The sequence below is a fragment of the Psammomys obesus genome, unplaced genomic scaffold (assembly GCF_907164565.1).
Source record: "Psammomys obesus unplaced genomic scaffold, mPsaObe1.curated_primary_1811, whole genome shotgun sequence".
Classification (NCBI taxonomy): domain Eukaryota; kingdom Metazoa; phylum Chordata; class Mammalia; order Rodentia; family Muridae; genus Psammomys; species Psammomys obesus.
This window is the reverse complement of record NW_026585690.1, coordinates 1,506,829-1,630,228: the sequence shown is the minus strand read 5'-3', so window position 1 is coordinate 1,630,228 and position 123,400 is coordinate 1,506,829. Positions and strand designations below refer to the sequence as shown.

The 123,400-nt window shown below is 43.4% G+C and overlaps 1 protein-coding gene across 1 annotated transcript; it reads left to right on the top strand.

Annotated features, from left to right (window-relative positions):
- Window positions 1–12,391: 12,391 nt before the first annotated feature.
- Window positions 12,392–106,313, top strand: Parm1 (prostate androgen-regulated mucin-like protein 1). Its single transcript, XM_055595897.1, has 4 exons — window positions 12,392–12,749; window positions 73,927–74,625; window positions 93,504–93,582; window positions 102,535–106,313. The coding sequence occupies exons 1-4, from the start codon at window positions 12,707–12,709 to the stop codon at window positions 102,617–102,619; spliced, it is 906 nt and encodes a 301-aa protein (XP_055451872.1). The 5' UTR covers window positions 12,392–12,706; the 3' UTR covers window positions 102,620–106,313.
- The last annotated feature ends 17,087 nt before the right edge of the window (window positions 106,314–123,400 follow it).

The window sequence follows — 123,400 nt, the reverse complement described above, 5'->3', positions numbered from 1 at the left end:
AAAGAGTAGCAAATGGGAAAAAAAAGATAAAGCACAAAGGACATCCACTTCCTTAAATGCAGAATTTCTGAAAACCCACCTGCTGTTACAAGCTGTCTTCAAAATGTTGGAAAACTACTATAATCTTTCATAAATATACAGTCCTGGTCTAAAGAAAGCAGAGAAAAAAACACAGGGGTCCAAAAAAACAGGAGGAAATAGAACTATAATTAGAGTGGTCAGCAGCTGTAGATGCCCCTGGTTTAATGGCCACTTGGTGGGCAAGAGATAAAAACTTGTGTGAACTGGAGTAACAGAACGGGATTTCTTGTCTCACACGGAGGGCCATACATTAAGAGAGCATGAATGAAAAGGCAGGCTATAGAAATGTAAGCATACTTTAGGCGAAAGATGACACACCAAGCAATCTGTTAAAAACCTCACCTCAGCTTCAACAAAATACCTGAACCTGGGCAATGCAGAAAAGGAGCTTTAAGAGTTCACAGTTTGGAAGGGGGAAAGTTCTGGCATGGACAGTCCTATTTGGTCAGCGCCCCTGACTGAGTCACATCATGGTAGGACGTCATGTGTGAGAAAGAGATCACACAGTGAGACAGGAAATCAGAACGACTCCGGCACTCTCTGTGACAATGACTCAGTTTCGTGGAATTCTAATCTTTTCTGAGGGTAGCCCTACCACCAGCAGCAGCCTGGACAGGCCCCACTGGACCCCACTGTGCAATTTTTACCACCTGAACACCACCACACACAGAGAGGCAGGCCTCCTGAACCAGGGCAGGAAAATTACATCCAAACCCCGCAAGAGCACAGAGAAAACAGACTTTCTTACATGTCAAGACCCTAGCCCTATCTCCACACTCATCTGAAGTTGGTTGGAATTTCTTATTACCTACTTCAGAAAACCCAGGCTGATCATCATAGTTAACAGATTTGAACAAATCTAGACAAATCTAATGTAGTCCCCTTAGAGCATAGGTTGGTGATCTATGGTAATTTATGCAAAATTTGTTGCATAAATTCTATGATCTCAGAGTGCCTGAAAAGAACCAAAGCACTTTTCATGACACATGACGATGATGTGAGGTTCATATTTCTACTTGAATTGAAGTTTTATTGAAACATCCACTCATTTACGTATGTGTGGCTGATTTTACCCTGTAACAAAGTGTCAGTGTGAAGTAACTGTGACAGGGCTCACTACTTCCAGGGGAACTACCCATCACAGTGACAAAGTCGCAGCTTGGAAGCACTTGAGTGCCACTTATATTGCTACACCATCTTGGTCCATTTTATGCCATCTCCTTCCACGTGCTAGGCTGACAGATATGTGCCATCATTTGACTTTCTAAAATGAGGCTACTCCCAGAACTGATCACGCATTCTGCTCTCCTGGCATAATCACATCTCATTCAGTCTCACATCAGAACACTGATGCATTGAGAACTGATTTTGCAACAGACCCCCTTTAGGGAACACAATGAAACCACAGCATATACCAACGCATTTCATTTTTGCTGTTACTGTACACTTGGCATGTAAAAACAGAACAAACAAACAAAAATAATCAAAACTAGACTTTAATTATCACACTTCTAAGGTAGAATGGGAAATAGATCATTGGTTAACTAAACTGGAAAACATTTTTATAAACTTTAATATATTACTGCTGTGTTAAAAGAATCGATTATATAGTCACAGAACAAGACTAAATGTCAAAAGTTATAAAATATAGAAATCTAATCCTATGAGGGGATAATTTATCCCAATAAAGCTTCCACTAAATTAATTTTCCAAGTGGTTCAGTTGTTAAGCAAGAAACTATGGACTGTCTCCCACGGGTTCATTAGTTGAACTCTTAGTCACAGGTGGTGACATGTTTAGGAAGAGTATGGAACTCTTTGAACAGGAGGCCTAGCAGGTCGCTATAGGGCCATGCGGGTGGGGCTTATGGTTCTAGCCGAGGCTGCTTGCTGACCTGCTGGCATTGAACAGACCATGCTGTAAACTCCCGGCCATCACTGAGAGAACTCCAGCAACAAAACAATAACTGATACCCCAAATATGAAAATCTGTTTACCATGTGTGTCTCAATTAGATTTTACTTAATTAGAGTAGTTAAATAAGGATGCTCAGAGAAAGTAAACGTCACCTAGGTCATTAGCCTCCCTACAAGTATAGTTGCCCAGTAAGTTAAGAAGATAAAAAAAGAAACATAGTGAAATGAAGACACAAACAATTAACTGTCAGTAATTTTCTTTGGCTCTTGATGGGTCGATGACATTACCAATACTGTTTGGTTATTGTTTGTCTTAGTTAGGGTTGCCTCTGTTGGGATGGAACATCATAGTCAGAAGCAAGTCGGGGAGGAAAAGGTTTATTTGACTTACAGTTCCATATCACTATTCATCACCACAAGAAGTCGGGATAGGACGTCAAACAGGACAGGAACCTGGAGGCAGGAGCTGATGCAGAGGCCATGGAAGGGGGCTGCTTACTGGTTTGTTCCTTGTGGCTCGCTCATCCTGCTGTCTTACAGAACCCAGAACCACCAGGGATGGCACCACCCACAATGGGCTGGGCCCTTCCTCATCAGTCATCAATTAAGGAAATGCCCCACCGCCCTTATGGAAGCAGATCTTAAGGAGGCATATAGATCTCGTAGGAGCATTTCCTTAACTGAGGTTCTCTCCTCTCAGATAACCTTAGTTTGTGTCGTGTTAAATTGACATAAAACTATCCAACGCATCATTGTTTGAGAATGTATTACTGAATGGTTTAGGAGATTGAAAAATCAGCCACTATGAATTTTTTGATTAACACTACAGTCAAGAACACTCTGAAAGATGAGAAAACTTGAAGTCTGTACAACTCGAAGTAGAATTTACTAAGATATGTAAAACTCGAGGTTAAAACATACAAAACAGAGTAAGATGAAGAGAAGCATGTCCGAGAAAGCTGACTAAGCAGATGGAGGGAATGGCTCCAGGGCCTGCAGCTCTGAGCTCTAACCCTGGGATCATACACGGTGACAGAAGAAAGCCAAACCATGAGAGACGTCCTCAGACCTTCGTATGCCCGCTGTGGCACGTGCACCCAGGTTATTCCCGATTTGTAAAATCAAAATAATTTTTACACTAACACTAAGATGGTACTTAATATTTTTATATTGCTTTTTCTCCAATTTCCTCTGTCTTAGGACAAATGAAAGCAATGAATTAATGGCATCCCAGTAATCATAGGGTTCCCAACCATGGAGCATGCCCAGCTTAAAGGGGATAACAGTAAGTTTCATGTACTAATGACCTTGTTCAGAAGTACAGGTCACTGATTTTTTTATTAAAGTTTGAATATATGCCTTTTTGACACTCTATGTTAAAAATGGAGAAATGGGGACATACAGTATGCCTCTGAAATACCAAAATAAAATAGTGATTTAGGAAATACTTTTGTGTGATGACCTTCAAGCGATAGTAATCTTAATTGAGGTTCTCTCCTCTCAGATAAATTTAGCTTGTGTCAAGTTAAGTTGACATAAAACTATCCAAAGCATCATTGTTTGAGAATGTATTGCTGAATGGTTTAAGAGATTGAAAAATCAGCCCCAATGAATCTTCTGATTAATACTACAGTTGAAATATACAGCAAAACATATTGGTTCTACTGGAAGGAAACATTATAGATAAACTGTGATTGTTTAGACCTGGAGATCTGTTAGACACTTTCTCATGAACTTAGCTTGTCATATCAGAAAAAAAAAAAAAAAAAAAAAAGTTGGCAGTATTTGGTGGCCCTGGTAAGACTCAATAGTTCAGGGGGAAATGAAAACTTTAAAAGACAATTATCCTTTACCAAGAGCTTCAGAGTGTTCTTGTACGTAAGTAACTTTCTGATGATCTAGGTTAAAATTTAATAAACACATCAGACACTTTTAATGTGTTATTTTTGATGTTGTATAATAAAATGCTTTAAATTTTTGGAGAATCTGTGGAACTCGGTGAGCCAACGCTTTTTCATGTGGCCAAATTTTAATACCATATTAAAAAAAATCCTGTGTGGATGAAAAACATTTAAAGTATACAACAGTCTAATAGGTTTTAATGTGACATAATATGAAAATTACATTAGCATGCTTTCAGATTCCACACTGCAGACGACTTTTAAGAAAGCATTCCTTGTTGAACATGGATGTAGGATAAAAGAAGAAAAATCAACATTTACCTGACTGGGACTTAATATGCTGTTCTTACAAAACATTTCAGAGCTCTTAACAAGTTACAGCAGTGGGAAGGAGTCCTGAGACATGACCCCTTTTGAGAAATGCTGCTGTCAACCATACAAATGTACCCTTACAGGCTAAACTGTACTGTGAGTGGCTTTGAGCAGCAATGGATATAATTTGTCTAACTACTGCAATGATGTCTGTTATGATTTTACTATTGATTGTACTTTTCCTTCAGCGCCATCACCACCACCAACATCATCCTCAAAACCACCATCACCACCACCACCATTATCATTGTTATCATCACAACCACCACCACCATCATCACTTTTACCCTAAACAAGCAGCATTTGCTGAAATTCTTTCTCTAGGCTCAATCATAAACACTATCTGCGCTCTTAGAGCAACCACCTGAAGTATATCCCACAGATGGGAAACTGAGGCTCCAAAAGATAAAGAACTTCCCTTTGGCCTTGCATCCTTAAGTCCCACTCATATCACCCCTCATTCCTCAGCCGTAGTCCTACGGCTGCAATGCCCATTATGGCAACCGTTGGCCTTAATTAGTGAAAATCAGCTAGTCAATTAAAATGACCTGCATATGTAAAAGTGTAAAAATCTACAGTGGGGTTCTAAGGATAAAAACTGTGAACCAGCTCAATATTTTTATGTTTGATACTTATTGTTATGATAACCAAAACACGTTTAGTTAGGTAAAATATGTTCTTCAAAAAATTCCAGTTGTTTCTTTACCTTCTCAGAAGGGTGACATTGGGGCTAGAGCTGAAGCTCAGTGGGTGCCAGCATGTGCAAGGCCTTGGGTTCTAAGCTCTGCACTGAAATAAGAGAGAAAGAGAGAGAATATTAGATGAAGCCACTCAGAAAGTATAAGTTGTGCATGTGGCCAGTGTTTTATTTTTATTGGACAGCACACAGGAGTCTAAAGGTATTAACGCAATTAAGTTTTAACTAGTTTGAATAAGTGGTTCCATTGTGTGCATAGCCTCCAAGAAGCCAGGTTCCTCCTTCTTGAGATATTTAAAGAGTTTTATCCTTAATTAAAAATTACCGACACATGGTTTATTGTTCTTGGAGTGTTCATTCAGCTTCAAACACTGCTGTTTAAATCAGGTAAACAATCATGCTTTGTCCTGCCCTTTCAAAACTGCCCAGTTCAAGCACTTATTTCTCAGCCACATTCCAAATTTACACTTCTATACAGTTCGTGTCATCGCTCTTAATCTATTTTGTCATTAATATTAAATGTCAAAGAATTAGAGTTCAAAAGAGAAAAGCAAAGCTATGGTGACAAGCTTTGTGATGTAGACCCAGAGGAAATGTGTTTGCAATTCAGCTTGTGGAGAGTAAATGAAGCAAAGATAAAATATAGCAAGGTCTTGAGGCTGCTGCGTTCCTGCCTTGCAACAGCAGTGGGGGCGGGCAGGGGCTGTAAGAGGCAGTAGAGGTTTTTGTCTGCTCGGTTGCAACTGAGACAATGATTCCTCCCAGACCCCCTCCACAACCTCGCCCTCACTCCTGTCACACAGCTGTGTGTGTCCAGATAAGCTGCAGCAGGTAGTAATGTGTCCCGCTGTCCACTGGTTACCCAAGTGTTCGCAAATGTACTCCAGAGTTTCTTCTCTAGACTTTATTGGCTCTTAGACTGTGTCAAGCCTTTCATGTGTATTATCTGAGCTGTGCTTGGGATGAGGTTGAGAGAGAAATCTCCCAGGAGGCTTTCCCATACTGTATTTTGAAAGCTCATGATTGTTGGTTTCTCAATGAGAAATTGGATTCAGAATGACTCATATCTTGGGTCTTACCCATACCTGATTTAGATGAGAACTTGAATGTAGAGCTGGTGCTGCAGTAGGTTAAGACTTTTGGATTTGTTGAGGGTGGGGTAAATGTATTTTGCATGTAAGAGAAAATAAATTTTGGGAGCCAGGAGATGGGATTTACGGACACACATTTCAGATTCATGTGTTGAAGCTTTGACTTCCAATATTTGAATTCACCATTTTTTAAGGAAATAATTAAAGATAAATTAGGTCATAATGGTAGCACCCCAATCCAATAGGACTGGTGCCACTATAAAGGGGAAAAAAATCCCATAAATGTGTGTCACAGATAAAAAGGCATATGAGACTGTATCCAGAGGGCAGGCATGTCCATCCCAGGAGTGTTGCGATCTGGTCTGGTCCTATGTATTCTAATGCTAATAAAAGGCCCCCAAGATGTGCCTATATCCTCACCTACACCTCTTTGTTGTGTAAACCTTGTTCTACCTAAAATTTAAAGTTAATTAGTTAATAAAGTTGCCGAGGCCTGTAACTGGACAGAAGAGAAGTAGGCAGAGCTTTGGTTCCTGGGCTTGGGGTCTGAGAGGGGCCATGAGGCTGGAAAGAGTAGGAGGAAAGAGAAGATGTAACCAGAGGTGAGGTAGCCAGAGAGAAGAAAGTCATCGTAGGGCAGAATAGACCATAAGCACATGGCCATGAGGGCTGGCCTGATAGAACAGAAGAAGTCCCAGGCAGGAACAATTATGGCAAGTAACTTGGGGGGTGTGGCTGGGAAATAGCAAAATAGCTTAGAGGGTTGATACCTGCCCAGTTATGGTGCCTTGAAGCTTTTATAATTCTAAGAGGTCTTTGTCTCAATTATTTGGAAACTAGCTGGGGTAGAGAAGCATTCTATAGTCTAATATCTAGTTCCACAATACAGGTGAGAGAGAGAGAAAAAAAAAAACAGATCATAAACCAACCCTGCAGCACCTTGGTCTTAGCAGCCAACCTCTGGAACTTTGAAAATTAAATTCTGGTGGACCTGGTGGTACAGGTCTGTAATCAGCTACTTAGAAAGCTGAGGCAGGAAGATAACAAGTTCAGAGCCACAGTGGGTTATAGAGCAAGTTTAATCTCAGCCTTAGCAATTTAGCAAGACCCTGTCTTAAAATAGAAAATAAAGAGGACTGTAGCTCCGGATGTTGCTTAGTGGAAGAGCAATTGCCTAGAATATATGAAGCTCCTGGTTTAATCCTCAATACTCTGGCACTGGTGTAACAGGACAAACACCTTAGCACAACTTATGCCATGTTATAGGCTCCATTCTGACCTTAGAACATGGGCCCCAACACCTGCCAAAATGAGAACAAAGACCTAATCTATCAAAGACCTAGTCCATAGTTCAATAATATGGGAAAGTCCCTGAATGTACTGATCTTGCTTTTTTGCTTCCGTAGTTTTGCCACTCCTTAACTGTTCTTGCTGATTGAAGTGTGTCAACCAGGATGTGTTTTTGTGCATAAAAGGCAAAGAATGGTGAGGCTCGGGGCTGTGTGATTTAGGCAAGTTTCCCATGTAGTCACCAGCCAGAAATACATACTTTCTATTCAGCTTTCAGAGTGTCCATGTGTTCTATAGTAGAATCACCATGCAAACCTAAAATAATGAAAGAATGAATAAAGAAAAGAAGAAAGAAAGGAAGAAAGGAAAAAAGAAAGAAAGAAAGAAAGAAAGAGAAAGAGAGAGAAAGAAAGAAATACCTGCTCCTTAAGACATTCTATGTACAATGTATTATTGTAGCAGCCTTAAAAATCAATACAGAATCCAACAGGTGCCAAGGGAGTAAAGTCCTTGTTTGGTAGAGAGATGAAGACCATACCTCTAGTCACTATTACACTACCAAATTATTCTTTCCTCAATCATGTGACTAAAGACCAGAAACAATATTTCTGTGAGCTACGGCGTATATCGCTTAACATGGTCCATGAAGTACAATACATTCAGGATGTCAACAACAAAGCCAGTCAATGCTTTTATAAAATGTTGAAAGTCGGTAACACTAGAATTGATGTTAACAATGATCAAAAAGGAACAAAGTCGGTTAAAGGCAGATTTATTTTATCAGATTTTTTTCCCACTGGAACACTATAAAAGGACCAAGAGAAATGCCTGAAAGGGACCGGCTTTCAATCTAAAGGTATACATAAATAGTTGCATGCAAGCTTCACCCCTGACCCCACTGAGGAGGATCTGTTCCCTGCAATTATATGTCATAGCATCCCTCAATTTCCTTCAACTCCAAATATCCGTTGCTTTATTTTTAAATGTAGGGTAGTAGTATCATAGGAGAGGAAAAGTACTTTTGACATTATCATATAGAAGGCTTTAGCTTGGACCCCCAGAAACAAGAGGAAAATAAGTTTAAGAATATGCATAGGTGATCTAGACATGAGAGATGCTTGTGGAATGAGTAACTCTCAAAGAAGAGGCATGAGTTCAGTCTTAACAGTCATCTTCAGCTGAATAACTTAATACTAATGATGATGATAAGAATAATAATGATAATAATAGCAACAACAGTTGATAATGTTAGCAGGTGTTGGGGAAAGCGACCACCAAAAGCTTTGGGAAGTAGTGGAAGGTTATCCAGACTTCACCCAGTACTCCTCCCACATATCAAGGTACCTAGTAATTTAGCCATCCTTACCTCTCTTAGTACTGAGATAGAGACATCCTTACACAGGAATGTTGCCTTTATAATTCCCCTCTGCAGGAGAGTAACTTCAGAGCTTCTCCTATTTGTCAAAGTAATCATTGTGCCAAAGAAGACCTCTGGTCTCCTGCAGTACCTTCTCCATAAAGTGCAAACAAATGCATCTAACACACACACACACACACACACACACACACACAAGCGTGCATGCACACACAACTTAGAAATTTTCATAGCACACTGCAGATATCAATAACTGGGAGATATTATTTGTAACACTTAACCTAAAAATCTTTATTATTGCATGTCTTTTGATTCACCATCATACAATCAGAAGCCTGCCGGTGGCAGAGGCAATGAACTTCTGTGGTACACAGCTCTTTCCCATTAGACTTTCTCACCTGTCTTGTCACACGAGTAGACCGAGCTTTCTTGCTTTGTTGAGTAGACCGAGCTTTCTTGCTTTGTTGAAGTAGGACTCGGCTGTTGACTAGCGTTAGCCCACAGCTGGGTGCAGCTACACAGAGTCATGTAACTGGATGTGAACTTGTGAACATATTGGAAGAGGTAATTAGCTCAAAGCCAAAAGTGGATCCGGGGCGATTGTAGCAGACCTTGCCTGTGTTGCATCTAGAGGCATCGCTGCAGCCTTGGTTTTGAACACACACCATGTGCATTTAGCACTGGCCGTGGCGCCATACTGCCCACGTGCCAGCCCACACTGCCTGAAACCCCTTAGGTCATACTCAAGATTATCGTACGTGCAGAATTTTAGCTTTCCTACCGTGCACACAAAGTTTTCTCCTCTTACAGAAACATGATGGGTTAATTAGAGAAAGCAAAGCCTTTCAAGAATTTCCTACTAGTGATTCCTCAATACGCAAGCAGTGAATTGTGCATCTTTGGCTTGTACTGTGTTTTTTTTAATTGTCTTTTCAGTTGCTGGATAGTTTCATTAAAAAAAATATCATTAAATGAATTTTTGGCTTGGAATTAGAACAGAATCTCTGACAATGTTTCAAATGACCCTACCCGTGCTTCTGCCATTTTGTGCTGTGTGTTTTTATCTTTGAAAGAAAGGTTTCAGAAGGAGAAGGAAGGGAGGAGACAGGAAAATGGGGAAGGGGGACAAAATCCATTGTGTGTAAGTATGAAACTGTTACAGAATAAGCAATAAGTGAATTAAAAGACACTGGTTCTCTCTGAAAAGTGAGAGATGCTCTGTAACTGACAGAGACCAACATTCAGTGGTGGTTTGATTCTTTATAGGAAAATAAGCAAACACATCTATGCTGTTCCTATCCAACCTTGCTTTCATCTTCAACAAATGGCAAAACTATATATTTTACCAAAGAACTGTTTCTAATCAACTTATTCACAAGTTCTGATCAGTAAATGTTTGGTTTGCTTTATATCTCTATATGTCTGGGGCCACATAAAATTTTCTTTTAAAGAATAAAAGAGTTTTGAGCCCTGCTCTCGACAAACTAATAGTGTCACTTCTGAGTGGAAGGTTTAAACCTGATCTCTACTCTTCTCTCTTCCTCTATTTTACTAAATTTGAGAGCAGATGGCCTTATCGTGGTACAACAGAGGGTCCTTGACAGTCCTGACACCGAGTATAACCTGGAGCTGCAGAAAAATTACATGATAAATTACGTGTTCCTGCCCAAGGGCTGGTTCTGGGGCTGACATGTGCAGAAGTACAACCTGGCCTACTCCGCCGGATATTACAATTCATTTCCACAGCCGATCTGAAAGTCTAGTGAACAGTTAACATGCTGTGACAAAACTGATCGATTGAAAAGTTTTAGTCAGCAACTAAAAGGAATGATTTTTAATAAAAGAAAGGATTCCAACTGAAATCCACAGACAGCAAGAAACCTTGGCAATCTTTTCTGGTTGGGATGTGAGGGTCAGCAAAGGCATCACCAGTAGCAAGGTTGGGGTGACACTCGCTTTGCACTCGAGAGAAGAGTTTTGTTGAATTTCAAATGGGTACATTTTTCTGTGATGTAATCTTCAAAAACCTTTATATCTGCCTAGAGTCTCTTGCTTATATCGGCCTGTATAAAGGGAAAGGCACCAGCCAGTGCCTTCAAAGAAATGCCACTGCCAGGCTCCATCCCTGTGTGGTTGCAGGCTCCATGACAATCAAAGCCCAGTTGTCAAAAGGCTTCACAATCACACCAGTTAGGGAGATGCCAGAAGGACTTGAGATCAGAAGGCTTCTGGGAACACATTTAAGACCACACAAATTAGCCAGTTTTTCTGGCCAAGGGAGGCAGAAAAGGGAGTTCAGCCCTTGCTTGCAGTATCTTTTGCTTCATGCCCCAACAGGAATCATTACATTTATGAACAATTACGAGCCCAGTGTAATTTACTGTGGAAGTCCTACCAAGATCTGTGAGTGCTGATGGTGAGGTGAGGCACAGAACTGACCTGGCCACAGCTAAAGTGATGAACCCTGACTGAGAAAGAGGAATCCCTGACATATGAGGGAAATGACACAGCAAACAATTGAAAAACCATTTGCAGGGCTGCTGGTGGCACCAAGCTCTTGGGTCCCTTAGGAACCTTAGGAAGGGTCCCTTATTCTTGCAGTTCTAAGCTCTAGTTAGTGACTAGGGTCCACCAGGCTCAGGCCAATCTGAAGAGGATGTAGTGTGAAGCAGGGACTAGGATTGGCAAATCTAAGGTGCAGGGATTGGCAGAAGAATTGGGTGAAAGGTCAGCTTTGGCCCCACTTTGGAGAAGCTCTGATCTTTGGCCAGACATTCAAGTACTGGGAACGAGCCTAGGGCGTTATCTTATTACCCTTTGCTAACTGTGAGGCCTGGCAAGCACCTAAAACACTTCCTACTCAGAAAATGAGGACACAATGTACCCACCCTGGACGATTGTTACGGAAAGTAAACGACTTGGGTAGCATGTGAATGTACATTGCTCAGCGGGTAGCCTATTGCCATTTCTCAGGAAATATCAACCATTATCATCATCATCATCATCATCATCATCATCATCATCATCGTCATCGTCATCTTCATCATCCTCATCGTGGGCCTGGTGTACATTATAGGCTATATGAACATAGCCTTAATTTCTCATGCCTTCAGTTTCCTACGGTGAAATAATAATAAGTTTTATTTCTCTGGGTTAGTAGAAGGAATTTCAGCACATAACTAGTCAGACAAACCTGGTTCAGCTATCTAGCGATCGCGTCACCTGACAGCGGTATTTCTTCTGGTATGAAGCCGGATAGGCACCAGGAAGTGCATTGGGAGTTCAGGGCTGGTGAAAGGTTAAAGTACACAGAGAGTTGTTTGCAGAAACGAAGAAAAGGTCTTCTCCCCGAACTTGGAAAGAAAGAAGTGTGTTGATTATCCGGGGTGATCTCTCGGTCCCCTCTCCAAAGGCAATGATCAGTTTCATAAGCGAAACTGAGTAAGATTCCTGAGGGCAGGAACCCATCCACACTTCGCTTTGCCAGAGCTTCCTGAACAGCTCCAGGCTGTCTGAGCTGCAGCTCAATCTACTGAAAGCTCGGACCTAGCGCCTACTGTCCAGCAGAGGCCGCCCTGGGCCGGGACTCCTGGGACCTGTGCGCAGGGAGAGGGAAGGCCAGGAGGTGGCCCCTGTCCTCGCGGGAGGGCCGCGTGGGAGGGGTTTGGCGGCGGCGCAGGCGGGCCCTGGGCTCCGGGGCGGTTGGGATGGAGCAGAAGCGCGCCTGGCGCTGCAGGGCACACAGCTGACTCCTGCGCGCCACCTCCGCTTCGCCTTGCGCCGCCGGACACCAGCCGAAGCTGCCGGGACTGATCGCTCCCGGGGCCGTCAGCACCTCCCCGCTCCTCCCGCAGCCCACCGGGCGGGAAAAGAAAAAAAGAAAAAAAAAAAAAAAAAAAGGAGCTGCCGGTGCCCGACGCAATTGGTCAGCCCCGGGAAACTTCCCTAGCCGTATCCAGCTCCGTCTCGAGCACCGGAGTTAACATGGTTTGCAAGGCGCTCATCGCTCTCTGCATCTTCACCGCAGGTACTTGGCACGGTCCTTCGAAGAGCCCGGGCATGGGGAAGGCAGCCCTAAGGCTCCGGCTGCCGGGAAGGGGGGCGACCCCAGGGAAGAAGTCACCACTGGAAGGTGGTGGGTCTGCGGGGGTGTGCGCACTTAGATGCGCGGGGTTGGCGGACCTGTAGGGGAAGGACGACGCGACTGGGTCTTGCTGGGGCAGCCTGTGCCCCCTCCCCAAAATCTGTGTGAAACAGGTGGCCGGCAGGCTAGTTAGCGTGTTGGCACAGCGAACCCCGCAAGGAGACCACGGCTCTCCGGGGCTTCCCTACTTTGCTGGGGTCTTAGGGCGCACCTGTCACGGTCCCGAACCTCACTTCTTGCCCTGGTTTGTCCTGCCATGGGATACAGAACCCGGGCAGGGGTCCGATAAAGCCGCTGCTAGGAGGCCTTCAGCATCTAGCGCGCTAAATCAGGCTGGTTAGCGCTCCGGGGATGTAGAGGTCTCTGGAACCCCGGCGACCCTTTTTGGCTTAGGTTTAGGGATGATGCGGCACACAGGCAGCGGCCCAGGTCAAGCTTAAGGATCACTGCTGGAGGAGGATTGCAGGTCTACTGTGGCCGAGAGCCTTCCAAAACTGTGTCCCCATCCCCTGTATGAAACTAGTAACTTGGCTAAAAGTAGGGCACACGCACCCTTCTGCCCACGCCCCGTCCCCGTCTAGCCTCTCCGCGTGCCTAATGGTCTAGGGACTAATAGCAGCCGCGACCTTGTACAGACAACCCAAGCCAGCCCGCGGGCTGCAAAGATGAAATCGGGCACCATCATCTGGAGTTGGGTACCTAGGTTTTTGTACAGAAAAAGTGTAGCCCAATGCAGGACTATGGATAAGGGACAAGAGGAGGGTCGGGAGGGTGAGCGGGGGGGGGGGGGGGGGAGAGCAACCCAAGAGAGCAGTCTGGTCTGTTTTAAGAACCACCCAAAGCCACGCAGTACAAGCCAAGAGTCAAGCTTCAGTTCATTGGTTTCCCCTCTTGAGTTGTTTGGGTTCCTGTAAATGTGCCTCCCCACCCCCGCCCAAAATAAGTCACAGCTCCTTGAGAAGAAATTGGAAGCTCCCCTCTCCCCCTCCGCACCCTCCCGCCCTGTGGCTCTCCGGGGATAATACAGTTTTAAGGGAAAGTTTCCTAGCTTGAGCCCATAGCGTGGTATTTTCTCTACAAGGTCTGGGAGAGCCTATCCGCTCCGGGATCTGCAAGGTCTAGAGAGGTGCCGGCAGATCTTTCCGGAACAGTCCGGCCGCTGCACAGCCCTCTTGGGAGAGGAGCGCTTAGATATGAAAAGTGTAATAGCCTTCCCAGCTGGACTGCCTCCAAAGGTAGTTCCCTGGTCCTCAGAGGAGATCCGAAGAGACGAAGAGAGATGTTTACTAAAGGACGGGAACCCATTCAGAAAGTGTAGGAAACCTGCAGGGGGCTAATGGATAGATTTTGTTTGCTAAATTGATTTTTGCATATTTATCTGTGTATCTATCATCTATCTATCTATCTATCTACCTATGTGCTTAATATTTTAAACAGTTCTTGCAGTTGGCAAAACAAACAAATAAACAAACAAAAAAAACTGGATCTATCCTAAGGAGCTCAAAAAAGACAGTTTACTGATTGATTGTTATTTGATGACTGATTGATTGATCTTGCTAGCCTTACTGTTCAGCTGTGCTCTGCCGAGAGAAAAATATTGCCCATTGCAACCCCCCTCCCCCAGAGCCAGGTGGCTGCTGTTTCAGAGACTGGCTAAGCAGCCCCAGCTCTATGCCCTCCGGGCTTCTAACTGGGATAAGAGCCATCAGGGTCATAGGCTCCCTGAGGCCTAGGAAGACATATGGCCTCTTTCACTTACTTGTTTCTTCATGTTGCTGACCCATCTGGGGAGCCAAGAGGCTGAGGGCAGCTTTCTCTGGAGTTTGTAAATCTGAATGAATCTTTCCATGGAGGCTTTGTTAATAAAACTGCTTACCGTAAATAGGCTGGAAAATAAGAAGGAGAAGTATCAGAAATACCTCCTGAGAGTCTCTGCGTTCCAAAGTAAAGTATTTTCAGATTGACATTTTTTTCTAGAAGGTTCTGGATAATGGCAGGCATGTCCCAGCAGCCTGTCCTGGAGCTTCCCTGGCAAGCTATTCACCAGAGGTTGGCTTCCCCTCCTCCCTGCCCCTCCCCCTTCTGAAACCTTAGAGGCTTCAGAAAAAGTTCAGCAAAACCCTTAAAGTGATATTTGACTGGGCCAGAGACAGTGGTACAGCAGGGCTTTACATTTTAGCTTAACAAATAAATCCTTGTTATATGCCTAGTGTCATCCAGTACACATAATGTGAGCATTATCAGGAACCTTGACCAGAGACAGCTTGACATTCGTCCCCTCAATTACTTAGGTGGCATATACAGGAGTAGCACATGTGAATTAAAATCCAGTCCTGAGTAAGGTCTGGCAAAAGAACTATGCAGGGAGAAAGGGCAGGGACCATTGAGTGACTCTGCCCTACCAGGCTCCTCTCTGAATTCCGTTTTGTTCCCTCCCCTGTCATTGCTGCCCCTTGGAGTTGGGTGGCCCCATTCTTTAAAAAAAGAAAGCAAAAAAACCTCAGTGAGATATGTGAGTTACAAAGGAGCACTCAAATGGTCTTTTTACACACTTAAGAAGACAAAAGAAATTCATTATTTAAGAGCCAGTGATCAGAATTTCCCTGCTCTGGGTCTGCCCTGTGCACCCCACCTTGAGGAAGATTACAGTGCATTCATCCAGGCACAGTGAAACACTCATTGGTCCTCTGGTAAGGAAGACCAAGAGAGCTAGAATTGCAGTCTGCCCCAGCCCGCTAGCAACGGGTATGTGTGTGTGTGTGTGTGTGTGTGTGTGTGTGTGTGTGTGTGTATCTGTGTGACTGTTCTGGATCCATCATCTCTCTCTTCTCTGTATAACTAACATGGGACAGTGCTCTTTGACTACACAAGTTCTCATGTGTGTCAGTGACACAAATATATTGAAAAATAGCCACCTTGTCCAGGAAGGCTTATTGAAGTAACAAGGGAGAGTTGCCTGCATTCCTTTCACTTGAAATCTGTAACAAGAAATCTTCCTTTATGTGAAGAGACCTGAATATTGCAAGCTCTCTCTGTTGTCTGCTGGTGAAGCTACATCCTGACTACCTACACAGTACCTACCCTGGTTCAGGGCAAATCCCTTAACCTTACCCTGCAATTTGTTATATTTAAAACCGGGGGAGGGGATCACCTCATGAGGCTGGGGAAATGGTAACTGACTGAGCATACCTACTAATACGCTGAGCTGGGGATATGGAAAGAATTTTTAGCTCTCGATGCCATTAGCCTTAGTAAAGATGACTCTATTCAGCAGTGAAGACAGAGGTCACCCTCTCCGAATGCAGAGTTTATATGTTTGCGCTTCAACCAGGCAGAGCACAGGCTACAACTAGCATGCCAAGGCTGACTGTTCCTACAAACTCCATATGCAAATTAGGAAGGCAGTAGGGCCGAGCCATGAACTGCCTAGTTTAAAGGTTAAGAATGGGTTAGTTCAGATGTAGAACAGTGATGGGGGGAGGGGTCAGTTACAAATAAAGGAACAATTCCTTACCACCAAGGACTTTTGCAAATGAGTGTATTTAAAAAGCCCAATTCATCTAAATCTTAAAGGTCAGATTCCCCAGAGCAACACATTTGGGGATAATTCGGATTAAATGGGCCATTTTTATCTGATGGCTCTCAGTGACTTTCCCCAGAACCCAGAGTCCTCACCAATGGCCGAATCTCTAATTGAACCTTATCACTTGGGCCTGGTCTAATTGTGCTGGCGCTTCTCTGGGGGAGATGTATGGTCAAGTATGCGTGCTGCCTAAGACAACTTTCTAAAACAAAACTTCCCCCTCAGGGATGGGGAGGGGAGCGTAGCACCTACAAAAACTGTAGAGAGTGGCGTTTCTAAAAACGTTCTTTTTTCACCTCAGAGAACCCCATGGCAGATGAAAGATTCTTATGAGAGCAGTTAGAACTCCGTACCTCCTTTTTAAAGTCTCTGTCTCTAAGTCAGAGTTTGGGAGCCAACTATTTGCCTTGCGCATGAGATGGCAAGTGAGAAAGTTGATGTTTCCTGCAGAAGACAATGCCAGCTCTAAGAGGTAGACGGTCATGGCTGCTTCTTCCTGTGGTTGCTTTCTCATTGGAAATGTGGGGTTAATAGGTTATCAGCCATTTAATGTGCAAGCGTGTGACTACAAAGCCAGACTCATGGTGTAGGCCCTTTATTACATCTTAAATTATTTAAATGACAGGAGCTGATGTAACATTTTTTCCGGCGTATGTACCTTTAAATATTTGTCACAATCCTTTGCTCCAGCACAGTCCATTGCTTTCACTTAGATGTTTTTAACATTGTTTACAGACCTTGAAAGATTTGCCATTTTTTGTAAGTAGTAAGAACCATTAGATGGATTCTGTCCATCAGCGTGTACTATCTTACTTCTCCTTTGCCTGGTATCGCCATATTTAGCAAATAAAAACCAGGGCTGTCCAGTCATATTTGAATTTCAAATAAATAGGGCTTCTAAAGAGAGCCTGTGTAGTATTGATTTTCACCGGGAGTACTCTACTTTGGTGGTTCATCTTTAGACCACCTAGGCAACGGGCGTGTTGTGGTGTGGGATGACCTTCAGTTTGAACCTTGTCTCATGGGGTCTTAGCTGGCCAGTGTCATTTCAGTAAAAGTCTGTTCGTGGGGAAAACGTGGATATTTAACAGCAGCTCTCTTGGTTAACAGCAGCACAAATGAGGATGCAGAGATGGTGTGCACTCCAGTGAGATGTCTTGATTCATCCCCTGGGCGTGGTTTTGTACTTCTGACCAGCTGGTAACATTTCTACGGCTTCTTTGACCCATCATAATAAACCTTCCTGACCCTTCCTTTTAAAAAGTGATAGTAGATTTCTAATAGTAGCAATATTTTTGCGTAGACTGTATTTAGAAGCCTATCCGGAATAAAGCTGGCAGCTGATCTAAGGAGAAAGTTATAGAATAGCTTTGGATTTCAGCACCTATCTTCTTGCCAAGATCTTAAAACATCTTACAAATATTAATTATATAAGTTTTATATAATTCCTGCTAGATAGATTTATTGGTTTCACTTAAAAAGCTGTGGCTATAAAGCCCCTGAGGCCACACGTTAGGCAGAATTTTAAGGCAGATATTGAAAATATTTTAAGCTATTTAGCTTTGGAAGAAATTTGTGCTCTTATTCTCAAGGAAAAAAAATGTGGATTGCTGACTGTTAAGTAAAGGATATTGTGGAAAATTACCAGGTGTGATGTTTAGAAAACACACCTATTTGATATGAATGTTAAATAATGGAATACAACCTCTACTTACATTCCAAATTCTGATTTTCTTTTCCATAAGCATGAAAATGAAGACATAATAATATTCACTATGGGTGCTGAGCATGAAAGGAATTAGGTGGGAGAAGGAATGTTATTTTCTGAAAATTTGGGGCTGCCATTGGTTAGAGCACATTGTATTTCCTAATATATGATTAATAAAATATGTTATTTTACATTTGTGATATTCTTCCCTACTTTGTATAGTCCCAAAGCATAACCTCATTACTGGGTTTATTTACCCATTATTGCATCCTTGATGGAAAACTACTGATGGTGTGAGCCTCTGCTTGTTCTGGCAGTCCTCAGAGAAAAAAATATTTTGTGGCACACAGTAGGTGCTCAAAATGTATTTGCAATATTGGCAAAATACTTAATTCAAAAATGTCCGTAGGACATCCAAAAATGAGGAATTGCATACTTGCTAACTACCGGGTGCTTGTGCCTGGTAGTGTTTGCACATAGCGTTTAAAAAAAAAAAAAAAAAAAAAAAAAACAGTAGTCAGGCCGTTGGTCCTCACTTTACAGAAAACAAACAAACAAACAAAAAACCCCACATAAGCTTTAAAAACAGCTATTTTATAGCTATACACATATAAAATGCTGAATTTATTCTTTCTAAACTACAGATTTTTTCCCTCCACTAGCGACATCATTTTACAATAGTTGAACCTTCTTAATTCTCTGACCAATTAAGAAAATGTCACCTTTGAGCGCAGCTGGGAAGGATAAGGCTACAAGAGAGCGCTGCAATCTGAACCATTTTGAGAAATTTCTCAATAACTCTAAAAATAGCTGAGTGACGAAAAGTGATGGGGTTTAAAGGAAATACAACTGGCAATTTCCCGACGAAGCTAGAAAAAGTTAAGTAAACTCAGACCCTGAGCGTTGAAAGTGTAAGCTGGTTACTAATATGCTCAAGGATAGAGTAGGGACTTTCTTGCCCTTAGAGGAGCTGCGTTACACCTTTCTTAATGAGCCTGAAATATGAGCTATGTTTTAGTCCAAGCAATAGCTAAAAATGATGCTGAAGTTCCAGCTAACATCAAGCCTGTATCCTAGAACAGAGAGGAAGGGTGGGAAGATACTTGTTATTTATCCCGCAGGTAGATAACACCTCTTCACACAGCTGGTTTTAAAGTTACCCAGCATGGCACTAGTAGCTGCCAGGAAGAACATGATCCTTAAAACACAAGAGCATACCGATCTTGATGCTATCAATTTAGAGAGTCCACTTTTAAGTGAGGGAGAAATAATGCTTTATGCAAAACATTTGACTTGTATATTTCCTAAGTTCCTTTGTCCGTTCTTTGGAAGGGGAAACTTGCTACCACCCAAATTTAGCAGCCTTGACTGTGAACAGAGAGGCATCAAAGTCAAGTGAACCCGGGCTTGCACTGCGGGGTTTGCAGAAAATGTGTGTAGTGCTGAGAGCTTGGCATTGCAATACAGGTGATCCTCTGACCTCCCCTTCCACCCCCCTGTCCCACAGGCAATGGTGTGAAGCAGGTGAAATGAGTAAGATGAGAAGCAGGGCCTAATATCTTACTGGAAGGAAAAACAGTACACAGTAACAAGAGATGGTTGTGGGACCCCAAAATCTCGAAATCAACTGTGATTGCAGATGGAGCAAAGTTCTGTCATGCTGAGAGCAGAGCTGATCAGCTGAGCCACGCTGCGTTCAACGTTTACCCCAGCAGCATTAGTAACTGCTTTAAAGAGTGGATATGGGATGGACCTAGTCCATGTTAAGAGGTGTGCAGCTCTGTCCTCATATGGGACTCCTAACATCAGGAGCAGGGTGGTCTCTGACTCTGTTGCCTGCCCCTGGATCCCTTTCCCCTAGCCAGGCTGCCTCGTGAGAAGAGAGGAGGTAGGGGAAGCTCCCATCAGGAGGTAAAGTTCATTAATTAATGAAAAGGAGTGACATGGCCACAGCTTATAGCAGCCAATATATGGAAAAAAAAAGCTGTAAAATAAGTGTATGCCTGCATTAAAAGAGGTTGGGAGGATACAGTCTCTCTCTCTCTCCATCCCCTACCTTCTGTGAATTTTTCAATAACATTATGAATATTTCAAGTCCATCTTTTGCTGTACTTCATGTGGCTACCGTAACTGATAGATGGCTGCTGCAATTCTCAGCATATTGGCTTAAAAGTCATTCTGACAGAGCCTCAAAAATAAAATCATAGAGAAGTTACCTCAGAAGGGTTTACAGGGCAGCACTGATGTAACAGTCAAGGAAGGTTTTAAGGCAGAAATGAGTTAATGTAATAATGTTACATTTTCTAAAACTCAAATGCAATATAAGGCATTGCTCAGGACCACCATCTTGGATCATTGTTAGGGGCTCTGAACTATCAGATCAGTACTTAATGTGTGATGTTATAGTTTTCTTTTCGAAAAATTAAATCTCTTGAGCATTTGTTACTACAAAATCTACTTTAAAAAAAAAAACATCCTAAGTTTCTCAAAATGAAAGTTGTCAACTCAGATATCACATAAGAAAAATAGCCCTGAGAAGCATATTTTATTTATTTATTTCCTTTGGCAACATTCAATATATGATATCATCTTTTCAACAAAGTAATCAATAAAATGTGGTTTAGGACGACGCTGGAGGAGCCATATTAATTCTCTGCAGCATTTTCAGAGGAGAACTCAGGTGTTCTGGGGACACTGCTGGACAGGCAGATAGGGCAAGAAGAAGAAGCTAAGGCCTGATTCTAGCCAACTCCTTCAGTTCCAGCAAAGCTGTGCACATTGCTGAGGACCAGCTTTTTAAGTTTTTAGCTCTACTGGGTACCCCCTCTCACCCTGTGTTTGTTTCCTCTACAACATCATCTGACCCTCCAATAGCCTTAGGAGGGACGCAGTACTGTTCCACTTTGCAGTTGAGGGCATAGAGCTGCAGAAGTTAAGTAATATGCTGCTCTAATGCCATTGATTAGCAACAGAGCTGGGATTTGAACCTACAACTTTCATCGTTACCTATCTCTACCCTCACTACTGTGAACTGCCAAGATAGCTGCTAAATCACTTTGTGTTCCCAGTTTTGATTCTTACAGTTACTGCCTTGGTTGAAAACCTGCCTTGCATCATCTCTTCTTAGGGGGGCACTTATGTGATCACTTTTCTCACACAGGATCACTAGTTTTGATGTGTTTAGGCCAGGCAGGATTGACTATTCCCTTACTGAAAAAGGGAAATAGACTCAAACATGCTAAAGACTATCCCGGGTGTTCATATGGTAGAGTCTAGATTCCATTTTCACTAACAGAATGACAGGTCTTTGTAGAAGTAACTAACTCCAGGCAAGTCTGATTAGATGACTGCAGTATTTTGTTAGACCAGGAAGTAAAGACCTTCTCTCGACCTTTCAGAAGGACTCAAAGATGCTTAATGAACTTACTGGCCAAAGATGGTACAATTTGATCTTCGCTGAGAATAATAATTGGAATAGGCTGAAATTACTGTGTTTGCTCATGAGTACAAAATGATCTTGAAACTGGAACAATTAAATAACACACGTTATTGATCTTCACTAGAGGATGCTAATAAAACAACAACTTATTTTGAAAATAATACATAACTACAGAGAATCAAGTGTGGTTTATTGATTGATCGATTTCTAGATCTCACTCTGCCTTCATTTTGTGAGTGTGCCACTGTATGAAAGAACATTTGATGACTGGATGATGGGTTGTCTCTGCAGAAGTATTGAGGCTAGCCAGTTCAGAAGAAACAGTATTGACAGTTACCTTAATGCACAGCCTCGTGAGTTAGCGGCTTTGGATCACCAGGGGCTGCCTACACTGTGAGGTGTGGCATAACTGGATATTGACCCTCCCACATCATCCCTTTTGATATAGCCCTGCCACATTCAAAGGAAAGCTCCATCCCACCAAGCTTCTTTAGACAACTGGGGAAGACAAGCGAATACCAATAGAATAAAGACAGAAAGCAAGAGGCCGGGTAGGCTCAACAGCCCAGTTTCTTCAAGGAACAGATTGTAAGGAATAGCAGAAAGAGGTTGAAAGAAAGCTGTGCAGGGGAAAGAGAACTCTGTAGACTTAAAGAAGACTTGAGAACAGAGCAACTGATCCCAGCTGTGCAACTTATTCAGGTTCTGAACCAAACCAAAACTCTAAAATTAAGTGATGACGTTTATGACACAATTGTGAAAGCAACATTGACTTGCTCTTCAGTGAGTCTGAGGTTTTGTTTCTTTTAACCATGATAATGATATACACCGTATTTTCCAACAACCTTATCATTATAGTTACAGAAGAAATGTTTCAAAATAATGTGGGAGCAGGAAAATAGGTTGGTATATCATATGAAGAAATGGTTGATAGTAACTGCTGAAACTGAGTAAAGGCAACAGAGAGGTTCCACTCAGTGGATGATTGAATTTTTGTTTCAAACTGTTTTTAGAAGGAAAACCCATCCTAACCCACAGTCTATTTCTAATTGACAATCACTTGCAAAGGAAAAATTAGTTTTCTCAGATCGAGTCTCCCTGGGTGTACAAACCACACTGATGGACAAAGCCCCATGCCCAGCAGTATGTGGACAACCCAAAATGAACTCACTGGTATTTTTGGAGATTTTTTTAACTCCATAGGTCTTTTGTTTTGTTTACATATTATTGTTTCTAGTTATTGTGTTTTTATGGGATTTCCGTGTGTGAAAGTGTGTGTATCTCTGTCTGTATATGTTAATTGTGCTTTTTTCTTTTCTTTTTCCTTTTTGTTCGTTTTGTTTTGTTCTGGTTTGTTAGTTTTAGTGCCTGATTGTTTTTTAATGAGAGAGAAAGAGAGAGAGAGAGAGAGAGGGCATGGATTTGAGTGGTGGGATGGATCTTGGAGGAACTGGTAAGGTGTGTTTGTGGGGCAGTGATCAGAAAATATTGTATGAAAAAAATCTATTTTCAACTAAAAATTAAACTTATTTTTAAAAAGCTTTTAGAAAGGGTGTTTTCCAGACCTCCCTATCGGGTACAGAGATACACCCCACCCATTTTAGCAAGTGCCTTGGGGTCCTGCTAGAGAACAAGGCAGTATGGGTAATGATGGCATAAGAGGTTAAGAAGCACATCTGTCATCCTTGGTCAATCAGTCTCAAGAAGGGAAGAGCTGCTGTGAGCCTTCAGGACCCTTTGCCTTTGCTGGTGCCACCACCTCACTCTGCACACCATTATCCACTGCTTTCTGCTGACCACAATTCTCTAGCTTGCCAGCTCAGATTTCTTTGAGTTGGTTGGGTGTGTGAGCCTCTAGAGAGCAGGGGGCAACTCTTAGCTTCACACCCTCCATCCTCTGCAGGAACCTGTGGGGCAAATGCTCAGAGCTTATCAAATTCAACTAAAGAAGCTGAAGCTTAGGGACTCAGAGTCCTAAGTCTCACAGCTGGTGGATGACAGAGTGTAGACTCGTGTTTTCATGTAAACACTAAGTTCGCTGACTTCAGGGAATCCAAAGGCTGTTCAACCTTGCCCTTTTCTCCTTAACAGTTAAGACCTAAAGGCTTAGAGAAGTGACATATTAACACAGACTGACAGAAAGACATTATCCAATGCCACTCACAGGAGTATAGATGACCACAGAGCACCTTTCTGGGAAGTCATAGACCATAGAGAAAAACAACCCCAGGACACCCAGTATGTGATTGGTTCCATAAGGCCTAGAGGAAGCCCAGAAGATGGAGGAAGCTTGGCAGAGCCCAGTGGTCGGCTACATCTGATGACACAAGAGAGCAAATGAGATTTAGAAAGGAATTATAATTGCTTTCCAAAGAAGCTTGTTATGTTTGGGCAGTCACACCACCAGCACATTCTCATGAGAGAAAATTCCAGTCTGTCTATTCATGTGAGTGCAGCAAGGACTGTTTTCTAAAAACTCGGAGTAGAGCTAGTTCTAATCATTCCGGGGATGTTTAAAGAAAGCAGGCAGTTCAAGAGAATCCTCTGAAAAATACAGTTCTTGAGGAAAAGGAAATAAAATATAAGTTGTGCTTCTGTATAGGCGTGTGTTCTTGTTTAAACACCCAGACTGTTCTTGCAAACCACAGCTTAACCTTTGAAATGTGTCGTCAAAACAGCCTATCAACACAGCCTGGAATCCCAGCACTCGAGATAAGTCAGGAGGAACAGGTATTAAGGCTCCTTAGCTACATTGTGAGTTCAAGACCAACCTGGGGTGCCTGAGGCTCTGTCTCAAAACAAAATAAAACATAAAAGTCAGTTGATGACATTGTTTTAAAATACACAGTCACGTACATTTCTCCAAGATAAGTATAAATAAACGATGTCTCAAAAGCTAAAAATAAAACAAACCTCCCAGAACCTAGAGGTGCCAGCAGATGACAACTTTGGATAGAAAACACCCTTATGGAAACGAAGGAAGATGTCAAACCTAGTGATTATCTGTGGCTTAGCCCTTTCTCTTCAGCTTCACCGGCATCTGTAGTAAGACACTTCCTTCCTTTGAGACACCGGAAATGTATCATCACCTGAGACTAGAGAGATTCAGAAAGAAGCGCGCCCTCCTGGGACGCATTCTCCTATTCATCACCCAGGGGCAGAGGTTGCCAGAGTCAGCCGTGTCCCTAAAGTTATTCCCTGCGAACTGCTGGGAGCTTCTTGTCCCCCTGAACCGTGCCAACCTGCCAAGCTTGGTATAAATATAGATTAGCCATTGTCTCAGTTTCCCAAGGCTCCATAATAAATCACCTCAAAACTGTGCCGCTTAAGACAACAGCCATTTAGTCTCTCGTGGGTCTGAGAACCGGAAGTCTGGAATGAAGGCTTCTGCTCGCTTGGAAGCTCCCAGGGAGTCCCTTTCTTTTCTCTTCCAGCTTCTGGTAACCCCAGGTCTTGGCAGGTGGCAACATGGGTTTCGTTCCTGCCTCTGAGTCCATGCGACCTTTCCCACTCTGCCACTGCCGGGGTGAGTTCTCATGGATAAGGACGTTAATCCTAAGGAACGAGCACCCACCTTCATTCAGTGTGACTTCATCCTCACCTGACGGCTCTGCAGGGACCATATTTCCAAGCAGGATCACAGTCACCATCCTAGGAGTTTAGGTTGCAAAATACATTTTCTTGTTTTTGTTTTTGTTTTTTGTTTTTGTTATTTTGTTTGTTTGTTTGTTGTTTCGTTCCTGTAATTGAAAGGTGTTGTGTTTTTTTAATGCTTATTTATTTATGCTTCTTAATGGATAAAGAGGTTGTTTAGTTCAGGTGTTTCCCAGTCTCAGCTCGGTGGGGATTAGAAGAAGATACTTCTTTACTACAAAGAGACACCCTCCCTAGCTCCTGACCATTAAATAACAATAGCACACCATGCACTGTGACAGACAAGAGAAAAATTAGGAAAAAGAATGAGGAAGGAACAAGGTATACATTTCTGAAATATGAGACTTCCTGGAAGCCAGTAACCTAAATTATTGAGGTTTTCAAAGCTCCTCGTTATAGCCCCACACAAAATGGCTCGTGCTAAACAGCCACAGCTCTGCTGGCCAGCCTGCTTGCCATGTGTGAGATTCTGTAAGGTGGTTCTGGAACGGCCTGATTTGGACAAGGCTATAACAATAGCATGCGTGCTATTCTGGGTGCCTGTGGGAAATTTTGAGGACCATTGCACTTCTCCTCTGTGACATTTAATATTGCGTTGCCATCTATATCTGAGAAAGGGACTGCAGGAGGTGAGATTAGCCTTCTGCTTGTTCTTGGTGTAGCTCATTGCTGTGTAAAAAAACAGTGCCCCCACTTTGTTTGTTTGTTTGTTTGTTTCTTGAGACAGGGTTTCTCTGTATAGCTGTGGCTGTCCTGGACTTGCTTTGTAGACCAGACTGGCCTTGAACTCACAGAGATCCGCCTGCCTCTGCCTCCTTGAATGCTGGGATTACAGGCGTGCACCATCGTTCCCAGCTAGGATCTATTTTAAAAGCATGCCTTTCTCAGTTCTCCATAGTGTATCAGGAGATGTGGGAATATAAGCGGCCATGAGAATCTTTTCTGGGAAATGCATAAGCTGTTATATTTTAGGAAAATGGATGCCTGTTTGTCATTATGAAGGGTTTGTATGTATGTGTGTGTGTGTGTGTATGTCAGTAAGTGTATGTGCACATATGTGTGTGTGTATGCATGTGTGTATGAGTGTGTCCTTAAGTGTGTGAGTGTGTGTGGTGTGAGTGAGAAAGAGAAAGGTATAATATGTATGATGTCATGTGTTTTCTTTCTTCTTCCTCCTTACTAAGATAATTGTAATTTTCTAAAGGCTCTCAAGCAACATAAGATGTCTTATTCGAGAAAACTAATATTCAAAGGATCCATATATTTCTAGAGAATCTAAAATTTACTTTCCCTCCCATAAACAAGTAAAATATTGTATACCATAAGACCCATAATCACATCTCTCTCTTCTGAGTAACAACTAAGCTGTTATCCTACAAGCAGAAATATTTATTTGGTTCTGAACCTATGTGCTTGAGAACCTTTTTTAATTAGAGCTATTCAGAATGAAAATTATCACTTGAAACTCCTTTCTCTGGAAAGAATATAATTTCATCCATAAGAGATTTAGTGGCTTAAGCTGTTTGCCTATGTAGGTAAGAGAAGAGAGGGGCCAACCTCTGAGTCTATAAACAAATCTCTTTGATGAGAACCAGCTTCATGCTGAGATGAGAAGTTGCAAAGCAAAAGAATTGTGTCATTATATTTCTAAAATCTCAGAGGGAGTCATTGAGCTGCCAAAACAACATGGGAAGAGCCTGGTCTCCAGGACTGGTGCCGAGAGAGCAGAAGTAAAGAGTTTTAGAAGCTTTTGGTGTTTGGGTTTTTTCTGAAACAACTAAGATGAAAAAGAGGTAATCAGGAGATCTGTGATTATGTAAGGGGTGAGCAGGTCAGACAGCTCATATATCTGGTTTGGGGCACATGTTTGGGGCGATCAGACTTTTCCATGGGAGATTGTACTGGATGATAACTCTCAAAGAATAAAGGAAATGACAAAAAACATTAAAGTTAGAAAAGTGAGCTTTTTTCCTACTGACATCTGAGAACATCCTGGCCTCTCCGGAGACATGTGACCAAGGAAGCCAAGCAGATTGGGGTCCCTCCAAGCCTGGAGGGCCTGATGACTCTGAAAATGGGTCATAGCTGGAGAGGGAGGCTGCTGGCTCTCTTGGCAAACCAAGCTGTCTCAGAGTTTACCAGCTCCCCATGTTTGGGCTGGCTACCTTTTCAGAGGTGGCATCCATTACAACTTGAGACCTGACTTTCCCTTTTCTGGGAAAACTAAGAGTAGGTCCTGAATACACCCCGAAAGCTCCAGGCTCACCAGCCACAGAAATCCCTCTGAAAGTTACTGAGAAGGAAACACCCCCTCTTCAAACAAGAACTGCTCAGGAGGAACCAAAAGCCTTCTGACATGCTTGGAGTTCTAGGAAACATCACTAATGACCCCTTGACAATCTTGGTTTTTAGGGTTTTGGAGAAGTTGCAGAAAAATTGAACTAGAGAGTCAAGGTTCATTGGCACATGCCATTAATTGAATGGTGTTGATATTTACTGGGGTCTTTGTTGTTGTTGTTTGATCTGTTATTTATTTCTAGTTAAGCTTTACCACCTGCAGAAGCTTGGATTTGGGAGTGTGCCTGTACCTTTGCTGTGTAATCGCTGGAAGTTGTCTTCTTGTTGTTGTTTCTTTTGTTTGACCTTTGACAGAGGGTCTCAGGTATCCAAAACTGTCCTCAAATTTGCTGTGTAGCCAAGGATAGCCTTGACCTTCTGATCCTCCCATCTCCACCTTCGGAGTGTTGAGAGGACAGGTGTGTGTCATATCACCATGCCTGGTTTATATGGCACTAGGGTCCAATGAGGGCTCTGTGGGTTCTAATCGTCTCTCCACCAACTGAGATGCATCCCTACTCCAACTTCAGGGTTGGTAACAACCCTAATCTGACCTGGGTCTGACTACACAACTCTCCCTCCCAAATGCAATACCTGCCTGGAACTACAAGAGCAGTGCAAAGCTCCGCCCTTGCTGTACACGGAGGAGTCCTATCTGCCTGTTTTCCGAATACTTCTGGTGCAGATGGCCTACCGTGGGCTAGTCAGAAGGCCTCTTCCACAATCTCTGCACCTGTAGGAGAGCAGTTGCCTCTGGCTGTGTTCACAGAGGAAAATTCGGTCCTGGCTTCCACCTGCAGACATGATGTTGGCCCTCACTGTGTTCCTGAATGTGCAGATTATACTGTTTATATATATTTTTTCCTGATTTCATTTCTATAAAAATGAATCTTTACAAAAATATTACACCTAAGTAATGCTTAAGGGTTTTTATTTTGTTTTGTTTTTATCTTTTTCTTTGTGATAAGGAATTCTGCAGACCACAGGAAATTAGCTGGGAGCTGTGTAAATCTGGGCAACCTGATTAACATTTAGATCAAAATCCGTCATACAAATTTCATCTGAAGTCATGTAAAGTTACCATCTAAAAGTGTTAGTCCATGTGGCTTTCAAAGGAACACTGTGCTAGCTAGACAGTGCTTTCTCCTTGTATGGCACCATTTTGAAATAAAAATGCAGCTTATACGATGAAAAATGATTAAAATCTGCATAGGCTTAATTTAACATAGGGCATAAATGGCATGTTCTGGCCACTGAAATAAAGGCAACAAATGAACTTACTTACCAATGTTTTCAGGTTTTGAAAAGTGAGAAGAAAAACTCTTTTTGTTTTGTTTTTGTTTTTTCAAGACAGGGTTTCTTTGTGAAACCTTGGTTATCCTGGGAATCCACTTTATAGACCAGGCTGGATTAGAAATCCACCAATCTCTGCCACCGAAGTGCTGGGAAGAAAGGTGGGTGCCACCGCCCGTCAGAAAAACCTTTTTTAAAAATGTGTTTAGTAGTTGTCATGAGGCCACTGAGAAGAACCACGTCCCATAAGTGGTCATTTTGGCAGCTGTTGCTTTCAATCTAAAATGGCTTCTTAACTGGAGGCTTCAATAAACTCAGCTGATTCATGCATGAACACCTGGAATTCATGAATTGTGTGAATCATGTCAAGCATGGCGTGTGTTCTGATGGGCACTGCTTCCTTTGAGAGAAGACCTATAGACGTTACCCAATACCTAGGTTCCGTACTTCCAGTGACGTTAAGAACATCTGATATTCATTCTGTAATCAATTAAATCATTAAGTGATTTAGACTTCTTAAAAAAAAAAGACTCAGAAGGCTCCTCAGAATGTTTTAGTAATTATTCGAGTTCACTTGGGCTTCGGCTCCCGGCACATCCATTCGGCACATCCATTCGTTTTGTCCTCAGATCACCCTCAAAGGACCCTCAAAGGAGAGGTTGACCTTTCAAGTTGTGGATCAGGGAATGGAGGAGGCAAAATGGCTCAGAGATGTATCACTGGACACAGAAGTCACTCATGGTTGTTTTGACTTCTTGGTTTTGTGTGCCTTTCACCAGAGTCCAATATAGAGAGCATCACAAAAGACCCAATTTAAGAGTAGAGAGTGTGATAGAGTGCTTCCCTACCACGTGAAGCCACAAACAACCACCCTCCTCTTTAACGCACAAAGCTCAGTAGTTTGGAAATCAGGTTGAAAATAGAGTTCTTTGCTCAGGGGCAGGGGGGCATAAGTCAGAGACACTCAGCTCTGCACTGCCTCTGGCAAGAGCCTGGGGACCTCTTTTCAGAGTTCATTTCTAGGTAAAGCCAAGATTCTTGATTTTACTGAAAGAATTTCAAAACAAGTCCATATGAAGCAAAGTTGGAGTTTATTAAGAGGATTCTTTAACAGATTTAAACAGAGAGTTAAGAGATAGGTTTTCTTGTCTTCTATTGCTATGATAAAAAACACTGACCAAAACCAACTTGGGGAGAAAAGGATTTGTTTGGCTTATAGGTTAGAGCCCATCATCGAGAAAGTCAGGATGAGAACTCAGGCAGAGAGCATAGAGGAATGCTGCTCATTGGCTTGCTCTTCCTGGCTTGCTCAGTTTGCTTTCTTACACACCCCATGATCAACCATCCAAGAGCAACGCTGCCTGCAATAGGCTGGGCCCTTCCCTGTCAATCAGCAGAAGAGAGCCCCACAGCCTTGCCCATGGGTCAGTTTGGTGGGGAGCATTTTCTCAACTGAGGTTCGCTTTTTCTCAGATGTCTGGAATACGTGTCCATTTGACAAAAATACAAAACAGAACAAAAACCTAACCAACAAACAGGTGCTTGGGAGAAGGAAACGTACACACCTAGGAGGATGGCTGCAAGCGTCTCAAGAGTGAGACATGCTTAAGTGCCTTTACAACAGCCATATAAACCATTTTGTTGGCTTCTGGAGTTGTCTCTCGCAGGATTGCCCAGGAACCCGGATGACCTAAGTCACAGGTGATTCCTACAGTGCACTGGGTGGGATAACAGCTGGTAAGGAAAAAACAGAAGCAGCTAACAAGGTTTTCCCAAGAGAGCAAGAACAGCTTGTTACCCTAAACTAAGTTGACAGTGTCATTTATGGGATGCCTAGGAAAGTTCAGGAACATAAGTGAAAAAGGAATAAGATCATAGTCAAACTCATCTATGCTGAAGCCTTCAGTAGCCTCCTTGCTTTTTAATAATCCTATATGAAATATCTTGTTTTAGAAGGAGTACTGTCTCTAGGTGTCTTCACAGCAGATTCTGTTAGCTCTGCTGGAATTTTTGACTCTTCGCTAGCAAAAGACTTCAACTAGATTAGGCTCCTTGCCCTTCCCATGCCTCGTTCTGTTTCCCACCTTTTCATTCTGCCTTAAAACAAAAGAAGTCAAACTTTTCTATAAAGAATTTTTGTTTATAATTGGGAAGTCTTTCTTGGCAGACAGAGTTCTTCAGACTCTTTCTCTCTAAATTCTAATAAGAAAAAAAAATCATAAAACACTTCATGGCTTCCTCAGAGCGTTGAAGTACAGTGTGGCAGTCCTCACAAGATTCTGACTATCAACTAGTGCTTTCGTTACAGACATGAGAGAAACCCAGACATACAGTTGAGGTGACAGGTCCAAAGGCTACAAGGCAGAGCCAGGACTCCATGTTGATCTTATGACCCTAGCTTGTACTGCTCAGTACATGACAGCTATCTTTGTGGTGCTCTGAGGGCATTAGACAGAGGGAAGGTTGAGTTACACAGTTGGCCTTTATCCTATGGAACCTTTTTTTTTTTTAGAAGTGTATCAGAGAGGGAGCTGTTTACAGAGGAAATTCCAAGCTAAGGTAAACAGGCCATTCCCAAGAGTACAAACTGGAAGGATTTTCCTGAGAGTACAGACAGTCTGTACTCTCCACACCAAGCAAACAGAGGCGAACCAGACCTGTGACAAGCAAGAAAAGTCCTGAGCTTGACATCACATCTTCTCAGCCTGGAAATCTGGGAGTGCAGCCTCAGCTTTGTGGGGGTGGGGCTGAGGGTGGGGGGCTTACAAACTCAAAAAAAAAAAAAAAAAAAGTACAACAAGATGGCTGCAGCATGGAAAAGGTGTCCCTGTATCCTCACTGGCTTTTTGCAAAATCCAAGAGTAATTGTAGTATAGTAATTATTATTATTTCCAATACTGAACCTTTTTCTTTTATGGCACTTTGACATTAAGTAAATGGAAGAGGTTTTTGTTGTTGTTGTTTTGTTATTTACTTGTGTGTTTTGTTTTGTTGAGATAGGGTCTCTCTAAGTAGTCCTGGCTGTCTTCTATGTAGATCAGGCTGTCCTCTAACTCACAATGATCCATGATCTCCCTATCTCTGCCTCCTGAGTCCTGGGCTAAAGGTCACCATACCTGATAAGATTTTTTAAAATAGGGTAGCTATTCAGTTATTTATATTTATTTTAAAAACAACTGTTCAGTTCTCTCACATTGTTTTCATTAGCAAGTGTTAATTATCCATGATAATTGGTTTCATTGTGGCATGTTCATACATGTGTGTATTGTATTTAATTTCTTTTAAATAATGATTTCTTCTAATTCTGAGATTATAATATAGTTACATTCTTTTACCCCTTCCCTTTCCTCCTTCCAAACCCTCCCATATTTCAATTTCGTAGCCTCTTTTTTCATTAATCTTTGTTACATGATTTTTATATATACATATATATTCCCAAATATAGCTTTCTCAGTCTGTAAATGTTGCTTGTGTGTATGTGCTCATTGCTTACCATTGGTACTGGGTAATCAGTTGGTGTGCTCTTCCCCGGGAAGACCATCTCTTCCGCTCTCGGGATTCCTCAGTTGTCTGAAGTTCTTTGCTTATGGTTAAGGACTTACAGTCTTTCCCCATGCACTTAATAGTATCTCTTCTTATTGCCCTTGTTGAGCTCATATTTAGGCAGTCGTGTTGCTGAGACTTTCTGGATATGGCTTCCGATATTCGTAGGAGACGTGGTCTCACAGTAAACGCCTGATCCTTTTGCTCTAACAGTCTTTCAGCCCCCTCCTTCATAATGACCCCTGAGCCTTAGGTAAGGGAGTGGCAGTTCAGATGTATCCCTTGGGACCGGGTACCACAGATCTGCATTTTGATTGGTTGTGGTTTTCTGTAATAGTCCCTGGCTGTTGCATAAAGAAGTTTCTTTGATGAGGGTTAAGGACTACATTAATTTATGGGTATAGGGACAAATATTTAGAAATAGTTAGGAATTATGCTGGTTTAGTAATGTGATGATTGTACATTCTCCTCAGAGATCCAGGAACTTCACTAGCCCTGGGTAGTTAGCAAGGTTTCCAGGATGAGGTATGATTCCCCTCTTGTTGAGTAGGTCTTAAGACCCGATTAGAGAGCTGTTGTTATGCACCCTTAGTGCCATCATAGTTTGGTAGTAGTTGTTTGTGGTACACAGGCATCATAGTTGGTTAACTGAACTTCACCAAGGGTACTAAGAGGGCAACTGGAAAAAAGATTAGGATAGGCTCTTCAACAAATAAAGTTCATTGCAGTAGTGGCAGTCACACTTTGGTAGTAGCCAACAGCTCTCTGGTTGGACTTAAGACCAGCTCAGCAAGAGAGAAGTACTGGAGAGCTAGCCAACTGTTCATTGCTTTCTCCCTTGGGAAGCTTGCTTGTAGAAGAGATATTTTTACAACCCACCTCAGCTGAAGCTTCACATACTAAAATTTACTGGAGAATTCGCAGTTTTTACAGGTCTCAATTTTGACTCCTAAGAGATTTACATCTGGGAATAGGAACAAAAATGATGGAGAATGATCTGTTGACACAAAAGAATTGTTCAAGCTGTCCTTCAGACTGGGCGCTCCAGCAATGGAGGGATCTCACAGACAAGATACTATTACAGATGTACAAAGGATGCAGGCTTGAGAGCCCTGGCTCTGCTCTGAAGGCCAACTCTTCTGTGTCACAGGCAAGGGAAGAGGGAACCCAACACTTACCAAACCTAGCAAAGTACCACCCATTGTGTTGGGTACACTAGATACATTTTCATATTTAAGGTTGGTATCACTGGTCTCTGTTTCCGAATGAGAAAACTCATTACATAAGGCAATAATAATCTGACCACAACTGTAACCAAACACAGTGGGTCCAGCTTTTGGTTAGTGCAAACCCAGGAAGGAAAAGAAGGAAATGAAGAGTAAGAAGACACTTTACAAGTAATGAGGATAACAGGATAACTTCTAATGCAAGTTCTTCTCAAACAAAAGAAAGCAAAGATCTGGTGTCATGGTGCATGCCTGCAAACCCAGTTCTGGAGAGACTGAGAAGCAGGAGTGTCACCCAGGTTTCCCTGGTATGAACTGAAGTTCTGTGGGGGAAGGGCAGATACTACGTCAAGGATTCTACAAGGCTAACTAACCAGTTATAACCTCTGTGGTTGTGGTGAGCTGAAATGGTGCTGATGCATGGCAAATTACCATGCTGTCTTTAGCCCCTTAATAGAGGCCATTCATTGCCTATCACTGTGTCTGACTTAACACCAGTGTGACAATTATACAAAACCTTTTGGTGTTAACATATCACTAACATCCATCAATCCCAAAGCTAAGATTGTTGTCAAATAGCATTTGAAACCTATTTTGCTGTAGGCATAATGTTTCTACCAATTTTTTTTTTATGTGTTAAGTTATGAGTTTCTTTTGTTTTGTAACTATTTCATGAAACTACTGCCTTCCTGGAAAAATGGTATTTTCAGTACCTGAATGTATGTTTCAAGGTTGTGATCACTCATAGTTAGCTCTAGAATAAACTAACTTTTATTTTGTTTGAAGTACAAGGTCTGTGGTTTTACATCAACACTAATAGGTTCGAAGCCAGCCTGGGCTAGAAAGCAAGACTGTCACAAAAGACAAGAGCATAGAAGGAAGGAAACTGAAGGAAGAAAGAAGGTGTATGTGAGAGAGAAAAGAGAGTATGTGAGACAGAGAGACAGAAAGAGAGAGAAAAAACGTGCACAAGTTCAGTCATATGAAAAAAAAAAAGGTTCATATGACCAGTAAAGGTGGAAAGCAAACATTCGTGAACAATGGCTTGTTTAAGATTATGCCTCTTCAAATACAATGGATAGGACCACCTTTGGGCTGAGAACTTAGCGTTAATATAAAGCTATAATGAGCATACATTACTCTAGATCACACGCAAGCATGCGTCACTGATTTGAGATAGCTTCTTGTGCTTTTCTCTGTAAGTCCTTCTGTGAAACAAAACAAACAATGAAAGACACCCTCCCTCAACCCCCATGTGCAAGCATAGGAACCTGCCAACCAAAGCTTATGAAGCCACAGGGTTAGTGGTTATCACATTTAAACTCATATCTCTCCACCATCAAGCCTGTGCCTTTCCTGCTTTTCTATGTTTTGTCTTTGTCTTTTGAGAGACAAACGTCAAAGTCTCCAAATGGACTGTTGGATGATGGAAGATTAATTTACACAGAGCAATCTTGGTATGCAGTGACCCTTCCATAAGCAAGTCCTGGTGCCTCTTTGTGTTGATAGTGTCATGGTTTTGCCACTTTATTTGCTTCCTAGGTAGATGGATTACAGGGATATTTTTTTTTCCTTTTTTTGTATTCAAGTTCACTCAGCTTATTTTCTAAAATGCAGAAGCAAAAAGATGACTTAAAGTAGAGGCTCCTCTCTGAATGTAAGGACAGGAATGGATAGAATAACATTTTGTTATGCTGTCATTTGTCTCCATTGAGGATCTGCAGAGAGCTATGGCCCAGGGAACTGAGTGGCGCTGATTTCTCCCAAAGAGAATCAGTATGACTGCCAGGTGTCTTTTGGACTGCGTTCCAAAGTGTTGAACAACTTGAATGTCCCTTCTTTAAGCAGCTGTAGTCCACTGTAAGCAAGAAGCCCAGAGTGCTGTCCAAGCCTGGGATCGTAGATAATGTATACAGAATGTCATCAGAATTGGTAGGAGGTGACAGGACCTCATTGCTTTAAGGGACAAACTACTTTCAAAAAAGCATAGAAAAGACTTTTTGCAGGAATACTTGAGTTTTTTATTGTTGTTGTTGTTGGCTGGTTTTCCATTACTCTGTAACTTACAAATAATGTGTGACTTCTAAACAAAGTGGCACAAGAACAGCAGGAAGCAAACTGATGAGCTGGGTGGGGGGGAATGTTTCACAAAAATGAGAAATACTTTCTACCTCGAAGGGATGTGAGGATTAAATTAAAATAGCCTTTAGCGCATTCTAACATACATTCGCACTGAGTAAACGCCATCTCCCGGTAGCATTCATGACAGTGAGAGTTAGCTTTTCAATAAAATCAACGGCAGTGCATACATAAGTAGTATCCACATAAAACTTCCCAAGATTTTTTTTTTTTTTTAAAGAAAAGGTCTACAACATTGCTGGCCAATAAAACTGTCTGTGATGTTGGAAATCTTTCCTCTCTATGTTGTCCTACTTGGTAAACTGTGGGCTGTACTTGACTACTGGGCATTTGAAATGCAGCTAGGGGAAAAAAAACCTACAAAAACTAAATTCTCATCTTATTTATTTTAAATAGCTATACACAACAAGTCACTTCTATATCAGACAGGAAATCATAAGATGTTTCACTTATAAGAGACTCTAGCTGGGGCATTAATCCCGGAATGTGGGCGGCAAAGGCAGGCAGATCTCTGTGCTTTCGAGGTCAGCCTGGTCTATAGATCAAGATCCAGGACAGCCAATGCTGTCTCAAAAAACCCTAGCACAGGTCTGCACTGGGCACTTTGCCTGTATATTATGACTTCCAATTTAGTGTTTTTGTGGGATTCCTGATTATGCAAAAAGGAGGAGAGAAAAAGATAGAAAGAAAGAAGAAGAAGAAGAGAGAGAGAATTTAGTTAAAAGCCTTCATTTTATTCAGCCTTAACCATTTTATAGATGTGTCTGAGAGACTCAGTGGGAAATTAACTTGGCCAGGGTCGCATAGTTAGTAAAGGACTAAAGGACTGACCTGGTACTAGATCCCAGTATTTCTGGTTCCTGGGGGGAAATTCACATGATTCTGAAATCAAGTTGGATTATCCTTACCACCTCAAAAGTTCCGGTTGCCCAAGCATCATGAGCTCAGTGTCTTCTCATCCTCCTCCTTTCCCCTCCTTTGATACATTTCTGTTGCTTTGGTAAAATACACATGCCGTTTCCAGTGGGTCCTGAGTCATCCATAACTCACTAACAAGTAGTCACTCTTTCATTTTGACAATAGCTGATTGCAACATAATGTGACCTAGCAGCTGGCCTGCTACAAAGTGCTCAGCACCAGTGTTCTTGTAAACTAGTCCATTCTGTGTCACCTTTCCTGAATGCTACACTCATCTCAACAAAATCTTAGGTATGCATAAAATAAGAGATCAGATACTCCATCCTTGTAAAGTTGAGGTTGTCAAACGTTTAATCTGACATTTAACCAATGTCAGATCATTGGTTGAGAAGGGGTCATGGGGGAATCTAGGGTGCTAGAGAAAAGGGAAATACCTGAAGTCAGTGTCCTCACGTAGACAGCCATCACACTGACAAAACATGTCTAATTCAACTGTCTCTGAACTCTCATGTCTATTAGAAAGATTTCAACTTCCAGGAATATGATTGGGTGATAAACTTCGGTGAATTCCAGTTGATGCCAGTACCTAGGTACTGAGAAGCAGCAACTCAAAGCAACTGACAGGGAGAAGGAGGATCTGCAAGGAGCAAAAAGGATCCTATCTTCCAAAAATCAGGGATTCCTTATCTGATTGCTACTTCCCCCTTCTGACCTTCAAGGGCAGCTTCTTCAGTGTTCTAAGTCCTGTTCATACAGCTAAAGCAACCTCCAGGAAATCTAAAGGATAAATGTGCTATCTTCCTCTCAGCTTCTCCTCTTCATTGTTTTCTTCTTTCCTCTTTTAGGAGACAAACATTCAAAAGTAAATATGGAAAATTAGAAAATATGACTAGGAAAAGGCACAGAACAAAGATGTCTGTGCTTATAACCCAGGCTAACAGCCAGGACAGCAAAAGCCTGCCCTGTTCAAATGTCAAAACAACTTAACAAACCCAGAGAAAGAGAAGGGTATACTTTCTAAAGTGACTGCATGACTAGATTCACACACCCGATTCTCTCCTACAGAAAAGTTATGCCATGCACAAATGGATGGAAAACATGACCATTAAAAGGAAGAAGGCAATAAAACAAAACAAAACAAAAAAAAAAACTACCCCTGAAAATGACCTGGTTGAGTCTGTACATAACAAATACTTCAAAGCAGTTGCCTTAAAGACATTCAGAGAACTCAAGGGAAATATGTAGAAAGTGGAGGAAAGAAATTATAAACAGGTGGAGATGTCAATAAAGAGGTTGAAAGCTAGAAGGAAACAAAATTCTGGAGCTGAAAGGTCCAATAATTGAAATGCAGAGTTCGGTAGATTGACTCAAAGGCACGTTGAGGCTGACTAGAAATAAAGTGATCCTGAAGTAGAACAATAGAAATTATTTTATCTGAAAAAAAACTTTAAAAAAATTGAACAGTGTATAAGTGATCTATGAAAAACTACTAGCATACATATTATGGAAATCCCAGAAGAGAAGGGGAAATGAGCGGGGAGATTATTCAAAGAAAAAATGCTCCCAAGCTTCCCAAATTTGCTTTCAGTTATGAGTAGGAATATTGAACTCCAAAGAGGATGGGGGAAAAAAAATGCCAAGACATGTTTATAATCAAACTGTTAGAAGATAGAGATAAAAAGAACCTTGAAAGCAGCAGGAAAGAAGTGATCCATTGCACAGGGAATTGAAATCCCTGGGGTCAGTAGGCAGTATGATACATACAATGTGCCGGAAAACAAAACAAAACAAAACCCTGAATTCTGTATTGAGAAAAACTGTCTTGCAAATATACAGGAGAAAAACATTCCCAGACAAACATATGCAAGGAAGTTCACTACTGTTTGGTCTTCACTGGAAGGTACTAGGACTCCCTTTATGGGCAGACTTCCAGTGAGCACAGAACCTGCGAAAAGGCCTCTTCCAGATTGATGTGAAATGACCATAAATAGTAACATGAACTGTATGAAAAAAACAAGGCTCTCAGCAAAGGTAAATGTATGGGTATATTAGTCAGAATTCACTAGAGGAATAGAACTGATAGAACGAATATATATGCATATATATATATATATACACACAACTATATTCATGAATATATATGGGATTTATTAAAGTGGCTTACAGGCTGTGGTCTAGCAGGTCCAACAATGGCTTTCTATCAGTGAAAGTTCCCAGAATCCTGTAGTTGTTCAGTCCAAGAGGCTGGATGTATTAGCCGGTCTTCAGTATATGCTGGAATCCCAAAGAAATAGGCACTTATGTCCATGAAATAATGACGTCACCGGCCAGAGTGAGGGCAAGCAGGAGAACAGCAAAGAACTTCTTCCATGTTCTTTGTATAGGCTGCAACCAGAAGGAGTGACCCTAATTAAAGGTAGATCTTTCCACCTCAAAAGATCCAAATTAAAGATAGGTTTTTCAACTTCAAATGATTTAATTTAAAAAAAAAAAAAAAAAGAGCTCTCACAAGTGTACCCAGCAGCTTGGGTTATAGTTAATTCCAAATGTAGTCAAGTTGACAACCAAGAATAGCCATCTCAATGAGCAATTATGAAGGTATCATTTAGTTCTGATTTGTTACTTTGCTCTTTGTGTTCTCCCTGAATTAAGAGAACATTGCATTAAAAACAAAACAAAACAAAACAAAAAAAAACACTAATCATGTGTTAGTCAGATTTTTACTGATATAATGACATAGTAGAGGCCTTGACTTATAAAAAGATAAGTCTTATTTTGGATTATGGTTCTAAACATTGCAATCCAAGATACAGCACAACTTCATTTCACAAGCCACTTAGTTCACAAGCCAGGGCACAAAGAGAGGAAGAGAAGGTGCCCTACAATCCCAGGAGAGCTGTAATAGTCAGGTTCTCCAGAGAAGGAGAGCTGATTTAATGAGTGCATCTATTCGAGTGGGATTTATTAGAATGCTTACAGGATGCAGTCCAGGTAGTCCCACGAAGGCTGGCTCACACTGGAAAAATCAAGACTCCAGTAACTACTTGGTCCGCAAGGCTGGATGTCTTAGCAGTTCCAATTTGGTACTGAAGGCCTGGACAATTCCTGGGGAGATGCTGGTCCTCAGTCTACGTCTGAAATCTAAAGAAGTGGTTCTCATAACAGCTAAGGAATACTCCAGAAACACATGGATTTGCCAGCAAGAGTGAAGGCGAGCAGCCAAAAGGCAAGGTTTCCTTCCCTGTGCCCTTTCACCTGAGCTGCCACCAGATGGTAATTCCTTGCATGTAGTGTGAGTCTTCCTGCTTCAAACGATCTAATCAAGAAAGTTCCTCACAGAAGCGTCCAGGGACTCCCATTTTAGTTGATTCCAGAGCCAGTCAAGTTGACAACTACAATTAGCCATTGCAGATCAGACCTCCAATAGCCTAAGGACCTCCCACAGGCCCCTCCTTTTAAAGTAGTGCTGCCCTGAGAGCCAGCCTTCTGACACAAGGTCCTTTAGAGGGTGGTAAAAGGCTAAAACACAGTAGCTAGTATTATTGTACTTTTGATTTGCAACTCTAGATTTTACCTAACATTATGCACATTGGTGTTTAAGCTCCCCCTCAACACACACACACACTTTGGACATTACAATTTTAGAATATTCATAACCAAAAAAAGCAGAAAAGGTGCTCTCTAGGAATTCAGTTTTTATAGCATTCCAGTGTTTTGCTTATATGTATGCATTCAAATTGGACTGTCATAGCATTAAGATATTAAGTGTAATTACCACGATAATCATAAAGAAACACTTCTGGAGTACACAAATCCATATAAGGACTTAAAACATATCCTGCAGAAACAAACAAACAAAACCACCAAGTAGTTACAAAAGAAGACCCCAAAGCAGGGAATAAAAGATAAAGGCTTATGAGGCACAAAGGAGAGAAAAAGCAAAATGATGTAAGTCCCCCCTTACCACTACTTATTTTTAATGTAAATGCATTAAGTCTTTCAACCAAAATACATAGATTGGGGGAATGGATTCAATTACATGTAGTCTACAAGAGATGCAAATATGTTGAACGTGAAAAGATAAAACAGAATGGAAGTCGTCACCAGGAAATGCTGAATGATTCACCTTTATGGAGTATCGGGATGAGTCAGGTTCATAGAGGCAGAAACACGGATGGTCACTGGAAGTTAGGAAGAAGAAGTTGGCTATTTGCAGATGTGTAATGCGCTCAAGTTTTTCGAGGAGACACTGGTGGTGTTGGGAGATCTTAGGTGGCTGTTGTGTTTGTACCTCACTCTCTTCCTTCCTGAGACACTGATGTGAAAAGAGATCCTTTAAGAATCCGTAGCTAAGGAGAGGCTCAGTCAGTACTGCACTGGAAATAGTTCTGTGACATCAAAGGAGCGCTCTCGGTCTCCTGAGCACTAGCCAGGGTACCCTGTGTGGAGGACAGCACCGTGAAGTTGATCTTAACCTGGTCATGGCCAGTCATCCCACTCACAGACTACAATGTTCTGTGGCCCACAGCATAGTCCAACAGACCCCGCTTTGAAGTCAGAGCTGCACTTTGCCTCTTAGCTCCGTTAGCTAACTCTTATTCTACAGGGCCTTTGCAAACATCCCCAGAGAAGTGTTCCCTGACACTTCACTTAAAAAGCAAGCCACCTACTCTCCTCCAACACACACCCTACATTATAGCTGTAGTCTCATTAGACTACTGACTTTTTTTTTTTTGTAAGTCAAAATTAATGCTATTTAATTTCCTATCGCATCACTTGAGATTAGCCCAGTTCATTCCAGTCCATATGCTTAGGGAGAGCTTTGTAAATACTTACTGAATTAGAGCATAAATAAAAGAGTATACCAATGGGAAATGGCTAGCTGCTTTAGCAACTAAACACATACATTTTGTTGAGTGAGTAGATGAATAAATTACCTCAGAGAACTCCAGGCTAATTCCTACATCCCTGGAGCACTTGGAAAGAGCAAGACTTAATGACAGTCTTGACTAAAGACAACTTAAGACACAGAAAAGCAGAATGAGAGGCAAACAACGCAAACAAAGCTATTGGCGCATGCGTGATTCCCAGTGAATGTAACTGTGAACTTGGTCACCGTAAGCTCCTGTCACCCCAAGCTCCAGAAGCCAGAATCATAACAGATTGCCTTAGTTCCCCATCTCATTTCGGGTGAGCGGACACCGCTTGTGAGTAGAAAAACTCTAAATTAAATTTGTGTTAACAAACAAACAAACAAAAAACTATATGTGATACAACTATTTCTTATTCACTGCTCCCATGTGCCTTCTGCGCAGATGGTCTCAGAAGGGCCATGGCTGAATCAGATGACAGGCATGTAGGTGTAAGAGGGGAAAGAGGGCAGTTCTGGATGCAGATGTTTTGCAATTAGAGACTTCTGGAAGAGGTCTGGGTAAGTGAAAGATATGGGTAGCTGGGCCTTCATGACAGTGGTTCTCAACCTGTGGGTTGTGACCCCTTTGAGAGTCAAACGGCCCTTACATGGGGGTCATCTAAACCACTGGAAAACACATATATTTGCATCACAGTTCATAACAGTAGCAAAACTACAGTTAAGAAGTAGCAACAAAATAATTATGGCCAGGGTCGCCACAACGCCCAGAACTATATTAAAGAGTTGCAGCATTAGGAAGGTTAAGAACCACTTTATGAAAACTACTTTATGCTTTATTGAAAGGGAGATAATGTAACATGGGATTTTATCCTGTGCTCTTTTATAAACAGTGTAAGTTTCTCCTCCTTTCCAACCCTCACTTTCCACCTTGAAATCTTTGGTTAAATTCCTAATGCTTTGGAGGAGTCAGCTATGCTTTGGATGGCTGATAAGAGTTTGAAGGGATGGATGAGATTTAAAAGGGCCAGCTGTAATACTGGTGAGCAAAGCAGCCACACTGGGAATGAGTAGAACAGCCCAAACTAGTCACAAAAGATGGTCCTGAGGTGCACCGGTCCGTTCGTTTCTGTGCTGTTCCTTTTCTTTTCTTTTAAGATTTATTTATTTATTTATTTACTTACTTATTTATTTATTTAGTATGTGTACAGTGTTCTATCTGCACGTGTGCCTGCTCACCAGAGGAGGGCACCAGATCTCACTGCAGATGGTTGTGAGCCACCATGTGGTTGCTGGGAATTGAACTCAGGACCTTTGGAAGAGCTGCCAGTGCTCTTAACTTCTGAGACATCTCTCCAGCCCCAGTATTTCTTTTCAAAGATGCTCTACTCAGTTTCACTGTGAGCAAAACATCAGACTAACCCACACTGGGGACGTTCTGCAGAGAGCTGACTAAAATTCTCCGGACTATGGAAGCAGGACATATGAGAAAAGCAACAAAACTCACACGAACCAGAGAAGATGGATAACAAATGGCAACTGAAAGCATGTGGTGCCTAGATCAAATCCTAGATCAAAGAGAGGGCATTAATGGAGGAACAGATGAAATCCAAATACAATCTGGGGCTCAGTTAATAGCAATGTATTGATGTTGAAAAGAAGGTTTTCAACAAGGTCAGCAATGGCGGACAGTGGTGAAAAGTGGATGGCAATTTTGTATTCTTGCTACAGGGTTTCTGCAAATCTAGATTTGCTACAAAACAAATAGATAACTTAAGGGCAGCCTCAAAGCTTAGTTTGGCTACTCATTAAGGGAGGCAAGTAGACAGAGAACCGGTTTAAAGAGTTCAAACTGACCAGACAGCAAGGGTTGGGAGCTGCCAGTGCTTGATTGACCTCTGTTCCCCCTTCTTATTCAGTCCAGAACCCACCCATGGAATATAGACACCCCCATGTAGAGTGGGACTTTTCCTCTCAGTTAATTCTCTCTGGAAGCATCTTCTCAGACACACCCAAATGTGGGCCTCATACTCACCCAAGGTTTTTCTTAAGGTAATCAAGCTTATAATCAGAGTCAGCCATGGAAGAAGAGAGCCAAAAGCCCCACACAGCCCAATGTATAGCAACATGAAAGAGCGCAGATTTATAACCAGTGTTTTGAGGCGGGGAGTCAGTGGGGAAGGAAATCACTGGGGAGAGACAGCAAACATGGAAGGACCCCCGCCAACCCATTTTTAACAGGATTTTCCTTTAAGGCTGACCAAGGACTGGCACAACAAAGGTGGGGCGTGAGGAGTGTGATTAGCTATGCATGGCAGGATTCTCACCAACCTGACAAGGAAGGGTTCTCATTAAGACTGGGACCGGCAGGCCATAGGCAGCACAAGGGCCACAGCGAAGGCCTGTTCGAGATTACGGCACAGAGGAGCCCTACCGGAAGCTTGGGGAAAGAGAGGATGCGTGCCATCGCCAGTCACTGCAACATCACTGTAACGTGGTTCCAATCTGAATGGCTCTCACAGTGCCAGCGTTTGTCCAGTAGCTTGACTCCTCTCCGGGTGGTTTCAGTTGGGTCTGTTGAGTTGGCAGGGAGCAACCAGGGCACAGATCCACCTGTGAGTTCACGTCCAGCATCTGGATCTTGGCCTTGGCATTGCTAGCATTTCAATTGATTGATGTGTGGGTCTGAAGACAACAAGCTTTGCCACTCTGCATGTGATTTTGCAAATAACCTTGTGCCTAGAATCCACCAGGCAGTTCTCTGTCAGCCAAAGGCCTCGAAATCATCTTTCCAGAAAAAAAAAAAAAAAAGAAAGAAAGAAAGAAAATAGTTTCACAGATGCAAGAACTTTATAAACATGGATTCTATGAGCCTGCCAATGTAGGTCAAAAAGATTAGCAACAATAAGATTTCATATTCCTCCACATTCTAGGACAGCATTAATATACCCGTGTGGAGAGTGCCTCTCAAAGCTAACAAGCCTAGTCTCTGCTCTTGGTGTGGAATGTCACATCTGCTTGTCATTTGGGTTATTTCTGGAGTGATGCTTTCTATGCAAAGCCATCTCATGTAATGAGATAACTTTAGATGGAACAAGTTCTGGGCTTGGGTCAAATTCTGACCTAAAATGATCTGCACGATAGCTCCGTTTCTCTAGGTTTTGGCCCATGGAGACACCTTAGAATTCTGTCTGCAGGGAGACAGATTGTATCATGGCAAGTGTCGGTGCAGAGGGCTTGTCAGGGGGAAGCCAGAAGAAGTTGACATTGGCATGAAGGCCGAGCTGTTGAAAACTCAAGTTCAAAGTTTTCTGGGTATTTTTTTTTTAATGGCTTAAGTTCCAGAAAAAAAAAAAATCATAAGCTAACATATCCTGACTCTCCCAATTCCATAAATATTCTGAAGACGGACGGAAAAGGTCTTAAACCCTGACTAAATATGAGTCTACCTGTAAGGCCTCCTTGTTCTGTAGTCATTTAACTTGCGACTTTTCCCTGGGGAATATTTTGATATACGGAGGAGGTGAAACGGTGGCTAGCGTCTTTGGCAGAATGCAGCTGTTTTTCATGAGCAGAGCACAGACAGACTGTCCGCCAGCACCCCAGCGCTTAGATGGGCTACTTGATAAAGCTGCAAGCACAGAATTGTGTTGTCTGTCCAGAAAACATAATACTTGCTTCATTATTCCTGAAATATTGAAGGTTTTCTCCCTTCTTTCATTTTTTGATCCTTACAAAGCCCTTTAATTTTAACACCATCTCCTAGCCAACATTCACAATAAAATTAATGTATGCTATGACTTCATTTCTTTTCAGCAGTTTATGATATTTAAGAGCAGGCCAACCATAATTTATTTATAGAGTTTGATCCTGTTTCTGCTCCTCTATTTCCTCTCCTGGAAAGCAGAGGGAAAGAACTGTAAATATATCAAAGAAATTAGACGTTGAACTTTACTTTCCCCCTACTGCGGCACATAAAATTAAGGCATTTGTCTCAAGACAAAATTAAGAGAAAAGAACATTGTATCATCTGAAAATCAGATTACAAGAACATCAGGTCGAGATAATGATATTTGTACAGGTCAGGAAATGCAGAAGTTGATTTATTCTGCTTTGAGCCCTATTAACTTTCTGTGGCTATTATATTCCATGATGAGCCCCTTCCCCTTCCTGGAGCCTATATACTGTGTCATCTTCAAATATTTTTTTTACATTTCTCATCCTGATTATTTGTTACTGTGCATATAAGGAGTGAGAGGGAGAAAAAAAAAAACATGCTAGCATTCTCATTAATTTAAACAGAAACTAAGGGCACAATCAGCCTTGACCCCTTGACACCATCTTGTTGACTGCAGAGGAGAGACAATTTGAACTCTACTGTATGTTGTGTATTCTATAACCAATAATCATATTTCTATCCACTCATTCATCCATTCCATCCATCTATAAGAAGGAATTCTTCCTTTTGATCAATTGATTCTGTTTCCATTTTGCCCAAAGTACAGAAGTACATGATATGATGTTGTTAGAAATAATAAAAATCCAAAGGCTTTTTGATTTCTAGTCATTTTGAGAGTAGTGGTTCTTTCCCATAATGAAGAAATGCTTTGAGAGACAAAAGTAAATAGTGGGCTGCTGTTCATGATTAAAATTTAAAATATTTTCTTGACAGAGAACCTACAAAACTGGACTGGCATGCAGGAAGCCAGGTTTGGTCTACTAGTCATGCCTTGCTAGTGGCTACTGGGAAAGTGTCCATGGCGTGCTCACACCTAGGGCTTCTCCTGAAGTTGAAGAGCAAGTGGGGAAGAACTACTGGGGTCCCCCTGCTGTTCCTGCTCTGTTCCCTAAATTTCCTGGATCACAGAACCTTGCCAGTTTGGCCTAGTTACTTTCTGATGGCTGTAAAGAGACACCATGACCAAGGGAACTTTAAAAGAAAGCATTTAATGGGGTCAGTGTCTGTGGTGGTAGGGAACATAGCGTCAGGCAGGCAGGCATGGCACTGGAGCTGGAGCTTACGTATGATCTATGCGCCTGAGGGGGAGAAAGAGAGGGAGAGAGAGAGGGGGTGCATGAACTAGGAAGGGCTTGGAATTTTGAAACCTGGAAGTCCATCCCCAGTAACACATTTCCTTCAGCAAGGCCACACCTCCTAGTCCTTCCCAAACAGTTCCACCAATTGGGACCTAAGTATTCACATATACAAGATTTTTATTCAAATTACCACACAGTCATATTGGGGGATCCAAAACCCCTTCCTGGCCTCATTAGGTATTACATCTATTATTCTTATTGGGGGAAAGGGGTGTCTAAACCCTTTCCTGGCTACATTAGGTAGTACAATCCATTACTTTTATTGTTGCTATGACAGAAACAATTTAAAAGGGAGACGTTTTTTACTTTGGTTCATGGGTGCCCGGTCACATGAGTGTGACAGTGGGAACACGTGTCGGAAGCTAACTGCTTAGTTCATAGCAGACAGGATGTAGAATGTAGAGAGAATGACTACACAAGGAAGCCAGGGTTGGATACATTCCCCACCCAAGGACAAACCTTCAGTGACCCACTTCCTCCAAGTTCACCTATATCCTGACTCCCTGCATCTCTCTCTAAATTACTATAATGTTATCAACTAATGGGGGAGGGGAGGCCACTCATTAGATCATAGCCCCAGGAACAAAGCCTCTTAGTGACTCCTCAAAGACACATCCCACCCAGAGATGTTCTCTCTCTCTCTCTCTCTCTCTCTCTCTCTCTCTCTCTCTCTCGTGTGTGTGTGTGTGTGTGTGTTACCTTACAGGAACTTCTAAACACAATCAGTTTGATAGCTCACCTTAACCATCACAGATAATCTAGACTTTAGATTTTAAAGCCTTTACAGACATTCAGGGAGGGTGCCCAGGGTCTCCCATTTCATCACAACAGTGAAAGTGTCCATCTGGCTGTTAAAAACAACCTTGTCTCCAGAGGAATAGGGTGTGTTGAAAGCACCTGTCCAGAAGGCACGGCTTTGTGACTGTCCCTTCTTGTTCCCAGCAGTGAACTCAAAGAAAGAAAAGGGCAGCGGATAGAGCATGGTGTGATAAAACTGAATCCCTCCTGGGAAGGTCGAGCACCTGATAGCTCTTTCAGCTGCTCCTCTACCTTACTATCATCCCCCAGGCAACAATGAAGTGTAATGCCTAGACAGCAGCCAGACCTTTGTCTCCCACTGTTTTCCGAGAGATGGTAGAAATTGATAGTTTACTTGTGCTTTCATCTTGAGACTTGTCAGCTGAGCTTCTGGGCCTCCCAGGGGCCAGAGAAGCCTGGCTGCACCTTTGGATGGTGTCAAAGTCTTTGGCTCACTCAGAAAAATCAAGGCAGTTCATAGCTAGATGCCCAATCTGGGTGCAGAGATAATGATTGCAGCATCTTCACCCTCATGTAGTCCAGCCCCTGTGCTGGGTTGTGAAGCTCAGATCAAAGGAAGCGTCTCTCCATATGAAGAGGTTACACTTTCTGTGGCTAAACGTAAATGTGACAATCTGTGGACAGGGGTTGGTGGGAAAGGGAGTGTAACAGTACCCAGAGGTTTGTGAGACCTCAACCATACTAGACATCCCAGATGATTCGTTTCCAAACCTTGCTCATGCCTGGATACACTAAAGGAGCCATCTGACTGTGGCCCTGCCTCTCTTCTCAAGTTTTCGGAGCTTCTGGGTGTTAGGAGCAGAGACTTCTCACATCAGTCACTAGCGAAGTTAGATTCAGGCATGACAGACCGTGATTTCTAAGCAGGACACAGCTGCTATAAAGTGATCCCAGCGTTCCCACCGAGCAGTAGGAAGAAAAGCTAGAGCAGGGGAAAGAATAACTCTCACTCCTGCCGCTGATTCCAATGGGTTTAGATCCAGTAGACATCCAAGTCCAACTGTGATGAAGCTGTTCAGTCGCCTGGCAGCTGGACTCCTGCTATGCAGATTTACAGAGCATGTTCCTTCTAGGAGCCCTCTCTTCCCCCCTGGCAGATATCCAACCGCTTCTAACCCAACTGCATGTATCGGGACAGAAACTGAATTTCTGTGTTATCGTACGTAAAACCTGATCGGGAGCCAAATGCTCAGCTTCGTAATTTGCTTCTATTTCCCCGAACCAGAGATAAACCCTTGGAGGGAGAGGCCACATGAAGCCTTAGGAGGCAGCATTCAGGGACCAGGGGCCCCGTTCTGAGCTTCCCTCTGCTTCCAATCCTTAGCTGTCTGACTTAAGTAAGTCATTCAACCTCAGGATTTGGGGTTTTGCATCTGAAGTGAACAGTGGGATACAGAGATCTCAGAACTGAGTACTGGGCATTTCAGGGCAAGTTGCCTATGCTTATAAATTCTAAAATAGTCTTTTAAAGAATTTTGTAGTCTTTGTTCCTATTTCTACCACATACGAAGGCTGTGTCTCAGCTAATACAACATATTTTATTATCAGCCTTTTGTCTCTCCTTTTTGTTATATTTTTATTTTTTAATTACAATGTACCATCCCCATTCCCCGTCCTTTTGCTCTCTCCAAACCCTCTGATGTATTCCCCTTTCAAATTCATGCCCTCTTTTTCTTTAATTGTTCTAACATACATGTATATGCACACATACACCTGAAACATATAAATACAATTTGCTCAGGCTGAATGATGTTACCTGAATGTTTATTTTCAAGGCTGACCATTTGGTATTAGACAACCAACTCTCTTGCTCTGAGCATTCTTTAGGTGCCTGTCCTTTGTATAGGGTGGACACCTGCTGAGTGTTCTTCCTTTCATATTAGCACGTCTGTTGGTGTTGTCTTATTGGTCTTATTGGAGTGACTTCCCGGGTGCAGCATCTCTGACATTTCTAGAAGACACAGTCTCAGAGCAAAACCTCCAGTTCCTCTGGCTCTCACAATCTTCCCAACCCCTCTTCTGGGTGTACAAGTTGTGTTATAGATGTGTCATCAGTTGGGACTGGGCTTCACACCTCTGCGTTTCAATAGGTTGTGGTTTTCTGTAATGGTCTCCGGCTGTTAAAGACAAACATTTCATTGGTGTTGTCCGTCCTCTCAATAACAAATGGAGGCGCATATGAGAACTGTGCTTTCTAGTTTTGGTTCCTAGACTAGGAGTGCTTACTGGAAAACATCCCGGGGCAGCTAGGCCAGCTCTTGGGTTTCCTTCTCAGAGGGGATGAGTTCTGCTTTGTGGGTAATTCCAGACCTTCCTCCATGGTGAGGTAAACAAGGCTCTAGCTTGATGTTCCAACATACTTGCCCCTGATCCTAATCTTCGTCCAAACAAGTCTAGATTCTTCTTTCCAGGAGAAAAATCCTCAAGGTTTCCGTGGAGTCTGAGCTATTACAACATCTTTGCTGGATGGTGTCTGCCCCTCCCAGAGCCCTAGGACACCTTGTACAGCCACAGTGAGATGGTATTATGTTGCTGGTATTTTTCTATTCCCATACAGTTCCTTGAGGTCACAGCCCTGATAGTGATGCTGTCTCTGGGGGTTGTGTAAGGGTGAGCAATAATATGGATTGATGTCCCATCTCTGAGCAGGGCCAACATGAAAACAGGAATCCCTGAGTCGTGCCTGATCGCTCCGTGTGGCCTACCACAGGCAGAGAGAGCAATCACTCAAGCATCTGCAAGGCCTTGTTCTGCTCCTGGGGAGTCCCTGGTTTTTGCATTAAGCATTGGATGGATTTAATTTTCCTCTTAACAATGTAAAAAAAAAAAAAAAAAAAAAAGCTGTGACAACACTTTTCCATTCAACCATATTCATTCACTGGATTTAGAAACTTCTCCATTCAGCATTGAGATATGTATTTATACATGGCCTAGCAAGAAGGTAACTTCAGAAAGAAACACAAATCTAAGTTTAAAAGTTTCCAAAATGGTAGCCTTTCACACACTCACAGATGAACCTAAATATTCTCAGAAAGTCTGCCACTGAGAGTCATTCCCCAGTAGAACTCTGATCCCTGCCATTCTGTATTGAGCTTCTCAGGAGGCAGAGTTATCTCTGAGAGACTTGTCGTCTATTTAACATCCTTGTAAAAGTTTTCCAGTTAATATAGAGTACCGTAGTCCCCTACCTCCTCCCTTGATCTGCAGAGGCCCCAAGAAAGCAGCAAAGGCTCCACCTAAGAATAACTACATTCTCTGATTCCTTTTATTTGAAATGTTAAATCTTCAACTGTGTATTCTAGATGATTCCCTCCTGGATCCAGACACAGACAAAATGAAAACTGACAATTTAGGGACAAGGACTCAAGGACAGCTGGCCGGTGGCTCAGTGGCTACAAGCACGAGCTTCAACGCAATTACAGCTGAAACCATTGGATTCTGCTGCCATATGCGTTTTAGTCCTTGTGACCTCATCTCCTCACCTGTAGATAATAAGAGCATCATACCTGTTTTGTGGCTTTTTCTGAGGAGCAACTCAAATGAATGATGACTCATCCCAGACAGAGAGCGCTGACAACAGACCAAAGAATCTAAGTCCAACGCGTTTAACCAACAGGTTTATTGGGTTTGCTTATGGAAGTACAGGGTTGCTTGCAGAGTATGTACAGAAGCAGCGATGACTCAGAGTCAGCTGTGTCACTGAAAAGCACACCCCAGCCGGGGCGACAGCTCATGAGAGCTGCCTCCCTTGGACTACCCGTTACATGTTTTGTAGGCAGCTGGAAAGGTCAGAGGGTCTCTTGCCAGAAGCTGTTACTACTTATGTAACCTTGGAGAGGGGCCTTGGGGATGTTGTTATGTTTCAATAGCTTCAATAATCAAATTTGGGATTATTTCTGAGATGTGTAAGTTACCTGTATTTCCTGAATTGGGAAGAGCCTCTCTCCTACCCCCAAAGGCAGAGAGTTGGAGGTAGTTGCAATTTGGAGGCAGTTTCTATTTAACAGTACTGCACAGTGTTGTCCTGAAGAGTAAGCAACACAATGTAAGAATGTATTCTCTATAATTACATCCTATTTTAGGTACTTAAAATTATCACTTCCCACCTCCATGTTGCTTTTATGAGCCTTGTTTAATATTTTTGTTTCTTTGAATCTCAATGTCTGTTTTTTAATCAATAATTGGTTTCATAAACCTACACTGTATGGATCATAAACTTGAAATTTTAAAAATATTAAACTTTCTGCCTTAGGGTTTTATTGCTTTGAAGAGGCACCATGACCACAAAAACTTTTATGAAAGAAAATGCTAGCATACAGTTTTCCAGGATTAGTCCATTTCCATCATGGTAGGAAGCACCACAGTGTGTAGGCAGACATGATACTGGAGAAGGAGCTGAGAGTTTTACATCTGGACCTGCAGGCAGCAGGAAGTGAAGTGGTTTGAGTTTCTGAGGCCTCAAAGCCCACCCCCTACTCATACTCCTCCTCCAACAAAGCCACACCTACTCCAAGGCCACTCCTCCTAATAGTGCCACTCCCTATGGGCCTATGGAGGCCATTTTCCTTCAAAGTACCACACTTGTGTCATCTAGGCAATGCTAAAGAACGTGTTGAAGAATGTCACATTTCCCCCTATTAAAATACAAATAGGTTTTCAATGTTCTTCTGTTTCCTCCATAAAGGGTTCAGAATCTTGAAAACAACCAAGAACAACAGAGAAAGGAATGAGAGAAAGAGGCAAATTAAAAAAGAGACAAAAACACAGAGAGAGAAACTTTAAAAAGTATAGTTCAGGGATAAAGGCACTGTCCTCTGAATTCTGATAGAGAGTCAGGTTCTTCATCTGTATCCTTGCCTTCAAAAAGAGTCCAAGATAAGCAGGAAAGTCCTGTTGCCAAGGATCTGGGCAACCTACATCATTTCTTACCATCCAGTAGTAGTACATAATTCAAGATAGCCTTGAAATTACAAGGATGGGAACTGCCGTCTGTCTACAAGATACAGATTCTGGGACTATAGTTTAAGAGTTTCCTTTTCGAGCAAGCAATCTGATGAACGGAAGGCATGCCTCCAGGGCTTGGCATGTTTCCAAGGTGTTCACCTGCTAGGTGCCTCAGTCCCAGAGGGCTAGTGGGAAGAAATCTATGAATCTATGATTTTGGATTGGGGTCTTGATTTTGCTGGGTCCTCCAAATGTTAATCCCAAAGATGAGAGGAGAAAGACCACTGGGCCAAATCAACATGGCCAAATGAATTAAAGCAAGCAATTAATTAAAACAAGCTTTTTAATTCATGCATAGAAGCTGCCTCCCCCTAAGGCAGGGTTCAAGAGGTCATCGTTGGATGTGAGGAAGACATTTCTTCTACAGATCTCAGGGTAAAATGTTTCCAAAAGGGGGATTTATTTGGCAGTCAAAATAGGTTAGTCTCTCCTGAAACAAACACATGGTTGCAAAGTAGGAACAGCAAGGTAGTCATCAGTGGTCATATAACCTTTTGAAACAAAGGTAGGGTTGCAAAATGGTTATTAAAAAAAAAACATTTTAAAACAAAGTCATGATTGCCATTCCTGGAACATGAACAGAACCATATGGAGTTAAGGTTAGAAGGAGGGCATAGCTCAGTCCTTGAGAGACAGAGGTTTAATCATAAACAGGATTGAACCTAGTTTGTCTCTACTATAGGGTGGCTTTTAAGCTTATGATGGAGGGAGGCTGCTACTTCAGTAGCAAGCGGTGAGCAATCCAGCCTCTTTCCCCTGAAGAATTAGCAGTACTATGGTGGTGTCCTTGTGCCATTGTAACACGCTTCATTGGCCATGTGAGTAGCTACAGAAGTGGCTCAGCTTCAGAAGACAGTGGGGCACACTCACCAACACAGCTACTTGGCCCATGATAGACAGCCATTGCCAACAGTGAGTTGTCTTTTTCATCCTCCACACAATCCTGGGAGGGAGGTACAGTTGTTATCCCCTCTTACAGCTGAAGAGACTAAGGCTGTGGAAGAGAAAAGCAAGGTGACTTTATCCAAGGTCAAAATCAATGTTCCTGAGGCTCAGAACCACTGTGTGAATTTCACCCCCCTCTGTCTAAACGAAGCACAACAGGTCATCTCATATAATTCAGCAAGGGCCAAAACCCACAAAGAATAGACCCGAGAAAACCATCTTTTGTGTTTTTTTGCCTCTTTTTTAATAACAAGAATGCTTGAAAGATGGCATTTTTACAACGCATAGAACCTGCAATGCATAATAACCCATTTTAAGATTTATGTGTGTTTGGATGCCAGCAAATCCTGCCAAAAATACTTTCCTGGTTTAAAAAAAAATGGATTTGGCTAGGTTTCACCTTTCCCAGTGGTTTTGAAAAGTTTCTTTTGCAGTTTGAAAGACAACATACAGATTTAGTTCTTTTTCTAGATAATGTTCTAACTGCCTAATTACGCTAAAAGCATTAATTGTAGATATTGTGAACAGCGGCGCACAATAAAGCACCCCCTCATAATTTAACCAGGCTTACCAATTAAATAAAGTCCTGAACATCTTCCCCTAAACCCTTATTAGCTCTACATTTTCACAAACAAGTCGCTCATTTGCATGAAACCCGCAGGTGCAAGATGAGCATACATGTGTGTGGGAAGCTGACAGGAAGAGCAGAGGAAGAGAGTGAAAGGGGGGATGTGAGCATATGGCTACCTAGGAAGCCCAGTGTCAACGGCTATTTGTTCCTCTGCATGTGTGTGCATACGTGTGTGCGTGTGTGTATGTGTATGTGTTGCACACACATACAGGTGCACGCGTAGCCCGGAGTGAAAGGGGCAGAGCAGCTGTAAGTGACTTGAGATTGTGGGTAACCGAAACCTCTGAAAGTGTCCAGCCAAGGGAGACAGACTTGGTGGAAGAATTGCGCCTCTGCCAAAACACCTGCAAACAGAAAAAGGGCGGGGGGGGGGCTGTGGTCTCCGTCATGCCACTGCTGTGCCACGTCCGTTCAGCTCTCGTCACTTCCATCTCCAGTGCCCTGAATGTAAATACTTAGGATGGTTCAGTCCTTTAAGACTCTCCTGAGAAAGACCTCTATGCTCACTGCTCACTACGTGCCCTGCCCGGTTGCGCTTCCCTTTCCCACCTGCTTCATTCTTTTCCAGCCACACGTTAATTTTCTTTTCTTCTTTCTGCAAAAAATGTAAATACGAATCGTGACAGACTCTCCAGGCTTCAATCCCCAGCACAGTTCCTTGAAAGAAGAAATATAATCGGCCCAACTTGGGTGAGGTCTACCCCATTCACCAGCTGTGGTCAGAGAAGAGGAACTCAGCATCTAGGGATGACCATGAGGCTCCCTCTATTGTAGGTTGGGGCTGTGAGTTTTTTAGGAGAAAGGAACAATACTCTCATAACATAATTATAATTTGAAATAATTATAAACCTCAATAACTGTTTTTTTTAAGGTTATATTGAATGCTTTAGTGCTCCTTGCTATAGATAGTACTTACTTTAAGGAAAGAGAGGGTAAGCCAAACTCTGTTGTAAGTGGCATTCAATGATTTCATAATGTGAAATCATTTGAAAGACTCCTTTTGAATTTGAAATAGCAGGTACATTGGATATGTTTTCTTATAAAAGAGGAAGTATTTGAAATTATTACTAGCTAATACAAGTTGTGTTGATGTCACCGGGTGAAACTGAGAACTTGTAAAGTCTGCTGCAAACTCTCTTTGATTAGTTCTTGAGGAAACTAATCTTGACAGAGTCTGTGGTGCTTTTTGACTGTTGCTCACTGAACACAGAATTATTTTCTGTTTTGAAAAGGATTAAAGTCCAAAGAAATGAGCCAGCCTCTTCTGGGGATAATAAATGATCTTAGTCTTCCTTTCTATTATTCAAAATATAAGCAGATGTTTGGAATGTCCTTCCACTTCTTGTTTGTTTGTGCAGTATCTGTAACTCAGAGTAGAACCTATTTTTGTTCTATTTCCTGTATGTCACCTGAGGCTATAGACCCTTTGGGTGTAATCGGGATGCTTGGTTCCTTGAAAGCTTTCATGATAGGAGAGATGGCTGTGTAGACACCAGACACATTTACCCAGTGGTGAAATAAATGGCCAAGATCATAGTATGTATGTTTTTGCTTGGGGGAGAAATGTTTAAGTGTACAGGATACAGGGCACATTCAACTATGGCTGAGCTGCCAAATACACATTTACATTACTGTGGGAGAGATGACTGGGCGGATGATGGCCATGTTCACATTAGGCAAAACTGCTTATAGTGAGACAGTAACACAGTTATGGAAGATACGTACCAAGTACACAATGGACACGTCTGTATGTCTGTGGAAGAGATGTGCACATATACAATGTAAAGCAACTATGGGCAACTGGTCAGGTATGCATTTATACATGAACACAATGGAATGACCAATGGCTTGGTATGTGAGCTGCAAAGGAGTCTATTAAATAACTCAGTAGCATGGAAGCTTGCACAGCATGGATGCTTGCTCAGTTCTTGTTGAATGAATGCGCTAACTGGTGCATCTAATCAGAATGATAAGAGTGCTATCAAATGTTTTCTGACAAACATAAAATCCTATAAAGAACAAAAGTCATTTGATCACTAATTAAATACTTCCTATGGGCCTACTATTTACCAGAGCCTGCTTTAAACAAAACCATATGGCTGTGACTCCTGATTTGAAAAACAAAAACAAAGTAACATGGAGGAGATGGCCTACACGGTGCTTCTCAAAGCTGAGGTGTCTGGCTGTAAGCAGGCTAACCTGAGTTTCAAGGAACTTCAAGAGAGGCTTAAAGTTCAGTTTGGTATGCAAGGAAGATAACAGGTAAGCTTATAAATGTAGACTAACCTAAAGTCACAAGGAAAAGGTCTTCGATGCTGGAGGACTGTTTTGAGCTTGGTGGCTTAGTTACTGTTCTATTGCTATGATGAGAAACCAGGACCAAACCAACTTATAAAGGAAAGTATTTAGTTGGAGGCTTGCTTACAGTTTCAGAGATAACCCAGGACCATTATGGCAGGTACGACAGTAGCTAAAAACTTTTATCCTAATCTGCAGGCAGCAGGCAGAGAGAAACAGACTGGGCCTGATGTAGGCTTTTGAAACCTCAAAGCCCATCCCCAGTGATACATTTCCTCCAACAAAGCCAAGCCTTCTAATCCTTCCCAAGCATTTCTACCAACTGGGAAGCAAACATGAGCCTATGGGGACTGTTCCCATTCAAACCACCACTCTTGGCTTTGGAGACAGGGATGAGGTGTTAAAACCTTCGATGTCCTATTAACAGGTTGTCTTTCGAAAGGTCTGAGTATAGAGGGGAGAACAAAGTGTTTTTCTATTCTCCCTTATTGCTCAGTATAATGCTCACAAGGATGTATGGGAGTTTCTCCACCCCACTCTGCCAGCAACTAATCTTCCTCGGGAGCTAATGGGTACCAGCTGAGCATCCCCACTGAATTCCACCCAGTTCAGTTCTGACACCATCTCCTTGGAAGAAGTATCAGGTCCCACAAGTCTCAAGAGCTCAGCCACACAAGACTACCTTCTACCTCAGATGCCAGCCATAAACAAGTGTTGTCACATCTCCAGAGGCATGCTTCATGGACCTAAGGGCTGTTTGAATCATCATTGAACTGTTGCAGGTTATTAAAGCTAATATCTCAGGTTTCCACTTCATACACACACCTGAATCACACACAGAGACATTACACATGAATACACGTACACTAAACACACACACACACACACACACACACACACACACACACACACTGCTACCTAGACAGGAATACCGGCAAGACCAAACAGTATTCTTGATTTCAATAATCAGTGTTGAGGAGTTTAGGAAGGACAGATGTGTCTTGAGACAGAGCATTAGATCTAAACCTGCATTTTCGGTACACATTTTTGCACAGAATTCTTGAAGCTCAATACAGAATCATTAGAAATGAGTTGACACATTGATTCCTGACATTGATACAAGACTGAAAATAACCCATGTACGCATAAGGCAGGGGAAACCCTTCTGATACATGGGATATTGGGTTATTAGCAGAAAGGCTAAATTTAATAAAGACTGTTGTGGTCCCCACAGCATAGAGCTTACATACAAGATAAAATGATAAAAATTTTCCAAGTAATTTAATCCATGTCCCCAAACAAGGTTCAAAACAGTGAAAGCGAAAAGGTATACAAATAAGTAAATAAATAGCCCAACAGCATAGATAACAAAAATGCCTACTGCCTAATAAAAAACTGTCAGACACTTGAATAAGCAGTAAGATGGGAGTCATAGGGAAAAGAAAAGCCAATTGACTGAGTCTGTTCCAGAAGTGGTACAGATGATAAAGTCGACAGTAAAAAACATAAAAGTAACCATAGTAAATAAGGTATAAGAAGGTGGAGGTAAGCAATGATGTGATGAGGAAAGGGGTAGGAATCAGACCACATGACAAGAAAAGGCTTAGAATGTCTGGTTTGAAAACAATACATAAACAGCATTTATGCATTCATTAGAAATGTGTCTTACCACAAGGGTTGGGATGTTTTTAAAATAAAAATAGAGGGCAATGACTAAACTCACAGAGGCAGTGAGTTTGGATACAACTTCCAATGGGCTTAATGAAAGGGGCACAAGGAAACTTTGGGGAACAGTGGGCCCGTGAAATGTCTTCATTGAGGTGATGGCTCATAAGGGTTTACAAGTATGAAGTCATCCATTTAAAATACACAGTATTGTGTATCAATTGTATTTCACAAAGATAAGTAAGGGCTGGGGAGAAGCCACCAGCATGTAAACTTTGAGGACCTGAGTTCAATCCTCAGTCATCTAAAATTAAAAAAAAAAATCATATATTTGCAGTCCCAGTGCTAGAGAGGTGTAGGGTGATGTCTTCTCTGGCCAGACAACCTGAATGGATCTATAAGCTCCAGGTGAGTGAAAGGGGGAACCTACTTCAAAAAATAAGATGGACAAAGAAGTCGGTCCTGATGAAACCTGATAAGCTAGGGTCAGATGGAAGGGGAAAAGGATCTCCCCTATCAGTGGACTTGGAGAGGGGCATGAGAGGAGATGAGGGAGGTGAGATTGGGAGGGACTAAGGGAGGGGGCTACAGCTGGCATACAAAACGAATAAACTGTAATTAATATTAAAAAATAACAATTTAATTAAAAAATAAGACAGATAGCTCCTGAGGAAAGACAACTAAAGTTGACCTTTAACCCCTACTACTGCACATAGACACATGTACACCAGCATGCATGCTCACACACATACATACATACATACATACAAAAGATAAAAGTATAAAGAATAGTCATAGAATCTTAAAGGAGAAAACTATCAAGGAAGTCAAAAGGACCTAGGCTCAGTCCTTGCTCAAGTGGCAGAAGAAACACAGGGAGGTATTTAGGCAGAAGACAGAGTACTAGAAAGATAAGAAGCAGGGATTTGTCTGCTATGTGGAAGAGAAGAAATAGTCAAAGAAAGAGAAGAGAAAACAGTCTTCCTCCATTTTGAAGGGTCTTTTCCTCTTGAAACCCTGATGAAACAAGGTCTTCAAACATAATTACTGCTCATTTCAAGAGATGCTAGTATATCCTGAAAGCCAGAATTAAACCGCTGATGCTAAAAGAACACCGATTCAGTACTGGACATTATCAAGTCACTGGAGGACACTTGTCATCTGTCATCATAAAGTTCAGAGGACTCTAGTCATCTAATCAACGTAGCGTGTCCTCCCAGGACAATTTTCTGCATTATTTATTCTGCAACAAGACTGAATGGCTTAGTTTGTTCATGACAACTGAGTACCATGTACTTAAACCATTTTAGACCACCTCAATAGTAACTAATCAACAAAAATGTAGATAATGTATATAGATGGTCACTTGCAGGGCAGAAATACTAGGGGTACAGCACCACTGGGAAGATGACCTCACAAGGTCAATTGTTTCCTGATGATAGAATAGTGGTTTCCTGAGCACAGGCTGGGCATGCAGGGTGAGGCTGTGAAGGGGCGTGAAGAATCTCATATGGACAATCTATTCAATAGACACACTGTCCAAGACCACTCCTGTAGAAATGAATAAGATAAAAATCACAAGCCAACACAGACTGGGCATAAAATTTTGACAATCTGAATTATTGAAGACCAAAAAGATATACGGGAGGCAAGCTAAGGAAAGAGCAAGTAAGAGGAGTCAAGGAAGGCCTCTGAATGATAGACTTGGGGTTTGAATTTAATCGGGAAACTACAAGAAAGTAGAGTGCCCTTGTGAGAGGTGTCTTGAATATTAACCAGAAAGCTGAGTGCGGAGTAGAATTTGGCAGAGGATGAATGACATGGGAAACATATTTAGGATGGGGCTGACTGGAAAAGATGGGATGCGATATGAAAAAAAAAAAAAGAATGACAATATAATTCCCAATACATCTACTACAAATAAGTAACTGCAATAAGCAGCGGGTGCTTCTGGTGTGCCTGTCATTGTGCATATTAGCTATCATATTCATAACAGAACCCGGAGAGTTGCTATCCATGTTTCACAGTTGAGGAAACAAAGGAACCAAGAGATTCAACATGACTGTGGTCTCAAGAGCTAAAGAAGAACTGAGTTGAGGTTTGAATGGATCACTTTGACTGCACAGGTTCATAGTTCCCTGCTGTCCTCCAACATTTACTTGACTGAGCTATGTCATGGCTACTGAAAATGTCACCAAGGAAGCCAAGCTTAAGCATGATGCTGAGAATATTGACTTCTCTCTCTCTGTCTCTCTCTCTCTCTCTCTCTCTCTCTCTCTCTCTCATTACTGCCATAGCCTAAGGGCCCTGATTGCTTTCTTCATTTCCAAGATGCTACCCTCCAGTCATTCTGTTCTCCAGTCACATCTCTCCTCTCACCAGAGTGATCTTTCAGAAGCATGACCACATAACCCTTCACTCAAAGCTCCTCCATGATGGTCTGGCCCTTCCAACCTTGTCCTACTCCTCATTTGCATTTTAGGTGCCAAACATAAGGGCTTCGTACTCTCACATTTCTAGGGCTGCGGTGCTCTTTTTGTTGGGAAGTGCTCACTGTCCTCTCCTTGGCCCCCTGTTCTCAACCTCACTTCTACAAGGCCACCTCTTCAAGAAAATACTCTAGACTCTGTCCAGCATTTTCCCGAAGCTCCCTCCAATGTGCCTGGACACCACAACTCCCCTCCATCGGGCCGCCACCAATTACACTGCATTATAAGCCCAATGCTTAGTGAGTGGCCACACCACTGACTCTGAAGGTCTGTGAAGGCAATGATTCTTGGTTATTATATTCCCAACACTCAGCACAATATAATGGGAGGGCCTGGTTGAATTTTTTCAGTTGAAAAAAATGTGAATATTGGGTTTGACAGAATATATTAAAAAACAAAAACTAGAAGCTGGCTGGAGCTATTGGCAGAATCAAGGATCATTTAGAAAACTTGTTTTGGAGGTTGGTTAGTAGGGAGATACACAGCTGACATTTTGTTGTTCTGCATCCGGTGGTGGGAGCCTGGGCTTTGTTGAGTACTCCCTGGGAAAGCTCAGACCCAATCAGAAGTGCAAACTCTGGGCAGAAAAGGGTGAAGTATTGGGTCAAAGGAGCTCAGGGCACTGAAACTTGAGACAGGCAGCAATGAGGACCTGGCCTGACGTGACTGCTTCATAAGCAACCAGTCATAGAGGCTTACTTGGATCTCCAAAACCAAGAAAGGCGGAGGCAGCATCCCTGTTTTGTCTGGGTGGACAAAATGGCTGCTTCAAGAACAGCCAGCCACTTGCTCCTGCACACAGGCACAGCAGTGGGCAGAGTGGCACTAGAACGATGTCAGCAGCAATCCGTGCTGACATGCCAGTGAATGGTGGAAGCTTAAGGTAGCCAGCAGCACATGTCTGACTGAAGGGCAGCCAAGCCCCAGGGGTCCGGTGATGAATTCTTTGGGGAGAAGGGGAGCCCTTTCTTCTCCAGAGTAAATGATGAGTCTCAGCCAGTCATGGCAATTGATGACGTTGGCCCATTTATTTCATGTGAAATGGGGACTTACAAACTTTGGGCGTGGGAAGGTTTTTGAGGGGGAATGTTTTTAGTATGCTGGGGCTAGAGATGCCCGGGATACTTGATTTGCATATGGTAATACAGTCCTATCATAAGAGGGGAAAGCAGTGCTTAATTATCCTATGAGGGAAGAACTCCAGGTATTGTTAAAGGTGATTGGTTGAAAGCCAAGACACCAAGACATCTCATAGGGTTGGTGTTTCCAGGAGTCCCTAGGTGCTTGCTGAATGGGTTTCTTTTTCTTCTTCTTCTTCTTCTTTATTAATTACACTTTATTCACTTTGTATCCCCCCTGTGGTTCTCTCCCTCCTTCCGTCCCAATCCCTCACTTCCTCCACCCTCTGCATGCATGCCCCTCCCCAAGTCCACTGATAGGGGAGGACTTCTTTTCCTTCCTTCTGATCTTGGTCAATTAGGTCTCATCAGGAGTGGCTGCATTGTCTTCTTCTGTGGCCTAGTAATCCTGCTTCCCCCTCAGGGGGAGGTAATTAAAGAGCAGGCCAATCAGTTCATGTCAGAGACAGTACCTGTTCATATTACAATGGAACCCACTTGGATTCTGAACTACCATGGGCTACATCTGTGCAGGGGTCTTAGGTTATCTCCATGCATAGTCCTTGGTTGGAATAGCAGTCTCAGGAAAGACCCCTGTGCTCAGATTTTTTGGTTCTGTTGCTCTCCTTGTGGAGTTCCTGTCCTCTCCAGATCTTACTGTTTCCCACTTCTTTCCTAAGATTCCCTGCACTCTGCCCAAAGGTTGCCCATAAGTCTCAGTGAATGGGTTTCTTATCAGAAAAGGGTTGGGCTTGTAATCTCTGTGAGGGCTATGTGACCCTCCTAGATCAGGGAGAGAGGGAACCTGGCTGAGAAAAGGCTATCTGAAAATGCCGGACTTCGACCTTAACACCAGGGTCCCATAGAATTTGGTGATAACATTCCGTCCAAGAAGAAATGCCCTGTGTGCAGCTGGCATGGCAGGACATGGGCTCCCTTAAGAATGAGGCTGGAGGGTGAGTCTTGCTCATTATCGTTTCAGAGAATTCTCTTCTCATTGTCTCACTCAGTCATCCTCACCTAGGCTGAGTATTGCTTTATTACAGTGAAACAGAAACCAAATTAGTACCAGGCACATTCCATACATCAAGGGAGAAACAACCTCCTCCGCATCCTTAAGGAAGTGTGTTCTTGTTCCTGTCTTATGTACTTTGCTATTTCCTTGCTTGGATAGAGAGGCAAAGAGTGGGTTTAAGAGATAGGAGCCAAAACTGAAGTACTCTTGATTCAATTACACAGCAAATAGAAATGCTATTTCTGATCTTGCAAAGAATAATTTTGGCTTTCCTATACATCATTATTTGATAAGGATTTAGAAAAAGGGTAGATTTTTCTGGATGAAGATCTGTGAATGCAATTACAGCCTCAACTGTACCCAGCCACAGTGCTCCTGCTGCAGCCTGCAAAGGCCTGCCTAAGGATTAGGAAGTACTTTTAGCATGAAATGGGATCTGTTGTGCCGAAACAACCTCTGAACATGTTGATAGTCTGGCTATCAGAGTCCCCGCCAGATGCCCTGTGAGCGACTACCCCACGGCCTTAAAGAAGGAGGCTCTCATTTCCTTCTGAGTGCCGATATGAGGTTGAGCTGGGGCCAAATATTCCTTCCTTTCTGATGAAAACTTTAGGGGGGGGAGGAGAAAGGAAGGGAGGGAGAGTAGGATATTGATTTATTTCATCCTAGTGCAGAGGATTTCTCTTACTAACTCCCTATCTCTAGAAATAGGATCCTCTTCACTAAAGACCTGAGGAAGTCACATACCCCTGGATGCACACCCCAGCTTTGCCTATTTAGCTTGGGATTTGAACTTGAACAGAGGGCAAGGATGATGGCTGAAATGAGAGGAGCTCAGGGAATCCGGGATGGGTATCACACAGAACCCTGGTGAACCCGGGGAGCACAGGCTGGGTATTTAGACCGGGAATCACTTTCCACATTAAGCCACCCCAGATTTATGTGAAGCCCTGCCTCATATCACACGTGAATTGTTGTGTGCCAAACCCCCCCCCCTTAGTCCCAGCCATGCCAGAGGGAGCATGAGAACGCATGATGAGCCACGGTGCAGAAGACAGAGTACAGGCAGTTGGTTTTATTTTGGTTTTTGGTTCATTTGTTTTTGTTTTTGTTTTTTCCCTATGCAGATTCTGGCAAAAGGAGCTAATTTGGGAAAGTTTTTGGAAGCTGTGTAAAAATTGGCTCTGTTCATAGCTCAATGCAAAGAACAATTTTGCTTTGGGTATAGTTAGAATTTCTTTTGCCAGAATCTGCACTTACTTCCAGACTGATATATGGAACAGCGTGTGTCAGCCACCGATGCAGAGTAACGCTGTGGTGGCTTCCAAGGATTTTCACCAGTGTGTGCTGTGCTCCAACAGCAGTGCAGCGACACCTCCCAGCTGACAATGCTAAGGTTTACATGAGCAGAGGAGCCCTTGAGAGACACTTGAAGTGGCAGCCGTTGGGGGCTGGTTAACAAGGTGGAGCATGGGAGGCTTAGGCGTGGTGCATGTCTATGAGAATCATGAAGCCATCCCTTCAGTACCTAGGACCTACCTAAACATGCTGGCTGTGCTGGCATGTGCTTTTAACTCCCGAGTTCAGGAGGGAGATATTTGGAGCTGACTGGCCAGCTATAGCCTTGGCTAATGGGCAAGCCCCAGATTCAGTGAGTGACCCTGTCTCAACAAGACCCGTCAGTTCATCTCCTGAGGAATGATAACTAAAGTTGACTTCTAGCATGTGCCCCACACATGTGTATACCCACATTCGCATGCACACACACACGTAGCACACAAGATGTAGTTTGTGTGGTGTGTGTGTCCAAGTAGCAACTGACTAAAGTCATTTTAAGCAGAAATGGCAACTCTGAGGAAGGAGCTGGTATCTTTCCAGAATCATGAGTGTGTTAGGTAACAAAGGCAGAAGAGAGGCGGGGATTTTCGGGAAATTAAAAATCTGAACGCTTCTGCCACAGGTAACAAATTGGGAGGTAATTAACCACATTAAATGAGAATTTGTCACAGAGTTTCTTCAAGCAGCCCATTTCCCTCGTCACTTCAAGTATTTGATGAAAATTCATTACCCGCAGCGTCTCTTACATAAAGCATGATCTTGCCTATTGATCGCAGCTGATTTACTTCATTGTGGGCGACGTCTCTCAGAGGGGGCTCGCCCCTACAATGTTAATGGGCTGTTTTAACAACACCTTATCTCTGTCTGCTTTGTGCCACTCCAACAGAGCAGCACAGCCTGGGTCATTTATAAAGAGTCAGTGCTTCGTTTCAGGAGGCTGGAGAGGCCACAGGGAAGAAGCTGGTGTCTGAAGGAGGGTCTCCCCCATAGTGGAGGGGGGGGTAATAGAGCATGAGTGCATGCACGCATCTGCATACATGTGCAGGTACATGCTAGCGGGATCGTGATGGGAACACAGCCAAACTCATTTATTCACCCCAAACCCGCTCCCACCATCACTGACCTGCCCCTGAAATAGCAACATCAAAGGCCCCACCTCCCAACACTGCTGTGCCTGGGGTTAGTTTTCGAGCACAAGGACTTGAGGAGGCACAGTGAAAGCATAGCACAATTGGAAGTAAGATTTGTCTCACTTCGGTTTTCTGCCTGTCAAAACTTTGCGCAAGTTGTAGGCACGCACACATTTTTGTAGCCTGGTGATGACCGGGCTTCTATTCCTTATCCAGGGACAGAATGGTTCCTGCTTTCTTTGGTAGCCTGCTTCTTGCTCCCTTAGGGTGGCCTACACACCTGTGACAACCTGTAAGGACATAGGGAGATTTTGTGGTTGGGGGAGGAGGGGACATAAAGCACAAGGCCTCTCCTGGATCCCTGGTGACAAATTGGGTTGTGTTCTGTGCTGTGGTTCCGTCCGCAGCCTCTGACCTCCCACCATCACCTCCTTCTTTGGAGGAAGCTGGCTGTCATCAAACAAGTTCAGTGTTGAAGATCCCTGGTCAGAAAGATGGTTAATAATTAGGGGAGAGCTGAGTCTTTATGAGGAAAATCAGCTTTCCCAGGAGCTCTAGCCTGAGGTTCACACAGGCTTGTGCATGGGGGGAGACGGGCTTCCACTCTCCAAATGCTGTCTCTATACTTCGAGCCTGGAACACGCAAGCCCATGACAAGCCTGGTTCTCATGGAGATGTCTTTAGAGGCTAAGTTCTTCAGGTTCTAAGCTCAGCAGCCTGATGCTCTCTTAAGGCCTGGAGCTCAGGAGACAGTTCACAGTTCATGAGGCAGGAAGAAAACTAAAGGGTGACATCATAATGCTCTCGAGAGATAGAACCAGGCAGGTTTCTTTGTGAGTTCAAGGCTGGCCTGGTCTACATTGTTTCAAGCAAAGTGAGACCCTGTCTAAATAATAATAATAATAATAATAATAATAAATGAATATCTTTTCTTAGTGTTTCATTTGTCCCTTTTCTAAATGATTTAACCTGCTTGCCTACCCGAGTCTACAGTGTATTTGGCAAATAGGCACTGTATGTAAAGCAAAGCTGTCTGTTCTAATGGCAGAGGGGTTTGCACACAGCAAGGCCAAGGGGAGATATTAAACATTGACATACAGGACGGAAAAGAGAGTTGAACTGTAGCAGTCAGTGGAAAGACTTCTTGGATGTGAGCAGTCCCTGTCTCTGTCTCTGTCTGTCTGTCTGTCTCTCTCAGTGTCCTCCTTCATATTGCTTTGACACCTGGGTACCCTGCAGGCACTCCAAACATCTTTGCTGAATTAGACAAGACAAAGGTAATCTGCTAAATGATGCTTACAATTTGCAATTGATGCCGTGGCGAATTTTGACTGTCAACTTTGATTGCCTTGAGAAGTGACAAGGACATTAGTGACGCACACCTTTGTGGGAAATGAGAGAGCATTTCTAGAGAGGCTTAATTGAGGGCAGAAAGACCCACTTGGGATGTGGATAGCACTCATGGGCTGGGGTACCAGATCAAATAGAAGAAGAGAAAGAAAAAAAAAATTGAACTAAGCACCAGGACTTATCTCTGCTTGCAGCACCATGCATTCGGCACACCCCTCCGTGCCTGCCTTGCCTGCCATGATGGGCTGAGCCCCCGCACCCTGGGCCACAGCAAACAACTCCTCTCTCAAGCGGCTTCTTGTCGGCATTTGGTCACTGTGACAACAAATGAACGGAAGTGCCATTCCGCTGAGGGTGTTCTAGCGTGCGCCTCACTGCCTTGATAAAGATAGGCCAACCAGACTAAAAATGACAAGGTGTGGGGCCTCAGGCTATTGGGGGGTGCTATTTCCTGGCGGGATATATGTATCAAGACTCTTTGAAAAGTGCCTTTTAAGTTTCTGGATGTTTTAATAAGGAAAAGTGGTGCAGGTCACATTTAATTTTGTCTTTTCTTCTCTCTCTTTTTCTCTATGTCTTTCCTTTCCTTCTCTCCTTCTGATATGTCTCTTGGATATGTGGGGACAGCTTGCACTGTATCAGGCTTCTGCCCAGACAGCACCTCCTGAACACATGGGTGTACAGCCACTCCTTGCTTTGTTGAAGGGCATGGGGAGCACATCACCCTGGAGGCACACAGCTGAGCCACAGGGAAAAGACAGCTCCCTCAGTTAGTTCCTAAAAGGCAGTTCCTGAAAGTCATTACAAGATTAAAGGAGTGGAAGCGTTTGGACCCAGGTTCCAGTCACAGGTGTCAACATAATAGTTTAATGTTTAATGAGCTCTTAGTTGGTGCCAGGTATTTTGAAAAGCATTTTATAATGGTCTACTGGTTTCAGTACACACAGTAGAAACTCTAACCAACAGTGCCTTCATTCTCAAGCTGTATATCTTTCTTTAACAAAAAGTCTAAGCTATGTATTTTTAATTAACAAGAAATATAGAGACAGTCATCTCAGGTCTGGCTTGACAGTTCAGTAGTGTCTTTAAGGAAGGAAACCTCTTTTCTTCACTTATATAACTCCTACTTGGTTGACTTTAACTCTTGACTTTCACAAGATGTCTACCTCTGTGCCAGATACCATATCTACATTAAAGACAAGAATAAAGAAAATTCAATAGCAGACAAGAGCATTGCCCCTACTTGCATATTCCTTTTATAAGGAGGCAGAGAATTTTCTAGCAATCCTTTAGCCTCTGTTCTATCTATTTCATCAACCAGCACTGGAATACACTGATAACCATTAGCAGCTCAGAAGACTAGGAAGGCAATGGGCAGCTTTTATCCTCTTTAGAAAGACAGACAATAAAAGGATGTAGACTAGCTGTTAGATTAGCCAAGCAGCAGTGTCTTCTGTCCATGAAGTATTGATTTAATCCTGACTATAAACCCTTCAGATGCAGTAACTGGTGGCATCACTAGTTTGTAATAAGGAGATGGGATGAGTAAGACAATTATACCCAGTCACCCAGCAAAGACGTGGCTTGGCTTATAGTTGGAACCATTACACGTAGCTGTGTAGCAGTGGTCATCACAAGAGCAAGAGGCATGAAGACAGTTTTCTCAAGTCTAACACAGGGTGTGCTGTTCTCTAAGAGGACACTAAAAACACAGCTGAGTATCACTGGCAATAGATGAATTCAAACGTGAAAGTCTGCCCACAGCATGACTCCCTTGGTGTGAAGTTCAAATGCAATCAAAGTCAGTCCAAATGACACAAAGTGGGATAGGAAGAAGTCAACAGAGTCATATGATGAGAGGACATGAGGGAAGTTTCCAGAAGCTGGAAGGGTTCTGATGCTTTTTGGTAATGCAAACAGTGGTATAAGCACTGTCGGTAGCCCCAGCCACTGAGAACTGTGTGCACCTGATGAGTTGCCTCTGAAGAAAGAGATTTGCTCTTGAAGCAGGACAATGTTATGGGTCCTTCTAGTCTGATCCTTTGCAGACCCACAGGGATGAGAAATGGCTTGCTCATTCCAAATGGACCCATTGGAAGTGTGAAAGAAACACTGAGCCAAACCTTAGCCAGGCAAGAGACCTTTGCATTGTATAAACTCCCAGACAAAAACACTTCTTTTTAATCTCTTAATAAGAGAGGGACAGAATGCTGGACTTAGTTTGTAAACCTAAGTGTGTGGCCTACCAGCACATGATAAGGGTACAGAGGAGAATCCTGGGCGAGGTTTTAGGAAACCTATATCTGGTAAAACCCCCAAAGTGGTGCCTGCATGTTCTCCTTGCCCTCTGCTTAGAAATGCCTAGGAAAATGCCAGAAAAGTGACATATGCCTTCCAAGGCTGCCTGGGCACTGCATTCAAGCCAGGCACAATGCCAGGCCCTACTTCGGACCATCTAAATCCCATTGACTTAGGGACCAGTGCAGGGATCACCTAGGAGTGGGCTACAGAGCCCTGGAGGAAACCCAGGCTGGCCACAGAAATGTCTTCATTTCTAACCCTGCAATGTTTTAAGTCAACATTTTCTGTGTGGAAATATGACAGACTTCTCCAGAGCCCCACAAATGTTAGGACTGAGCCAATGGAAAGAAAGTAGCAGAGAACATGACACCACCCCTAAAACCACCTCCTGATACCCAAAAGAGGCTTGGAGCTCTCTTTCTCCTTTAATACTACCTATTATGCATTGGCCAATGGTTACATTCAGCCTCAAACATCCCACCTCTTGTGTCCATGTTCCTTCTTTCCACTGTCCTCTGAAGAACATCACTATGCTGTCTTTAGCGTTTGAAGCATCTGCCAATCACGTCGTGGTATTCTTTCTCAGTAGTGCCTCCTGAGACTGAGCACTTTAGGTTTTCTCAACCCTGAAGAAATGAGTTTGGGTGGATCCTTGACTGATAGAGTCAGATGTTAAAAAAGAAAATAGAATTTTCCCCCCAACAGGTATAACATCCTTTGTAAATGTTATTTTCTCATTAGCATAATAGCATGCATGGCAGGGACAGAGAGCTGATGATGTCAGGAATGCTGACCATGTGGATGGAGAAGCTGAGTCTTACAGCAAGTCTGCAGACCCTAAATTAGTCTTGACACAGCGTACACTCTCTGCCCACTTTTTGAATCAAATGGTGTCTCATTTCCACAAGCAATGACCTCAAGGGAATGTGGCTTTCCTACTAAAAACAAGTATCTTCTAAAATGGAGTTTGATGGCTTAGGGGCACACACATTCTGTCTAGACTTATGGCTGGACCATTCTCCAGCAATGGGTCTCCAGACACTACATGAAACTTCTAGAGCATTGGGTTCCCTGTACATCCCCCAAAGACAACATGGGTAACCTTTTAGGTTAGTTTTACTTACCCTAAAGAATATGTAGACAGCTCTGATACAGAAGGCAAACTCAGTCTCTTCCCATCCCCTATTATCTACTGATCTTCAGTCTATTTAATGTGTTGATATTGAGATGGGTTTGGCATTAAGCCAAGTGATAAGATAGTATTTCAAGAGGCGATGACTCTGGCCTATATCATTATTAACATAGAAGAAATCCTGGACTGGAGATGTATGTAGCTTAGTTGTAGAATGTTTGCCTAACATGTACAAGGATCTGGGTTCAATCCCCAGCACTACACAAAGTCAGAAAACTGGGCGTGGTGGCTCATGCCTGAAATCCCAGTGCTTGGAGACTAAAGGCAGGAGGATCAAATAAATGTTCAAGGTCATCCTCAGATATATAGTGATTGCAAGCCACCCTGGGCTACAAGAAAATTCCTTAAAAAAAAATCATAAGTCAGTATAAATAACAAAGGTCTGTTTAAAACCCATCTGACATTTCATGTTAGCTAGTCATTTTTATGGTACTAATAAATAAGCCAGAGGAAGATAGGAGGAATATTTCTAACATAACCCACTGTTTAAATCAGAAAACATTCTTTCTTCAAAAAATAGAAAACCCTTGTTTTCCTCAATCTTTATTTACTGACACATTAAGGACGACGTTCAGTCCCATCAGCTCGGTGGGAGAAAACACAGAAGAAATGGGCACATAGCAGAGTGTACCCCACAATTTGGGCCTATATGGAGCCTGAACAAGGTTTTATGTAGATGTAGCATATTTCACAGAGGAGCCTGGGCTCCCTTTCTCAGAACTGGGGTGGCAAGACTAGAATCAGAGAGGATGGAGCCAGAATATGGAGACAAGAGCCAAAGAAGGGATGTAGGTGGGTGGTCCTGGGTCATTTCAGGAACTCATGGTGATTCAGATCGATTGACAAGGTTCTCATGGCCCATGAGGAGACACACTGTGCCAAAGAGTCCAGGATCTATACTGAAGGCACAAGGAAGACTGTAAGAGAATGAAGTGAAGGAGAGGAGCTCATGAAACCAGATACCATTTTTAAGATCATTTAATGGCTCCCAGTATGTTAGGGGAAAGAAGAGGAAATTTTTTCTTCCAAATTGTGGTCTCCACAATTCACAAATACCCCTGCATTTTCCAACCATGGAGTTGTTAAATGGTCTGGCTTGAGCAACATGGTGGAAGTTCAAGTTTCAACTTAGAAAACTTACTTTATTTTTCTGAATCTAGCACCAATCGTTTGTGAAACTTGAGGTGGAAAGCGTCAACCCTGTGAAGGTTACACGGAAGTCAAAGGATATGATGCCTAGAAAGTGCTCAACCTAGGCCTTTCACTCAGCACTCACACATTCCAGTGGGGCAGCAGTGTGCATGTGTTCATGTATGTGAGCATGTGTGTGTGCTAGTGCATTTGTGTGTGTGTGTGTGTGTGTGTGTGTGTGTTCATGTCACCAGCTCCTCAGAGGCTGAACTACTGCTACAAAGAGTGACCATCAGCATTTAATACACAAGCCTTCTGCAGCCCAGGCGTCTGCCGGGAGACCACAACCAGCAACTTCCCTTGGCAGCCGCAGAAGGCCTACTGCACCTTTATTAAGTTTCACCACATTTGCCAAAGTTCTGTCATATCTTTTCTCAGGTACCTGACAAGATGAGGGCATGGAGGGACAAGGAGAAAACAAGGAGTGGGCAATCCTGAAACCATGCTGCCCGAGACTCTGGCACCTGCGCAGGTTGCAGCTCTTGGACTTTAGGATGAGGGGCAGAGGTTAGGGCAGTGAAACATGGATGTGTCAGGAGGCTCAGAACAGATTCTCCAGTTGACAGCGCCTCATAACCACTCCCCTCAGTGGGAGAATATGCCTGAATGTCCTGTCCCTCAGCCCCAGACCCCTTTTCCGCATAAGGTAGGAAACCAGGGACCAAGCCAAATGCCCAGTCTTTTCAAATATCAAAGCGGTGTAAATAGGAACACTGTAACCTATTCAGGATAATGCACGTGGGAACAAGCAGTTTTCTCTTCAATGAAGAATCTGCATTTTTCATGACAGCAATCTGTCAGATCTTCTTGCAACGTGGAAACTTGAGTCTGACCAAGCCAGGCAGAGCACACCATGTCTGCTAACGTCACTCTGTCTTAAAGTAACGCTGGCTCATCTCTAACTTAGAGGCAACTGAGTTTAAAGTCTTCGTTCTAGTAGCTTCCACTTTTCTCAAGGAAATACAAAACTTACTATTGGTTTTCCAGAGTAAAATGGCTCCGCTGTGGTGAGGGAAGTTGGATGGAGCATTGTGCTTTTTTTAACCTTCTCTGGTGGCTCCCAGGGGCTCATGCTTGCTCTGCAATGGCAGCTGGTAGAGTTAGGTCTTCTGGCCATGTTGAGGCTATAGCAAAACATGCCTGGGAGGGTCAGACAGTGGGTGTTCAAGTTCTGACTGTCTTCAGAATGGTGAAGAGTAACCTCGCCGGAAACTAACCTGCTTAGCGCAGTGATGTTGGGCTTTTCGCCTTCTGTATCCCAGGTGCATCGTGTTCAGCAGCCAGTCACTGGTATTTAGTCAGAGCCACCACCCCCCCAAGCCACCCCACTCCCCCAGAAAACAAGTGCATGTGTCATTCTCTAAGATAGTCATAGGATGTCCATAAGAGATATCTTTACGCTAGAAGAAGCTATGCTTTTAAGCAGGCAGGGCAGTGGGGCAGAGACAATCCAATACAGCAATGCTGGGGTTTAAAAGATTTTCTTGGTTGTGTGTGAAAAGAACACAGAGGGTGCCTCTGGGAGAAACCCAGAGGTCAGAAGGTCATTGAAGAGATTCCTACCATCACTTGACTAGTTGACTCAAAAATGTTGAGATGAGGAGGAGGAGAAGGAGGAGAAGTGTGGTGAATCAGGTTATAATTTAAGGGACTAATGAAAGAACTTGATTTGGGGTGTGAGAGATAAAGGATGGCATTTCTCTCTTTAGCTGAGAAATTTGCAAATAGGAGTTCCACATACTGAGATGGAAAATGCCAGAAGCAAAGCTGGTTGGAGTGTGATGAATGGTAGAGAGAGGCAATCAAGAGATAAGTCACAGAGAGGGTGAGAGTATGAGTCCAGTGTCTGCCAGGGCACTAATGCAAAAACAGTCAATGGTTAAACAGTTAAAAGTGAAGAACAATAAAAGTGACTGAACCAATGGAGGCTAGCAACAAGGGAGATGGGGTAAGGGAAGAGGTAGAACTAGCCTTTACAAAATATGAAGGCAAATACGATTTATCAAAATCATAATTATAAAAACGCCAGGCTAGAATCTCAGTGATACCCCCAAACCACAGATGAGGGCTTTCTTCTGAAATTCCGCTTCCTTCCACGGGAAATGTGCTTATAAAGCCACCATGCCCTGCCTCGTGGTGCATAAATGCAGAAGGGACAGAGGGAGGGTGCAGGCTCTCCATGGCCCTTCTGGCTTTGAAGCAGGAGAAGGGTCGCCAAGGCACCTCTGAGACTGCCCCACTCCTGCCAGGCACCAGGCAACAGTTTCACTTTTCACACACACACACACCCTGGCGTCCCTCTGTACAGGTGTTGTGAAATGACACTCAGTCACGCAACCAGATGCTAGAGTTGCTGCACAGGGCCTCACCCTCCGAGGACACCTGTTTAAACCGGCAGGAGACAAGACTATTTCCTTCCACCTGTTGCTGGTCTTGAGTTGACTGATCCACCACCACTTGCTCTTATGAAGCCTCAGGCCAGTTGCTACCAGGAGTCACAAATCAAGGGAGTGATTAGTGAGAAGAGCAGATTTTAAAAGCCACTTTCACAATTCAGTGTCACCTCACAGTGAGAGAGAGAGAGAGAGAGAGAGAGAGAGAGAGAGAGAGAAATACCTGAAACCACACTGTAAAATAGCTGTGCAATCGGTCACCTGTTTCACACACACACACACGTGTGTGTGTGTGTGTGTGTGTGTGTGTGTGTGTGTGTGTGTGTGTAGTACTTTTCATGCAATTAACTTAGTTTGTCCTAACTCTTTCATAGGACTGAGGATACAGGGTTCACCAACATCAACACCCTTGCCTGTTTCTCTTATGACAAAAATTACCGCACCTACGGCCTCCTGGACTACCTCCGCGCAAAACACTGCTATGGCCACCACGCCTGTGGCCAGTGGCACCCCCAATGCCTCTGTTCTCCATGCTACTGCTACATCTCTGACATCTCAGCTCCACAAGAACACTTCTACCGCCTCCAGAGACGAGGCTGTCACCAGCCCAGATTTGAAGAGAGATGACAACAGCACAGACTCCCCGCCTGCCAAGTCCACCTCAACAAGCGGTGCCGCCCACTTGACACCCACACTCGAGGAACACAGTCGTGGCAGTCCTGAAGCAACTGTGCCAACTACTGGGTCACATTCAACCGTGCTCGTGTCTTCTCAGGCTCCAACCGCAACATCCACATCCCGGGGAACCTCCCCACCCGAGTCTCTTTCTGTCTCCATTACCCCTAACCACAGCTCTACTGTGGCCAACATCCAGCCCACGGAAGCTCCAAAGGCACCCGCGTCCCCAACAGAGGGGCACAGCTCTAGTCACGCACCCACTTCCCCTATCACAGCAGAGCCGGTGCCCAAGGAGAAGTCACCCCAAGATGCCGAGCCTGGCAAAGTGGTCTGCGAGTCTGAAACCACCACCCCCTTCCTGATCATGCAGGAAGTGGAGAATGCCTTAAGTTCTGGTGAGTCCCTCTTCAGATGACGTCCGTGTTCTTGGTTATGCTAAGGTGGAGAACCTGTCCCCTGGTAGGCAGGAGGAATGTACACTGCCTAAGGGTAACTATAAGGTTCAACAGTTATAACAATAATGCAGGTTTTCAGTTACTTAATACTTGGCATTCTTTGTAGTCAGGAGTCATCTGTCTGATGTGTCTCTACAGAAGTGAAACTGTGAAGTAGAAGAATTGGGTCTAGGTCTGCTTTCCTAAGTTTTGCTTCCAGCAACTTCCTAGACCCCTCTCAAAATGGAGAAGACCTCCCCAAAGCAGGATCTTTTTCCTTTGGGTATCACAAAGCCACAGAGAAAAGCAAAGGGGCACCAAGGGTCCATGTCTGTTTATAGCAGAGAACCAGGAGTCTAGGCTCAGAAATCAACCATTTACCTTGCCTCAGATGGGATTGCCATGCATATGGGGTTTGAGGAGGAGGAGGAAGTCTGATGAAGAGGAGGAATATTCATGACTGTTCCTTTAATGGGGGAAGATCCCCCTTCTCTTCCCTCCTTGTAGAGTGTAGTGCTTCCTCTCCGGGCCTTTGACATGGCCCTCAGAGACAAGATTAAGGCTAAGTTAAAATGCAGCTAGGTCCCAGAGTGACAATTTTAGCTCTGACTCTTGACCTGGACCACACTCTTCTCCCCAGGGCCCTTCTTTTTCCTTATCTCGGAAGGGTTTCACCACACACTGCCCTCGTGGAGGTCCGATGGCAGGCATGGTGCTCAGGAGAGTCCCTGGCATGGAGCGAGTGCTCAAGAAACTACAGTTTTGTTCCTAGTTCTAACAAAACGTTGACCTTAGAAGCTGGCCACTATTAGAAAGGCTTATTTGTTGACCCTTCTCATCCCCGTGGAAAATATCACAAATGTTACAGAATGCTGCATCTGTTTCTATTCCCTCAGAAACCCTATAAAGTTAGTATCGTTTTTAGCCTCATTTTTCTGTCTTGGAAATTATGGAAGACAAATGTTGGGGTCTTTTCTAAGGCCACTCATATCAGATACTCATGAGAAACTGTAAACTTCTGGACACTGGGCAGAAAAAGCAACTATGAAAATGACTGTCTGGGTGGAGAAGAACCAGTGGGGCTAGAAAGGCCAGAAAGTGAAGCAGAAATGGATCCAAAGCCTCTCCCTGGGCGGTCATGGGAGTCATTCACTGAGAAGATTCCAGGCAGATCGTGTTTGGCAAGGTAGAGCCAAAGGAAAGCTGTCAGTGGTGAGAAATAGATGTGTTTTAATGAAAACAAACAAATGCTGTGGATGGAAATACTGCTAGAGAGTGGTAGGAAAGAGAGGACTAAGATTAACAATGGAGCAATCTCTATAGAAGAGCCCATAGGCTTGTCAGGCAGCAATCCCAGAGAACTGTGATGAGTAGATACAATACACTGATAATAAATAAATTATATTTATTTATATTTATAACATAAATGTAAATATACAGCATCTACATACTATATGTTTAAAATAAATGTCAATTTAATATACATAGCATGACATACATATTAAATTTTATTCCAAAAGGCTGGGGCATACCAGTGAAGGGAATAAGAATAAAAGAAGCATTCCATCTGGATTGAAGGAGCCCACTACAGCGGCCTGGCTGATGTGAGGTTGGCATGCTAGGGGCCAGGCTTGAGCCGGGAGAGAACTAAAACCAGGAGTCGGGATCAAGCCCTGTGGAAAGACCACCTCCAGAACAGCAGAGCCTCTCACTCAGGGGGGGGGGGGGGAATCCTCTGCCCTGCTAGCTATGAAGCCAGTGGTCGTGGTGTAGCAGAGAACCAGGTGAGAAGGGTGGAGGGCAGAGGGGGAGGAGGAGCCCATTCGTACCCCATTGGCACCCTGTCCACAACTCCAGGCCAGTACTCAACATACTGTTCTTAGATATGTGCCTCTGTGGTTATGCCACCCCGGCTTCCTGCCCTAGTAGAGAAGAGGTACCCAAAAGAGAATGGGTTTCATAAAATCCGTCTCTCATAAAGGAACCATCCAAGTACAGGCCTGTGGACATAGTCCTGTCCACCTTTTCCTTCCCACTTTGGGCTCTTATCACCATTTCCTGCATGTACTTCATGCTCTTCCATAGGCGTGACAAGTGAATTCTCCAATGTCCAAAGTCTATACTTGGTGAAAATGACTCTCCATGATCTGATACATCTACTACTTTCTAAAATCCCCTACTTTCTTTACTAGAACTTTCAGGAATATTCTAGTATTTTGGCTTGGTTTTTAGATCACATATCTCCTTCTCTTCAACCCAGCAGGGCCAAAGGCTCAAAATTAGTGGCACAGTTGGGTCATGATCCTTTGTAATTCGAGGGAATATGTACACACGGGAACTCTTAAGATCTCTTTACTATAAAATACTTACTGTGTATCTGCTAGGACCCACTGTCTGTCCTCTGAGTTCAAGAAGAGAGATAGAACACAAGTAGCTCTTAATCCCATACCCAGCTTCTAACCCAAGAACAAGCCAAGATAGTGGGATGAGCATTGGGGTAGTGAGATTCAGTCTGTTCATTGACTAGGCAAAGAGACTATTCCCTGGAGGAGTGCTGTGCCTCGCTGAGGGCCATACCTCTCTCGGCATCAGAGCTGGGCCCAGAGTTATCTGGTTCTGGGCCAACCCAGCATGGCTGCATGCACCCCATCAGCCCTTGGCTCTCCTGAGTTTCTGCCTCCAGGGAACTGTGCAGGCTCACTCTTGTTCAGAGATTGTGTGCTGCCTTTAGATGTGGCAGTGATGAGACCACACTTTGTATGACCGTTGGTCTTACTCTGGGTAAGTTTGCATGGCATATTTCTATTAATCCATCTGTTCAACAAATACTTAAACCCAGTCCACCGATTAATTCTGAAACAAAGCAGAGGTTAGGTGAGTTCAGAGAAAGTGGGGTTCTCCACGATGGAGGGAGCCGGGAGCTGTAGGAAATGAAGAGAGTCTGAGTAAATGGCTCTGGGGGGAATGTGCCAAGGTGAGTGTCCAGAAGTACTACAGTGCAGCTGTGAGAACACCTGCTCACTGCAGCTGTAAGAACACCTGCTCTCAATGAGGAGCCCAGTGCCTTGCCTTCCACCAACATATTTGGCTAATTCTCAGGCCTGGGTTGACTGACCACTGCAAAACTGTTGACCTGGATGACTGTGGTCAGTGCCCTCATCTCTGTGGAGCTGTCTATGTTTGAGCTCCAGGAAAGTCTCTCTCTCACTTCTCTACTTGTTCTGTTGGTGCTTCCCTCCCTCACCTCTCACTGACCACCTGCACTCCAGAGCCACCCTGCTTCATGGAACCGAACATGCGTCTATCTGGCTGTCAGTCAATTGGAGCTCTCCCCAAGGGCAATCCATGAACATCTTACACTGCAGATGATTATTAATTTCCTCAGCCTGTGATCTGCTCCTCCTTTCTGAAAAGCGACCCGATCACTCCTCACGCCCTTGCCAGAGGGCCTCTCTTAGAGGCATTGGAGTCTTGAACCCTCTGGGTTGTGTTGTCCCCGTTGGCTCAGCCCCAATAAACAACACCTACCTAGTCACATGAGGACGTCAAACACTCCTTAGACCTTGTCCTTTTCCGAGAACGGGTATAAGCTGGTGCTTCTCTTAGTCATTACCTCTGACACTGCTGAGATCATAGGTGAAAGGAGGACTATCTTGTTAGACTGACCCTCAGACCTCCAATTTAGTAGCCAGTAGCTAAATGTGGCTTCTAAGACCTGGACCTGTAGCTGTTGCAAACAGAGATAGTCTGTAACTGAAAAAGTCTTTTCTGGGTTTCAAATATTCAGTGCAAAAAAAAAAAAAATTATATTGTTTGCAGGCTAAGATGGTAATATTTTAGATATATTGAGTTAAATAAAAATGATGATTATTTTCTTTAAGGAAGCAGCAGCAGCTCCAAGCAGGTCCCATGGTGTCGTGGCTCTGACACTCTAATTGCTTCCCCTCTGAATCAGAATGAAGAGGCCAGGGTTTAGGTCACACACACAAAGTTCAACACGCCCTGAACTTGCACAGGCTCTCAGCTCTCATTTTCTTATACCCTCAAGCTCCCTGGCGACTTTCTTATTAGCTGAACACAGAGACGCCTCCTGCCTCAGGGCTTTTGCACTCACTCTTCCGCCTGCCTGTAACAGTCACCCTCTCTCTTCCTAACGGATCAGTCCTGTTCCTGGTCCAGGGTCTATTTAACTGCCACCTTTTCAGTGGACCTCTGCTCCTCTGTGTGGAATGACAACTACCGTCAGTGTGGATCTCCCTACCGTGCTTCGCTTGTCTTGTTATCGCTTGGCATTCTCTGGCAGTGCCTCCTTTATCAGGAGGCTCTTTGCTTTCTACTGCTAGGCTAAAGGAAGGAAAATGATCACAGAGGATAAGGAGGAGGTGACGCCTCCAGCTCTCAGGTGCAGCAGACCCTCAGTAGCATTCGTTGAATAAATGAAAATGTCAATCAGCCAAGGAAGATGATGCATTTATCTGAGACCTGTTTTATGGATAAGATGGAATAAGGGCAGCCTCTGTAGGAGGGGGATGTCATGAGGGTTTAGAGAACACAATTTACTTGGCTATTGAACAGTGCCCCAAAGAATGGCTTTGATTGATATTTTACTATTATTATTATTATTACCTTTCTGATGTTGTGACTATCATCATCTTTATTATCATATTTTCTATAATGAAGGATGCCCACAATCTTCAACAAGCATTTATTAAGCTACGGTATCTGGCTCTCTACTAAGGATACATGTATCTGTGAATAATAGTCTGTCCTCTCAGGAAATTTACAATTTAGCATGTGCATGGCCTAGAAAGTAATGAAGTCCCCAGCTGCCTAGACATTTACATCAGGATGGGTGTCAGAAGCCCTAGGTTATGAGATAAGGTTGTGGGCTGTACCTGGTAGCCCATTGGCAGTCACTGACTAATGGGAAGAATGGTCTTTAAAGAATGGTCTATTTAAAGAATTATCTTTAAATAGCACTCAATAGCAGGAGAAATGTGCATGGAAAGTTGTAAACAGTTGAGGACCAAAAAAAATATAGCAGTTCATAGCTGGTTTCTGGTTGTTCATCGTCAATGATAAACAGGTTATGTTATTTAACTTCTCTACTGTTAGGGCTCTTCATGATAAACCAAGTACAGGACAAGCTATCTTTTATGTCCTTTGTGCTTATCATACTATGACAATTGTTTGCTGCACTGACCCAGTGCCTAAGGAAAGGAATGAGATGCGGTGCTTGTTGGAGACTGGGCTTCACCGGCACAGGCTCCCCTCACTCAGTCCTAAGAATACGCCAGTGAGGCCGGATCAGCTGTACCTGTTCTAAACGAGAAAACTGTGTACACAGAGACTGACTGTCCTCAAGCCCTCATGTGAGTGACAGGGCCAGGGTTCAAACTCTATTCCAAGCCAAGGCTTTCTGCCACTGAACCCATCCTGTCTGACGTGATGGAAACAGCGAGTCAGGAGAGCTGACTGCGCCAAGCACACTTGAGTAGGTTACAGGGGCTACTCTTCGATCTCACCACCTGGGTCACCAGCAGGAGGAGAAGCAGGTGGCCTTGGTAGCCACGGCAAGTCAGCTGCAGAGAGGACAAGTGTTGCGATTTGCAGCTTTCGTTTAGCTAGCCAAGGAAGAAAAGGCGCAACGCGTCAAATGCGGGTCACAGGGTGTCATTCAACCGGAGCTCATCGTGGGTAAGCACCGTGACAGGTTTTTCGTTCCCCGAGCGAAGTCGATGCAGCGCGCGGCTCGGGACGCAGTGAGTGTGGGAGCGAGGGGCTGGGGTGCAGACCAGGTTACACTCACAGCGTCACCAGGAGACTCACACACACTTCACGGTTTCGCTCATTCTGCTTGTTGTGATGTGGAGTCCACGTGTCTGCGGGGCCCGTGCTGCCATCCATTTTTCCATCACAATGAGGAGGACACAGCTGTGAAAATTGGTGGCATTCTTTGAACTGGTAAATTACTGGTTTGAACTCTAGTTTTTATTCGGTAGGAACTGTGCTAATAAACACCCTGAAAGGGCAGTAGTGCGGAGACAACCGGGCATTCGTGTGTCTCCACCTCCAGGAATTTTCTGCGTAGGAGACATCCATACCTTTGAGAGGAATGTAGACTCAGAAAGATAAGAATTATGATAGGAAAGATAAAAGAATCAGTTAAAATAAAACTTTCCTAGTTTTAGGAGCGGGGAAAAAATGTGTATTATAGTAAGCAAATGGCCATATTTCAAAAACATATTAAAAAGTTGGTTAAAGGACTTAACATTGATTTAATATAAAAACATGCATATGATAAGACCATAGAAAAGGAATGTTAAGTCTTTTCTCCACATGCTTTTAGAATGCCCAGAATGTATGAGAAAGCAATACTACTAAAGAGTGAGTCCTCCAGCACTCAGTTTTACAAATATACCATGCATGTTCAAAACTGAACCTCTTCAGAGAACGGCACTGCCTGTCTTTCTAGCATCTTCCTCCCACTTCCCAAGTCTTCACCAAGTAATCTTTTTAATTAATTAATTAATTAACTAATTTTATGTTCGTGAGTGTTTTTGCCTTCACGTAAATCTGTATACCATTTGTGTGCACGCTAGAAGAGCGAACTGGATCTTCTGAGAATGAAGTCCCTGACAGTTGTGAGCTTCTGTGTGGGTGCTGGAAACAGAACCCAAGTCCTCTGGAAGAGCGGCCAGAGCTCTTAATCACCGAGGTATCTATCCAGCCTCACCAAGTGTTATTTATAGACATTAAACCCTTAGCAGCTCTTAAACTCATCCGCCCCCTCTTCCACTCATTCCTAAGTCAGAGCTCTCAAAATCCCAGAGCACAGACTTCCAAACAGTCTCTTCACTGCTCCTTTTCTCTGGTCTTGCTGCTCAACAAAGAGCAGCCAGAGTGGTGATTAAACACTAATCAAATAGAACTCACGGCACCAGCCTCCACCAACATCTCTGCCTTCCGCCTGAAGCCCCAAGCCCGTGTGGCCTCTACCTTCCACCCCAGCATCACTTAAACACCTGCCTCTCACTCCGAGCATCTCTCCCCCCAGCTGGCGCTCAGGCTCATAAGTCTGCTGCTCTTCCTCTTGACTGTCACTCATGTAATGCTTCTTGCTGGAACTGTCCATAGTACCTCATTGGTTAATTCTAACGCGGTCCTGGAATCCCAGCTCGTGCATTGCTTGTTCTGGGTGTTTGCTGTGTGACTCCCAAACCACTTCTTATCTTTCAGTTACAGTTTATCACAACTCAGTTGTTGGCCTTGCCTTCTCCACGGTAGGACGATGAACTCAGCTGTGTAGCTCTCCGCTTCGTTTCTCAAGACACACGGGGATATAAAGAAACTGCCTGTTTGGGCTCAAAAATGTAGTCCTAGAACCTAATTGTGCCTGACTCAGTGCAGGTGCTTAATAAATATTCAGTAAATGAACATTTTTAGTTTTATATAGAAACCCACACTTTTTCTTATTTCTAAATCCTGAGCTTAGAATTGAAAATTTAAAACAAACAAACAAACAAAAAAAAAACCTTGAACACCCTCACCTGTGTGTGTAAAGACACCTCTGATGCTTTCCCATGACCACAGACCATTCACTGCTTCCTGCTGTCCTGATGGGTCTCCACCCATGCCCACCCCCAACACACCTGTCTTTGCCCACATCCTGATGCCTGCTTTGGGCATTACCATTGTGGCTGTTATGACTGCGCTTATGAACTGTCATTCTTTCTTTTTACAGGCCAAACTCTTTAAGCTTATGCTAACCTTCAAACCTTGCTGATTCTCACAGAAACCCTGACTATTAGATGCTATTTCAGTTAAAACACAATCTTCTCTTTCTCCTTTGACTTACCTTCACTACTTGAAACTTAATCTAATTGTGAAGTAGTTCTAAGATACCCTTTGAAAAATATATGTCAAGGTAATAAAGCCAGCTATTTGCCATTTATACTGTCATCCAGTAGCAAAACAACCATTGTATATTTTAATTGCCCCGACGCTGTCTTTTATCATACTTAAAAATTTTCTGTCTCCGTGGAGCAATTTTTCTTTTCTGTTTCAGATTTGACTTTCATTGGTGATAAATAAAAGGTGGTTTTGAAAATGCTTCACTGAGAAAATGAGAGTCAGCATAGAAACACAGAAAATCCTGTTACAGATGGAACCTACAGCTTGGTAGCTCATTGAAAGATATGGATGAGGATAGGCCAATCTCATTTCCACCCTGAACCATTGGACCATTCTAATGCAGGAGAGCATGTCTCTTTAGATGTCTTTAGTTGGGAAATGGAGAGTGGCCTATTACCAACCCATCAACTTTGTCAGAAAAAAAAAAATCTAAAATCTCATCACAGGGTGTTGATTTGGTACTTCTGTGTTAGGAAAACATGTAAGTGACACTGAATTGATACTGTCTGATTCCTCAATCCTGGGAAAAAGAATACTGGCCATGACAGATGGAATTTTTAGTGTTTTACACCCATGGCTAAATGAATGACTTTCAACATTGGCCTAAAGATGAATGTTAGGCTAAAATGAAACCATCTCACTAGGTCAGTAGAAGTAAGCCTTCAGACACGTTGTAGCGTGTTTCCATTTGCAGACAGTAAGGAGTAACTTCAAAGGCAGGCTGCAGGAAAGATGGCAAGGGTGCAGGGGAATGGTACAAACTCTACCATCAGACTGTCTGGCTCAGATCTCTCCAGTGCCTTTCGCTACATGAAAGGCTCTGGAGTAAGCTTAGCCATCATTGAACATCATCTTCAAGATGAAGGCACACACAGAACCGTACCTATTCTGTGAGATTCTCATCAGGATTAAATAAAACAACCCAAGGAAGTTTTTCCTAATAAGTCAGCAGTAAATAATGTCAGCTGTTATTATTTCAGTTGGACCCTTAATTTGGGGCGGGAGTGGCCACTGTTATTGAAGACTGTCATAGACTAGTTTTCTTAACTTGAAGACTTAGACCATTTATAAAATACTTAACGGTTCCCGAAGGGATCCTTCAGTGAGTACTGAGTAATAAAAGCCCCTGTGAGTACCTGCCTTCAGTACAGTATCCAGAAATGGATAATCCAAATGGCATCAAAGACAATAACTGCTCCCCTCTGAAACAGTAACACCTTCGCTTGGGAGATGAGAAAGGAAACTAAAGTTTCCTAGCCTAGAAGAACAGTCTCAGGCGCTGAAGGGAAACAGTGAGCTGCAAGAGAAAAGCTTGGTCCTGGGGTCTTCAAAGGCAGAACAGTAAGGAGCTGTGCCCTCCCGTGACTGGCATCACAGTTGAGAAATCAGTTTTCTTTCCAGTGTTTTTAACTGGAAAAACCTCAGAGGCCGGAGTCTGGGAAATCTTAAACTTGGTAAATACAGTGTCTGAAAGCAGGCCCTGTGGGACCCTGATGATTAATTACATGGGAGCAAGGCTGAATTTAACTAATGGTTCTTAGGAGATCCCTGGTTTCTTGAGATTACTGTAATTATGTTGATGTCACTGCCCTCAGAGTTGCTGGGACAAGTGACCTGGGACAAATGGCCTAAAACAGTAAGAATTTAAAACAACAAACAAGCACACTACTTGGCAGAAGGAGAGGATTCTGGCCCGGATTCAGGTAAGGCTCTAACAATGGCCTTACCACATGGCTCATGTCCTCTGAACAAGGAGAACATCAGGGTGGAAGGAAGGGACAACCCTGGGAGGCTGCAAAGGCAAGAGGGACCTTCACCTGCCAGCATGGATAAGTTTAACTAGAGACCTCTGCCAACTCTTCCATCTTATCATTTTCCCCGGTATCCCTTCCTCCACCGCCAGCTTCATCCTTATTATTAAGCTACTGAAGAGAGTAGAGATGGTAACTATGGCACAATCCTCAATGTTCCTGGAGACGAGGTGTAATGTATCATTCCCTCCAGGCAATATTCAGAGGTGACTTGGGAGTTTGAGACATACAAGCTGCTCCTTAATAATCCTCAGTCCCTGCAGTCTGGGCGTGGAACTCACCCTCCGGCTAACTGGACGTGAGCTGTGCTCTCGACAGCCCTAGAGTTGCTGTGTGGCAATCAGCTTAGACAGCACTACACCGTGAGAGAAGGACTAAACAAGATCATTGCTATTATTGGAAACCCCCAAGTAGCTCATGTTACAAATGTCAAAGGAGAGCAGAGACTGAGCAATCTAAATAGGTAGTTAAAATAATTCCAAGCGAGAAGGAGGTCTCATTTGTGTTGTAAAAGACTGTAATTGTAAGTGAAGTGAATAAACTTTAAAACCATAGTAACGGAGAACCGCCCAGAATGGTTTCATTAGCTGCAGTCCCCTGCTCCGTGCTTCCTCACAGGGAGTGCGGGGCTGTGTCCCCATGAGAGACTGAAGCTGAGAGAAAACAGCACCCAGATCTGCAGCTCACGCCATTTATTATCATAACCAAGATCAACATTTCTACTGTTGTTTTCTTTTTAGGTGCATGCTTTATGCAGGAAAGTGTTTATTTCTTATTTATCAGTGTGCTATATGTGTGTGAGTGTTCATGTGTGTACATGTAGAAGGGTGTGGGGGGGGTGGCTGGGTGTGTGTAAAGAAGAGGTCAGAGTCAGGTATCTGAGACCCTCTCCACCGTACTTTTCAAAGCAAGGTTTCTCGCTGAAGCTGAGGTTTACCTATTTGGCTGCAGCAGTCAGCAGTGAACCCGGGGATACTCCCCACTCCTGCCTCGCCAGCACAAAGTTTACAGCCATGCCCAGATTATTATGTGGGTTCTAGGGATTCACACTCGACTCTTCATATTTGTGTGGCGAGGCCTTAGCTGACTAAACCATCTCCCTGCCCAGAACAGCCGTTTTTAGATCAAAGTTTTAGTCACCAAACCCGGTCTTCAAATGATGTGAAGTGTAAAAGTACAGTTGTTCCCCTGGCCCCAGTCTGAAGCCGACCTGCCTTCTCCGGCACTCTGCCTAGCTATCAGATAAGGGTAGAAAAGAAGGAAACACTTCAGTTGAATAACAGTTGCCTAGTTGTGATTAGCTGGCTTCTTACCCTGTGTTTGTGGAAACAACTCCACAGTAAACCAAAGGTATAGAAAGCGTTCGGTAAAGAACAGGAAAGTGCACAGAGACAAGCTTCGGTTGTGTTCATTAAAACACTTCTACAGATTTGCCTGCAAATCCTATGATGATAAAGCGCTGTCTCCCTTACGCCATAAGCAATAATGAATCGTGACTCAAACTGTCTCTGAAGCTGCGGAGATGGCTCAGTTGGCAAAGTGCTTGTGTGTAAGCATGAGGAGCTGAGTTCAAGTCCAAACACTCACCTAAAACAGAGGGCACAGTGGCCCATGTTTGTAATCTCAGTGGTAGGGAGGGTGAGATAGGCGGGTCCCTGGGGCTCACCGGCCAGCTAGCCTCACCTAATTAGTGCACCCCAGATCCAAGTGGGAGATACTGTCCTGCAAAGCAAAGCGGACATTTCCTGAGGAGCCATGTCCAAAACTGTCCTCTGACTTCCACACACATACGTGAGCACGTGCATACACATAGACATGAGCAGGTACGTGTTCCTACGCATACTCTGAAGTGTATTAATCTTTAATTAATTAATAACAAGCTAGCCATATTTCAGAAGAAATCAGAATTATTTTATGAATTACTTATTTTAGGCCTAGCCAAAAAAAAAAAAAAAAAAAAAAAAAAAAGGAAAGGAGAAAACATGGTTGGCATTCCTGGCTTTCAGAGACTTCCAATCAAGGGCAGGCAGACTTGAATCAATATAATGGTATGTCCTATGTCTGTATCTCAGGTGCAAATCCGTGTAACTACCCAGAGCTATAGATGTCAGCATCAGTTACGGCAGAGTAAACGAAAGCATGTAGAAAGGCTGGGCTCAAGGTATTTCATCCTTTGAGATGACTTCTGGTGGAGACTATGTTTGAGAACTTTCTTGAAAAACCAACCAACCAAACAAGCAAACGAAAGTGTGTGTCTCTTCCCAGAATGCTCCCTGGTGTTCCCACACCTGTCCCATGCTGTTAAGATCAAATACCAACCCTGACCTCCAGAATTTTCTGGGACTTGGTCCTGAGTGCATGACCCTGTTCATGGCCCCTTTTCATTTCCGTTGCTCCTTCTTAGGTAGACATGGGTCAGGTCATTTCTGTGAGTCACACTGTCTCCTAGGTCATGAGGCAAAGCAAAGTCTCAGTTTAACCCCTCTCGCTTTGTGCTAGTTCACAAAACATGTCTTTCTGTCTGTCCTTCCCAGTGGCTTTAGAGGCAGAAGGCAAGAATTCGGTCCTTTTTAGATAAGGGATTCAGTCCGGTGCTTCTGTGCCTGACCTGGTGCTGACCTGGAAATGGGAAATGCCCCTTGCTATCTCCCATCGCAGCACATCTTCATTGCTGTCTGTCCAAATCCTGCCCACCAGAGCCAGTCAGTGGTGGCACACGCCTTTAATCCCAGCACTAGGGTGGCAGAAGCAGGTGATCTTTGAGAGTTCAAGGTCAAGCTGGTTTACAAAGTGAGTCCAGGACAGCCAAGACTACACAGAGAAACCCTGTCTTGGAAAAAACAAAACCAAAAACAACCCAAATCCAGGAAAATGATTCACTCTCGCCCCTTCTCAAGACTTGTTCCAACTTTTCCAGTCCCACCTCTCTGTACAGGTAGAAATACCAAGTTTGGCATTACCTGCTTCCCTGTCTGCCAATCCAAAGCTGGACTCTCCTGTGCAGTTCCCAGACACTGAGGCTTGTCTTTACAAGCCACTGGCCCGGTGTTCTCTGTATTCCACATTCCTAGATCAAGAACAAATCAGGAGCCAATCCCAAACAGCCTTGGGAGACCAGTTTGTTCATTCAGGACAGCCTTTCGAGATTGTTAAAACCAGTGCTATGGCTTCCAATAAGTCCTCTTCCCAAAATACACGTATCACCGCCAGAGAAATGTCAGTTGCCGTGTACAAGGGGTTATTTTAATATCTAGATATCACTGAGCTTTGGCTCCACTTCACAGTGCCTGTAGGAGGGCCCAAACTACTACACAGTCCTGAATTACACCCTGACTCCCGGGAGTCAACAGAAAGCAGGCAAGATGTCCAGAGTAAAGGCTTTACCTAATGCTTGGCCCAGGCCTCACACTAAAGCCAAGGTGGCAGGAGCAGTTAGTAGAGAATAGTTCGGATTCCAAGCCGACATGTCCTTGTGACTGGCCCTTCTAGGTACCAGCATAGTCCAGGGCCCGCCACCTCTGTCCTCAGTCTCTTCACCTGTAAAGTATTTAGTTTACAGAGTTCTTACAGGTGTAGATGTACTGAAATACTAAAGCTTACGGAGCACTAGTTGCTGTTGCTTGTCACTATTCTCATTGTTATCACTTCTATAAAGGTGGAAGAGTCTACCATAGTGAATGGAAATTCAGGGGCAGGCTGTTCTGCTACTCAGCCCCTCCCCCAGTGCACCCACAGACAGACCCTTTGAAAGGGAAAGAACTAAGAGGCAAAGCATCCCTTTCCTCCGGATGACCTTGACTGAAGGAGGAGCTGTTCCACACTGTGAGATGGCCACCTGTCCTTTCCATTTCTTCCTGACTTTATGAACCAGGAAGAAGGAAAGGAATTGTGGTAATGCTGAAGAGCAGTTGACAGAGCTGCGGGCAACTCTCTTAAATGCAGAAGTGTGTGCACACGCCCAGGACCTTGCTCAAACGCTCACACATATGAATCAAATACTCCGGCTGTGTGGCCATGTGTCAAAGGGACAGGCACTCAGCCCTCACCTTTTCCTCCTCCTTGGACACACCTCCATTGCCTGCCCCACTCCCTGTGCCCTCAGACGCCTGTAAAAGTCCTAGTCAAGTGTTCTCACAGATGCTTATGTCCACCCTATCATGTCCTAGCATTTTCACTGTCAAATATTTCCACCAAAGAAAGCTTACATGCAAGGCTTCTTTCATGTCTAATTGGGGTGGGAGTCCTCTCAATGAGAAGATCCCAAAAGTGGACACTTTCAGGTCAAGTGATCCAGGAGGTAGCAAGGACATGGGCCCTTGAGTATGCAACAGCAGCCCACATAGCTGTGCGTGAGAGGCAATCATGGGGAGGGAGGGCTCTTGAAATGTTCATTCTAGGACTGCCTCCGGGCACTGACGAACGGAGCAGTGGCTGGCCAGGTCTGAGCAGGGGCATGTCTTTTTAGAAGTTGGCTACACAGCTGTTGCACAGATCTAATCTGACTCCGGTCAGTTATTACTAAATTAGCTCACTTACAGCCAACCGCAACTGCCATCCATGGGGGGGGGGGTCATCGTTAAACAGCGTGGAGGGTGGTGGGACAGAGATGGAGCCCTAGAGGTAGGCACTTGGATGAGACTGAGACCCGAGGCTTCCAGGAGGAATAGGTACAAAGCCTGTGTTCAAGAACTTTCCTAGTACAGTGACTGGGCTGTCAAAACCTCCAGTCACTGTACCAAAGTTTCCAGCCGACATCACGATTAGTGATTCAACACTGAAGGACAGCGTTAAGTTCCCACCGTGGCCTAGAGATTGTGCCTGGTGCTAACAGCATGCAAAGGATGAGATGGGACGCAAGAAGGATATGACTAGAATCTGCCTAGGGAAGGTCCGAATCGCAGTACTTGAAAAGGGAGACATGGAGATGCAAGAACATCCAAACACACCCTCAAGCACCCTCAATACTCAAGAGTGTCATCAGCAGGGAAGGCTTCTCAGTAAGCCTTCATATTTAGCTATGTCATAAAGGGGGAGGGGGAGAGACGGGAAGCAAACGAACAAACCAGGAAGACAAGTCCATGGAGCGGGCTATGGAAGTAACTATCATAGTGACAATTAAAATCCAAAAGGCAGATGATGTAAGCCTAGTTCAGATGTTAGCACCACCACCAGTTTACAAATGTAAAACTTTAACCAAGATCTCAACTGTTCTCGGCCTCAACTTCCTCGTCTATAAAATGGGAGTGAGTCCAGTCAGCTCATGAAGAGAATTAAGTGAGAGGTGTAACGTCCTTGGGCTGGCCCAAAGTAATCACCTGCAAAAGGCACGAGGCTGTCCTTACAAACGCGCCCATTTATTCTCGTTCTGAGCCATTGTGAAAGTGACAAAAAGGATACTCTGAGAAATCCCAGGCTTTGGGGAAGCATGAAATCCAAAGAGGCTTTGGGTTTAGGCTCTTGGAGAGCCCTGTGGGGAGGCATAACGTGTTAGCACAGTACAATGTGCTGGCACAGGGGAATAATGCCTTGTATCTTGGCTTACACAATAAACAGATAAGTTTCCTCCGGTTCTCTCTTGTAGTCTGCCCATCCCAGAGCTTTATGGCATGAGTCACTGCTGGTCTGTAAATAATGGATCCTGAGGAGGAAGCACTAAAATGCTGACAAACCTCCCCGCACCCTTTCCCAGCACACAGCCCGTGAGGTCATTCACCTTTCTTGTGGGCAAAGCTGTGCCGCCACCACGCCTCCACCCACACACCCTTCCTTTTCTTTTCTCCCTGCCCCATCTTGGAAAAAAAAAAAGTGAGAATAAAATGACAAAGGGGAATTCCAGATTAGTTTAAACAAAAGTCAGGGGGACAGGATTTGTTTTCAGAAGGAAAAAAAAGCAGAGCCTTTCAGTTGCCACAGAAAGCATTGCTCCTGGGGGCTTAGCTGTTCTCTCTCTCTTGATCTGTGTGTGTGTGTGTGTGTGTGTGTGTGTGAAAGAGAGACACAACAGGAACCTGAGGCAACACCTGCTGAGGACAGACTCAGGAACACAGGATCTCCTGGGCTCAGTGCTCCTGCCAATAAAGATCTACTTCCTGAAGGCTCAGGCTCCTCAGGGGGAAGGGTGGGTCGGGGGGGGGGGGGGGGGGGGCTGGAGAGGGTGTAGCACTCCCTTAAAACAGCCATCGTGTGACAGAATAGCTCATGAGAATCCCAGACTTCAGCACAAACTATTTTACCTCATACCCTTTGCCTCATTTTGGTGAAACCAACTCTCTAAAGAGCCCTTTTTTTACCCAGCTTCCCCCAGGAGACTACCAGGTAAAATGTCACGTGTAATCCGTCTCTGGCAACAAGGATGGCGGGGTCACCTGTGGCCATGGAAGAGTGGCCTCCAAGATGGCCATTTGAAGATTGGAAATGCTCCTGGAGCTGACAGCCAGCTTGATGTGGAGAAGGAACAGGGAGCTATGTCACTTACTGTCTCCCTGTGAAAAAGAACAGCACTTGAGCTGGGGAAACTGCCTGACTTATTTTAAAAGGGTGGTGTATAAATAAACTAGGTAAATGGCAGAGTTGGAGGAGACGCAGTTGCTTAGAGTTAGGGAAGAAACTGAAGAAGGTCAGCCCTACAACTTTCTATGCTAAACTCTCCTTAGGGTTGAGAAAAAGGAGTCTTTAGGGGCGCCAGCTATATTCCTTTTCTTTTGTTGAGTTGTGGGGAGGAATTATATTAAGAGGTCAGTTTTTAAAACTGCTGCTCATTGCAATGGCTGTGTCTTTGAATCTCCAAATGCCTCCCTCCACTTACCTTGTGTGGTTATAACCCCCCCGCCCGCCCCATCTGAAAGCTCGAAGCTCTTAAGAAGCTTCAGTGAACTTTGAATTGTTCTAATTTCAGCGCTATTTGGAGGCCAAGAAGCTAAGAGCTTTCTTTCAAAATGAGTGGGTTTTCTTTTTTTTTTTTTTTTTTTCATGAGAAGCTCTAACCTCAGGTTTTCTCCGCTTGGCCAGATCTGTACGTTTCAGCAATTGGCACCGCAGTCTATCTAATGCTACGAAAAGGGAGAGATAACTACACTGCTAATTGTACACATTGGCCTCTAAAACCTTCTAGAAGCAAAGAAATGGCTTTGCAGGTTGTCCCAGAGTATACAAGCTCTGAAAGGGTTGACTGTGGCCAGTCTCCATGGAAACATCAAGCTCTTTTCATTGTCTTCACATTAGCAATGACCCTTAGTTCTCTGCTGTAATCATGTTGGATACCTGCTGTCGCCTTTCATCTAAAACTTCAGGGGACTTACTCAAGAGTTAAGACGAAGCTTTGCAGCCAGGCATGACAGCACAGGCGCATGCCTTAATCCCAGGGCCCAGGGAGGCAAAGGCAGGCAGATCTCTGTGAGTTTGAGGTCTTCCTTGTCTACAAAGCAAGTCCAGGAAAGCCAAGGCTACACAGAGAAACCCTGTCTCAGAAAACAAAAACACCACTCCTCCCCCCACCACCAAAAAAAAAAGAAATAGCTTTGCGTTTTGACTATGACCTACTTTTTTTGTAGAAGAGGTGATGGAGAAAACAATAACCACAAGCCATTCATGGAAAGGGGGTGGGCATAAAAAAAGATGCCAAATAATTTACAATTGATAAATCTTAAAATGTGAGAAAGATTCATGTACAAAAGATAGTAAATGGCCCGGGATCATGCATTTGGACAATTCTTCAGGTTGGTGTGTGTGACGTCTCTTTAGCTTATTAGAATCATGTGAGATGAGCAGAACATGAGTCAACCCAGTTAAGAGCTCATGGTCCCACAGCCAATCATGTCTCTCTCTCTCTCTCTCTCTCTCTCTCTCTCTCTCTCTCTCTCTTTCCTTTCTCTCTCCACACACACAAACATATTTCCAGGCATTTAAGAACAGCTCCATTCACTAGTTAAAGCAATACTAGTGAAAGAGTAAACAGATGTGTTACACCAAAAGTCTTTTGAAATACTTGAGGACAAGACTCCAGTTGATCCTTAACACTTCTGAGGTAGAAGTGTATATGCTACTGGCCCAAACTCACGCAGAAAAAGCGCTGTACCCAGAGATGCGTTTTGGAGGTGGAATGGTTAGTTTTATACGGACACATGCTTAAAGGGTTAGTCTGTCTGCCTTTCTCTCTACCTTCCCATTAATAACTGCTTAGGAACCACATTTCAAGCTGCAGCATGAAGCATTTGTGTTACTCTATAAACAATGGTTCTCAACCCCCCTAATGCTGCAACCCTTTAATGCAGTTCCTCATGCTGTGGTGACCCCCCACCATAAAATCATTTCACTGCTACTTCATAACCGTAATTTTGCTACTGTTCTGAATCATAGTGTAAATATCTGATATGCAGGATATCTTATATGAGGCATCAAAGGGGTCCTGACCCACAGACTGAGAACCACTGCCTCATAGCAATGTTGTTACGACAATGACAACAAAAACAGTGTTACCTGAATACTTGACCTTCATTTACATACAAAACTTGACCTAATTCTCTATAATCCCAAATTTACCATTTCAAGAAGGAAGCTGCTCATCCCTCCCAAAGAGGAGCAGGTTTTTTTCAAATGCTTTGAAAACATGACATGCTACAATGACATCACTGAAATCTGCACATCTTCTACCAAAGCGACCTCTTTGAGATGGCCACTACTCATAGAGATGTGTGGGTCTAGTTTATTAAAAGCTGCCTTACTTCGTAGCGGCACTTGCATAGGACGCCTTCCTCCCAATGTTTCACAAGGGACCCTACGGAACATGAAAAACAAACATTGGGAGATTGAACATCTTCTCCCCCCCCCCCCCCCGCAGACCACAGCAGTGGCGACTGACTGCCACCATTCTTCAAAGGACCAGGAGATATGGCCTTTGTGTTCATGATAAATGCTGAAGAAATACTGACCGTTTACAGAACCTCACTTTGTAATTTTTAAGTTCAGTAACAGAATTGAAATCCCAGGTTTTGTTTGGAATGGTCTGGGGTAAACGGCTCTTTTCCTGTTTTAGAGGCGATGAGGATAGGTATTGTGGACTCTAGCATCACGAGCTGGCTCCCCCGCTGACTCTTCTGGGCCTTTCTTCCTTCACAGGCAGCATCGCCGCCATCACCGTGACTGTCATCGCTGTGGTGCTGTTGGTGTTCGGAGCTGCGGCATATCTAAAGATCAGGTGAGACCCTCCTTCCCCTTTGAAAAGAGCAGGACTCTGCTTCTGTGGCTTCAGGCTGAAGGCTGTTTTGCCACGGCCTTGTTCTATGATGGGCACCTCGTCCCTTAGAAGAAACACTGGCAGGGAAGTGAATGGGGCTGGTAAACTAACCCCACACTAGACAGGGGCAGATACTTTGAAGAAGAAAGAGCAGAGTTTATGGCCTGATCATGTCATGGGACAAGGTTTATCTAGAGTCTGGAGACTATGCAGGCATCTGCCCTGAAATCACTCCACTGCCCTGGGGAAGCCACGCACCTCAGGGAACTAGGGCTTCCTCATCTGTGGGCTGGGGCAGAAGGCGCGATCAGAGGTCACTCAGCTCTGATGTGTGTTTACTAGTTCTAACCAAATACATGCGAGATAAAATGAAAAGGTAGCATTTTCTAGAAGCCTGAGCGCTGGCGCTGGGTTATGTCCCTATACTGTTAATTTTTAGAAGGCTTTTCTCCTATAAAGGGAAGGTGAGCAGAGAGGGTAGCTGAGACTTCACACTCCTTAGCCAGACAGAAAACTACAGCGTTCTTCAAAGCCCTGTCCTTGTTTCCCGTCACTCTGTAAAATCCGGAAGTCCTCAAAGCCACTTTACTCACAGTGCCTGCCCTTCCAGCTGTAAATGCCAGATGGCATGTGGCGGTCTCATTTACCAGCCTGTGTAGCGCAGAGGACAGAAGGACATGTTCTGGAGCCACGAACATGGCCTCCTTGACCTCCAATGCATTGACTACACAGCAGCTGGTACCATCTCTTTAGAAACTCCTTCAACCCCATCACCCCATTCCTCCACATTCCCTTGGAGCTCTCTTCCGCATTTGAATTAAATTTTAGCTCCTCAGGCTGACCTAGGAGCCCTTCAGACTAGGTCATCCCTAGTCTTGCATCCCTATCTCTGTCACCCTCCACTTCTGGGGTCCAGACTCCAGCTCCCCTCCCATTCTCAGAGCCTTCTGACCCCGCCCTCCCGGGCCTTGGTCTATCCATAGGCCCCCTTCCTGTCCCTTCCCCCAACCTCCCATGGCTTTGTTTGAAGTTCTTCCCTATGCCATGTCTGTGCCAGAGAGATTTTATGTTGAGCCTGGGACCCTGTCATTTATCCCTTCTGTTCCTTCATTACATTCATCCCTGATGTTATCAGTATTTATTGTGCTTTTCGTGTACTTGTTTACTTGTTTATTCTCTCTTACTCACAAATATTTGAGCCTCATGGACTAGATCTCATGTAAAAGCTCAGTAACAGACACAGACACACACATGCACACCAGCACCCATCAGGGAATGCGCCTCCTCCTTTCCTTCTATCACCCCATCTTCTGTTATCACTTAGCATCAAATCAATCTAATAAGGGCATCGAGAACGAGAGTGGCTTGTAGCCTCGTCTTCATCTACATACAAAGAACAGAAGAGAATGGTTTTCAAGGAAAAATGGAAACAAAAAGGCCCGAGTGACCCATGTTCAAAGCTGTCTTAAAAACACACAGACATTTCCTTAAGACTAGTTTATTGCTACACCTATCCTGTATTTATGAGTTGAGTAGCTTCATTGATACTTCGTAACAAAGAGTATTCTGAAAATATATTCCTGCCCCAGCCAAAGGAACTTACAGATAAATTATAATCATTTTTCAAATCACCAATGGTGATATTCTGTGGAACCATATCACAAAAAAAAAAAAAAAAAAAAGACCTTTATATGAATGGCTTCCCACTTGCTCTATCCTCCCCACACAGATACAAAAAGAAAGGTTACAATCAGCTAAAGAACTCCTTGTCTTGACTTTAGGAAAAAATTCTAATTTACCATCTCAAACAAATACTACCTTTTGGCAGGCAGGCTTGAACAGTGATTAAGGATTTGGATTCTAGATGCTGAGAGATGTTAGTTCAAGTCCCAGCCCCACCACTTCCTAGCAACCTGGGCATGTCATGGTAGATCACTAGCCTTTGCCCCTCACCTGAGAAGAGCAGTGAGTTTAACTACCTGATGGAGGGTGAATGGGAACTGTGTGCCAAGGACAAGCCCTTCTTTCATCACCATCAAAACGGTAAGCTAGAAAAAATCTGAGTAACATGACCATACATACATACATATATACATACAACACACACGCACATTTGTTCTCCAAACAATGGGGCCACCTGAGTGATGTGACAGAGTCCTGCCATCAGACAATGGACCACTCTTAGAAAACTAGAATGCCATCACAACTTGTTCTGTGCACTGAGGAAAACTGTATAAAAGGCCACTTTTAAACTAGATTGCTCCCCAGCCCTAACACCAGATAAATTCAGGGGTAAAACTGAATGAATTTCTGGCCTTTCTTCCCCAGGTCTCTCTTTTCCAAAGCAGATGGTCCATGCTAGTGTAAGCATAAGGGCTTATACTTACACTTGGCTCTGTAAGCTCAAGGAGAAGGTAGTCACACCCATGTACTAGAAAGCCCCTGAGGAAAGCCCCTTTCTACTTCTCCTTTACGCTTTGAGGCAGGGGAGAGATGGTAATATAAGGAGGCTAATTGTTTTCATTAGTCTCAGGCCATGCTACCTTGCCAGATTCTTGGGAAATACCCCTAATTGATCCTTCATCAAAAACATAGCCAGGTCAATTGCTGTCTGTCTCTCCCTCCCCCCTTTTGAGTGTGTATGTGCATGTATGTGAATATATATATATATACATATACATATATGTGCATACGTGTTCGTGCATGCATGTCTAGCATTAGGCAAGCTTCACCTTGGCTAGAAACCTGTTCTGCTTCTCTCGTCCCATAGTTCTAAGAACAATAGCATGCAACTGTTCTCTTACCTGATGGGCTCTTACCACTTGGCCACTCCCTGAAATCCTGAATCATATGGGAGCTGTTAGCATGGCCTAAATCCACAGGCCACAGCCCTAGCTCAGCAATGGCCCTGTGAGTGCAAAGCCACTGGAAAAGGCACCGTCACCAACTAAACACAGTGCAGCTCACCAGTTCCGCCGACAGGGCTCTGTGCCTTCCCCTTTCTCCCCACATGTCCGTTTCCTCCAAAGGCATCGGTAAACTCGCTAGCCATCTGTCTCCACGCTCTGCTCTCCAGTGACCTATGACCTCTAGCTTTGTCACAGTGTCTGCTGCCTGGAGAACCGTATCTTTTGATAACGTTAGCCGTCAAAGCATGTTGAACTGCCCTGAGCTTCTTAGATTTCTCCTGTCAGGGACCCATCTTGACCAGCAGAAGGTTTCATGTGGATAAGGGGAAAGAGGAGCTCTGCATTAGAGTTCAACACCATGCTGGCCTTTTCACCATCGCTGTCAAGGTTGGTTTGAGTATGAAAAGAGGAGTAGAGAGTGCCCAAAGAGACTATCTGTGGCGGGAAGCACAGGACCAATGGACAACTGTCTCAACAGCCTGCACGCTCTTCCTTTGTCAAATAGGACCGCAATAGAACACTTAACTCCAGAGTGTGGTGAGGATTAAGTTAGGATACCTGCACAGGCTCAGTGGGGAGGCAGAGGTGTGCTACCAGCTGGAGTTGCTTGCCATGACATCCATCGGTTTCAGAACTGTGCGTGTCACGTGATGCTTACTGAGGCGGTAGCCTCACACATGAAGCTGGAAGAACTATGTCCTTCCTTGGCATTCCCACTAGGTGGACACAAAGAACCCACAGGGGAAAGAGAAGAGGGGGAGAAGAAGATGCTGTCGGAGCTCAGCAGTCACTGCGAGTTGTAGGGCAGCTTCCTGGCGAGGTTGCACTTGTGTTAGACATTTGTAAGCAGAAAAGATCTCAGGCAGCCTCTGCTCCAAGGCTCTGCTTGTAGATTTAACTGGGAAAGCAAACCCTCCCTACCCCTCACAAAAGGGTGTCTTTAATTAGCGATGATTGAAGTGTGGTATAAAAGTCAGTTCTGTTTTGTTTAAATTGCTCAAATCTGCTCAGGTAGGAGATAAGCTCCCCACACGAGTGCCTACGTCTGCAGGAGTGGATGAAGCTATGATTAGGTAACCCTTCATGAAAATAAATGTGATCTGAGTTTTAGAGGCAGCGAGGCCTGGCTCTTCAGATGTCTTTGTCAGAAGCCGGCTGTCTCTTGCTCCGTGTCTCACAGTGACTGCAGATCGCTTCGGCTGGTTGTTGAGTTTAATGACTAGCCCCGGCCAGCTGCGAAGGCCAGGATCTTTTAGAATTTGTCCATGTGCTGAATATTTTCAGCTTAGCTTTTGGAGTTCTGAGTGTCTAGTTTACTGGATTCCCACTTCTGCGGCTCTCTGGGCTCTGCTGTGTAAAATTGCTGGGTTTTTGTTTTTTTTGGGGGGGGGCATATTACAAACAATTTCCAGGGGTTCTGATTCTGATTTGGTAGGTCCCTTATATTTACACTCCTAGCAAGCACATCAAGGACATTAAGGGACTAAGTCTTCAATGAAGAGTTCAATGAAAGGAGCCAGGCAGGAAAGTGACCATTAGGAATAGAGGGTCACCGGTGGAAACAGAAAGAAGAAAGAGCGACAGCTGCATAGACATCTTTGCTAATGGAAGATAAAGAGTCTGATGCTTAATTGCGGGTGGCTAATGACTGCAGCATTCCGAAGAACTTAGTCCTGTCTTTCTATCTGCGTTTCCTTCCTGCTTAGCTCATGATAAGCACTAATGACTGAAACGTGGGGGTCTCCTCTGCCAAAAAAGTGAGGACTCAGGATGTATTAGTCAACACAGGTGGAGGCTCTGCCAAGAGCTGTGCTGTACTGTTGGAAAAACAGCAGGTGTTCTCTAAAATATGTTTTGTTTAAACATAAAGTGTAACACCACACTCACCTTCAAGGACAGTTGAGCACTGATAAAAAGATAAGATAAAATGAGAGGCTACTCCTTATTTGCCTTCCTGGTTTTGCTTTTAGCTTGCTAAACCATACAGTACAGGAGGAGTACAGGAAGCGTGGTGCCCTTGATCGGGGTTCTGTGGGCACTGAGCTGAGTGCTGGAAAGCCACAGCATGGCACAAGATCTGGCCTTAATTCTCCTCCTCCTTCCTCAAGCAGAGCTTTTGACCTCCAACATTCTTTACTGAGTTGTGTTTTTTTTTCTACTTTGCCAACTTTGTACAATGTTGCCTCAAGCCATGAGAACCCTCTCTAGTGTTGACCCAATTAACATGTGCACAATTTATCTGCCACTAGATATAAACAGTCACCTTCAAGTATGATATAACCATGGCATCAAAGCCAACATATTAAGCATGCAACAGTTACAGAGAAAGCAAGATATAGTTTCTCCCCAAGAAGTTTATTTAAGAGGAGACAATTTGCAACAAATGGAAAACATAGTGATTAGGGCAGGTAGCCATCTGTATTGAGAAATCACACAAGCAAAATTTCCTTGACCCAATAATGACACCGCTCATAACACCTGCTCTTCAGATTGAACTCAGAAAAAGAAGTGTTGTCTTACAGAGTGAAGATATGGTTTTATTATTGGGCCTCCCATTAAATAATATTGACAAAGCTATCTAAGTTCCTTTAGGCCTGTTTTCCTAATGTTGGGAGTAGAGAGAAGTTTCCTTTTTTTTTTTTAACTTCTTAGACTCTGCTTACACATGCCCATCTGGAAACATCCCCTTGTCCAATCACAGTGCGCCATGGTTTAAGAAACTCTGGCCCAGAGAGAAAGGTCTGTATGTTCCCTAACTATTCTCCCCTTATGACATACCCACAATTGTGTTTCTTTTCCTCTCTCCACGACAACATCCGATTTACCCGAGCCCAGCTTTAACCCCAGCCTAGCTTCAACCCCAGCCTAGCTTCAACCCCAGCCCAGCTTCAAACCCAGCGTGTCCACCTCTTGCTCCCGTCCCTGTGGGCTCGAGGCATTTACCATTTTTCTCTCGTTATTTCCTTCATTTTGCTTTATCCATCTCCTTTCCATCTCTTTCTTCACTCAGGGGCACTCCCTGTTCAAATGTAAAGACAAAGAAAAAACGAAAGCCAAGATCAGTGCTTTTCTTCGTTCTCCTCGTGTTTGCATGGCAGGTGGCTCTTTCGATACAGCAAACCCAGGTGTAGCGTTGACCCAAGTGCCTGAAACAACCACAGACTGTGCAGCCTGGTGGCCAGAGCAGTTTTAATCCTCTCACCCCACTTAGTTTATAAGATTCAAATAATTATATCAGAAACTGGCTTTATTGCTATGCCTGGCGCATAGCATCAGTAGTTCAGCGTTCCGTCTTACTGTTTGCAGATTTAGCATGGGCTTGTATAAGTTTCATTATAATAAAAGTTACAAAGCAGTGTCGGCCAATATTTATCGTGTGCCAAGCCTTTAAAATGCATTACCTCACTGAATGCTTCTAACAACTTTAATGCATCTTTTTAACCTGCCATTTTATAAATGAAGGAACAAGGGGGTCAAAAACCTACTCAGGAAATAACATCTATTAACCAAACTGACAGTTTATGAGAATAAAATGATATGAAAGAGATTAAACTGCCACCCGAGGTTAAATTACCGTGAAAGGTGAAGCAGGGGCTTCCCCATCAATGAAGGCATGGGGTCACATGCTTGCCAAACTCACAGCCATAAAGACATGCTGAAAAAGAGGGTGGACTCCAGTGTTGTCATGCCCGGAATCTTGTTTTCTCATGTGGCAGCTCCCATATCTCAGTCAATCCTATTAGTGTTTGGTTAGAACTGGCCACTTTCAGGTAAGTGGAGAGCTGGCTCATGATCTCCACCTACCAAAATGACCTCTGCTCTTCCTGTATACTAAAAAGGCAGGAGTGTGCCTGGGTTGCTGCTTATGATCTCTCTCTTTCCCATGTCCACACGCGTGACTGTGAGCTGATAGTGTAAACCGATTATTTTGTGGGACACTTTCAAGCTCCCAGGGATATACACGGGGTTCACTGAGCCAGTTGCGGGAGCTATATCAGAACCCTGAAGCGAGTACAGCAACGGCCTGGTTCTGGTTGCATGCCGTCTCTTTGCCAATACCTGGCTGATGTCAGTAAGCCATAGGAGGGCAAGAACAATTGTTTTAGCAACTAATATAAGTGGAGCAGATGCTTTTTGTGTCCCTTGGGTTGTGTTTCTACAAGGCTGACTATTCCCTTCTGGCTGAGAGAAGGCTATGGGAAGTAGGCATGTTTGTATGCACTGTATTTAGCATCCGTGATTTCTAGTCCAGTCTCAGCCCTCTGGATCTAAATTCAGCTTGCATGCTCAGGTTCCCAAGGTCTGACTGGCACCTTAGCCCAGCAAGAGTAGAGTCTAGACAGGCCCTCGTGGGCAGTGCACTGTAGAGGCTGTCACTCATGTAAGAATTTGTACGTTAGCATGAACCTCAGAGGCCCTGCAGGTTTGCTTACGTTGGTCCTCCAATCCTGTCCTTCATTTCAGTCTTTAAATGGCCATGCCGTTCCCAGGCAAGCTCCCACCTTCGTGAACAGATGGACCACTGTGAGAACTCAAGATACATCTTTTTCAATTACTGTGTCTTCCACAGACAATTATGGGTGACTTACTGCATGCATATTCTGGATGCTAGAAATAGAACCATGAATAAACATAACAGGCGAATTATCTCTACCCTCCTGAAACATATAGTCTAGCTGAAGAGGAGAAGTAATTACTAAGCAATTATATAAATCATGTAATGTTTTTGGCACATGCGTGAGCTAGGAGTCAGTAAGAGCAAAGGCCCTGAGGCCAGGGCGCTGGGCATGGGAGGCTGAAAAAGTACAGTACACTTGGAGCTGAGAGAGCAAGAGCAGGGCATTTGGTAGCAATTAATTTTTCTCAGAAAAGTAGATGACCCAGAGCCTTTATGACTCCGTGAACCATTGTAAGGACTTTGGCTTATACGCTGACATTAGCAGCCATTCAAAAGTCTTTTTAACATCATTATTATTGTTGCAATTTATTCACCTTATCCCAGCTGTAGCCCTCTCTCCCATCTCCTCCCAGTCCCACCCACCCTCTTGCTCCCCCCCCCATACCCTTCCTCTAGTCCGCTGATAGGGGAGGTCCTCTTTCTCTTCTATCTGACCTTAACCTATCAGGTCTCATCAGGGCTGTCTGGGTCCTCTTTCTCTGTGGCCTAGAAAGGCCACCTCACCAGAGGGAGGTGATCAAAGAGCAGGCAATGGAGGTGGTGTGCTGCAGAGACTGATGAATCAACCAAGGACCATGCATGGAGAGGACCTAGACCCCCTGCTCAGTCTCCGGCATTCAGAAGTCTTGAGGAAAGAAGTGATGCCAATCTGACTTCAGCTTCTTACAGAGATCATTACTGTGCTCCAGCCTGTTAGAATGCCCAGCACAGCCTGGTTAGACCATGTTGCCATTGAACTAAGGGGCTGATCAGACTCAGGGGGAGGGGGAGGAAGCCGAGCTCTGAGAACCATTTTCAGATCAAGGTGATGGTTTTGGTCATATTCAACTTTCTGAATGCCATTTCCCCAAAAGAGAACCACTTCTTTACCCCAGCCTTGGTCTTGAAGATCTACTAAAACTGAACCTAGACACACTTACAAATGACAAGACACCACGAGCAGCATTAACAGCAATAGTGGCCGTAGTTGTGTGGATATTATATTACTTCAGGGAAAAGTAGACCCAGGACCTACACCAAGACGCTGGGCCCCAAGCTCCCCTTCCCTCCCTTTCTTAACTGTGGCAGCGGTGGAAATGGACCCTTTCTCCCTTCTGCACTGAGGGGAAGGAGAAAGATACTCACCAGATCTCAACAGAAAAGGGCAGGCAGGCTCCTGGATGGAAGCTGGTAACTAGGGGCAACACAATCCAGGCTTAGCTTGCTGGGATGATTATGTCTTTCCCTCCCATGGACCTGCGAGCCTCCCGGGTTCAGGCCTCAAGGGATTAACTTGTCCTCAGAGGGCACAGCTTCAAGTAACCTCACCTTCTTCTTCTCTCACAGGCATTCCTCCTACGGAAGGCTGCTGGATGACCATGACTACGGGTCCTGGGGAAACTACAACAACCCTCTCTACGACGACTCTTAACAAAGGAAGGTGGCTGGGGACAAGAAATAACTGTCCTTTATTTATAAGCTTGTCCAGTAGAAGTAATAACAAGTACCTGATGCACACTGAGTGACAATCGCAAGCCCTGTTTTGTTGACATGATTGTTTCTGTTTTCCTCCCTCTCCTCTCGCTGCTACCACAACGTTCCCCCTTCTGGTACAAAAGAACCATTGTAGAAAGGCCCAAGGAGGCCTTATTTCCAGGTGACATGGGCCATCTTTGCACTGACCACGCCAGATACCAGGAGGTGGAGGCCGCACACCCCACCACAGGACCCACTTTGGAAGGACTGAGGAAAAGGCCTCGGAGTTGCTTGGCTGGGGATTTAATTTTAGGGGATCTTTCGGTTTGGGTTATTTCTTAAACTTCTGTGTAGGAAATTATATTAAGTATCAGTGAGGAAAAAGGAAATTAATTCCCAGAGGCAACCACACTGTGTGGAGGACGCAGGGGTTTCTTGATCCCTTTTCAGTCCCTCTTTGCCTGGTTGTGTCTGACAGGATATCTACTTAGTCCTGTAAGCAGAGAGACCATTCTTCCCTGCCTAATTAATGAAAGGTGCGAGGGGGCTGCGCCCAGGAGGAGAGGAGCAGTCAAGGGCAGAGTGATTGCTCTCAGTCTTGGCATGCCCTCAACCTGCTCTCTAGGCCACTGGAAGGCAACGGGGGATCCCAGACCGCCAGCTTTCAGGAAAGTTATAGTTCCCAGAGTGAAGCTGGGAGGTGAACTTGAAAAACAGAAAGGGAGAGGCAACTGGAGGGTAAGGGAAGGGGGAAGAAGAAGAACTTAAGCACATCATGGACCCTCTTGAAGCAAGTAGGAGCCAGCTTTTCATGGTAATGGAAGATATGCAAATCTTGGAGGAACCCATAGAACTCTCACTTGACACCCATAAAGCAATTGGTTTTACTGCCTTACTGTCTATATTGGATAATGGCTGTATGCTATTTAAAAAAAAAAGTAATGTTAAAAGAGGCATTAGCCTATGTGCAGTTGTTCTTCCATAGGAAGCATTTCCATAGGAAGGAGACACCAACACCTACCTTACTCATTCTTCCTTTGAATAAAAGTGAACGTCTCTGGGTCTCCAGTCTCAAAATTCTGTGCAACAAATTTTGAGAAATAGGCATTCTTTTTGCTAGCAGCTACTATGACCCATCAAGAGGTGATTTTGCCTCCCCTCCCTACCCCAGAGGGGGTGACATTTGAAAATGTCTAGTAGCAATTTTTGATTGCCACTAGTTAGTTGGGAGTGTTACTAAGGGGTAGAGACCATGGATCCTGTAAAACACCCTACCTGGCACAGGACAACCTCCACCCCAAAGAACCTCCTAGCCAGAAATATCAAAGGCTGAGCTTGAGATGATCCATGGCAATGCCCTTGCAAAACACTCACACAGCAGGAAGGCCCTTTCATTTTTAACAAAGTGAAACATCAGGGTTTTGTTTGTTCGTTTGTTTGTTTCTCCAAAGTGTTTAGTTTGTTGGCTGATAGGTTGATTTCTGGTGTGTGCAGTTGCCTTATATTTGTCTGTTTCTAGAGAGCTTTATTACAGGGCTACACCACTGTCCTTCTGAAATATCTGATAATGACACCCAGCGTCTTATGTCGATTTCAAGAAGCAGAAAGCATATATCTTAAGATATGTTACATTGTCCTAGGATATCACAGGAAACAAGAAACTATCAATTTTAATTCCTCAGACAGAGCTTGCCCCGTAACTCTGTTGAAGAAGAGCATCTTCACAGCGCTATTTTGAACCCTTCTGGTGTGGAGTTCACAAGGAGGGGTGCTTCCCACCCATCCCGGGACATCCCAGGCTCTGGAGAAAATTCCTCCTAAATCTCAGAAGTGCCAAAAGGAAAGAGAAATCCTCAAATATAGGCCATAAACAAAGTGGGTAGCAAGGCATGGGTATGCAGAAATGAAGATATTCCTGAATATGAACTAATACACACACACACACACACACACACACACACAGAGAGAGAGAGAGAGAGAGAGAGAGAGAGAGAGAATGCAAGGGTATATGCCTTATGGCCACACTTGTTCTAAACAAATGTCCCTCCTTCCTACCCTGACCCCTACACAGGTCTCCAGTTAGGCAAAGGGCAAACCAATACCCACAGGGTATTCTACATGTCATTTTCCTCCAGGAGCCAAAAACATTTTCTGACACATGACACAAAGCTCTCCATGAAACACCTTAGGGAAAGTGTGCTTCAGATACGGTTTCTGGGGTAAGTCCTAGGCCAGAGGAACCACTTTCCTCCCAGGACCCCTTACCTGTTAGAAATCAGGGACACAGCAAGAATTTTTTCACACCAAAAGATGCCATTGTGTATGGGCATGGGATTGCTGCTGCCCTGATCAGCCTCTAATTGCTTCAGCAAAATGTAAAGCAGTCATATATCCAACAAGGTGACTGACAGCGTCCCCTCAAAACTCCAAAATGACCCTAGCCGTGTTTGTCACTATAAAATGTGCGAGTGTGAGAACTTAACTGTGCCAAGTGTATTTTTCTGCTTTTGAACTGCTCAAAAGGTTTCAGCATTTTAATTCTACAAATATTCATACACACACACACACTGAAATATATGCCAATAATTGATATCCTTTACCTCAGGGAGAGTTGGTCCAAGTCTACACAAGGGAAGTTAGTGGTCCTAGTGCATCTAAACAGTCACACCCTACTATGGACTGGACTGGCCAGAATGCTTTGGAGAGAAAGTCAGAGCAGAAAGAAAGCTAGGAGCTTCTCAGTGGACTGCAAATGATCGAGGAATGGTATGCAACTCCGCTTTCTTTTCCCGTGACCCCAGTGGAACCCCTTTTCCTCCCTGCACAGTTGTGGCTTCACTTATAAAATGGGGGTGATGCTTTCACAGTGTGACGTCACCCCTTCCTACCTCACAGACCTGTTGTGAGGATTAATGAAATTGTATCTACAGTGTTTTCAGTTTCTGGAGAAAAAAACAAACTATTTATGGACGTTTCAAGTATTATATACTATATGAGTGATCTCAGTTTCTTCTTTGCTGTAATACCGGTGTATTGTTTTTACTTAGTCTATAAAAGTACAGTTAATGTCACGGCCACATGAGATGGCTATCAGAGCGCTGAACTTCCCTCCTGCACAACTGGCTGACGCAGGGTTAACTATTCCTGGGACCACAAAGAGTGATCTCCCCTCCAACTGAGAAGACAGACGGCCCAGGACACAGGTCTCACAGATGTGCATCAGAATCCAGGTTAGGATGCCTGAGCACTAATGGCAGAAGGCCTCTGACTTTCAAACCCAAGTCTCAGAGGAGTAGATTGTGCTCTGATGTGATCTATTTGCTCTTCATCCTGCTTGCAAGGGTGCATGGTTCAATCCTATGCATCTTGTGAATGGTCCAGATGCTAATTTGCACGTTGATTCACCTTCTTTGCCTTTAACCATTTGAGGGAAAGTGGATGCATCACTTCGACTTTGACCTTGGAAGTGTTAGTTGGCACTGTCTCATTGCCACATTTCTCTCTTGGAGTAAGTTAGCTGACAACATTTAAAGACAGGAAGGTGTACGACTTCTTTGATATTTGATGACGTCATATCTACATTTGTTGTAAGACAATATTGCATACCAATTATAACTCTACCAATTAAAGTGGTTAAAAGCTTGTGTTTAGCTGTGGTGATTTACATTCTTTGAGCTGTTTTGTTATCCAGGCCACTGGGTTCATTTTTACTGGTCATATTAAGTAGCTCTGACTTGTTCTTAAAGAAATTGTATCCCCCATCAATAAATAATATTTTCTGTAGCACAGGAAGGTCGCTCTGATCTTGAAACAGGCTGGGAAACTGTCAGCATTGAACAAACCTCCAGAGCAGTAATTTCACTCCCAAATATTCTGTGTGCTTTACCCAGCAGAGGTAGAAGTAAACATTTTGATTCAATGAGTGAGATGGCAAGCATAATCAAGTCACATTACAGCACATTGGCATTAGCAGTACATACAGTGTTTGCTCCATTCCATTTCAAAAAATTAAATTCAGCATATTCATCCTTGTCTGACAGCTAATTAGCAGGCAATTTCAGCCATCCTAAGTATAATTTCAACCCTGAGAAGCTAACCGAATATTATTTTGATTTTGAAGAAAATAGCCACAGCAAATCCGTGCATTCTGCTCCTTGGGGGGGAGGAATGAACCAGCTGCAAACTAGTGGAGGTGGCGGAATTGTTTTACTTCCTCTTTCTTTTTATCCTCCTTGAGACAGAGCCTGATCATATCCCGGCAGGCCTGGAACTTCCTAAATAACCCAAGCTGGCCTTGAACTCCTGATCCCTCTACCACCATCTCAGGAGTGCTCAGCTTATCGGCATACACCACTAGGACTACCTAGACATCACTGACTAGATGATGAATGTATGCGTACAATTGGATTTGGTTCAGTTAATTACTGGCTACCAGTAAGGCAACATCAAAGACTTGCTAGGACCTTATAAGGGATGGAGACCAGTCTTGGAACAAGCCCCTTCTATTGTTTTCTGGGAGGAAGGGGGGGAGGGAGGAGAGGGAGGAGAGGAGAGGAGAGGAGAGGGAGAGACCTTGTCTCCAAAAGTAAAATGAAGAGTGATAGAGAAAGACAGTTGATAACAACCTCCGCTGGTTTCCTCATGCATTCAAACACACATGAACACACACATGAACACGTTCAAATTCATAGAACGTGCCTTCACACATGGAGAATGTGTGGCATTCATACATTTTAGGTTCTTAGGTCCAAATCAATAGGTCCAAATTGTCTTTATGTGACAATTTGGCCACATGAAATCATGATATTTTAAAGCATTTACTATTCAAACTGGTGTGGAGAGTTGTGGGACGCAGCTACAAAGCCAGCCTGAGAGACAGGCCCAGAAGCTCAATACTGAACTCACAGGGCGATACTGGAAGACATCCAGGAAAGGTGTGCCTGCCTTTCTAAGCCTATAGTTTTGCTGGATAGTCCCGGACGCTCCAGGTAACCGGGAAGCCTCCGGCACCTGGATGAAAATGGCCTCTTGCCAAAGCAACACACCTGTGACCAAGCTTGAAGAGCTGAGGATCACTAGGACTCACACCGTGGTGTGGAGAGCTGCTTGTTAAGCTACTTTGTTATGTTTTCACCTGGGGAAGTAGTTTTTTTTTTTTTTTTGAAAAGAAGTTAGGCGTTTCCACACCTTTTTCTTTTTGTATTGATGTGACTTGTTTTTGCTTTGCCTATAAATAATGAACCCTGGAATAAACCCCCTTCCCAGCACTGTTTCAGTCAGACCGACAGCCCGCTCAAGCCGATCCCTGTGTAGTGTGATTTGTCCTCACTCCCCACTCAGGTTCTATTTGACTCTGCCAGCGGGCTCCAGCAACCTGGAACATTTTACTCGTCTACAATAGGATAATTAATGTTTTGAGCTTTGTCAGTAAGCACCAAATCAAAACTAACTGTTAAAAAGCACTGATCTTGTTGAGGGAAAGCTGTAAGAGGCGGCATCGCTTCCCTTAAAGGATCTCATCTTTGGCCAGTGCAGGGCCGGCTATGTTCACTTCAGAAGAATTCAATTGCATGAAAACACCGTCAGTTTGCGTCAACAAAGGCACTCAGCTTCTATGTGAACGAATAAGGTGAATCCTTACAATAAAAGGGGAATGATTGCTGAGGAACTCAGATGCCAATGGGTCATCAATGTTAGAGGTTGTTGTACTCCCTCCCTCTTGCAGATGGGGAACTGAGGGTCTAAGATGGGAGGCTTATTCATCAATACTTCAAATCTGTCCATACAGCCAGTCATGAACAAGATGCACTAGTTCTCCCAACAGTTTAAGTTTAGCTAGTGGCAGAGTTGGGACTCAAACCAATTCTCTGTCATCAGACTTGGTTGCACCCAAGAGACTGGTATTTATAAGTCTAACCTTGCCACCTCCTGCTAGCACGGGACTTCCTGCCCCTCGCACAGGGCCCCCTCTGCTATTTTGAGCAACCTCAAGGGTGGCTGGCATGTAGCCAACAGCAAGCCCGGTCAGCTCCCCAGCACACGTTCCCTGCCCAGCCCTGTCACCTCTGTGCTAAGTCCTGCTGTCTGCCACGCTGTATCCTCTAAGGGGAGACTGCCTGCCCTCCCCTCTAAGAGGACACAAGCCATGGGCTCTTGTAACTTCTGTATGAACTTCTTTTTTCTGATATCCATGGGAATCATGTTTGAATCCTCAGCAGAGTGGATTGGGAAGGCCTTCTTTGTAGTCACTCCTGCTAGTACCCCAAGAGTGTGTCATTGTGTCAGCTGATCTTCCCTTGGACCAGGAGGGATGATCTCTTTTCCTCACTCAGCACTTACCATGAGCTATGCGCTATTATGAGCACTTGATACGGCTCGGACATTGTTTAACATCCTCATAACATGGATGAAGAAGCTAAGGGGATTTGGAAAAAAAAAAATAGGACCCTATGGTCCCAGGTGGTGGGACGGAGATGGTTGGATGATGGTCTTCAGAATCCATGCCCTGGACCACTTCAAGCAGAATTGTCACTTAAGGCCAGGATTTTCTGGTCCCTGTACTCTGCCAGCCATCACACAGGCCCATCCATTTGGGACAACCTGCGGTAGGGCAGGGTGTTCAACACTAAGGCAGAGTCTTCCCTACAGCAAGGGTTCTGAGGTGCCCCGCCCCATGTGTGACCGCCTACATGGTAATGCTTGCTCTGGGAATGCTTTGCGCCTTTTGAAGGCAGCACAGTCCCCAGGCCTGGTTGCTTGGCTGACTCTACATTGTCTCTGTCTACATCCTATTCTTCTGCTCAAGGTGATGATGTTACTACTTTGTTTTCTCCCAGTAACTCAACACCTCAGACTAGGTGAGGAATGTTGAAGGAGGTTCATTTTGACTCATGCTCCTCGAGGTAACGCAGACAAGGAGCCACGTTTGATGCTAACATTTTTACTCAGTCTCACAGTGATACAAGGCATCATATGACAAGAGAGCTGGAATGTATGTGTGCATGTTCTAGTCTCTGCTATAAGAACCAGCAGTTTTCAGTTATGAGGGCGCAACACTAAAGATTTCCTTTAATCCCAACCACCCTTCAGAGCCCCGACCTTGAACTCATGGACAGACTGTATCTACCGCCTCTGTGCATCCTCATGGAGAGTAGTTCTCAGCATGGGTTCTGAAGGACATATTGTGTGGAGTACAGTGGTTTGGATCTCAAATGCTCTGCAAAGGCTTGTCTGCTACAGATTGACCCCTAGAATGGCACTAAAAGAAAACAGTAGGACTTTCAGGAGGCAGACCTAGCTAGAGGCTATTGGGTCATTAGGATATGCTTTTTGAAGGAGGTTATGGGAACTTAGCACCCTCTTCACTCTCATTTGGTTCCTGGCCATGAAGTGAACAGTTTTGTTCCACCACATGCTCCTATCATGGTGTGTTGCCTCACCACAGGCACAAAGGAAGGAGGGCAACCAGGCATGGCTGGAACCTCCAAACTGTGAGCTGGGGAAATATTCTTCTTACAGTTTAATTTTCTCAGATACTTTATTAGCATGGCGGACAGCTAACTAATATAGACATAATATGAATTAAACCATATCGGTCACCCATTTAATCACCACCAACTCAACATCAGGAGTCTCCAGGCATCAGAGCCACAAAATCATTAATGACAATGTCCAGAACTCCATCCTCTCTCCCTACCATTTCCACCTTGGCATGTGGACAGAATTCACTTTGACAAACACTGTTGGGCAGAGTGTTGAAAAGTTCAACCAGCCATAAAGCCAGGCGTTGTCGGGAAGTATAAGAATTAGAAGTTCACTGCCAGCCCCCAGAGCCAGGACAGTCAGTCCTGCTGCAGGTGTTGATAGGAAAAGCAAAGCAAGAACACTGCTCTGCATATTCCAGTGGGAACTTATATGAAAATACTAATACAGAGCTAAGTGTTTCATGAAGTGTCTTACACATACTTTGAAAGATCAGTATTGAGGGGTTGGTCTGGTGCTGTGTATTCAAATGCTAAATACTGGCCCCCAAGATCTGGTTTCAGTCCAGAGGGACACATTCTAGGGTGCTCCTTACATAACACCAACTAGTGTGATGTAAACCTTGCTCCCCTATTAAAGTTGATAATAATAGCTAGAAGTCTGCAACTGGACAGAAGAAGAGTAGGTGAAGCTTAGGTTCCTGGGCTGGGGCTACAGAGGATCTCAGAAGGGACCACGAGGCTGGAAGAGGAGAGAAGCAGAAGTCAGAGAGAAGGAAGTTGCCATGGGGCAGTATGGACCATGAGCATGTGGCCATGAGGGCTGGCCTGATAGAACAGAAGCAGCCCAGGCAGGAACAACTATGGCAAGTAACTTGGGGTGTACAGCTGGAAAATAGTTTAGAGGGTGGACATTTGCCCAGTTATTGAGCTTTAAAGCTTCTATAAGTCCAAAGGGTCTTCAATTCTCGATTCTTTGGGAACTAGCTGGAGTGGAGAAGCTCACTAGAGTCTCATAATTATTCCACAATACATCAGGACTAAGAAAATGGTTCAGGAATCCACCAGTGGGTCACTGCTCAAATTCTAAGGTTTCAGACAGCAAGAAGAAAGCAAGGGCTCTCAGGAGCTCACTGGAGGTGCAACTGAGAGCAATGCTTTCTGGAGAAGAATGGGTCACCTTTTTTATATCTTCTATTTATTTTCTGAAAACCTGGCACAGACAAATGTGAAATGGAGCTTCATAAGAAGAGGGATCGAAAAAAATAAAAATAAATAAATAAGTAAGTAAGTAAATAAATAAATAAATAAATAGATAAATAAATAAATAAATAGATAAAAAGGAGGGATCGATCACAACAGATGTCCTTTCTGGCTTCTATACATTAGGAAGGAAGTTTTAGGAAAGGTAATCACCCCAAGCCAAAAACAACCAGCTTGCTTTCTAAGGAGCAACCTAGGTCTGTGGGTCACTGTATCTCTAGGCAGACCATTCCTAGTTAATATGTATTCTTCCTCTGGTGCCAAATTTTAGCCCTTTAACTCACTTTGCAGTGGGTAGAAGATGAAGAAGAGCAGAAAAAAGACCTGAGGGGTCAGTGTATACATATGTACTTATGAAAGCACAGGAGAAAATATATACATACTAAAACATCGTCTTCACCTGCCAGGTAACTGTGTTACAGTTTGTACCTTCCACCTTCCACTGGCTATGGCACGTCCCCAGTGTCTTCACTCAACATTTCACCTGCCCATGACTTTCCGAGGCAGAATGACTCAATCTTTCTGTCAAAACATCAATAAAACCTGACGTCTGGAAGAAAGAGAGCTACTGAGCTAGCTGGATAACATGCCTGCCACTTAAACATTTTCAAAGGACAGATGAACTAAGAGACAAATGAGAATAGAGTGGGAAAAGGAGGGCTGAATGGACATAATGTGCCAAGCCCTCTCCCTCTCTGCTTCCATTGATCTTCCTTCTTTTCTCTCCCATCCTTCCTCACTCAAAATAAGTAACAAAATGAATAGGGAGACACTGGAGAACGTGTTCAAAGCCATTCTGAGCACTTAACATGCTACACTCGAAGTCATGGACCATTCCACATGCCATACATCCTCCAGCTCCTGTCAGTTCCCCATCTCCATCTGTGAGGCTCTGAGAACTACACATTCCTTGGAAAGACTAGTGGTGGCATGAGAATAAAGAGATAAAAGGCACAGGCACACAGAAGCATAGATGATAATGCTTAGCTGGCAGTGCCATTACGAACACTAAAAGAAGCCAGACACGGCTGTACACACGTGTCATCTCAGCATTCTCCTGGAAAGCTGAGGAGGGAGGAATGTGAGTGTGTGAGTTTGGGTTAATCTGGGCGATGTAATGGTAATGTCTCTCAAAACCCAAACAACAAACCAAACAACAGAAAGATTAAGATCTTTATTCACAATGCTTAATAAATGTGTCCTTGCCTCTTCTTTCTTTTCTCTGTTCTAAGAAGAAATGAGAAATGGAACTAGAAGAGCAAATAGTGGGTCAGTGACAGCTGAAAAAGAATTCTGGGGTTTGCTCCTGAAAACCCTGTTCACAGAATTAAAGTGTCAAATAGTCATGAAAAGAAAACCCTCCACATTTTTACATTCCTTTTCACAACACAAAGATTTCATATGTAAAATCAAATGTGTGATATAAATCTGCAGTTAAAAATATTTGGGCTAGGTAGTGTGAGGTTTGGGTTAATTGTTAGAAAAATCTGTCTGGTGGCTTGAAGGTGTTTCCTTTTTTTCTGGTGATGTCTTGGGAACAGGAGGCAGTAAAGGTCAGTTTATGCTTTGACGAAATGGCACTGATAAGGATATCAGTGTGAGTAAGCTAAAATATGGCTACCACCGGATACCCAGAGGACCCCAAAGTAAATAGTGATGTAATCTGATATATAACTGATTTTTTTTTTCTTTTGACAGAATGCCACTCCTGTGTGTTTCTATATAAATCTAGTCTTAAGGTTCAGGGCCTTCACCTGAGTCTTTCTTCCACTTCTGCCAGCATGCCTGTGCCCGTCTGTCTCTCTGAGCCTACATGTGTGCCTGTGCTTGTCTGAGTGTGACCCATGAGGTCCAAAGTATTTCCAAAAGTAGGCCTCGGTGTTTGTTGGCAAGCTGCCTCCTGGTGACCTTTGCCCAGAGTGAATAATGGGTGACTTATCTGCCCTGGATGAAACTGGAATTCTTTTCAACACCCCACCCCCACCACACCCCATGCCCAGCTTCCTGAGACACCACTCCCTTTCTGGCCTCAGAACATGGAACTCCTATAGGGTCTTGGTGATCAGAAAGGGCAGTTTTCATTGTGCTGAAGATCTGGACATTCTAACCATCTGCTTCACGGGAGGTGAAGCTTTCTCTTGTTGAGCTCATGTGAAGGACTCACTCTGACTAGTCTGAGACGGCCTCCTTCACAGTTCATCACTGCTCTTCCAAGAACAGTAACCACCCACCTGGAGTCTTCCACATTCCACATCTACCAGAACCTCCCCCAGAAATCGTTTTACCAGTTCTCTGTGTGAAAGTCCATCCTGAGCTCCATGTCCCACCTTTACTTCATGGGACTTCCCAGGCTTTATTTGTAAGTTTCTGAAACAGCCAAGAATTCCTTTACCAAAATACATCCTTTAGGATCGTGGCTTTGTTTGTTTGTTTGGTTGGTTGGTTGGTTTGCTTTGTTGTTGTTTGTTTTGGCTAAGCTTGGACCCTTATCGTCATCTTTCTCACCTCTCACTCCAGCCGATACTATCTTAGGACTGATTTACATTGACTTCTGAGGAAGCATTAGTTTCAGCTGCAGGACCTGCAACGGTTCCTCCCTGTGGATAAAGTCCTGCTTAGAAGAAACCTTTGTAAAACCAAACTTCTCAGCATAAGCCATCTTACCTCAAGCAGTGCCTGTTTCCAGATATGCCGTTAATCATGGATGATACCTTTGCTTAAAATGGGGATTCCTGCCTATTAACTAATTATACTGACATCTATTCCCTCTGAGCTAGAGAAAGATTCCAAGTCTCAGGTGAGTTATTTTTTTGGCAGAGGTAATTCCATGTCCCGGAGATGAAGTTCTCTGCTTAATCAGGTTTCAACATGTCAGTAGCAGTTGGGAGTGATATTAAAGTGTTTCTGCCTTTTGAAAGGCTTCCAAATGTCCTTAAGTCTGTTTAGTGTTTTCCAAGAAAGAAAAATAAAAGCCGAACATGTTGTCAATTTAAAGAGTATCTTGATGCAGGGACAGGGACACCGAGATGCATGCTTGGACATTCAGTCCTGAAACATGCAGCACTGTGTTGAGAGGGAAGAACACAGCCTGGAAAAGCCAAAGTCACAAGCCTGAAATGTTTCACCACTTAATCAAACAAAGAGGAGCCATGGGGTGTGTTGAGAGCCCATTAATTTAAAAAATAAATTGTATGTAGCTCATTTCCAACCCAATATCCAATTTCATTAATTGGCCCCTTCTAAGAATTTGGGACATTGCAAGATAGGAATCGTGCCTGAAATATTGAGAGCAAATTCTTCAAAAGGTTCCTGTGAAATAAATAGGGAAGGTGCAAAAGAAATAGTCATTGGCCTAGAAGAAAAGTCATTGGTCTAGATAGAAAAGGCCAGGTTTAAAAATACTCATGCCCAGGGGAGGAGGGATGAGAAACTGTGGTCAGAATGTAATACAGGAGAGATGAAAACAATCTAAATCATTAGTTAGTTAGTTAGTTAGTTAGTTAGTTAGTTAGTTAGTTAGTTAGTTAGTTAGTTAGTTAGTTAAAAATAGTAATCTCCTTGGTACTCCATGATACTCACTGTTCTGAGTTCCTTGTACCATTTGGTTCTGCTTGCCTCACAGAAAAGCTGAAAGATGTTCCTCCAGTCCTCTAAAGGGGCCTTACCAGAGGGAGGTTAGAAAAACGGCCATCAGAGCAAACCGTGAGACTAGAGGACACATTCCTCTTGCCTGTCTTCAGCCAGCCTTTAATCTGCTGTCTCGGTAGCTAGGCCTCTGAGGTGCCACTCACTCACTGGTGGCCGAGAACTACTCAGGCCGTGGCTGCTAGACTTGTCCATGTGCTGTCAGTGTGGGCAAATGCTTACCAAAACCAACCAGAGTGGCACTGGGGAAAGGTCAGTTAGTCCTGCCAGGGGAGCGATGGCTTTCTTTGCCTCCCGCTCTCCTGGTATAGCCTTTGAAGCAACTGTGCAGCAACCCTGTGCTAGTAAATCCTTGCTGTGTTACTTCATGTAACATGGAATTGCAGGAAAAGGAAGCATCATTTTCCTAACAATGTCACTGGGCTAGTAGCAAGCAAGTTCACTATTATTTTTTCATTACTTGCTCCTTGGGTCAGACCATTACATATTTCAAAAACATATCACAATACAATGTTCGTTGCCTGGGGCTGTGCCTGCAACCTTCACTATTCCTTCTCACATTGAAACCTGTGGACTATGTGCCCACCAACTCTTCTCTACAAATAAAACAGTGAGTGATTTTTGGATCCCGAAGAAATCTCTTCTACTGCCTGAAACTCATGACTCCTCCTTGAGTTTGGTTGAAATCTTATTATAGATTTCTGTCTATATCATGGCATACAAAGCCGTTCACTAAGTGAACAAGCTTTGCCTATGACAACGGGTTTCAGGAATATTTTTGTAAGTTGTCAAGCAATTATAAGCAAATATAGCCTGTTGTTGATTGTTAATACTTATAATGGATTTAACTTTTAGTTAAACAATGGTTATTCCTAAACCAGTTGTTTACCCATATCACCACACAGAGACTAGGATTTATTTAATTAACCTAGAACACAATGCTGGGCAATAGTTACTCCATCCTAAACCTCCAAGCCTGCATAGTTTCCTCCCATTCAGATTTCCCTCATTATACTTGCTTTAAGTTATATCTTAGGTCCAGTTCTTCTCTCCTCCTGGTTCCAAGTCCTCTCCTGCTGATCTCTGCTCTTCGACTGCCCCCACTCACTTCTTTCTCCTCCCTTCCAGACCAGGATGTCCGACCCAATTCTCTCCATTGCTCAGCATTGGCTGGTTGTTTAATTGAAAATACAAAGAACAAACGGTGGCATGTTTACACAAACTTGAGACAGGTGGTGCGCAGAATAAACATCACTTTTCAATGTCCCGATTGAAACCAGATAATGGGGTAGAGATATCAGCATTTGGATGAACAAGGGCAAATCGTATACATTCCACAAGAATATTATACTAACAATAGCCTGATAAACATCAGAATCCAGTTTAAACTTAATCTCCCTAGTACTGTCGCTCTACAAATGCACTGTAATCACCGTTATCCTCAGCTTGTGGTAGTAATCGCTCCATCCATTCATATTTCCTTGATTTTGGGTAATACACAACAGAGCCATTTAAAAATAAACTTGACCAATTACCTCTAAATGTGATATTCATCACTAATGCTGTAATTAATTTATGAGATTATTAGGATTTCTGTATTCTTTTGTCATAGGTACTGATACTTCAAGTGATTTCTCTTCTGCTTCTTTACCAGTAGCAACAGAATCTCTTACCATATGGAAAGCACAGTATTTTACTTACTTTTGGAAAATAGACTTGTTACCCATGGAGGTTACTTGTGGGTCCAACTGCTACTTGCCTATATCCAATTTTCTCCTTCCTCCTCTACTTCAAGAACTTCCTGTTTTAGAGAGAGGCTGTGTTACTCAAATAAAGACTGTCTTATATCACATGAGAGCCATCATATGACTTAGTTCTGGTCAATGAGCTATAGCTCTCCATATGAGGAACTACCAGGAAGTCTCCTCAGGAGAATGGTATGTTTACCCTTCCCTCTTCCTGATGGCAGAATGCTACACCAGCAGCCATCTTTGCTCTGAAGTGACTGTTAAGATGGATTCATTATGAGAAAGGACCCGGTAACTTTCATGACACCATGGAGCTCTGTACCAACACTAGCCTGCCTCCTCCCAGCCTTGAGAGAAACAAATGAATCTATCACTTAGTCAAGTTACAGTTCTTTGAGAGCAAATCTCTTCTGTGTAACTGAAGTTGATAGTAACAAGTTTGTAAAAGGATTGCATTTAGGAAAAGGTGCAAAAATGAATTCATGCCCAAAGTTGATGGCATTTGCAGTGGTTTGAATAAAAATGGCCCCCACAGGCCGGTGGGGAGTGGTACTATTAGGAGATGTGGCCTTGTTGGAGGAAATACATGACTAGAAGGCAGGCTTTGAGGTCTAAAATGCTCAAGCAAGGTCTAGTATGACATTCACTTCCTGCTGCCTGTAGGTGTGGATGTAGAACTCTCAGCTCCTTCTCCAGCACCATGTCAACCTTTAAACACCATGCTTCCCACTGCAACAATAATGAACTAAAACTCTGAAGCAGTAAACCAGCTTCAATTAAATGTTTTTCCTTATAAGAGCTGCCATGGTCATGGTGTCTCTTCACAGCAATAAAACCCTACTGAAGTCAGCATTTTACAGCAGTTGACAAGCTGTAAAGAAATGTAAGTTTCTGGTCCAGTAACACTCAAGTTCTTATTATTTATTGTTATATTTTCTAATGTTGCCTTTGTGCGTGTGTAAAGTCTCTTTAAGCTCAAAGAGTTACTCTCTCCAGTTCATGTAAATCCCAGTGTATGTTCATTTTACTGACTGTCTATATTGGGGAATTTAGCTCATCTATTCTGAGTTACAATATTTATCTGATTATTGTTATTACATTTGCATTTCAACAAATCTGTTAAGTCTTGGAATCATTTTAATTGGAATTTCATGTGATGAGTAAAATAAAAATAAAATAAAATAAAATAAAATAAACATACATATAAGTTGGTAACAACAATTAATGAATAAAGGGACCATGAATTTGAATGAGAGCAAGGGGAAGAAAATGGAAGAGTTTTAAGAGCGAAAATGGAAGTGGAAAATGGCATAACTATAATTTCAAAAAATAAATCATTAAATAACAAAAATAGAAAAATAAAATTAAATATTTAATTACTATTTTATTAATTAAATAAAAATGAAATTACAAGTAGTAATTACAGTAGTTTGTAATGGCCTCAACTCTAGTATAGAGATATAGAAATGTGAGGTAGATGAAGAACCTGTAGGTCTCAGAACTGCAACGAAAAAGTATCCAAAGGCATATATGCATGGAGGCTAAGCTTGCCTGTAAACTACCCAGAACTACAAAGAATGACTATAAAATGTTCACCACAAACCGGGGGCCAAAATAACATCCATAAAATATACACGCATATAATATACATACATGCATATGTAAGAGAAGCAGAAAGTACTTGCTAAATTTTTGCAGGAATTGAATGCAAGAGTACAGTTGGAATAAAAATATCAGGTAGAGATAGAGGAGAGGAGCAAGGTTATATTGAAGAGAAATTAAAAGCTGAGACTGGAGGGTGGGCCTCCCATAACCAATCCAACATATAGCTATAGAGAGCACTGTAGGAAGAAAGGAACAGCTAAGCATTTTAAAAGCATCTTGCCTCTGCCATTCCATCTCATTCCTTAGGTAGCCTGGAGGGAAACCTATCACTATCGGCACTGGTGAATCTGAGCCCTAGAGCGGAGATGGCCAAACATCTCTCCCAAGTAGTCCTTCAATACACAATTAGCTTGAGAACGTGCCGTTTGTTAGAAGCAGAACGGAATTTCTGTTTTATTTACAAAATGGATGTTTCTTTTCCCTATATTATACACATGTATGAAATTGTCAAGAGAATAAAAAGAATAATAGTTTTTAAAAAGAAGTAAGATATTTAAGAAGTAATTAGGTCATGGGAATGAGAGTCCTCGGGAACTGGATTAGTGCTCCATGAAAGCATTGCAGAGAAAATCCCAGTGAGATTTCTGGCATGAACAGGACTGCTGTCTTTGAGGAAGGCTCTCACTAGAAACTAGATTTGCTCTTACCTTGAACATAGACTTCACAAATTTCCAGAACTGTGGAAATCAAATTTCAATTATTTATGAGCCATCAGTCTATTGACCTTTGCTCTACTAGCCTGAGTTAAATAAGGAAAAGAGAGTCCTGGTAAGCTCACGGCATTAAAGTAGGGCAGTGACCATGGATACCATTCGTTCACTGAGGCCCTAAGTGTGAGGTTTATCAGGGGTACAAGGAGATGTGAGAATCTTCATCTCCCTGGGCAGTTCACCCTTATATCGTCACAAAGACCACCGTATTCTCCAATATCTCTCATTAGAGAGTTCAGCTTGTTAAATGAGAGCTAAGCTTCTTCGTTCTGTGAACTGGGACTGTCAGAAGACTGAGTAAATGTTCAGATTCGCTTGAATCTCCTCTACTGAAAACAAACATCCACCCACTTCCCTAACCTAATAAAATTTTAGCAGGCTGTCCCATGGAGACATCTCCACAAGTTTGCCTTCCTGGGCTTTGCCTTTTCCCCAAGAATAAGCTATGGTTTTCTCCAGAATCCAAAATTATTGATCAATGCTGTCACCCATTGCCACAGACTCATAAGGCTTTAAATCCCTAGAGAACAGAGCCTACATGTGGCACCTACTCTTCCTCAGTGATAAGAAAGATGCTCAATTCAATGACCTCTGAAATCCTGATGTAGGCCCTGGCATGGCTGTGCTGTAAGCACTAGGAAAGGGAAGCCAGCTTCATAAAGAAAATGTTAAGGACTTGGGCTTTAGAATTCAAAAAACCTTAACACATAACTTCTCCTAAATAATTTAGATGTTGTGCTTATTAGTTGAATCTTTAGCTATAACACTCTGGGACCACTGAAAAGATAACACCTCAGACTTAAAAGGGACCAGACTTGAAAAGATTCTGTCATCAGTGTCCTAAGGGGCTCAAGGAAGAGATGACAATAGAAACCATTGTCTATTCTCAAGGATCATAGGATCTAGGAGAAGGGGAAACTAATCAATAAATTAATAAAGTATGTTAAGTGCTAGTGTATATTTGAATTTAAATATAGATCATGACACAAAATGGCTCTCCTTTCTATTTGTAAGGAAAAGGGTTCCATTACAAACCTTCCCTGTTGAGTCTAAGGCACCAGACCTCTTTAGAATATTATTTTATATAACTCTAAAAATTTAAAAAGCATAGTTAGAAGTTAATCTTTGGCATTTATTGGGGATGCAGGAAGTAGATTAAATCAAAGCCCAAAGGAGTCAACTATAAAATGGGAAAATTTGGTATGGTGGCCTGTTCTATCAATTTGGTAATACTTAAATATTTCCTAGAATTCTCATAACAAAATATACCATATTAAAAAATTAATAAAGTGGAATTTGCAGCCTTGAACATGGCTGAGCAAGTTCCTTCAAAGTAGATGTCCAGTCTTTTGGGCATATGCCAAGGAGTGCTATAGCTGGGTCATATGGCAGATTTATTTTTTAGCTTTTGAGGGTTCTTCAAACTGATTTCCAGGATGCTGGACCATTTTTGAAATCCTGCCAACAGCAAATAAGGGTTCTCTTTTCCCCATATCCTCCCTGGCATTTGTTGTCTATTGTTTTGTTGACTTAGCATTCTGACTCTGGTAAGGTGAAATCTCAACGCTGTTTTGATTTGCATTTCCCTAATTGCTGGGGATAGTAAACTTTTTAAATTTTACTTCATTTTATTTTTAAACATTTCTCAGCCACTTTTATTCCTTCTTTTGAGAACTCTACTAGTTCTATAGCCCAATTTCAGAATGAACTGGGTTTTTGGAGGAGGGTTGTTAGTTTGTTTTGGAGGTTTTGATTTTCTGTTGTTGTTTTTTTTTTTTCCAGTTCTTTATATTTTTTGGATATTAATCCTGTGCCAGATCTATTGCTGGCAAAGATTCCTTCCCATTCTGGGAGCTGATTCTTCAGCTGATTGATCGTTTCTTTTAAATTTCATGAGTGCCTTGCTTGTCAATTGTTGGCCTTAATTCATAAGCAAATCAAGTCCATCATATAGGTGTAGGGAAGAACTTTCCCTACACCTATAGGGAAAGTGTGGTACAGTAGGGTACAGAGTGCGTTTTCTTCTAGCTGTTTCAGTGTTTCAGATTTAGGTCTTTGATCCATTTGTAGTTACTTTTTGTGCAAGGTCATAGACATAGGTCTAATTTTATTCTTTTACATGCGCATGTACAGTTTTTCTACCATCATTTCTTGAAGATGCCTTCTTTTCTCCAGCAAATGTTTTTGGCATCTTTGTCTATATGAAATATTACATGGCTGTAACTATGTATACTCATGTTTGGCTGCTCTATTCACAATAGCTAAGAAATGGAAACACTGAATGTCCTTCAACTGACAAATGACTAATGAAAATGTGGTACCTTTATACTATAGAATACCATTTAGGTATACAGAAAAAATGAAATCATAAAAATATGCAGATAAATGGGCAGACCTAGAAAAGATTATGTTGAGTAAGGTAAACCATACCCAGAAAGAAAAATATCACTTGTTCTCTCTCATCTGTGGCTACTAACTCCAAATCTTCAGATATGAGGTTAAAACATGGAGTAACCACAGAAATCAAAAGAGTAAAAAGAGACTATGAGACTGTGTTAGTTAGGGCTTCCATTGCTGCGAGGAGACACCATGACTAAGGCAAATCTTATAAAGTAAAACATTTATTGGGCCTGGCTTACAGTTTCAGAGGTTTAGTCCATTGTCACCATGGTGGGAGCATGGCAGCATTCGGGCAGACGTGGGGCTGGAGAAGCTGAGAGTTCTACCTCTTGATCCACAGGCAGCAGAAGGGGACTGTGTTCCACACTGGGTGGAGCTTGAGCACAGGAGACCGCAAAGCCTGTCCCCATAATGACACACTTCCTCAAACAAGGCTGCAACCTACTCCAACAACATCACATCTCCTAGGAGTACCATTCCCTATGGGCCAAGCATTCAAACACACGAGTCTATGGGACCAAACCTATTCAAACCACCTCAGGGACCATCGACAAAGGACTACAGGCACCAAAGACTGCTGAGAGAGAGAGAGAGAGAGAGTCTTACCCAGGAGAGAACCCACCAACTGGTTAGCCAACCAAGAAGTGAGCCCTGAAATCATGTACATTCAATAACTTTATATGGACTCAACAGATTGCATTTATAAATTTAATAATACAGCATAGGTCTATTTTTAAATGAGGCCATGAATTCGAGAGAGAGAGAGAGAAAGAGAGAGAGAGAGAGAGAGAGAGAGAGAACCTGGGTACCTGGGAAGGATTGAAGTAAATTCCAGGAAGGAAGGAAACAATGTAATTGTATTTTAATTTCAAAAATAAAATATTTAAAAAATAGAATATGCATAGGAGATGGAGATGAAACAGCAGCCATTATTCTCTGTCAGTCATTGCTCTTGGCTATGTACCCTGACAGGTACAGGGCCAGCAGGATCACTCATGCCACTCACTTGCCTAAGGTCAGGCTCACCTTCCTGACTGTGCCTTCTGCTTTTTGGCAGAGATCTCAGGCCCTCCAGTGGATCTGCAGCTGGGAATCCAGGCAGACAACAGCTTTCCATTGACCCTCTCGGCTCTCCTGCATTCTCGCTTGGGTGGCTGGATGTGCCTGGCTTTCAGATCAACTACCTTCAACTCTCCCTTCAACCTCCATTTTTCCAGGCTCTCACAATGCACAGTTTCATTCTTTTAACAAATCCTGTACCCACAGGGAGGACAGCTTCCTGCTTTACTTATGATATTACAATTTATTGAAAATGGTCATTCTGGGGCTAGAGAGATGGTTCAGACATTAAGAACACAGGCTAATCTTCCAGAGGACCCAAGTTTGGTTCCCAGCACCCATGTCAGTAGGCCCACAACCACGTTCAACTCCAACCCCATCCAGAGAATTTAACACTCTCTTCTGGAATCCTTGAGTACCTGTCCTCATGTGCACATACCCGCACACAAACATAAGTGCACATATATGTATACATACATATATGTAAATCTTTAAGAAGTAAAGAAAAATTCCGAAGGGGTCATCTCAATTCAGTATTGGACAGCATACTTTCCCATAGCCTATCCTAATTTTCTCTTCATGATATCAATGTCAGATTGGCATCCTAGCCCCCGCTTGCAAACAGGAAGACAAAATCTGAAAGAAGTGGCCCAGCTTACCTAAGAAAATCTGAGGCAGTGAGAAGGTTTGAGCGGTGTAAGGCATCTCTCTTGGACAGCTGCCTCCACCCCTCCACCCCTCCACCCCTCCACCCCTCCACCCCTCC

Excerpts from the sequence above, each read along its gene's own strand:
- Parm1 (XM_055595897.1), top strand. The coding sequence starts at position 12,707 with ATGGTTTGCAAGGCGCTCATCGCTCTCTGCATCTTCACCGCAG. Across the intron at positions 12,750-73,926 it reads TCTCTGCATCTTCACCGCAG|GACTGAGGATACAGGGTTCA; the intron begins GTACTTGGCACG and ends ACTCTTTCATAG. Across the intron at positions 93,583-102,534 it reads GCGGCATATCTAAAGATCAG|GCATTCCTCCTACGGAAGGC; the intron begins GTGAGACCCTCC and ends CTTCTCTCACAG.